Source organism: Dendrobates tinctorius, unplaced genomic scaffold, assembly GCF_039654945.1.
Source record: "Dendrobates tinctorius isolate UK_male_01 unplaced genomic scaffold, ASM3965494v1 ptg000021l, whole genome shotgun sequence".
Taxonomy (NCBI): Eukaryota; Metazoa; Chordata; class Amphibia; order Anura; family Dendrobatidae; genus Dendrobates; species Dendrobates tinctorius.
The window spans coordinates 43,913,625-44,057,803 of NW_027361689.1; the positions used below are offsets into that span (position 1 = coordinate 43,913,625).

Here is a 144,179-nt window from a genome sequence, read left to right on the forward strand (position 1 = left end):
AGGGTGGGAGGCAGACTTTCCTTTTTCATGTACGCCTGCTGTTCGTTGTCGACGACGCTTGGGTCAGGGAAATCATCACATCCGGATACAAGATCGAGTTTTTTTTTCCTGTCCCGACCTCCAAGACAGCGGTCTCACATTCCAGGATTTTTTCATGCCGTCTCCTCTCTTCTTGCCGCTGGAGTGATCGTTCCGGTTCCCGCACACGAACAATTTTCAGGCTTCTATTCAAATCTCTTCGTTGTCCCAAAAAAAAAAAAAGACGGTTCTTTTCGGCCAATCCCGGACCTCAAATTGCTCAATCGCCACGTAAAGATTTTCCACTTCAGAATGGAGTCTCTTCGGTCGGTGATAGCCTCAATGGAACACAAGGAATTTCTCTGTTCTGTGGACATACGGGATGCCTACCTTCACATCCCTGTGTGTTTGCAACATCAGAAATACCTTTGTTTTGCAACTCAGGAAGACCACTACCAGTTCACGGCTCTTCCCTTCGGTCTGGCCTCCGCTTCCCGGGTTTTCCCGAAGGTGATGGCGACAGTCATGGCCATCCTCCACTCCAGGGGGATCCTCATCATCCCTTATCTGGACGACCTTTTGATCAAGGGATCGTCCCGGCAAGACTGTCTTCAGAGTCTTCAGATAGTCCTAGACACTCTTTGCCGTCTCGGGTGGATAATCAACAAAGGAAAGTCCATTTTGATCCCCACACAGCTCCTGACCTTCCTAGGCATGGAATTCGACACATATCTAGCCCGTGTGTTTCTTCCAAAGGAGAGATTTGCGGCTCTTTCCAAAGGGATCCGACTTCTCAAGCAGCCAACCCCCATTCCCCTTCGGTCCTGCATGAAGGTTCTGAGGAAGATGGTAGCTTCCATGGAAGCGGTGCCCTTTGCACAATTTCATCTTTGTCCCCTCCAGTTGGCTCTTCTTTCGGCCTGGGACAAGACCTTGCTGTCCTTGGACCGTCCCATTCTCCTTCCCCTCAGAGTGAGACAATCCCTGACTTGGTGGGCAAGGCCAGAGTCAGTCCTTCAAGGGAGGTCCTTTCTTCCGCTTCAATGGCAAGTCATCACCACCGATGCCAGCCTTCTAGGGTGGGGAGCAGTGTGCCATCTAAAAACGTCTCAAGGCCGGTGGAACCCACAGGAGGCTCTTCTCCCCATCAATCTTCTGGAGATCAGAGCAATCTTCCTGGCTCTTCTTCACTGGCAGCCTCTCTTCCTTGGCAAGCCGGTCCGCATTCAGTCGGACAATGCCACGGCTGTGGCATAGATAAACCACCAGGGGGGCACGCGCAGCAAGCAAGTAATGGCGGAAGTAGCCAAGATACTGCGCTGGGCAGAACGTCACGTTCCTGCCATCTCCGCCGTTCACATTCCAGGGGTGGAAAATTGGGCGGCCTACTTTAAGTCGTCAAGGTCTAGCATCAGGCGAATGGGCCCTTCACCCCTCAGTCTTCCATCAGATATGCCAGCGCTGGGACACCCCAGATGTCGATCTCATGGCATCTCGGATGAACCACAAAGTTCCGCACTTCGTAGCCAGGTCCAGGGACCCTCTAGCCATCTCTTGTGATGCCCTGGTAATTCCGTGGTCCCAGTTCCGACTTCCTTATCTATTTCCGCCTCTTGCCTTGATCCCTCGAGTGATCAAAAAGATAAAATCGGAAGGCGTACCAGTGATTCTGGTGGCCCCAGACTGGCCAAGACGCCCTTGGTACGCGGAGCTGGTGTACATGCTCGTGGACGTTCCCTGGAGGCTTCCAGACCGTCCGGATCTTCTCTCGCAAGGCCCCCTTTACCACGAGAATTCTCAGTCTCTGAATTTAACGGCATGGCCATTGAGGCCGCGATCCGGAGAGAATCAGGTTTTTCTGACCAGGTGATTCAGACTATGATCAAAGCCAGAAAACCGGCCTCTTCCCGCATTTACCATAGGTGCTGGAAGGCCTTTTTCCGTTGGTGCGACGGTAAAAAAGTCTTTCCTATGTCCTTTTCCATTCCATCTATTCTGGGGTTCCTCCAGTCTGGTTTAGATGCGGGTCTGTCCCTCAGTACCCTCAAGGGCCAGGTCTCCGCCCTATCTATCCTCTTCCAAAGAGAGCTGGCGGCCTTACCGCAGGTTAAGACTTTTCTCCAAGGGGTCGCCCATGTGGCTCCTCCGCATCATTCGCCGATAGATCCGTGGGAGCTCAATCTCGTCCTTAGCGCTCTCCAAAAGGCGCCGTTCGAGCCTATCCAGGACATTCCTTTATCCCTTCTCTCGTGGAAGGTAACTTTCTTGATTGCCATTACATCCATCAGAAGAGTTTCTGAATTGGCGGCCTTGTCATGCCGTTCCCCGTTCCTGATTCTCCATCAGGATAAGGTCATTCTCAGGCTCGTTCCTTCCTTTCTCCCAAAGGTCGTATCCACTTTCCACATCAATGAGGATATCGTTCTTACATCTTTTTGCCCGGCTCCGTCTCACCCTATTGAGAAGTCCCTCCACAAACTAGATGTAGTCAGAGCCTTGCGTGTTTATCTCGCCAGGACTGCTTCTTTTCGTCAATCCGATTCCTTGCAAGTCTTCTATGAAGGTCGCCGGAAAGGGTTTCCGGCGTCCAAATCCACGATAGCTCGCTGGATTCGTTCTACCATTCTGGAAGCGTACCGACTGCAGGAAAGGCGGCACCCTCCGGGAGTGAGAGCCCACTCTACCCGGGCTGTGGCAGCTTCGTGGGCTGTGTGTCACCAGGCTTCGGCCTTACAGATTTGCAGGGCCGCGACCTGGTCGTCCTTTCACACTTTTGCGAGGTTCTACAGGGTTCATACCCAGGCCTCGTCTGATGCAGTTGTTGGTAGGAAGGTTCTGCAGGCGGCGGTGGCTCACCGGCCGACCTAAGCCTTTCCGGTTCTTTCGTTCCTTATTGCTGTTCCCGCCCTTGAGACTGCTTTGGAACGTCCCATGGTAATCTGTGTCCCCCCAATAAGGCGATAAAGAAAGATGGATTTTTGGTTCTTACCGTAAAATCTCTTTCTTGGAGCCTTCATTGGGGGACAGAGCACCCTCCCTGTTTAAGTTGTACCGTGTTAGGCTTTGAGCTCCTTGTTGGGTTGGTACATATGTTTAAAGTTCCGTGGCTTCTCCTACTGCTTTCTTACCAACTGAGGTACTTGGTATCTGTCGGTGGGTGTATACTGCCGGGGAGGAGCCAATTTTCTTGTTTTTGCATAGTGTCAGCCTCCTAGCAGCAGCAGCATACACCCATGGTAATCTGTGTCCCCCAATGAAGGCTCCAAGAAAGAGATTTTACGGTAAGAACCAAAAATCCATCTTTTTTTATTTTTTTTTTAAATTATTTTTACCATTCTATCTTTTACTATTGATGCAGCATAGGCAGCATCAATAGTAAAAAGTTGGTCACACTTGTCAAGCACTATGCTTGACAAGTGTGACCAACCTGTCAATCACTTTTCTAAGTGATGCTTGGAAAGCGCAAGCATTCTGCAAGCTAAAAACGCTTGTGTTTTGTGGGAAAACGCATGCGAATTCCGCATGCGTTTTACCCGCGGCAGGGAGTTGTGGAAATGCTGCGGACATTTCCGCATCATTACTGCAATGTGGGCACTTAGCCTAAAGGGAATCTCTCATTAAGATCAAGCCACAAAACCACATATATGGACATGCAGATCTTTGAAATATACATCTTTTCTCACCTCTATCTCTTCTGTCTGTTGATGCATCCATGACAAAGCACTTCCCAAGCCTCTACCTCCGTGAGGTTTTTTGCTGGAAGGTGAAACAACCTCCTGGACACAGAGTGTACACTGTGTTCCAAATTATTATACAAATTTGATTTATTTTATGCGTCATAAAAAATTAAATTTTTTGTTTCCTAAATAGACTCAGATGTTATTGAGTCTCAGGATCTTTGGATCATTTAAATCAATCTCAAATATCTGTGAATTAGTTTGCCAGGTGAGCCCAATTAAACGAAAACTACTTAAGAAGAATGTTCCACATTATTAGGCAGCCACAGGTTTCAAGCAATATGGAAAAGAAAAAGGATCTCTGCTGCTGAAAAGCCTCAGATAGCGCAATGTCTACTCACAAGCAGAAACGGTTGCAGTGAGCCCAAACATACATGAAGACTAAGTTTAAAACATCCTTTTTCACTGATGAGTGCTATGCAACCCTGGATGGTCCAGGTGGATGGAGTAGTAGATGATTTGTGGATGGCCACCATGTCCCAACAAGACTGGAACATCAGCAAGGAGGTGGCGGAGTTATGTTTTGTTGCGGAGTCATGGGGACAGAGCACAGTTTTGGAGACATTTTTTTTTGTTAGGACGTTATAATAGTTAAAATTTGACCAGCGATTTCTCATTTTTTCCAACAAAATTTACAAAACAATTTTTTTAGCGATCACCTCACATTTGAAGTGGCTTTGAGGGGTCAATATGACAGAAAATACCCAAAAGTGACACAATACTAGAAACTGGTCCTCTCAAAGTGTGCAAAAAAAATTTAAGAAGTTTATTAACCTTTCAGGTGCTTCACGTGAATTAAAGTAATGTGAAAGGAAAAAATTAACATTTTACTTTTTTCACAAAAAATTTGCTTTAGACTAAAACTTTTTTGTTTTTACAAGGGTATCAGGAAAAAATGGACCACAAAATTTGTTGTGCAATTTTTCCGCCGATACCCCATATGTGGAGAACAGCTACTGTTTTGGGTTCATGGCAGGGCACAGAAGGGAGGGAGCACTGTTTGACTTTTTGAACGCAAAATTGGCTGGAATCGATGGCAGGTGTCATGTCGCGTTTGGAGACCCCCTGATGTACCTAAACAGTGGAAACCCCGCAATTCTAACTCCAACCCTAACACAGCCCTAACCTTAATCCCAACCCTAACAATAACCACAACTCTAACCCCGACACCACAACCCTAACCCGAACACCACAACCCTAACCCGAACACCACAACCGTAACCACAACACAACCGTAAGCCGTAACACCAACCGTAACCTCAGCACTAACACAACCCTAACCCCAACACAACCCTAACACCAACACAACCGTAACCCCAACTGTATCCCCAACAAAACCCTATCCCCAACACAACCCTATCCCCTGCCCTAATCCTAGCCCCAATCCTAACCCTAGCCCCAACCCTTGCCTCAAGGCCCCTTAACTGCTGCGGTTAAAAGGCGTGTTGGCGCTCACTAAGAGGTTAAAGCTGAGGGTATTCACATCTAAATTGGAGGAAATGTTTAGGAATTACAGCTCTTTAATATGAGCTACCTCTTTTTAAAGTGTCCAAAAGTGGTTGGACAGTTATCTCAGAAGCTCTTTAATAGATTATTCCCTCTTTAATTAATAATCAATTAAGCAGGTAAAATATTTAGAGCTGATACTAGATGTGGCATTTGCATTTGGAAGCTGGTCCTGTGAACCCACAACATGCGGTCGAGAGCTCTCAATGGAAGAGAAACAGACCATCATTAGGCTGAAAAAAAAAGAAGAAATCCAGCAGAGAGATAGCAGAAATGTTAGGAGCAGCCAAATCAAGAGTTTGGTACATTGGCCTGGATGTTCACGAAAAACAACAATGGTGGATGATAGCAGAATCCTTTCCATGGTGAAGAAAGACCCCTTGAAAACATTCACCCAGGTGAAGAACACCCTCCAATATCTAAGTCTACCATAAAGAGAAGACTTCATGAGAGCAAATACAGAGGTATATCAGCATGGTACAAACCATTAATCAGCCTTAAAAATAGGCCAGATTAGACTTTGCCAAAAATATCTAAAGATGCCCCCCAGTTCTGGAAAAGTAAAACTAAGATCAACCTATACCAGTAATATTGGAAGAATAAATTATGGAGAAGACTTGAAATGGATCATGTTCCAAAGCATAGCACATCCTCTGTAAAACATGGAGACAGTGTAAGGCATGGGCATGCATGGCTTCCAATGGCACCGTGTCGCTAGTGTTTATTGATGATGTGACTGAAGACAGAAGCAGCCGGATGATTTCTTAAGTGTACAGGGCAATACTTTCTGCTCAGATTCAACTTCATGCAACAAGGTTGATTGGACGATGCTTCACAGTACAAATGGGCAATGACCTAAAACATACTAAGAAAGCAACCCAGGAGTTTTTTACAGCAAAGAAGTGGAATAGTCTGCAATGGCCGAGTCTGTCACCAGATCCCAACCTCATCGAGCTTCATTTAACATGCTTAAGAAAAAACTTAAAAATAAAAAAACTGACCGTCACATCCAAACATGAATTAGGTGTGAACAGGTGCCTGCCTAGAGTCGCCAACTCATATACAATCAAACAAGGCAGCACTCTGCAGCGCTATAGCATGCAAACATGAAAATTGAATTGCATTACTGCACTAGAAATATGAAAAATTGAGAATGCTTAGTGCATAAATTGGCCAATTCATGTGTACCTGGTAGCCACGGTAAGGCGATTCTCGTATACCAGGACCTAACAATGCCAATCATCTCTTAGACAGTCTACAACTCTATGGGAACCTAATGTGAATTCCCTCCTAGACTAAAGTCTAATATCTTCGTGGAGTTGTTGAGACATCAGGAGCTCAGGAACCTTTGTAAAGACAAGTACATTAGTAAAATGTAGTATTTATATCTGACACATCCGAAGATTTTTTTGAAGCTGAAATAGTGGAATAATATGAACAGTATGCTGCAAGCTTTTAAACTGCAAGTAGACAACATATTATTGTTTACATCTACGTACAAAAGAAAAAACCCTCCAGCCCAGAGACACACATGGACAAAATTGTTGGTACACTTCTGGTAAAGTAAGAAAACCCCACCGTGGTCACTGGAATAACTTGAAACTGACAAAATTAATTTTTGTATTTAAATTTATTGAATATCATTAATGAGAATCAGACTTTGCTTTTTTGCTTTTTAATTTTGGTTCAACAGAAAAATTAAAAAGTAATAATGTAATGAAACAAGAAAACTGGAAATGAAAATGGAGAACACAACCTGTGACTTAGACTGAGCTTTCTGGCACTGGGCAGCACATTTTGCTCCAGAATTATTTGATAACCTTGAAACTCCTCCATGTTTCACAGTAGGTACAATGTTTAGGGATTAGCAAACGCAAGCTGTAAAGTTTGGGGTTCGTACCGGATAACTAGTGTCTGATACTTAACTCCGAACACAAACTTTTTACCTGAATTCTGGTTTACTGTTCGGGTTTGGTGCCGAATAAAGTTTTTAGGCCACAGTTTTTTTTTTTACTCTGCACCAATATTTGTTGGGAGTACTGTGCATTAAAAATAATTTTTCTACTCTGCACCCGTGCCTATGGGAGTGATATGCATAAAAACATTTTTTTCTTATCTGCACCCATGTCTGTGTATAAAAACATGTTGAGGCGGTATAAGATTGAATGGCTGAGAGTGCTCCCAGTTCCTTTACATAATCTTCCACCTGGGCCCATGTAAAAAGCGCAGAGTTGGCACCTGAGGTCCCTGGTAATCCAGCTTCCACCTCACCCCCTTTCAAACAGCAGTGTGAGCCCCAAGTCATGCAGCAGTCTCTTCTGCTTTTTGATGACTCTGCTGGCTGGGATTCTGTGGCCCATCCACCTGGCCCTTCTCCAGAAGTGGAAGAGACTGAGTGCACTGATGCCAAACCACTAGATATGTTGGAGTATGACTACATGGGAGGGCTATTGCACATGGCCAGTGGACCACTGTAGCACTTCTCAGAGGATGAGGAAACTCAGTTGCCAACTGCAGCGCCTTTCTGCAGTGTGCGGATCGGCCGTGAGGGCAGGGATGAGGATTGGGTGGAAAATAATGTGGGGAATAATGAGGTTCTAGGCCCCACTTGGAGCGCAGGCCATCCTAGTGACATGCAGTTCGGAGGAAGAGGAGGTGGTCATAATTCCCCAGCAGCACAACAAAAGAGGGAGCAGGGTGCAAAAGCACAGTGGGCAGCCTCTAGCCAGTACGTTGGTTACTTTGGCCCACCAAGCTGAGGACATGAGAAAACCAAAGCCAGCTCAAAGGAGCTCCCGGGCATGGCATTTCCTTAGTATTTGTGCTGATGACAAGACATAGATGGTTTACTTACTGTGCCGTCAGACCGTGAAGCAAGGCATAAATGTTCGAAACCTGAGCACCACCTGTATGACGAGGCATCTGAATTCCAAAAAAAGGAAGAGCAATCCAGCTTCTAAAACACATTCATTTATTCTTCACAAAGTTAAAACATGATGCATAGGCATTCTCCTCGTGTACAGGTGGATGCGAAAGCGCATCCACCTGTACACAAGAATGCCTATGCATCATGTTTTAACTTTGTGAAGAATAAATGAATGTGTTTTAGAAGCTGGAATGCTCTTCTTTTTCCTGTTGTATTACGTCTAAGTCTGGACAAAGTTCCATGCTTCAGTGGCGATTGGTGAGCTGGCTATGGCTAAATGAACGCTTTCTTTTTCTCTTTATTGTTGTATCTGAAATCCAAGCACGAGGTGCCGTGGAGTACATGTCTTAAAAAGCGTGACAGATCTGAACCTCCTGCTCCATCTTCTGCTGTGGTCTCAGCCTCTTCCTCCTGTTCATGATCAACAGGGCCACTTGCATCCTGGCAAAGAGAGGATGGGATATCTCCACTACCAGTGCCACAGAGCATCTCCCCACCGTCCTATGGAAGTGTTCAGTTTTCCATCCCCCAAACCCTCAAGAGAAAGAGGAAATACCCCCCCTACCCACCCATGAGCCATAGTCCCTTATGGCAACATTTCCAAATGCCTGACCTGTGAAATGCTGCCATTCCGGTGGAGACCAGGGCTGTGGAGTCGGAGTCGTGGAGTCGGAGTCGGAGTTAGTTTTGGCTGGAGTCGGAGTCGGTAGAAATGTACCGACTCCGACTCCAGCTTTAAAAAAAAATGTATTAATATTTCATAATTGAACTTTCATATGAATTTTATAAATGTTACTCAAATATATATGTTCTATCAAACTATGAACAACAGTGATAAGCAGTTCTGCTGGAGATAGAGACATTTCTTACTTCTTGTGTGTCACTGTTCTCTACTGCCCTTATCTAATCTTATACTTGGTTAACCTCATGCTGCCCCAACCCCCCTACTTACAATGTATGAAACTGAAAGTGAAAATGTGTTGCAAATTCTTAGTAGTAAAGCTCCTCCTCTAGACTAGATCATACTAGGTGTGCATCTTCCAAGCATCTCACAGCTGCCTGCTACTCAGAAGAGGAAGACTGTAAGAAGTATTATCCTTTCAACAAACTTTGCATCAGTTAACTGTGAGTACATGAGGAATAATAACAGTATTACTGACCACTATATCAGTTGTACGACCTGGCAATAATTTTGTACAATTGTTTTTAGGAAAAACAATTGTCATTTGGATTGTGAATGCAGAATTAAAAACCTGAGAATGTCAAAGAAACATCACATTAAATCAGCTGTATTTGAACATTTCACCATCACTCAAGATAGAAAACATTATGTCTGTCAGTGTATGACAAATGATCCAGACGAAAACAAATGCTGTGAAGCCAAGATGAGTGCATATTCAGGCAAAGATAAAAATGCTCCTACCAGAGCTTCTAATCTAAAGAGACATTTACAGCGCTTTCATCCAGAAGTACTGAAAGCAGTGGATGAGAAAGACTGCATCCAAACCAATGAACCAGTGCCCAGCTCTTCCAGCCAAACAAAGGAGCAGAGAACTTTGCAGCCATCAGTTGCAAGATATTTTGTCAGTGACAAAGTTACTGTGACAATGACAGTAGATACATTTAAAAAACAGATCATAGAGCTTGTTGTAAACGATAGTGTGCCTATTTCATTATTTTCACGACCAGCTTTTATGTGTCTGAATGGGGAAATGGCCCGCAAGCTTGGTGTTTCTCTGGAGAGAGAGAGTATTAGAAAATTAGTAATCGAAGAAGCTTTTAAACAAAAGGAAGAACTTAAAAAAACTCTCAAGGGACGCTTTCTGTTTCTTAAAATGGATGCCTGCACACGTCACAGAGTGAACTATTTTGCCATCAATGTCCGATTTGTTTGTGACAAAAATGAAATAGTTACCAAGACATTGGCAGTAAAAGACACCAAAGCTCATCACACCAGTGAGTTTCTCCAGGTCTTGGTGGAAAAGGTTCTGCAAGACTATGAACTTAAAAAAGAGCAAGTTCTTTCTGTCGTAACTGACAATGCTTCAAATATGATAAGTACTATTAAGCTAATGAATGAGAGTAATGATGGTGACCAGCAGCTAGAAGAACATTCTGGGTCCACAGACACAGAAATGTTTGAAATAGAGGAACACAGTATTGTAACTGAGGAGCAAACTGAAGTTGCTTCAGATGAACAGCAACATGATAGTTTAGATGATCTTGTTGAAACTGTGTCAATATGTTCTTTCATTCATCACATGTGCTGTGTTGTGCATACACTACAGCTGGCTATAAGAGACAGTCTGCAAGAAGGACATGCTGCTGCACTGATTGGCAAGGTGAGAAAATTGGCTACTGTTGCCAGAACCCCTAAAGTTGACTCAATTTTGAAGAGACGTGCTGGAAAAGGGGCAATTATTGATCAAGCCACACGATGGGGCAGTACTTACTTAATGATTCAGCGCTTGGTTGAACTGAAAACCTTTCTTGTAGACATGGCTAACCCTCAACTGACGCTAAATGAAAGTCAGTGGAATCAGGTGACTGAGCTGGAAAAATTGCTAGAGCACCCATTTACAGTGACTAAAAAATTACAAGCAGAGGACTTAACTCCAGGTATTTTCTTAAAGGAGTGGAAGAACCTGATGTTTCGCCTGTCCCAAAGAGGAGGGTTAATTGCAAGTGGCATTGCTACATCAATGAAACGGAGAGAGGAGCTACTATTACAAAATAACATTCTTTTGGCAGCTGTTTATGTAGACCCAATGCATCGGATTCTTCTAGATGATCAACAGCTAAGTAAAGGAAAAGAAGCTCTGTTTGAAATAGCAGTAAGGATGAAAGGGTTGCAGAACAGTCAGGAGGAACAAGAAGAATTTGGTCGTCCTGCCACATCTTCACCCTCATCATCAACTGATGAAGAATTTAATTTCGAAAAATATTTGGATCACAAGGACCGTGCAAAGCGTTCCCGCATAGAAGAAGAGTCATCCCCATCAAGGAACACAGCCAGTACATTTCAGCAGAATTTTTCATGTGCACTAAAAGAAATTGAGAAATTTGACCGTTCATCAAAAATAACAGTGCAACAAGCGATTCCTCTGTATCCTGACATTGTCAGAGATGTTGCCCGAGTGGTTACTGCTTTGCCACCAACACAAGTTAGTGTAGAGAGGTTGTTCTCTGCTCTCAAAATAATTAGATCAGATTTGAGGGCATCCATGAAGGAGGATCTGACAGAGGCAATACTTTTTCTGAGGACAAATTTATAGATTTCTTCTTATTAACTGCATAAAAGTGTTTATTGCATATTTACTTACAGTTTATAAAAGTTATTTGCTATATTCTAATTGTATTCTAATAAATGTAGTTTTTGCTCTAAGTGGTCTGATTACTTATATGATGGTGAGAAACTGAATAAGCACGATGTTTAATATTTTACAACAGTAAATTTGTTGTTATGAATTGGCCATTTATGAAGGAGTCGGAGCCGGAGTCGGAGTCGGAGCCGGAGTCGGAGCCTGATAAAATCCAGGAGTCGGAGTCGCAACTGTGGCTTACCGACTCCACAGCCCTGGTGGAGACGGACAGTTTTAAAAAACTGATGGCGTTGGCTGTCCGGCAGTATGTTGTTCCCAGCTGCCACTACTTTTCCAGGCGGGCAATCACTGCAGACCAAATCAGGTGCACACTATGCAATGCCATCAATGACAGGGTCCACATAACAACCACCACCACCATCTCATTCTAAATACAGTACTTCTGAAGGCTCTTTTTCTGCTGGCACCAATAGGACTAAAAGAAATTTTTTGGGATTTTCAAAAACGCAGGAGGCGCTCCGGGAAGAAGCACCGGAAAAATACAAAGTGCAATGACCAGGCAAAGGAAAAGAAAACAAAGGAACTGAATGTGTTAAATTTATCTTTGCGGACATTGACACAGGATCATATGGACATTCTAGCTTTGGGACTGAATGTTTCACCTGATAAAAATTTTGACCTTTTTTGGACAATTTTAGATTTCAATAAATTTGTTAGAAATCTTACATAAGGCTGTAGATATCCCCCCCTTGAGACCAATAGTGTCAGGCATAGGCTCTGTAAACGAGCATCTTTGCGAATGGGCTGACTCTCAGCTTCAACCGTTAGTACGAAATTTACCTGGTTATCTTAAGGATTCCAGGGATGTTTTGGCTACTTTTTCTAATAAAATTTGGCAGGATAAATTCATATGGCTGAGTTACGATGTCATATCACTTTACACATGCATACCACACAATTTAGCCATGGAAGCGCTAAAACATTTTCTAATCAATCAGAGTAGTTATTCAGAAGATTTAATTAATTATTTGTTCCAAGTGTTTTTTTTCTTCTGAAACACAATTTCTTTTCTTTTGATAGTACAATCTATCTACAAATATCTGGAGTTCCTATGGGAGCGAAATACTCCCCATCCCTGGCTAATTTAACTGTGGCATACTGGGAAAAAGAGTTTTTGTACTCTGGGAATAATCCTTTTGTGCAAGATATTAACTGGTATGGTAGCTACATCGATGATACCCTGATGATTTGGGAGGGGGATGTATCTACCATACCAGTTTTTATGGATTATATCAATTCTAACACCTATAACATTAGATTCACCCACAAAATTGAAAAAACCAAGATAGCATTCCTGGATTTGGAGTTACAGGGAAATGCAGGACAAATTATTAAATCTAATGCCTATTGTAAACCCATTAAAGTGAATACAATATTGCATGCCCACAGTGGACATCCGAGTCATGTCATCAGATCTATCCGTGTGGGAGAACATATTAGACTAAAAAGAAATTGTACGGAAGAACAGGATAAAAATAGGGAATTTGAGGAGTTACATAAAAAACTAAAAAAACCACGGCTGGTCGGGTGAGGATAATCTCCAAGAGTGGACCCTCTAGACTGCAGGGCTGGAGCTTAGATAGCAGGACTGGAGTAGGACTGCAGGGCTGGAGCATAGATGGCAAGACGGAGCAGGAACACGGGAGGTAGGACTGCAGGGCTGGAGCATAGATAGCAGGACGAAGCAGGAACACGGAGTACAGGACTGAGAGACTGCAGCAGGAACACGAGGAAGCAGGACCTAGTGTGCTAGCAAACACAATGATCAGGCACCTCCCTCAAAGGAGGACGGCCTGATATGCCCCTGTCTGAACTGCCATTGGTCCGGTGGTGCTTCCGGGTCAGGGCATTGCCGGAGCATAAGTGACAGGAGGGAGGCGCGGCCTATGGCGCATGCGCACTGCATGCAGAGACGCCGTCGGCCGCGGACCTGTCAGAAAGGATCGCCGTGGATGTCGGACGGCGGAGGGCTGCGGCATGGGAGCAGAGGCCGGGTGAGTATACAGTGGCGGCGTGACAGTACCCCCTCCCCTAAGCCGCCCTCCCCTGAGGTTAGCAAAAAATCTCTTGAGGATACGGGGAGCATTGATATTCTCCCGCGGTTCCAAGGATCTTTCCTCAGGACCAAAGCCCTTCCAATCAATAAGAAAAAGGGTCCTACCTCTAACCTTTTTCATGGCGATGATGTCTTCCACCTCAAAGATATTATTGGCACCAACCGGCTGAGAAACAGGATCAGACACGGAGTGGAAGCGGTTCAGTACTACAGGTTTCAGGAGAGAGATGTGGAAAGTGTTCGGGACCCGGAGCGAAGCAGGCAACCTCAATTTGTAGGCGACTTCATTAACACGTCCAAGAATTTCAAATGGACCGATGTAGCGTGGACCCAATTTGTAAGAGGGCAGTTTCAAGCGGATAAATTTGCACGAGAGCCAGACTTTGTCCCCGATGTGATACGGCGGGGGATCCAATCTCTTTTTGTCGGCATAATTTTTCATCCGGTCAGTGGCCCTCTTGAGTGACGTGTTGGTCTCAACCCAGATTTTGGAAAATTCAGCGGACAAGATGTTGGCCGCGGGTTCCTCGGAGGCAGGGGTTACCGGAAGGGGAACACCAGGATGTCTACCAAACACAATGAAAAACGGAGACTTGGCCGAGGACTCGCCAGTGTGGTTGTTATAGGCGAATTCTGTCCAGGGAAGTAGGTCAACCCAGTCGTTCTGGTGGCCGTTGGAGAAATGGCCTAGGTACCCAGTCAATGTCTGGTTGGTATGCTCCACCTGTCCTTTGGACTGTGGATGGTAGGCAGAGGAGAAGTCGAGAGAAACGTTCATGAGCTTACAACGTGCCCGCCAGAACTTGGAGGTGAACTGAACCCCCCGGTCAGACACAATACGTTGCGGTAGTCGATGGAGTCTGAAGATCTGGTGGATAAAAACTTTGGCCAACTCAGGAGCCGAGGGGAGACCGGACAGAGGGATGAAACGGTCCATCACCACCAGGATGACTGTACAGCCAGAAGAATGGGGTAGGTCGGTGATGAAATCCATGGCTATGTGTTCCCATGAAACCGCAGGGACAGGCAACGGGAGCAATAAACCGGATGGAAATCGTCGCGGCACATTGTTCTTAGCACAGGAGGGACAAGAGGCCATGAAATCAAGCACATCTTGGCGAAGCGTAGGCCACCAGTAGTGACGCGTGCTAAGGGCAACCTTCTTCGTTCCGGCATGACCGGCCAATCTGGAAGAATGTCCCCATAGTAGGACCTTTCGCTTGAGATTTTCAGGCACAAGGGTCTTCCTGGGGGGTGGAGAAAGCCAGTTCACTGGAGCCACCGTGATGATTTTAGTGGGCTCAATAATGTGCGAAGGTTCCTCCACTGTTTCGATTGGCTGGAAGACCCTGGATAGGGCGTCAGCTTTGGTGTTCTTGTTGCCGGGGCGAAAGCGGAGCTCAAAGTCAAATCGGGCAAAAAATAAGGACCATCTGGCCTGACGAGGATTGAGACTCTGGGCAGACTGGAGATAGGCCAAGTTCTTGTGGTCAGAGAAGATTGCAAAAGGATGAACAGCCCCCTCCAGGAGATGACTCCATTCTTCCAGGGCCAATGGTACGGCCAACAGCTCACGGTCGCCGATTGAGTAGTTGCACTCGGATGGAGAGAAGGCCTTCGAAAAGAAGCCACAGGGATGCAGACGACCGGAGGCAGATCTCTGGGACTGTACTGCCCCGGCACCTGTTGAACAAGCGTCCACCTCGAGTACAAAGGGTTGGTTGCTTTCAGGACGGTGCAACACCGGAGCCGTGAAGAAAGCCCGTTTTAGGGTCTGAAAGGCCTCCTCCGCCTCAGTAGTCCAAGAATTGGGGGCTGTCCCCTTACGAGTGTGGGCGGAAATTGGTTTGGTTAAAGCGGAAAAATGAGAATTGAATTGCCTGTAATAATTGGCAAATCTGAGAAACCGTTGTATCGCTCTTACTCCAAAGGGGCGAGGCCATTTGAGAATGGCAGTCAGTTTCTCGGGATCCATCCTTAATCCAGTGTCTGAGATTATGTATCCCAGAAACGGCAGAGAGGTTTGCTCAAACACATTTCTCAATCTTGGGGTACAGGCGATTCTCCCGAAGACGCTGAAACACCAGGCGAACACTCTTTCTGTGGGATGCGAGATCCGGAGAGAAGACGAGAATGTCATCTAAGTACATGACCACCCAGGAGTACAAGAGTTCGCGGAAGATCTCGTTGACGAACTCTTGAAACACCGCAAGAGCATTGCAGAGAACAAAGGGCATGACCAGGTACTCGTAATGGCCGTCTCGAGTGTTGAAAGACGTCTTCCACTCGTCACTTGCATGGATACGGACCGGATTATAAGCTCCCCTAAGGTCTAGCTTGGAGAAGACCCGAGCCCCTCTGAGGCAGTCAAACAGCTCCGGAATGAGTGGAAGAGGATGCCTGTTCTTGATGGTGATCTCATTCAAGCCCCTATAGTCAATGCACGACCGTAGAGATCCATCCTTTTTCTTGACGAAGAAAAACCTGGCTCCCGCAGGCGAAGAGGACTTCCGTATAAAACCTTTGGCGAGGTTCTCCCTGACGTACTCGGACATGGCTAAGGTCTCTGCGGGAGACAGAGGGTAGATTCTGCCCCTAGGAGGGGTCGAACCAGGGATTAGTTCAATTGGGCAGTCAAAAGACCGGTATGGAGGAAGGACCTCTGCTTTCTTCTTATCAAAGACACCGGCGTAGTAACTGTAGGCTGAAGGAAGGCCCGCAAGGTCAGGAGGTGGCCGAGGAGCGGCCGCAAGACGGACTGGAGTCAGGCAGCGAGCTTGGCACGGTTGGCCCCAGCGGAGTATTTCCCCTGGAGACAAGTCTAGGACAGGCTGATGAGTCCTTAACCAAGGGAGACCGAGTAGAATCGCATGGGAGAGCTTGGGCAAAACGTAAAAGGCTATCTTCTCTCGATTTAAGGCTCCGACTTGTAACTCCATTTCCTCAGTGACCAAGGTGACAGTCTCCTGTAGCGGTTTGCCATCCACTGCGGCAATCAGGCGAGGAATACATTGGGTAACCACGGGAATTTGGTACTTGTCCACCTCTTCTCGCCGGATGAAGTTACTTGCCGAGCCCGAATCCACGTAGGCTACCTCGGACCCACGTCTCTGCCCTGAAACCACAAGAACAGAAATGGTAAGAGGTTGAGAGGACTCATTAGCACCTAGGGAGGCCTCTCTTACCTGACCAAGGTGAAGGAGTATCCCGGTTTCTCAGGACAGGTGCGGACAAAATGAGACGAACCCCCGCAATAGATGCATAAGCCTTGAGCCCGTCTCTCCGTCTGATGCAACTCTGCCAACTTGAGGCGATCCACCTGCATGGGTTCGACCGAGGAGGGAGAAAGGGACCTGGCAGGACGGGGACTAGTGGACCGGTTGGAAAGGGAAAGCAGTCTAGTAGACCTCCTATCTCTCGCTGATTCCCGGGCGCGCTCCTGGAAGCACAGGTCGATGCGGGTGGCCAGTGAGATAAGGTCCTCTAGGGTGGTCGGGGTATCCCGACCTGCGAGTTCATCCTTTATTCTACTCGAAAGACCGCGCCAGAATGCCCCCACCAATGCCGCGTTATTCCAACCCAGTTCAGAGGAGAGAGTGCGAAAGCGGATCGCATACTGCCTGACCGTGAGGGAACCCTGATGAAGGTTAAAGAGATTCTGTAAGGGAGGCTAACTGACCCGGCTCATCGAAAACCTTGCGAAAAGTATCCAAAAAGACCGGAAGACTCGAGACAATGGGGTCGTCCCGTTCCCAGAGGGGGTTCAGCCAGGACAGGGCATCTTCCTCTAGGTGGGACATAATGAAGGCCACTTTGGCCCGGTCAGAGGGATATTGCTGAGGCAACCATTCAAAATGGAGGCTACACTGATTTAAGAACCCCCTGCAGAGCTTAGGATCACCACTAAACTGAGGCGGCTTGGCGAGGCGTCAGGAGAGCTGTAGGCACGGAAGGCGGAGTCGGGGTCATGGCAGCAGACTGAAGGACCGACAAACGGCTATCAACGGAGGCGATATAATTCAAAATATGGGCTTGACTCTCCCGTTGCTGGCCCAGCTCCTGTTGAAGATTGGCTAGTTGAGTGGCATTTCCAGGATCAGCCACCTGCAGGGCTGACAAAAACAGGTGTCCATAGACTTCATGACAGACATGATGCGTCCCTGATTCTCCGGTAAAAAGAGCAACTCCTTTTGGGTAGCAGCAGAAGTACCGGCGGGGTCCATGGCCTGATCGTACTGTTACCATGGCTGGTCGGGTGAGGATAATCTCCAGGAGTGGACCCTCTGGATCGTGGCACCGAGGGGCCCCGGGCGAGCTGCCAGGTGGAGCCGACCCCTATACAGGGATTGTTAGGAGGGTGTGACCGCCCTGTCTGAGTTGGAAAATCCATCCTGTCTGGCCTATAGTATTACTGGTGGTTCAGTCCCTCTGTCTTTGTTCACATTTACGTCACTTGACAAGTGGAAAGGTTTTAAATACAAGAGTTAGGACTGTCCCACAAGGGTTGCCGTGACATGGCGGGATGGCTTCTACATTATTTTGATCAAAATTATGTTAACTAAATACCCTTATTATTACTATTAGTACTACTTTCATGCAATTTTTGCAATATATTTTTTTACTTTTTTATTCCAGGATATTTGTTTTGTGTTTAGTTTTTGGTTTTCTCTGTGTAAAGGTCATGTGTTCATATGCAATTACATTTTGCATGCACATTAATTTACTTTTTCTGCTCAGACCCAGTTTCTCATTTGTTTCATTGTGCATTCTGTGCATATAAGGGTGTGACCGCCCTGTCTGAGTTGGAAAATCCATCCTGTCTGGCCTATAGTATTACTGGTGGTTCAGTCCCTCTGTCCTTGTTCACATTTACGTCACTTGACAAGTGGAAAGGTTTTAAATACAAGAGTTAGGACTGTACCACAAGGGTTGCCGTGACGTGGTGGGATGGCTTCTACATTATTTTGATCAAAATTATGCTAACTAAATACCCTTATTATTACTATTATTACTACTTTCATGCAATTTTTGCAATATATTTTTTTACTTTTTTATTCCAGGATATTTGTTTTGTGTTTAGTTTTTGGTTTTCTCAGGGATTGTTAGGAGCAGGCCCAGGGGTTTGGGTACCACGATAGCCGGTACCGAGAGGGGCGGCTCAGAATGGACTGGAGTAGGCGCACGAGACTGTAGGAGATAGGACCAGAGTGGGGTTGCGGGACTGGAGTATAGACAGCAGGACGGAGCAGGATAACTGGAGACAGGACCGGAGTAGGACTGCAGGGCTGGAACTTAGATAGCAGGACGGCGCAGGAACATGGGAGGCAGGACTGGAGTAGGACTGCAGGGCTGGAGCATAGATAGCAGGACAAAGCAGGAACACAGGAGTACAGGACTGTGAGACTGCAGCAGGAACCACAGAGTACAGGACTGAGAGCCTACGGCAGGAACACGGGGAAGCAGGACCTAGTTTGCTAGCAAACACAACGATCAGGCACCTCCCTCAAAGGAGGATGGCCTGATATGCTCCTGTCTGAACTGTCATTGGTCCGGTGGTGCTTCCGGGTCAGGGCATTGCCGGAGCATAAGTGACAGGAGGGAGGCGCAGCCGCGGCCTAAGGTGCATGCGCATTGCATGCAGAGACGCCGTCGGCCGCGGACCTGTCAGTAGGGACCACCATGGATGTCGGACGGCAGAGGGCTGCGGCGTGGGAGCGGAGGCCAGGTGAGTATACAGTGGCTGTTTGACAGTGGCTATCCGAACTGGATGCTAAAAAGAGCAAAAAGTAAAGCAGAAAAAAGGGATAGAACTACTTTGCTGGAACCTGTAAATAAAAATAAATCAAAGAGGGATGCAAATAAAAAAATGTTTGTCAGCTTTGAATATAGTCTCCAATTTAACAGGATAAGGGAGATTTTTTTTAAATGTTTACCAATCCTATATGAGGACGAAATGTTGGCTAGAATATTACAAACTGGCCCAAATGTTATAGCTAGACGTGCTCCTACAATTGGTGACATCATTTCCCCTGGTTTATTTTCATCAGCGCAATCCTCTGGAAATAGGTTAACAACCACGGGTTTTTTCAGATGTGGTCAAAATAAATGCAAAATGTGTAGACAAAGGTTAAAAAGCTTAATGATGCAAGCAATACTGAGACATATAGTATTAATCAATTTATTAACTGCAATCAGAAAATGTAGTTTATAAAATACACTGTGAAATATGCAATTTATTTTATATAGGTTGTACTACAAGAAAACTTAAAACTCGTATTTTGGAGCCTATCAGAGATGTGGAAAACAATAGTACAAATACACGCAGTATATCTATGGCCTCAAAACATTTTTTAACGCACCATAATGGTAGTATGGAAGCTATGTCTGTGGTAGGAATAGAAAGTGTTGGAAAATCAAAACGTGGGGGAGATACAAAAAGACGCCTTCTCACAAGGGAGACGTTCTGGATTTTTTGCTTAGGGTCCAGACATCCGAGCGGCCTGAATAAAAGAACTGAAATCATGTACCACTATTAACAGGTTATTTCTATATTTTCTTTTAATTTATGTACTGTTGTATAAATTGTGGTTTTATTTATAGGTAAAACGCAAATCTTTATTGTTTGCAAGAAATGCACACAGGATCTTAATGTTTGATCATGTACACAGGACCTTAATCTCTATCTGTATTGGTTCCTGATTTGTATAAGATTTGCGTCATATAATTCTGCAGCTGTGAAAAAGATCCTGTTTGGATCTAAACGCGTAGCTGTTTCAGTGCCCCCCAACGCATCCATTGCTGGCTGAGGAGAAAGCCAACATGCGACAATTTGAATTTTATCTTCAATAAAGCAAGAAATTTTAGAAGCTGGAACGATCTCTTTTTTCTTATCTTCAATCAATGATTCGTTGGTGTCCAGACAAGGTTCCGTGATCCGGCTGTGGTTGGTGAGCTGGCTAGGGCTTTTTATAGCCCATTCTCTGTATATTTGTGCTATCCACATAACCACCACATGGACCAGTAAGCACGGCCAGGGACATTACATTTCCCTAACTTCCCACTGGGTGAATGTAGTGGTAGCTGGGATAGAGGCGGTAGGCTTTGTAGCACATGTTCTACCACCACCAGGGATTGCTGGACAATTCTTTGTCCAGATTGTCTCCTCCTCCTACTCCCCTTCCCCCACGGCTTCTCATTCGGTCACAGGAAGATCTGCACCAACAACAGCCAGGGATAAACGACAGCAGGCGGTTCGGAAACGCATCTGCTTGGGTGACAAATCCCACACTGCGTAGGAGCTGTGAACGGGGATCAAACAGCAGACAAATGAGTGGTTGGTGCCGATGAGCCTCAAGCCAGGCCTGTTGGTTTGCAATAATGGGCAACATCTCTGTTGCTTAAAGTGCAGGCATTCTCACCTTGCTGCTGCCTTCCTGTCTGCACTGCAGTGTCACCTCTGCCTTCCCGGTAACCGCCTCAAATGGGGCGTACCCACAATGTGGAACTTTACTTTACATATGCTGGAGAGACTGCGCAAGCAGCAGTAGTCAATAATGGAATTTCGGCTGCCGGTCGCATGGTTGAATCGCTCTGTGGAACATCACTTCACCACCAATAAGTGGGCCTCCATGAAGGACATATGTGCCTTGTTGCTTCGAATACTCCACCAATATGGCAAGCGCTGATGAGACATCATGAACGATACTATAACACTTCTATGCCTGCTGGTAAAAACACTTGATGATGGAAGAGGTGGTGGCACAGGAGGAGGAACAGGGACCATTCACACTGTTATCAGGCCTGTCTTCCACCCATGGCTCTTGAGGGTGGGTTTCTGTACCAACAGTGGCTTGGTACACAACTGTCCAGCCAGGGGACACTTTTGGAGGAGGAACCGTGCTCACAGCAGGGTGGAACTCAAAGTAGCTCATGGGCATCATGAGACCATGGCTGTGGGAAGAGGACCCAGACCATACACCTCCCGCTGAGGACAGCTTGTCATTGCCTCTGGGCAGCCTGGAACACATGAGCCAAGTTGCTTGTATTGTTATCACTGCTAATTACTGGTGGCTGCCTTGCTGGATCCCAGCTACAAGAAAAAGGTACCATCATTACTTCTGTCACTGGAGTGGGATCGCAAAATGGGTGGATACAAGCGCACACTGGAAGAGGTACTACTGACAGCGGGGGCTCAGTGGAATCATAGAATCATATAATTGTAGAGTTGGAAGGGACCTCCTGGGCCATCTGGTCCTACCCCCTGCTCAAAGCAGGATTCCCTAAATCATCCCAGTCAGATGTCTGTCCAGCCTCTGTTTGAAGACTTCCATTGAAGGAGAACTCACCACTTCTCGTGGCAGCCTGTTCCACTCATTGATCACTCTAACTGTCAAAAAGTTTTTTCTAATATCTAATCTGTGTCTCCTCCCATTCAATTTCATCCCATTGCTTCTAGTCTTTCCTTGTGCAAATGAGAATAAAGTTGATCCTTCTACAATGTGACAGCCCTTTAGATATTTGTAGACAGCTATTAAGTCTCCTCTCAGTCTTCTCTTTTGCAAACTAAACATTCCCAAATCCTGCAACCTTTCCTCATAAGACAGGGTTTGCAGACCGGTCACCATTCTGGTTGCTCTTTTCTGAACTTGCTCTAGTTTGTTGATGTCTTTTTTAAAATGTGGTGCCCAAAACTGGACACAATATTCCAGATGAGGTCTGACCAAAGAGGAGTAGAGGGAAATAATGACTTCACGTGATCTAGACTGTATGCTTCTGTTAATACATCCTAGAATTGCATTTGCCTTTTTTGCTGCTGCATCACACTGTTGACTCATATTCAGTCTGTGATCTATTAGTATACCCAAGTCTTTTTCACATGTGCTGTCACTTAGCCCTATTCCTCCCATTCTGTATATGCTTTTTTCATTTTTATTGCCCAGATGTAGTACTTTGCATTTCTCCCTGTTAAAAACCATTCTGTTAGTTGCTGCCCACTTCTCCAGTTTATTTAAATCTTTTTGAATCCTCTCTCTCTCTTCTCTAGTATTAGCTATCCCTCCTAGCTTTGTGTCATCAGCAAATTTAATTAGTTTACCCTCAATTCCTTCATCTAAATCGTTGATAAAGATGTTGAACAATACAGGGCCCAGGACAGAGCCCTGTGGTACCCCACTTGAAACATTCTTCCAACTGGATGTGCAGCCATTTACGACCACTCTTTGGGTCCGATCACTAAGCCAGTTATGAATCCACCTAACAGTTGCCTTGTCCATTCCATACTTAGTCATTTTTTCAATAAGGATTGTATGAGAGACTTTGTTAAAAGCTTTGCTGAAGTCAAGATATACTATATCTAAAGCATTTCCTTGATCCACCCAATCAGTGATACCGTCATAGAAGGAAATTAAGTTAGTCTGACATGACTTATTAGTTACAAACCCATGCTGACTCTGTTTAATCACTTCATTCTTATCCAGGTATTGACATACATGTTGTTTAATAATTTGTTCAAAGGTCTTTCCTGGTATAGAAGTCAGACTCACCGGCCTATAGTTGCCTGGGTCCACCTTCTTCCCCTTTTTGAAGATAGGAACAACATTTGCTCTTCTCCAGTCTTCTGGCACTCCTCCTGTTCTCCAAGAATTTTCAAAGATTATGGAAAGGGGTTCAAAAATTTCTTCTGCTATCTCCTTCAGTACTCTGGGGTGTAATTCATCTGGACCTGGAGACTTGAATTCATTTAGGTTAGCTAAGTGTTTCCTCACTATCTTTCTGTTTATAGATATCCTGGATTCTTCTATTCCCTTAATAGGACAGTGAAGAACAGTTGATGTTACATTTCCTTTCTGAGAGAAAACAGATGCAAAATAGGAATTTAAAAGTTCAGCCTTCTCAACATCCTGTCTTACCATTTCATCATTTTCATCCTGTAAAAATCCTATAGCATCTTTGACTTTTCTTTTACATTTGACATATCCCCAAAATCCTTTATTAATGCTTTTGACATCTCTTGCAAGCCTCAATTCATTTTCAGCTTTAGATAATCTGATTTGTGCCCTGCAGGTTCTGCAGACAGCATTATATTCTTCTTTAGATATGCCTCCCTCTTTCCATTTTATAAACATTTTTTTCTTCCTTTTTAGCATGTGCTTAAGTTCTGTGTTCATCCATCCTGGTTTCCTTAAATGCTTCCTATTCTTCCCTCTTTTCGGAATTGTTAACAACTATGCTTTGAGAATTTCATTTTTCAAGATTTCCCATCCTTCCTGGACATTTTTGTCTTTAAGGATATCCAGCCATTGGATCCCTCCAATTCTCTTTCTGAATCCCTGAAAATCTGCCTTTCTGAAATCTAACCTTGACGTCTGAGTCTTCACAGGTCTTCCGCCTCTAGTTATCCAAAATTCTAAAATAGCATGGTCTCTACCTCCTAGGGTCCCAGTCACTTTTACCTCCTCAACCATTTCCTCCCTGTTTATAAGGATTAGATCCAAGGTAGCAGTTCCCCTTGTTTTCTCCCCTACCTTTTGGAAGATGAAGTTGTCAGCAAGAGAGGATAAGAATTTCCTTGACCTGTTAGTTTTGCCTGAGAGAGATTCCCAACAAATGTCTGGATAGTTGAAATCTCCCATGACAACTATGTCATATTTTTTGGAGAACTTGGCCATTTGATGCATAAAGAGTTCATCCATATCTTCAGCTTGCACAGGCGGCCTGTAGTAAATGCCTACAATGGTGTCCTTTCCATTGTTCTGTCCTTGTATTCTTACCCAAACAGTTTCCACAGAACTCCCAGTCTCTGAAGCTTCAATCTCTGTGCAGATATACGCGTTTCTAACATACAATGCGACACCCCCTCCTCGTTTATCAAGTCTGTTTCTTGCAAATAAGTTGTATCCTTCTAGTCTTGTATTCCAATCATGTGTATTGTCCCACCAAGTTTCAGTGATTCCAATGACATATTTCTTTTCCTGTGTTAGTAGTTCCAATTCTCCTTGTTTGTTGCCCATGCTTTGTGCATTAGTATAGAAACATTTTAGTTTGTGATTGGTTTCTCTTTCTCCAATATTTTTATTAATTAGATACTTTTGTCTTTGTTCTTCCTTTCCACTTCTAATAGCAGAGTTCTCAATAGCATTTGTCAGGTGTATGGCTTTTTCTGGTCTTTTGCTTCCCTTCCCATGTTGTTCTAGTTTAAAGCTCTCCTTACAAGTGTAGCAAGGCGACTTCCAAATACATGCTTTCCAGTCTTTGTAAGGTGCACCCCATCTCTAGCAAGTAGTCCATCGTATAAGTAATTCACTCCGTGATCCAGAAATCCAAATCGTTGCTGACGGCACCATCGACGTAGCCAGTTGTTCACCTTCAGAATCTTATTCCACCTCCTTGTTCCATGGCCATCCACTGGGAGGATGGAAGAGAAGACCACCTGCGCTCCCAGTTCTTTCACTTTCTTGCCTAAGTCTTCAAAGTCTCTGCAGATGGTTTCCAGGTCATTTCTTGCGGTGTCATTTGTCCCCACATGTAGTAGCAGGAATGGGTAGTCATCTGTAGGTCTGAAGAGTCCTGATATCCTGTCAGACACATCTTTAATTTTTGCACCTGGAAGACAGCACATTTCTCTTGAAGTTATATCCGGTCTGCAGATAGCGGCCTCTGTTCCTCTCAGCAGGGAATCCCCCATGACCACCACTCTCCGCTTCTTCTTCACAACATTTTTCTTTCTCCATCCAGGAGGACTCTGAAGGCGTACAAGGTTGCTGTTTGTTGGCAAAGTCTTATCCTGATGTATTTCTTCATCGTTTTCCTGCGTGAGAGCCTGGTACTGGTTTCTGAGCAGTATGGGTGCTGACTGCCTCCTGATCCTCCTGCTTCTCTGGGTCACATGTCTCTATTCCTCTGTTTCTTCAGGTGCACTTTGAATTTCTTCTCTTTCTGTAACATGAAGAGATAATTCTGCTCTGTCCAAGAACTCTTCACCTTCCTTAATGATCTTCAACGTAGCTAACCTCTCTTCGAGATTTTGCAACTTTTCCTCCAACAGGGACACAAGCTTGCATTTGTGGCATGTGAAGTTTGGCTTTTCCACTGGTAAGTCTGTGAACATGTAGCAAGAAATGCAGCTCACCAAATGGCTCCTGGCCTCTTCCATATTGAGATTTCTTAAAAACGATGAAAGATGAGCCAATATTCCAATTTCCTCTTTTCAGCTGCAACGGCCAAAACCCAGTGATCGTTGAGCTTGCGGAGACTCTTCACTTACCCCAGAAGGCACTGGGAATATGCAAATGATCTCCTCAAGACTCTTCCCCTGGTTTTCCGATTTCCTCTTTTCAGCTGCAACGGCCAAAACCCAGTGATCGTTGAGCTTGCGGAGACTCTTCACTTATCCCAGAAGGCACTGGGAATATGCAAATGATCTCCTCAAAACTCTTCCCCTGGTTTTCCAATTTCCTCTTTTCAGCTGCAACGGCCAAAACCCAGTGATCGTTGAGCTTGCGGAGACTCTTCACTTATCCCAGAAGGCACTGGGAATATGCAAATGATCTCCTCAAGACTCTTCCCCTGGTTTTGGAAGAACAAGGCAGAGGAGGAGGAAGTCGCCAACGAAGCTGGAGCACCAACACCACCTCAGAAGGCAGAGTTAGCATGGCCAAAATATGGCAAAACTTTCTAATCACCCCACAACATCCGTCACCACCATCTGATATGGTCTATATTAGCAGGAGGCAGCGTTACAAAAACAAGGTGGAAGAGTTCTGGGCTATTTGGTCACCTTTCCTATTATCTGTCTCTTCAGTTTGTCTTCAATTTTCCTCCTGCGGCCACGTCCAGGGAGGTCGGCTACAAGTACCATAGACCTTAAAAATCTGAATAATATGTGCAACTGTAGTAACAGGAACATCAAGCTGCTTGGAGATGATCTTATAGCCTTTGCTTTTAACATGTTTGACCATATTTGGTTTCTGATTTCCTGTGACAACTCTCTCTTTTGCTTTTATTCCATTTTGAGTGTGGTATACACCATGATAACAAACAGCACAGTGACTACCGTAATTACAATACACAGCTTAGTTTAATATGTGCCTATGGTCAAATTATTTTCAATCTTTTGTATAGGTATCATAATTTTTGTCCAAGCCATTTTCAAAAATTTTTTTTAACCACATTTCAGAAGCAATTTCTGATTCTCATTAGTTCATATTCAGTAAATTTCAATAGAAAATTGATTTTGTCAGTTTTAAGTTATTTTAGTGACCATTGTGGGTTTTTCTTACTTTAACGGAAGGGTACCAATAATTTTTTCCATGTGTGTATACACTCCTCAAGAATGACATTGCAGCAAAAAGTAGAAAATGTTTCACATGAGCAATGGACATGTTACCGATCTGCAAATGATGAAAAAATGGAAACTAAATTATCAAAATATCTCTATTCATTCAGCATGGAGTATGAGTTCCACGTGTAGAAATCCCAGCACTTCCAGCTTTGGCTGTTATCATTGAGGTTATTAATGAGGTTGTTTGTGGAGTGTTCTGTCATGCTGAATGCACTTGGAAAAATCATCAAGATCCGCTGCTTTTGCATTTGACAACCAATTACGTCCCAGATGTGCACAATGGGAGACAAGTCTGGTTTCGCTACGGCCTTGGTAGCATGTTTAGGCCACACAGGTTGCTCACAGTACCATGAACAACATGCAGCCTGGCATTGTCATGTTGAAAAACAGTTCCTGGAAAATTTGGAGAAATGCCCGTACCACTGGTTCCATGACCAAATCAATATAACACCCAGCTGTTTGTGCATCATGAAATGAAGAATAAAGGTGTCCGAACGCCATAATTCTGGGAGTAGGAACTGCGTGATGTTCCCTCGTGAAGGCTTCTTCATCGCGTAGACCACATGGTCGCATCAGATTCAAAGAATGGCGCATAGTGATCCATTCTATACGGCAAGTAAAATTACATGTCACATACTGAGCCTAAATATCAAAAGACTGACTTCCAAACTGAAAGACAAATGTCAACAGGTGCAAGCTAAGAGGGCCACTCTATATGGAACTAACAAATTAAAGTTGCACTCTGAAACTCTATAGTATACTAGTATAGTATGTAAACATTGACTCTGACTATTGACTAGGCCCTCCACCCATCAGCCTATGGTGGTTTTAAGTAGAGCTTGATCCTACCTGACCATATGATTGCCGGCTTTTATCCTGGGAGAGAAATCATGTTGGGTCCTAACAGAGTAGGTCGCCTTGTCGCTGGCTGTTGGACACACATGACTTGGCCAATTTATGCACTAAGTACCTTCATTTTTAGCTTATTTTCTACAGCAGTAATGCAATTCCAATTTCATATATTCAATGTTTACATCCTATAGCGTTTCACAGTGCAACTTTGATTTGTTACATACTGAGCCTAATGCATCAGACAGAGTCTACACAAACTTTCATGACTTTTCCATCTTGGTGTTGCAATTTCAGTGTTGAGGAGTGAATAAGCACAGCATTTGGGTCCTGCTAGTAACATGGTGATAAAAGGTGGGTCTTCACTTTAGGCTGCCCATAAAACATAGTGTGACCCAAGTCAAATTCATATAAGAAAAAGGTGTATCCATGTGACACAGTCATAAACTGCAAGCATTCTCATTTTGAAGGTAGAGGTTGGCCACCAATTATCATTCTACATTTTAACTAATTTTCTCCAGTTCAGCTGAAATGTGGGCTTACATCTTCCAGCAGGAGGTACTTGGTAAAAGTCACACCGGGGTTCCTTTTGCCAGGCTGTCCACAAGCTAAAGGGTTTGTCCCATCCTTGTAGGACATTATGCGATAATAGAGGAAGAAGCTATCAAAAGAGACCACCCATCCACTAGTGCGGATCAGAGTGCCATTACAAATAGTGTCTGCTCCAAAAGACCAGGAACACCGGCGAATTATGGACAAAGGACAAAAAAAAAAGAAATTTGCAATAATTTCAACAAACGTTAAAGAAAACCACAAACCACAACTACAAAGCAAAGATGATTTTTCTTAAAATTTATTCTTCTTTGTAATATATATATATATAGATCTGTATATATGTAGTTAAAGGAGAGGCTCTCTTTAGATCAGCAGCAAGCAAGACTTACAGGACTGAGTCGGTGTGATACAGCAGATAACCGTTAGCTAATGCCCATTTGTGTGCAGAATGTGCCGAGAACGTCCCCCCGAGGGCCTCTATTCTTAAGTGTACTGTAAGGCAGTGGGCTTTATCCCATTATTTTTTTTTTTTTTTTTGTAGTGTGAATTACGCCACATGCAAATTAAAGGTTCTTGCTTCCAGTCGGAGCTTTAAAGTAAAAAAAAAAAAAAATTCTGTCCCCGCACTTTTTAGGGAGTCATTTTGTTTGTTGAGCCAATGTTCATGGTTGAGCAGCAGTTTTTAATCCCTGAACCCTGAGAAGTGAAGTTGTTGTAGTAGTTCTTACACATGGAAAGGTTGGGGGTCCCCTTGTGTCCTATTCATTCCTTTCATCACACCCAGAAGTGACAGATCAAAAATAGTCGAGAGAATGTGACCTCATCCACGGACACACTTACTTGGCCAAAAATGTGCCCTCATCCCTATAATTGGGCTCTCTATAACAACAGTTTCCATCCGTTGGAACGGTTGTCACAAAAACTCACAAACATTTTTGGATCTTAAAAAAACAAAACAAAAAAATAATAAAAAAAAAACTCTCCCAAAAACATCAGGCTGGAGGAAGATTCTATGAACCGAAAACATTGCCATTTGGGCTCAATAAAGTCCATTTTTTCAATTTATTTTTGTTTTGCTTGGAGTGTTGCCTTCTATTATTTTTTTTTTCCCAAAAATCTCATTAAGCTGGAATACCAAACACAACCCAAAAAGAAGAGTGTTGCAGTTTTTCTTTTTGTATTTTTTTTTGAGGGGGATACACTTTATGTTTTTTTTTGGTAACAGGACAGAGTGAGTTGACATTTTGGCGTTTTAGGCACAGATTTATATACCAAAATAACAGGAGCCCTGGCTAGCTTGGTATTTTTTATGATTGACTCAACACACATAATGACAACTCCTAATATAAACCTAACTGCAAAATGAAAAAAAACAATTACCCCACTGGAAGGAAATGCTTAACAAAATATACAACTTAGAGAGTGTTATAGCCAAAACAGCAGACTTGTTTGTGGTTTTAGTAGATTTTTTTTCTTTTCACTCTTTCCTTGTCTTCTTCGAAATCCATAAAGTTTTAAACTTCAAGACAAAAAAACACAGACACCACTTAAGAAAATAAAATGACAATAACAGCAATGGTCGCCCCTTCCTCGTCTCGAGGAGCGGATTCATTATTTTTTAGTTTTTTTTTTCATTTCCTCACATTTGTTTATTTTTTTATTTTTTTTTTTACTTCTGGGCTGAGGCCAAGATCTGGGAAGATACTGTGATGAATGTACATATCTATATAAAAAAATAATAATAATAATAATAACAGGTAGTTTTCCTTAAGTCCCTTCAAAGAGGCAGTCCCTTTTGGCAAATTTTTGGAGGTATGGTACATTTTTTGTCTTCAATACATATTAAAATTTCTTAATAAAAAGTTAAAAAAAATTACATGCGAAAAAAAAAAAAATTTGTAATATAACTGGACAGGGACATTTTTAAGCAAATGGCCATACTGTAAAAATTTTTTTAAAAATATATAAATAAAAAATACTATACTTAGCAGAGTTTATGCTAATCGATTGGCATGACCAGGTCCATTGGCCATGACAGGAATCTTTGACTGTAGGACTTGAGCCGTGAGACCCTTACCGGACAGCAATTACATCTCTTCTCTTGGTTAGATGGTCTGGAGTCATGTCACATGTGCGTCATTCCGGCAAGATGACGTCACGCCAGGCGGGTTAGTAAAAATAAAGAGCTACAAATGCAGTCAGGTTTGAGGCGGTTCTTACAGCTCCCATCTGGCGGTCAGATTACGGTCGTGGCCGATGGACCAGGTCGTCAGACACGTTTCGTACCAATTCTAATATTTGGTATCATAATTCTAATACGATAAATTCAATAAACAAAATTATATATTTTTGAAGACTTTTTTTTTCTCTACCCAACTACATTTCTTGATTCCGTTTGATCTTCAATTTATTCGGGACTGCCTCTTTCAGCTGCCAAAGACTAGGACGACTTTAAGGATCAGCAGCAGATGGTTTTCAGTTCTGGCTTCAAACCGGCCACACGAGATACATTCATATTTTACGCAATTCGGGATGAAAGTTCATTACGGTCTTTTAAAGGGCCACTGAATGTCGCCACCAAAAGATCACAACCCTACGGACGTTTTATCAACAGTAAACAGGTTGTGTGCTGTAACTTTGAGGAATGTATGTTATTTGGAAGGTCTTCGTTTATCTCGAGAATGAGCCGATTATCTGAGCATCATTGATCTAGATGAAAGAGATGTGATGGGAGATCAATGAGTCCTTCATATTTCAATGACCTTGGTAAGAGCTTGCTAAGGTTGACTTAGGTTAGAAGACCATAGATTTCGTAGTCCTGTCCTAATGCCAGAGAAGACTGCACAGAAAGCCAATGCAGTCTGCTTTGGCCATGGTTTAATATGTGAAGACTTGTGTGGCCCCTTTCTACTGAAGTTGCCCTATTTAAGCTTGTTGACTTCTCCAGCAGTGAAGATGGTCATGGAGGTGGTCAGTTAAAGGAAGAGGTGGATAATGGTTTTGGAGATCTTGTTTTCAGCCTGCCCGCGAATACGTTCACTCAATTTTCAACAGCTCCACATCAAAAAGCAAGGTAGCGTTGGGCGGGATAACTCCGGGGTGTCCAGTGGCTCCGTACGCAACATCCGGTGTGCAAGTTAATTTTGCTCGTTGACCCAAACTCATCTGAAAAATGAGAAAGACAAGGAAAAATTCAGTCTGCATAGAGAATTGAAGCAGATTTACAGTCGGCCTGAAAGATGGTGAACCCTTTAGAATTTTTCAGATTTCAGCATAAATTTGCCTTAAAACTACATCAGATTTTCATACGAGTCCTAACAGTATATAATGAGAACTAAATCAAAGAAATTAAGAAAAAATATTAGACTTTGAAATTTTTTATATTTTTAGATTATCCTCGTTTTTAAATGAGGATAATGATCCAATGTCACATGTCTACGAGTGGCAAAAGTATGTGAACCTTTGATTTCAGTATTTTGGGTTCCTGCCTTGTGCAATAATTACTGCATTCAAACATTTCTGATAGTTGTTCACTAGTCCTTAACATTGGCTTTGACCAATTTTAGCCCATTCCACCTTACTAAATAGCTTTAACTCTGATAGGTTTGTGGGTTTTCTCCAGAACTGCTTGCTTCAGGTGCTTCCGCAACATTTCTATAGGATTAAGGGCAGGACTGTGACTTGGCCATTCCAAAACTTTACCTTTATTCTTCTTTATTCATTCTATTATAGAACGCCATCTGTGCTTTGGGTAATTTTTTGCTGCATGATCCACATTCTCCTGAGATTCAGCTCATGGACAGATGTCATGCCATTTTACTTTAAAATTTGCTGATAAAATTCAGCATTCATTGTTCCATCAATGATGGCAGCAGTCCTGGACCATGTGCAGCAAAACAGTTCCAAACCGTGATACTATCACCACAGAGTTTTACAAATGTATGAGGTTTTCATGCTGTCATGCAGGGTTTTCCTTCTTCCAAACAATAGTCTTTTCATTTAAACTAAAAGCTCTATTTTGGTCTCATTTGTCTACAACACATTGTTCCAATATCTTTCTGGCCTCTCCAGGTGATTTTTAGCAAACTGCAGACAGGCAGCAATTACCTTTTTATACAGCAATGACTTTCTCCTTGTACTCCTGCCGTGTACACCATTGTACATTGTTTTCCTGATGGTGGATCATGAACAGTAATATTGGCTAATGTGTGAGGCCTTTAGTTGCTTAGAGGTTACCTTGGTTTCCTTTTGGACATTGCAGACTATTATAATCCTATCTCTTGGAATGAAGGTTCTAGGCCGAACAATCCTGGGAAGGGTAATAATGGTGTTGAATTTCTTCTATCTGTACACTGTCTGACTGTGGATTGGTGAAGTTAAAACGCTTTAGACATGTTTTTGTAACCTTTTCCAGTCTGTTGAGAATCAACAACTCTTCCTCTGAGGTCCTCAGAAATCTCCTTAATTTGTTCCATGTTTTAATTTCACAAATGTGTTGTGAAGATCAGACTTTATTAGACTCCTGTACTTTAAGTAAAGTGAATTCAGATGTCCATTTATATTAGTCCGAGATTAGACCGCAATACATAGACTGGCTACGTGTCTTATTACCTGAGTGCGACAAATACATGAAGCTCTCTTGCTTGGGGCGCCCTAGAACAGGATGTCCCACTTACACTTGATTGTCATCCCATTTATTGAAAACCCCAAACTCTAATTTCATCTTTAAATTATCTGCTAATCCTAAAGTTTTGCATACTTTTTCCACTCAGACTACTGTAGTGAACCAAGAGCATATATCCCCTGCCTTGTAATGATAATGAGATGACCCTGCTGACTCTGTCTCTGTCTACACAGCAAAGCTTAACAATGAGCAATTAAATCAGGAATCATCAGCCTATCGTGTCTGCTCCAGTTAGTAAAAACCTGAATATTTCAAGATTTTTTTATGTAGTCACATGAAAAAAATATGCTTACAATAAAAAGAACGCTAGTTAAACCATACGAACAATTAGCCACCAGCTATATTTGATCTTGTAGTTCTGACTGAAGAAATGCGTTTGGCGCTCTATAAAAAGCATCTCAGCCGCCAGTCACTCATGAATCATAGGCTTCTTATATTATCGGGAGATGTCCATGTTATAACGAGGTCGAGATGAGAATACACATCGGCAGGACGAAACATATTTTATGCGATGATGTAAAAAATAGCAGCATCATTTATATCGGTGTCACATTGGGGGCAGGAGGCGCGCAGCCATCGCTATATATACAGGACAAATTACCGTCTTTTCAAAGCTCAGCAAACTACGAGAATAATTGTGACACATGAAAGCCCAAGGCGAGCGACGCAGTCTCGTCCATCTCTAGATAACAGGATGTCAATGAATGGAGTTCAGCATTCCCTATGTAAGGGATCATGCATGGTGTCTGGGAGCCTGTGAGGCAGAATGGCTCCCTCAATAATTAGGAATTCAATTTCCTTTTTGTGCATTGTGCTACAGGCCAATATACACTGCTCATAAAAATAAAGGGAACACTTAAACATCACAATGTAGCTCCAAGTCAATCATACTACAGTGAAATCAGTCTGTCCAGTTATGAAGCAATATTGATTGTGAACCAATTTCTCCTGCTGTTGTGCAAATGGAACAGACAACAGGTAAAAGAGTTGGCTCTTTAGGGGGTGGCCACAGACCATTTCTCTGTTCTCATCCTTTTTGGCTGTTGTTTTGGTCAATTTTGCATTGTGTCATTGCTCTCACCCCTAAAGGTACAGTAGTACATGGTGGTGTCTACAACCCACAGAAGGTGCTCAGGTAGTGCAGCTCATCCAGGATGGCACATCAATGCGAGCTGTGACAAGAAGAGTAGCTGTGTCTGTCAGCACATTGTCCAGAGCATGGAGCAGATACTAGGAGACAGTCCAGTACACCAGGAGACATGGAGGGGGCTGTATGAAGGCAACAACCAAGCAGCAGCACCGCTACGTACTCCTTTGTGCAAGGAGGAGCAATGCCAGAGCCCTGCAAAATGACTTCCAGCAGGCCACTAACATCCATGTGTCTGCTCAAACTCAGAAACAAACTCTATGAGGGTGGTATGAGGGCACGACATTCACAATTGCGTGTTGTGCTTACAGCCCAACACCGTGCAGGGCGACAGAGAACACCAAGATAGGCAGATTCGACACTGGCGCCCTGTACTCTTCACAGATGGGAGCAGGTTCACACTGAGCACATGACAGACGTGACGCCATGGAGAACGTTATGTTGCCTGCAACAACCTCCACCATGACCAGCTTGGCAGAGGGTCAGTAATGGCGTGGAAAGACATTTATTTGGAGGGCCGCACAGCCCTCCAAGTGCTAGCCAGAGGTACCCTTAGCCAGAGGTACACTGACAACTATTAGGTACCAGAATGAGATCCTCAGACCCACTGTGAGACAATATGCAGGAGCAGTGGGCCCTGGGTTCCCTCTGATGCATGGCAATGCTAGGCCTCATGTGGCTGAAGTGTGTCAGCAGTTCCTGAATGATGAAGGCATAGAATCCAATCGAGCACATCTCCTGCATTATTTCTCTTTCTATCGACTACCGCCACGTTGCACCACAGACTGTCCTGGGGTTCACTGATGCATTAATCCAGGTCTGGGAGGAGATCCCTCAGGAGAACATCCGCCGCCTCATCAGGAGCATGCCCAGGCATTGTAGGGAGGTCATACAGGCACGTGAGACTACCCAGACTACTAAGCATCATTTCCTTGTCTTCAGCCATTTCCACTGCAGTTGGATCAGCCTGTAATTTGTTTTTCCACTCTGATTTTGATTATCACTCCAAATCCAGACCCCCATTGGATATTAATTTTGATTTACAGTGATCATTTTTATATTTTATTGTTCTAAACACATTCCACTATGTAATGAATAAAGATTTGCAACCAAAATATTTCACTCAGTGACATCTAGGATGTGATATTTTAGGGTTGCCTTTATTTTTTTGAGCTGTATAGCTACTGACCGAGTGCTTTACAAAGGAAAAATCATCGTTTTCTGTTCTCAAAGACTTTATATGAAATTGGAAAAAAAAAGTGTCCTAAAACAGTGCCATTTTTGTCCACGTTTTTCACTAGATTTTACACCGTCTGCCAAGTTACAGGTGGAATTAAAGATCTGCAGGATGTAGCGTACCTGCGCAATACCGTCGTCCCATCCTTTAATCACTTCCTGCCGTCCTAACCGAAATTTGAAAGGCTTGTTTCGGTCTCTGGATGAGTCAAACTTCTTCCCATTTTGCAGCATACCTGAAAACATAAATAAAAAGAACAATTTGGGAAATTTGTTTCCAAATACCCTCCTAAACGTTGAAAGTGTGACACCAGGAAGGAAAAGTCGTGAAATGATGGAAATTACAAGATGGATAGACACAGTGTCAGACTAGGATGCCAAGGGCCCACCATTAACTTCAACTCCAGGGCCCCACTTTTCAGCTACTTGCAAATATGACTTTATCCTCATTCACAAATTTCTATAGCAATAAAAAAATGGGTTGATTGTTAATAAAATGCTGTGTTTGTCTGTACACAGTAAATCAAGTGTATTGTGCCAAATACTGCTCATATAAGAGGGTGGTGGTTACTCCTGTAAATGGGGCCCACCGGAGGATTCTCCTGTTATCCTGTGGGCCAGTCCGAGCCGGGATAGACATGTTACCCATCTGCAAATTATTACATGTTGTTCACAACATCTTGTTTTATTCTACATGGAGGATGAGCCACGTGCAGAAATACCAACACATACAGCCTCGGCCGTTACTAATGGTTGTCTGAGGAATGTTCAGCTGCTGAATGCAAACTGGGTAAAAGATCCGCTGCTGGCAGCTCCCTTTGCTACAGCAACCAATGATGTCCTAGATGTTCTCAATGGGAGACAAGTCTTAAGACGCTGCAGACCATGGAAGCACATTTAGACCACACAGGCTGCTCATATTAGCACAATCAACATGTGGCCTGGAGCGGTCACACTGAAAAATGGTTCATAGGGCACTTTGGAGAAATGGCCATACCACTGGTTCCACCACCAGATCAATGTAACACAATGTACAAGAATATAACTGCTCTAATACTGCTCCTATGTACAAGAATATAACTACTATAATACTGCTCCTATGTACAAGAATATAACTACTATAATACTGCTCCTATGTACAAGAATATAACTATTATAATACTGCCCCTATGTACAAGAATATAACTACTATAATACTGCCCCTATGTAGAAGAATATAACTACTATAATACTGCCCCTATGTAGAAGAATATAACTACTATAATACTGCCCCTATTTAGAAGAAAATAACTGCTATAATACTGCCCCCATGTACAAGAATATAACTGCTATAATACTTCCCCTATGTACAAGAATATAACTACTATAATACTGCACCTATGTACAAGAATATAACTACTATAATACTGCACCTATGTACAAGAATATAACTACTATAATACTGCCCCTATGTACAAGAATATAACTACTATAATACTGCCCCTATGTACAAGAATATAACTACTATAATACTGCACCTATGTACAAGAATATAACTACTATAATACTGCCCCTATGTAAAAGAATATAACTACTATAATACTGCTCCTATGTACAAGACTATAACTACTATAATACTGCCCCTATGTACAAGAATATAACTATTATAATACTGCCCCTATGTAGAAGAATATAACTACTATAATACTGCCCCATGTACAAGAATATAACTACTATAATACTGCCCCTATGTAGAAGAATATAACTACTATAATACTGCTCCTATGTACAAGAATATAACTACTATAATACTGCTCCTATGTACAATATAACTACTATAATACTGCCCCCTATGTACAACAATATAACTACTATAATACTGCCCCATGTACAAGAATATAACTACTATAATACTGCCCCTATGTACAAGAATATAACTACTATAATACTGCCCCTATGTACAAGAATATAACTACTATAATACTGCCCCCTATGTACAAGAATATAACTACTATAATACTGCTCCAATGTACAAGAATATAACTACTATAATACTGCTCCTATGTACAATATAACTACTATAATACTGCCCCCTATGTACAACAATAAAACTACTATAATACTGCCCCATGTACAAGAATATAACTACTATAATACTGCTCCTATGTACAAGAATATAACTACTATAATACTGCCCCTATATACAAGAATATAACTACTATAATATTGCTCCCTGTGTACAAGAATATACTGTAGCTACAACAGTACTGCCACCTATGAAGAAGAATATGACTACTATAATATGTCCCTACGTACAAAAATATAACTACTATAATACTTTTCCAAGGCTTTCATTAGTTAAATCTCAGGACTGACATACATTGTGAGATATTTTAAAGACAGCAGAACACGCTTTGCATAAATTGTAATGTTACCTTCCCCAATAGGGGGCATTGTTTGACAGCTTGTGGTTGTCAGCCATCACTGCAGTTCCTCATCATGCACAGTACACATTACCCTGCACTGTTTTTACTGGAGAGGGATGAATCACGTTTCGCTCGCTATAAGGTTTACGTTGGAAGTAGTTACAATATCCATCACTGTACGTGTCACATTTTCCGTCGCCTCTGGCTCCTATCATCAGGAGGACACCGCTCCTCCTTTTACTAGTTTTATAGGTCTGGCAGTCAGACCAAAGAGGTAAACCAGACAACATCTTCCTGAATAACAGACTATGAACTTTCCATCCGGAAAGTTCACCGACACAACCCAGTTACAGTAAGAGGCGGATAGTCAGGGACGGTTTTAGGCAAAGTTTAAAATGGGGCCACAAATGCTGACATATTGCACATCACGCAGAAGCATTTCGGTTGTATTTACATGCGCTGAGTTCAGGCCGCTTAATCAGTGTGATCGACAATATTGAAGTCATTCAACACTTGTTTCCCGGCCTCTTTCCACCGTCTGAGAAAGAATGATGGGGACAGAACAATCACTATTAGATCAATCTATCCCCATACAGTATCATGTTATCAGCAGCAGGGCTGTGGAGTCGGAGTCGTGGAGTCGGTGCTCATTTTGGTGGAGTCGGAGTCGGAGTCGGAGTTGGAGTCGGTATAAAATGGACCGACTCCGACTCCTAAAATATATAATAAATTGGGTACAGTAATTCAATGCAGAATGTGCTGAATATTTTTTCATAGGAGTTTGGGAAAGTTATGAAATGTCCTATAAATGGCTGTTCTATTCCTGATCTAAGGCTACATTCACACACAGCGTTTTTCCTGTGTTTTTTGAGGATACGTTTTTCAGCTGCAAAAGCTGATCATCTTTTTAAAAAACTGCATCACCTGAAAGGTTTTTGAGCTCATAGATAATGTTTTCAATAGAAAAAGCAGATTAGAAATCTGCTCTATCTATCCATTTATCCATATCTGTCTATCCATATCGTGTCTGTACCAAAAAGAATGAAAACCGGGTAGTACACCAATATATATTCTGTTCTATATAAATATCTTGATTATTGGATCATAAAAATGATTAAATGTCTGAGGTTCACATTGTACTACAATAAATTTTTCACTTAAATATAAGCAATATAGTGGGAGTCGGAGTCGGAGTCGTGGAGTCAAAGTTGGAGTCGGTGTAAGGGAAATTGAGGAGTCGGAGTCGCAGGTTTGGCTTACCGACTCCACAGCCCTGATCAGCAGCACATCTACAGTTTACACCCCATAGTCCTCCATATAATATAATGTCCCCCATAGTCCTCCATATTGTATAATACACTCCCTATAGTCCTCCATATTGTATAATACACTCTCTAGAGTCCTCCCTATATTATATAATACACTCCTCAGTCCTCCATATAGTATAATACACTCCCCATAGTCCTCCATATAGTATAATACACTCCTCATAGTCCTCCATATATTAAAATACACTGCTCATAGTGCTCCATATAGTATAATGCATCGCCATAGTCATCCATGTAGTACAATTCACTTCCCATAGTATAATGCACCCCATAGTTCTTCATATAATGTATTCCTCATAGTCCTCAATACAGTATAATGCAGCCCACAAATAGTATAATGCAGCTACCCCACAGAGTATAATGCAGCCCCACCATACAATATAATGTAACCCCCATAGAATATAATGCAGCCCCCCTCTTATAGTATAATGCAGCTACCCCACAGAGTATAATGCAGCCACTCCACAAAATATAATGTAACCCCCATAGAATATAATGCAGCCCCTCCATAGAATATATGGCAACCCCCTGAGTATAATGCAACCCCTTATATAGTATAACATAGCCCCTCCATAGAATACAATGTAGCCCTCCTCATAGTATAATGCAGCCCCCATAGAATATAATGCAGCCCCCTCAAAGTATAACTAAGCCCCCATACAATATAATATAGTCCCCATAGAATATAATGTAGCCCCCCATAGAATATAATGTAGCCCCCATATTGTATAACACAGCCTCACCCATAGAATATAATGTAAAATGTACCCCCCTTGGTATATAACACAGCTGCATAGTATATAGCAGGGCTGTGGAGTCGGTAAGCCAAACCTGCGACTCCGACTCCTGACTCCTCAATTTCCCTTACACCAACGCCACGACTCCATCTCCCACACATATTGCTTATATTTAAGTGAAAAATTTATTGTAGTACAATGTGAACATCCGACATTTAATCATTTCTATGATCCAATAATCAAGATATTTAGATAGAACATAATATATATTTATTGGAATACAACTTTAGAACACAAAACTGTAATAAATTGTAAATATGTAATACACTATATAATATCGATTACATATATACAGTACAGACCAAAAGTTTGGACACACCTTCTCATTCAAAGAGTTTTCTTTTATTTCATGACCATGAAAATTGTAGATTCATTCTGAAGGCATCAAAACTATGAATTACATGTGGAAATATATAATTAACAAAAAAGTGTGAAACAACTGAAAACATGTCTTATATTCTAGGTTCTTCAAAGTAGCCACCTTTTGCTTTGATTACTGCTTTGCACACTCTTGGTATTCTCTTGATGAGCTTCAAGAGGTAGTCACCGGAAATGGTCTTCCAACAGTCTTGAAGGAGTTCCCAGAGATGCTTAGCACTTGTTGGCCCTTTTGCCTTCACTCTGCGGTCCAGCTCACCCCAAACCATCTCGATTGGGTTCAGGTCTGGTGACTGTGGAGGCCAGGTCATCTGGCGTAGCACCCCATCACTCTCCTACTTGGTCAAATAGCCCTTACACAGCCTGGAGGTGTGTTTGGGGTCATTGTCCTGTTGAAAAATAAATGATGGTCCAACTAAACGCAAACCAGATGGAATAGCATGCCGCTGCAAGATGCTGTGGTAGCCATGCTGGTTCAGTATGCCTTCAATTTTGAATAAATCCCCAACAGTGTCACCAGCAAAGCACCCCCACACCCAGGGGTGGATTAAGGGTAGCCAGGGCCCGGGCTGTTCAGACTCTGTGGGCCCCCCGATCATGTGACGGGGTCATGTGATGGGGTCATGCGACGGGGTCATGGAGGTCATTGCCCAGAGATGGCTTACATAATGAGGACAAGCCGTGGGCAAACAAAGCCACAGAAGAAATGGACATCTAATCCGAAAAATGCCGTGCTTCTGCCAGGCGGCTGCTGCATCACCAGGTCATTAATATCGCAGGGAGAAGACAATGGGAGAGGGAATCCCCACACCAAAGAGGCATTTCACTCCCCCAGCAGACAAATCAATGACTGAAGCCTGGAACTCTGTGAGCAGTGTCACAATCAGTGGCCACAGACGAGATCTGCTAGCCACATGGAGAATACAGCTGGCCCATCAACCCATCACCCCCAGAAGCCATCACAGACATAGGGAGCAGGGGCATCACAGGGGCAGGGGGTGCCACAGGACAGGGAGCAGGGGCATCACAGGGGAAGGGGGTGCCACAGGACAGGGATCAGGGGCATCACAGGGGAAGGGGGTGCCACAAGACAGGGATCAGGGGCATCAAAGGGGAAGGGGATGCCACAGGACAGGGAGCAGGGGCATCACAGGGGAAGGGGGTGCCACAGGACAGGGAGCAGGGGCATCACAGGGGAAAGAGGTGCCACAGGACAGGGAGCAGGAGCATCACAGGGGCAGAGGGTGCCACAGGACAGGGAGCAGGGGCATCACAAGGGCAGGTGGCCCCATAGGGAAGGAGACAGGGGGACCCATGGGGCCAGAGGGTTCCACAGGACAGGGGGCAGGCAGCACCACATCACAATGCTCCTCTGTGCCCCCCACTCTGCACTGGCACTGCCCGGGGCATCACCTGCCCCTGGCACTACTACAAGGCTGGCAGCAGGTTCAGCACAGTTTGTGGCACCAGAGCGAAGCTTGTCCTCCGGGGCCCTCGTCACACTGACATGTGGGGGCCATACTTTTACCTGTGGACAGGTGTCCCTCTGACCTTCCAGCACCATTCCTGAGCTCGTTACCTTGGCAGTTCTGGCAGTCCAGTTCTTGTTCCATTGCCATTGCCGTTCTGGCTCGGTGTCAGGCAGCCACACTCTTCCTCCCTCCCCCGGGCTATGGGGAGTGACATCACCGCTGCACAAGAGCAACCTCTCTCAAGCCGTCTGTCGGCTCAATCTGCGGGGCGCAGGAAACAGGTGACGTCACTGGGAGGGGGAGGAGCGGGGGCGAGGGGGTGAGCAGAGGGCAGATGTGCTGGTCACGTGATGTGTGTGTACGTCTCTCTGCTTGTGAATGTGTCAGGTGCTCCTGGGAAGGAAGCAGACGGGTCGGCGCGTCCTCTCACTAACCGCTGGTGCCAGTGGCGGATTATAATGGGGCAATTTACCCTGGGCTGGTGGGTCCCCCCACACCACTGGGCCCTGGGCTACCGCCCAGATTGACCTCATTATAATCCGCCACTGCCCACACCATCACACCTCCTCCTCCATGCTTCACGGTGGGAACCAGGCATGTAGAGTCCATCCGTTCACCTTTTCTGCGTCGCACAAAGACACGGTGGTTGGAACCAAAGATCTCAAATTTGGACTCATCAGACCAAAGCACAGATTTCCACTGGTCTAATGTCCATTCCTTGTGTTCTTTAGCCCAAACAAGTCTCTTCTGCTTGTTGCCTGTCCTTAGCAGTGGTTTCCTAGCAGCTATTATACCATGAAGGCCTGCTGCACAAAGTCTCCTCTTAACAGTTGTTGTAGAGATGTGTCTGCTGCTAGAACTCTGTGCATTGACCTGGTCTCTAATCTGAGCTGCTGTTAACTTGTGATTTCTGAGGCTGTTGACTCGGATGAACTTATCCTCCGCAGCAGAAGTGACTCTTGGTCCTTTCCTGGGGCGGTCCTCATGCGAGCCAGTTTCTTTGTAGCGCTTGATGGTTTTTGCTACTGCACTTCGGGACACTTTCAAAGTTTTCCCAATTTTTCGGACTGACTGACCTTCATTTCTTAAAGTAATGATGGCCACTCGTTTTTCTTTACTTAGCTGCTTTTTTCTTGCCATAATAAAAATTCTAACAGTCTATTCAGTATGACTATCAGCTGTGTATCCACCAGACTTCTGCACAACACAACTGATGGTCCCAACCCCATTTATAAGGCAAGAAATCCCACTTATTAAACCTGACAGGGCACACCTGTGAAGTGAAAACCATTTCCGGTGACTACCTCTTGAAGCTCATCAAGAGAATGCCAAGAGTGTGCAAAGCAGTAATCAAGCAAAAGGTGGCTACTTTGAAGAACCTAGAATATAAGACATATTTTCAGTTGTTTCACACTTTTTTGTTAATTATATTAATTCCACATGTGTTAATTCATAGTTTTGATGACTTCAGAGTGAATCTACAATTTTCATAGTAATGAAAATAAAGAAAACTCTTTGAATGAGGTGTGTCCAAACTATAATATTACACTAAGACTTATCTCAGCTAAGACAAAGCCTAGATCCTCAGGCTACATTCACACCATGGGCGTAGCCAGGATCAAACCTGGGGGGGGGCAGAACCTCATACTGTTCCGCAGAACCTCATACTGCACACCTCAGCTGCTGCAGAACCTCATACTGCACACTCCTACACTTGAAAATAAAGCCTGCACCTTAACCCCTTCACGACCCATGACGCCTACGTAGGCGTCATGAAAAGTCGTGTCCAAACGACCTATGACGCCTACGTAGGCGTCATGCTATAAATAGCCCCCCTGCGGGTCGGGTGACCGGGGTCACTGAAAGGTCACCCGACCCGCACACAAAGGACACTCTACAGTTAATCCCTGGGGGCGTGGCTTAGCCCCCACGTGCCTACGATCGCTCTGATTGGCTGTTAAAAGTGAAACAGCCAATCAGAGCGATTTGTAATATTTCACCAATGAAATTTGGTGAAATATTACAATCCAGCCATGGCCGATGCTGCAATAGCATCGGACATGGCTGGACACCAACCCCCGACCCCCCCACACACCGACTGGCGGGGCCGATCGGCCCCCGCCACCGATGGACGGCGGCGATCGTTCGCCGCCGTCATCATCTGCTCCCCCTCCCCTGTCTATCGCTCCCTCCCACCTTCCGATCCCCCCAGGACCTCCGATCGTGCTCCCGGTGTCCCGCCGTGGCTCCCGGCGTCCGGATCATGGGCGCCGCCATCTTGCAAAATGGTGGGCGCATGCGCAGTGCGCCTGCCATTGTCCAAGATGGCGGCGCCCATGAATTTGCCGGTTGCCCGTTCATTTTTCATTTTGATCACTGTGGTACACTCTCACAGTGATCAAAATGAAAAAAAAGTAAACACACCCCCCTTTTATCACCCCCATAGCCAGGCGCAAATAATAAAATAAAAAAAATATTTTTTTTTCCATTTAGGGTTCGAACTAGGGTTAGGGTTGGAATTAGGGTTAGGGTTGGAATAAGGGTTACAGATAGGGTTAGGGTTAGAAATAGGGTTAGGGCTAGAATTAGGATTAGGGTTGGAATTAGGGTTAAAATTAGGGTTAGGGTTAAAATTAGGGTTAGGGTTGGAATTAGGGTTAGGGCTAGAATTAGGGTTAGGGCTGGAATTAGGGTTAGGGTTGGAATTAGGGTTAGGGCTGGAATTAGGGTTAGGGCTGGAATTAGGGTTAGGGCTGGAATTAGGGTTAGGGCTGGAATTAGGGTTAGGGCTGGAATTAGGGTTAGGGCTGGAATTAGGGTTAGGGCTGGAATTAGGGTTAGGGGTGGGTTGGGATTAGGGTTAGGCTTGTAGTTAGGGTTAGAGTTGGGATTAGGGTTAGGGGTGTGTTGGCGTTAGGGCTGTGGTTAGGGTTATTATTAGGGTGGGATTAGGGTTAGGGGTGTGTTGGGGTTAGGGTTTGAGTTAGAATTGAGGGGTTTCCACTGTTTAGGCACATCACGGGGTCTCCGAGCGCGACATGGCGCCACGATTTATTCCAGCCAATTTTGCGTTCAAAATGTCAAACAGCACTCTCTCCATTCCGAGCCCCGACGTGTGCCCAAACAGTGGTTTACCCCCACATATGGGGTATCAGCGTACTCAGGAAAAATTGCACAACAACTTTGGGAGTCTAATTTATCCTGTTACCCTTGGGAAAATAAAAAATTGGGGGCTAAAAAATGATTTTTGTGAAAAAAAATGATTTTTTTTGTTTTCACGGCTCTGAGTTATAAACTTCGGTGAAGCACTTGGGGGTTCAAAGTGCTCATCAAACATCTAGATAAGTTCCTTGGGGGGTCTAGTTTCCAAAATGGGGTCACTTGTGGGGGGTTTCCACTGTTTAGGCACATCAGGGGCTCTGCAAACGTAACATGACGCCCGCAGACCATTCCATCAAGTCGGTATTTCAAAACGTCACTACTTCCCTTCCGAGCCCCAATGTGTGCCCAAACAGTGGTCCCCCCCACATATGGGGTACCAGCGTACTCAGGACAAACTGGACAACAACTTTTGGGGTCGAATTTATCCTGTTAACCTTGTGAAAATAAAAAATTGCGGGCTACAAAATCATTTTTTGAGGAAAAAAAAAGATTTTTTATTTTCACGGTTCTGCGTTATAAACTTCTGTGAAGCACTTGGGGGTTCAAAATGCTCACCACATATCTAGATAAGTTCCTTGGGTGGTCTAGTTTCCAAAATGGGGTCATTTGTGGGGGGTTTCCACTGTTTAGGCACATCAGGGGCTCTGCAAACGTAACATGACGCCCGCAGACCATTCCATCAAGTCGGTATTTCAAAACGTCACTACTTCCCTTCCGAGCCCCGATGTGTGCCCAAACAGTGGTCCCCCCCCACATATGGGGTACCAGCGTACTCAGGACAAACTGTACAACAACTTTTGGGGTCTAATTTATCCTGTTAACCTTGTGAAAATAAAAAATTGCGGGCTAAAAAATCATTTTTTGAGGAAAAAAATAGATTTCTTATTTTCACGGTTCTGCGTTATAAACTTCTGTGAAGCACTTGGGGGTTCAAAGTGCTCACCACACATCTAGATAAGTTCCTTTGGGGGTCTAGTTTCCAAAATGGGGTCATTTGTGGAGGGTTTCCACTGTTTAGCCACATCAGGGGCTCTGCAAACGTAACATGACGCCCGCAGACCATTCCATCAAGTCGGTATTTCAAAACATCACTACTTCCCTTCTGAGCCCCGACGTGTGCCCAAACAGTGGTCCCTCCCCACATATTGGGTACCAGCGTACTCAGGACAAATTGGACAACAACTTTTGGGGTCCAATTTCTCCTGTTACTATTGTGAAAATAAAAAATAGCAGGCTAAAAAAAATCATTTTTTGAGGGAAAAAAAAATATTTTTATTTTCACAGCTCTGCGTTATACACTTCTGTAAAGCACCTGGGGGTTCAAAGTGCTCACTATGCATCTAGGTAACTTCCTTAGGGGGTCTAGTTTCCAAAATGGGGTGATATGTGGGGGAGCTCCAAAGTGTAGGCAGACAGGGCCTCTCCAAACACGACATGGTGTCCGCTAACGATTGGAGCTAATTTTCCATTCAAAAAGTCAAATGGCGCTCCTTCCCTTCTGAGCCCTGCCGTGCGCCCAAACAGTGGTTCCCTCCCACATATGGGGTGCCACCGTACTCAGGACAAACTGGACAGCAACTTTAGGGGTCCAATTTATCCTGTTACCCTTGTGAAAATAAAAAATAGTGGGCTAAAAAATCATTTTTGAGGAAAAAAAATGATTTTTTATTTTCATGGCTCTGTGTTTATAAACTTCTGTGAAGCACTTGGGGGTTAAAAGTGCTCACTACACATCTAGATAAGCTCCTTGGGGGGTCTAGTTTCCAAAATGGGGTCACTTGTGGGGGGTTTCTACTGTTTAGGCACATCAGGGGCTCTGCAAACGCAACATGATGCCCGCAGAACATCCCATCAGTCTGCATTCCAAAATTGCGCTCCTTCCCTTCTGAGCTCTCTCCCATGCGCCCAAACAGTGGTTTCCCCTGACATATGGGGTATCGGTGTACTCAGGACAAATTACACAACAACTTTTGTGGTCCAATTTCTCCTGTTAGCCTTGTGAAAATAAAAAATAGCGGGCTAAAAAATCATTTTTGAGGAAAAAAAATTATTTTTTTATTTTCACTTTTCTGCGTCATAAACTTCTGTGAAGCACTTGTGGGTTCAAAGTCCTCACCACACATCTAGAAAAGTTCCTTGGGTGGTCTAGTTTCCAAAATGAGGTCACTTGTGGGGGAGCTCTAATGTTTAGGCACACAGGGGCTCTCCAAACACGACATGGTGTCCACTAACGATTGGAGCTAATTTTCCATTCAAAAAGTCAAATGGTGCTCCTTCCCTTCGGGACCCTGCCGTGTGCCCAAACAGTGGTTTATGACCACATATGAGGTATCTGTGCACTCAGGAGAAATTGCCCAACAAATTTTAGGATCCATTTTATCCCATTGCCCATGTGAAAATGAAAAAACTGAGGCTAAAAGAAAATTTTTGTGAAAAAAAAAGTCCTTTTTTTTTTCATGGATCAATTTGTGAAGCACCTGGCGGTTCAAAGTGCTCACTATGCATCTAAATAAGTTCCTTGGAGAGTCTGGTTTCCAAAATGGGGTCACTTGTGGGGTAGCTCCAATGTTTAGGCGCACAGGGACTCTCCAAACGCGACATGGCAACCGCTAAATATTCCAGCATATTTTCCATTCAAAAAGTCAAATGACGCTCCTTCCCTTCTGAGCCCTGCCGTGCGCCCAAACAGTGGTTTATGACCACATATGAGGTATCGGTGTACTCAGGAGAAATTGCCCAACAAATTTTAGGATCCATTTTATCCTGTTGCCCATGTGAAAATGAAAAAATTGATGCTAAAAGAAATTTTTTATTGGAAAAATTAAAATGTTCATTTTTTCCTTCCACATTGCTTTAGTTGCTGTGAAGCACCTGAAGGGTTAATAATCTTCTTGAATATAGTTTTGAGTAGCTTGAGGGGTGCAGTTTTTAGAATGGTGTCACTTTGGGGTATTTTCTGCCATATAGACCCCTCAAAGTGACTTCAAATGTGAGGTGGTCCCTAAAAAAAAAGGTTTTGTAAATTTTGTTGTAAAAATGAGAAATCGCTGGTCAACTTTTAACCCTTATAACTTCTCAACAAAAAAAAATTTTGTTTCCAAAATTGTGCTGATGTAAAGTAGACATGTGGGAAATGTTATTTATTAACTATTTTGTGTCACATAACTCTCTGGTTTAACGGAATAAAAATTAAAAATGTGAAAATTGCGAAATTTTCAAAATTTTCGCCAAATTTCCATTTTTTTCACAAATAAATGAAAACATTATTGACCTAAGTTTACCACTAACATGAAGCCAAATATGTCATGAAAAAACAATCTCAGAATCGCTAGGATCCGTTGAAGCGTTCCTGAGTTATTACCTCATAAAGGGACACTGGTCAATATTGCCAAAAATGGCCAGGTCATTAAGGTCAAAATAGGCTGGGTCATGAAGGGGTTAAGAAGATGTGGTGGTGATGAATGCAGTCTATTTATTCTAACTATCAATTGATGCTGATGTGTTACTGAAGACGAGCAATGCCTGTCCTGGGCGTCCTTTTGGGCAGCTATGAGGTGTACCTGACTGGTGCTAAAAAAAAAGGGGTGTTAGTCTGTGTACTACTCGGTTTTCATTCTTTTTGGTATCGATACGATATGGATAGACAGATATGGATAAATGGATAGAGCAGATTTCTAATCTGCTTTTGCTATTGAAAACATTATCTATGAGCTCAAAAACCTTTCAGGTGATGCAGTTTTTTAAAAAGCTGATCGGCTTTTGCAGCTGAAAAACGTATCCTCAAAAAACGCAGGAAAAACGCTGTGTGTGAATGTAGCCTTAGATCAGGAATATAACAGCTATTTATAGGACATTTCATAACTTTCCCAAATTCCTATGAAAAAATATTCAGCACATCCTGCATTGAATTACTGTACCCTATTTATTATATATTTTAGGAGTCGGAGTCGGTCCATTTTATACCGACTTCAACTACGACTCCAGCAAAATGAGCACCGACTCCGACCCCACAACTCCGACTCCACAGCCCTGGTATATAGCCCAGCACCACATGGTATATAGAACAGCACCACATGGTATATAGCCCAGCACCACATGGTATATAGAACAGCACCACATGGTATATAGCCCAGCCCCACATGGTATATAGCCCAGCCATATGGTATATAGCCCAGCACCACATGGTATATAGCCCAGTATGGTATATAGTCCAGCACCACATGGTATATAGCCCAGCACATGGTAGATAGCCCAGCATGGTATATAGCCCAGCACCACATGGTATATAGCACAGCATGGTATATAGCCCAGCATAGTATATAGCCCAGTATGGTATATATCCCAGCATGGTATATAGCCCAGCATGGTATATAGCCCAGCACCACATGGTATATAGCACAGCACCACATGGTATATAGCACAGCCCCAGATGGTATATAGCCCAGCCCCACATGGTATGTAGCCCAGCACCACATGGTATATACCCCAGCATGGTATATAGCCCAGCACCACATGGTATATAGCCCAGCATGGTATATAGTCCAGCACCACATGGTATATAGCCCAGCATGGTATATAGTCCAGCACCACATGGTATATAGCCCAGCACCACATGGTATATAGACCAGCACACCACATGATATATAGCCTGGCATGGTATATAGCCCAGCACCACATGGTATATACCCCAGCACACCACATGGTATATAGCCCAGCACCACATGGTATATAGCCCAGCATGGTATATAGCACAGCACAACATGATATATAACCCACAACCACATGGTGTATAGCCCAGCATGGTATATAGTCCAGCACCACATGGTATATAGCCCAGCACCACATGGTATATAGACCAGCATGGTATATAGCCCAGCACACCACATGGTATATAGCCCAGCACCACATGGTATATAGCCCAGCATGGTATACAGCCCAGCACACCACATGGTATATAACCCAGCACCACATGGTATATAGCCCAGCACCACATGGTATGTAGCCCAGCATGCTATATTGCCCAGCATGGTATATAGCCCAGCAACAAATGGTATAAAGCCCAGCATAGTATATAGCCCAGCATTGTATATATCCCAGCATGGTATATAGCCCAGCACCACATGGTATATAGCCCAGCATGGTAGATAGCCCAGCATGGTATATAGCCCAGCAACACATGGTATATAGCCCAGCATAGTATATAGCGCAGCATTGTATATAGCCCAGCATGGTATATAGCCCAGCACCACATGGTATATAGCACAACCCCACATGGTATATAGCACAGCCCCACATGTTACATAGCCTAGCCCCACATGGCATATAGCCCAGCATGGTATATAGCCCAGCATGGTATATAGTCCAGCACCACATGGTGTATAGCCCAGCACCACATGGTATATAGATCAGCACACCACATGGTATATAGCCCATCATGGTACATAGCCCATCATGGTACATAGCCCAGCACACCACATGGTATATAGCCCAGCACCACATGGTATATAGCCCAGCATGGTATATAGCCTAGCACCACATGGTATATAGCCCAGCACCACATGGTATATAGCCCAGCACCACATGGTATATAGCCCAGCATAGTATATAGCTCAACATGGTATATAGCCCAGCACCACATGGTATATAGCCCAGCACCACATGGTATATAGCCCAGCATGGTATATACCTAAGCACACCACATGATATATAGCCCAGCACACCACATGGTGTATAGCCCAGCATGGTATATAGCCCAGCACCACATGGCATATAGCCCAGAACCACATGGTATATAGCCCAGCACACCACATGGTATATAGCCCAGCATGGTTTATAGCCCAGCATCACATAGTATATAGCCCAGCAACACATGGTATATAGCCCAGAACCACATGGTATATAGCCCAGCACAGTATATAGCCCCCCAGAATGGCCCCACAGTCCAGTACTCACACTGATATATTAAAAAAAAACAAAAAAACCCCCACACTCCTCACCTTCTCCTTGTGCCCGCGCTGATCCAGTCTCCTGTCTCCTGCTCTGCCTGGTACACAGTGAGTGCGAGATGAGTAATTTACAAGTTTATGACCACTTATAAAATGATTCAAAGTGCTGCCCATGGTGTTGGATTGTCAATGCAACCCTCTTCTCCCACTCTTGACACACTGATAGCAACACCGCAGGAGAAATGCTAGTCTAAGGGGGTCAGATTCCTTGTAGGAATGCTCGGACCTGACACCATTGAGGTTTCCATTGATGAAGAATGGCCCCACTATCTTTGCTCACTATATACCACACCATACCATCAATTAAGGGTGTCAGGTCCGAGCATTCCTACATGAATAGTTTCCTGGAAAGTGGATTGGTCATTGATTGGCCACTAGTGTTGAGCATTCCGATACCGCAAGTATCGGGTATCGGCCGATACTTGCTGTATCGGAATTCCGATACCGACTTCCGATATTTTTTCAATATTGGAAGTCGGCATCGGAATCGGAAGTTCAAAGTTGATTGACAGCCGAAATGACGTCATCATGATGCGCGGTGTGTGCGCATCATGATGCGCCGTCATTTCGGGCCTTCCGGGGGTCTCTGCCGGCCTGCCGGGGGGCTGTGTGGACTGCCCGGGGTCTGTACCGGCCTGCCGGGGGGCTGTGCCGGCCTGCCGGTGGTCTGTGCACCCTGTGGGGGTCTGTACCGGCCTGCCGGGGGGCTGTGCCGGCCTGCCGGTGGTCTGTGCACCCTGTGGGGGTCTGTACCGGCCTGCCGGGGGGCTGTGCCTGCCTGCCGGGGGGCTGTGCTGATGTCTGGGGGTCTGTGCAAGCATCCCATCTGGCGATGCCTGCTACCATGACAGTGATTGACACATTAGCCAATGATGGGACAGTAGTAGTCCCATCATCCGGCTAATGTGTTAAATGTTAAAAAAAAAAAAAAAAAATACTACATACATACTACATACATACTACATGCATGCTACATACATACTACATGCTACATACATACTACATATATACTACATGCATGCTACATACATACTGCATGCTACATACATACTACATACATACCACATATATACTACATACTACATGCATGCTACATACATAATACATACATACTACATGCATGCTACATACATACTACATGCTACATACATACTACATATATACTACATACATGCTACATACATACTACATGCTACATACATACTACATACATACTACATACATACTACATGCATGCTACATACATACTACATATATACTACATGCATGCTACATACATACTACATGCTACATACATACTACATATATACTACATACATACTACATACATACTACATGCATGCTACATACATACTACATGCTACATACATACTACATATATACTACATGCATGCTACATACATACTACATGCTACATACATACTACATATATACTACATGCATGCTACATACATACTACATGCATGCTACATACATACTACATGCTACATACATACTACATATATACTACATGCATGCTACATACATACTGCATGCTACATACATACTACATACATACTACATACATACCACATATATACTACATACATACTACATGCATGCTACATACATACCACATATATACTACATACATACTACATGCATGCTACATACATACTACATACATACTACATACATACTACATGCTACATACATACTAAATGCTACATACATACTACATATATACTACATACATGCTACATACATACTACATGCTACATACATACTACATACATACTACATACATACTACATGCATGCTACATACATAACACATATATACTACATGCATGCTACATACATACTACATGCTACATACATACTACATATATACTACATACTACATGCATGCTACATACATACTACATACATACTACATACATACTACATACATGCTACATACATACTACATGCATGCTACATACATACTACATGCTACATACATACTACATATATACTACATACATACTACATACATACTACATGCATGCTACATACATACTACATATATACTACATGCATGCTACATACATACTACATGCTACATACAAACCACATACATACTACATACATACTACATGCTACATACATACCACATATATACTACATACATACTACATACAATACATTCATACAATACATACATAGACATACAGTACATATAACATAGAGTAACATACTTACCAATACTTGTCACATTGTTCCCCGAAGCCATTGTCTTTTACGGAATAAATATTAACATAACAAACCACAAAAATACTCACCCACGATCCGAAGCAGTCCACGAGTGTGTCCCACGACGATCTTGGACAATTCCCACACAGCAATGGCATAAAGTGAGACTAGGGACTTTTTTTTTTTAAGTGGCGGAGGAATACAGTGCGGAAGGATACCTACCTTCCGTCATTGGATTCCTGCAGCCCGTAGAGAACGGCAGCATCAGCTGATGCTGCAGTTCTCTACCCAAGATCGTCGTGGGACACACTCGTGGACTGCTTCGGATCGTGGGTGAGTATTTTTGTGGTTTGTTATGTTAATAATTATTCCGTAAAAGACAATGGCTTCGGGGAACAATGTGACAAGTATTGGTAAGTATGTTACTCTATGTTATATGTACTGTATGTCTATGTATGTATTGTATGAATGTATTGTATGTAGTATGTATGTAGTATATATGTGGTATGTATGTAGCATGTAGTATGTATGTAGTATGTATGTAGCATGCATGTAGCATGCAGTATGTATGTAGCATGCATGTAGTATATATGTAGTATGTATGTGGTATGTATGTAGCATGTAGTATGTATGTAGCATGCACGTAGTATGTATGTAGTATGTATGTGGTATGTATGTAGCATGTAGTATGTATGTAGCATGCATGTAGTATATATGTAGTATGTATGTAGCATGTAGTATGTATGTAGCATGCATGTAGTATGTATGTAGTATGTATGTGGTATGTATGTAGCATGTAGCATGCATGTAGTATGTATGTAGTATATATGTGGTATGTATGTAGCATGTAGTATGTATGTAGCATGCAGTATGTATGTAGCATGCATGTAGTATATATGTAGTATGTATGTAGCATATATGTAGTATGTATGTAGCATGTAGTATGTATGTAGCATGCAGTATGTATGTAGCATGCATGTAGTATATATGTAGTATGTATGTAGCATATATGTAGTATGTATGTAGCATGTAGTATATATGTAGTATGCATGTTGCATGCATGTAGTATATATGTAGTATGTATGTTGCATGTAGTATATATGTAGTATGAATGTAGCATGTATGTAGTATGAATGTAGCATGTATGTAGTATGCATGTTGTATGTATGTAGCATGTAATTTTTTTTTTTTTTACATTCAACACATTAGCCGGATGATGGGACTACTACTGTCCCATCATTGGCTAATGTGTCAATCACTGTCATGGTAGCAGGCATCGCCCGATGGGACTTGTAGTCCCATCGGACGATGCCTGCACAGACCCCCGAAGCCTACACAGACCGACGGCAGGCCGGCACAGCCCCCCGGCAGGCCGGCACAGCCCACCGGAGCCTGCACAGACCACCGGCAGGCCGGCACAGCCCCCCGGCAGGCCGGCACAGACCACCGGAGCCTGCACAGACCACCGGCAGGCCGGCACAGCCCCCCGGCAGGCCGGCACAGACCACCGGAGCCTGCACAGACCCCCTGGCAGGCCGGCACAGCCCCCCGAAAGGCCCGTACAGACCCCAGAGAGGCTGTACAAGGCAAAAACAGGGTTTTTCTTATTCCGATACCGGAAGTCCCATAGACTTGAATGGGACTTCCGGTATCGGAATAGGCGATACCGATACTTTTTTTTAAGATCGGCCGATCCATTCCGATCCGATACTTTGAAGTATCGGACGGTATCGCTCAACTCTATTGGCCACCAATGTCTCCCAATCTGACCCACTTAGACTTTTATCTTTGGGGTTCATCTGAAGGCAATTGTCTATGCTGTGAAGATACGAGATGTGCAGCATCTGAAACAATGGATACTGGAAGCCTGTGCTAGCATTTCTTCTGCAGCATTGCTATTAGTGTGTCAAGAGTGGGAGAAGAGGGTTGCATTGACAATCCAACACTATGGGCAGCACTTTGAACACATTTTATAAGTGGTCATAAACTTGTAAATAACTCATGAAAGAATAAAGTTACGTTAAAAACAAGCATACCAATGTTTTTTTCTTGTGAAATTCTCAATAAGTTTGATGTGTCACATGAACCTCTTCCCATTGAAAAAATAAAGTTGGATCCAAAATGGGCGACTTCAAAATGGCCGCCATGGTCACCACCCATCTTGAAAAGTTCCCCCCTCCCATATAATAATGTGCCACAAACAGGATTGATATCACCAACCATTCCCATTTTATTTAGATGTAGCCATATAAATGGCCCACCCTGTACTGGTGAATGAGATGCTGAGAGCGCAGCCTCAGTGACGTCACTGAGGCTGCACTCCCAGCCGGCCTGAACTGCGGTGACCTCAAGACCATGGGAAAAAGTCAGTGAGGAGGTCACCATAGTTCAAGGTCAGAGTCCTCACAGCAGATCACAGTGAGAATTTTTCTCTGTAATCTGCTGTGAAGACACTGACCTTGAACTGCGGTGACCTCATCACTGGCATTATCCCATGGTCCTGAGGTCACCGCAGTTCAGGTCGGCTGGGGACCTCGATGATGCCACCGCTAGGCACTGAGAGATTTAAAAAATCTTATGCATAAAATTGCTTTTTTTTTCTGACTAAATTGGAAAACTGCTTTTTTTTGCAGCATTTTTTCACAATAGAAAGCAATGAGAAAGAGCAAAAATGCTGCAAAAACAGCAACCATGCATTTTATCCTGCAATTTCTTAGCTGTGTTTTTGCTCCTTTTTTGGTGAATGAAATTAATTTTATTAAACAAGAACTGTAGACAAATGGCACATATAATCTGCACAAAAAACGCAGACAAAAAGCAAAGTGTGAACAAAGCCTTGTGCTGGCAGAGCTGAATGATGCCCCAACTTTATTAACAGGCGCAGTCTTCTTTGGTGCACCTTACTGCAGTGGATCCTTCATCAAGACTGATGTACAAATTGCCAGTCGGGTGTCTAAGCATCTTGACTTGTCAAATTTGCCTAGACTATAATGGCCACTCCCAAGCTCAGTGGTTCATCTCTGTCCAGGTTTGCCTAGAAATATTTTTTTCAGTAGACAGGTCTTGACGGATGAGCAATTCGGAACGTTCTTCACGCGGAGTAACTGAGTAATCGCATGAAAACCAGGGCCGGCCCGAGAGATTACGGCGCCCTAGGTGAAACTATTTTGTTGCGCCCCTACTATTCTTGGCAGTAGATGAAAACTTGGGATATAAATTTAGGAGCAAAATAAACCACAACAACAACGATTAATTAACTCTCTCCTAACGCTTTAATCTTCTGAGAAGTTGTATAGGACAAATATATACAAAGTAATCAATAACACAAAACAAAAACGACCATAGGTAATTAAAATTTTTGTTTCCTTGCCTTTTTTTTTTTTTAAAAGGATGACACTAAGTCACCGAGATTAATTTGTTTAGCAACTTCAGATTCTATCGAAATTGTTGCCAACCCAACCAACCTCTCTTGCGTCATAGTTGCCATTAAATATGTACACTTTTCTTTCCATCCCTAAAACTTTTTGCCTTTTGAAAAGATTTTATAATTTTTTCTATTTTTTCTCTGGCGCCCCCTTTGGGTCGGCGCCCTAGACGGCCGCCTAGTTCGCCTAAACGTTCGGGCCGGCCCTGATGAAAACCTTGACAGATAGACGAGTCTCCAACTTATGGCAGCCACATACACAACAACACAATATCCTTCTCTGGCTTCCATTCTTCTGCCTCCTTATAGAAAGTGACAATCAATATCAGATCTGGATTTTCTCCTTATTATTAACCTCTTGAGGATGCAGCTAACTTTTGTTTCTTTTGCAATTTTTTCCTCTTTCATTTCCATGAGCCATATCTTTTAATTTTTTGTCAGTACATGAAGGCTTGTATTTTATGAGATGAGTTTATATTTGAGAATGACACCATTTACTTTACCATACGATATACTCAAAAATAGTCAGAAAGTGAAACGGTGAAAGAAACTCCATTCTGTCATTTTTTTGGGTCGGTTTTGTTTTTACGATAATTTTTAAAATGTATTTTTAAATTGGGAAAAGAAAGGTGATTGATTGTTTTATTATTTTAATTGGTTTGCTTTTTTAAACTATTTTTTTTCCTTTACATTTTATTTTTTAGCTCCACTAGTGGACCTCAACCAGGGCTCATATTGAAGTATCTAGTGAAGATTATAGTCTCCTATGAATTGAAGGTTATGGTCTCCTATGAAGTGAAGGTTATGGTCTCCTATGAAGTGAAGGTTATGGTCTCCTATGAAGTGAAGGTTATGGTCTCCTATGAAGTGAAGGTTATTGTCTCCTATGAAGTGAAGGTTATGGTCTCCTATGAAGTGAAGGTTATGGTCTCCTATGAAGTGAAGGTTATGGTCTCCTATGAAGTGAAGGTTATGGTCTCCTATGAAGTGAAGGTTATGGTCTCCTATGAAGTGAAGATTATGGTCTCCTATGAAGTAAACGTTATGGTCTCCTATGAAGTAAAGGTTATGGTCGCCTATGAAGTAAAGGTTATGGTCGCCTATGAAGTGAAGGTTATGGTCTCCAATGAAGTGACGGTTATGGTCTCCTATGAAGTGAAGGTTATGGTCTCCCCTATGAAGTGAAGGTTATGGTCTCCTATGAAGTGAAGGTTATGGTCTCCTATGAAGTGAACGTTATGGTCGCCTATGAAGTAAAGGTTATGGTCGCCTATGAAGTGAAGGTTATGGTCTCCTATGAAGTGAAGGTTATGGTCTCCAATGAAGTGAAGGTTATGGTCTCCTATGAAGTGAAGGTTATGGTCTCCTATGAAGTGAACGTTATGGTCTCCTATGAAGTAAAGGTTATGGTCGCCTATGAAGTAAAGGTTATGGTCGCCTATGAAGTGAAGGCTATGGTCTCCTATGAAGTGAAGGTTATGGTCTCCAATGAAGTGAAGGTTATGGTCTCCTATGAAGTGAAGGTTATGGTCTCCCCTATGAAGTGAAGGTTATGGTCTCCTATGAAGTGAAGGTTATGGTCTCCAATGAAGTGAAGGTTATGGTCTCCTATGAAGTGAAGGTTATGGTCTCCTATGAAGTGAAGGTTATGGTCTCATATGAAGTGAAGGTTATGGTCTCCTATGAAGTGAAGGTTGTGGTCTCCTATGAAGTGAAGGTTATGGTCTCCTATGAAGTGAAGATTATGGTTTCCTATGAAGTAAAGGTTATGGTCTCCTATGAAATGAAGATTATGGTCACCTATGAAGCCTGTCCTGTGGCTGAGCTTCACTGAAGCACCAAGACGTTGTTGACGGGGGCCTTCAGCAACCTATCGGCATCTCGCTATTGCTTAGCCTCACTGGGATTGTTCCAGTTCAAAGTCACTATCAGAGATCGATAACAGCATTTATGTGGCAGTAGCGATTGGAGTAGCTCCATACACCCAAACCTACTCCATGATGTAATATTACACAATGGAATGGGAAGTGAGTACATTTCAAAAGTGCATCTTTAATGGCTACCATCAGGTAAAAATGAGCTTCCGTACTCAGATTTGGCACCACCACTTTGCTTAGCAGAGTAATACAGAACACCATGATTTTCACTCTTTTACTCTGCCCACGCCACCGGGAAGACCAGACTGTTGAACACTAGCCTACATTGTCGGAGCGCATTAATGAGAATGTGACAGTATGATTGTCTTTAGTTATTCTTGGATCCCTTAATAGGTTTACAAGAAGCTGATAAGAATGAATGAAATGAAAAAGTGGCATAAGACAGGACGGGTAAAAATAGCCAAGGAATGCGCAGTCTGGGAATGTTTATGGACAGCGTCAGGACTAACAACCACTCCGCCAACTGCACTGTGTTTTCATCTGTGACCACAGTTGTCCAGGCCAGTGTGATGAGTGAGACCACCAAGACAAGTGCTTTTGTCCCAAGAGAAAGCTCCAGCACAAAGGGAGGTGGGAAAATAGTAATACCGGAGGGCTAATGGATGATATTCTTCATATAATTAGGTAATAACCAAAATTAAAGGACCATGTGACTTACAACATTTTTGTTTTCTTTGAATCCAAAATGTTTTACATGCTTACGTAAAGGTAAAAATGTGTCTAGTGTAAAATTGGCCTTCATTGGCAAAATGTTTCTCATTGTAATAGAGTTTATTGGTCCCACCAGTCTGATAATGTTTCCAGTTGAAATATGGTGGTAACGTGAATGGCCCGATCAGTGGCTCTTAATATGGCTCTACCATAAGGCTGGCTGGCACGGTGTTCCCAACTACAGACAATCTGACGTACGTTGCTTGCCTCTCTTGCTGCCTCTACGCCCATGAGCCTGCTGATCCAGCCAAATCAGATTAGTTCCTTTTGCACAATTCAATAACGCTGCTCTTAATGTAGCTAGAAAATATGTATTATAGACACTAACGTAATTGAACAGCACTTAGGGTAGTCCAAGGAAAGAGCATGACATCATTCATACACCATTAACAGGATGGTCAATGGTGAAGGGAAACAATTATAATATATGTAGGACTCCGTTGGGGAATAAAGTTTTACAAACTTTTTTATTGCATGTATTAGGCCTCTTTCACACTTCAGTTTTTTGCATCAGTTCAAATCCGCCAAAAAGTCAGACAAGCGGATCTGTTCTCAACTGATGTGAACGGATGCCACAGGATCCGTTTTCAGACGGATCCTGAAAATGAGGAAATTTAAAGGAAACGCTGGAGAGAGAGAGAGAGAGAGAGAGAATTTTTTTTGTCCAGCACCCAGAAAGAATTTCGGGTTAAATGAGTGTCTGGAGGATCCGCCAGAGAAAAAAACGTTGCAAGCTCCGTTTTGAAATCTTTGAGGATGGTGACGGACAGAAACTTTTGGCGGATCCTCAAAAAAAACGGATACAACGGACAGCAATCCGTCACAATCCGCCATTAATGAAAGTCAATGGGGAAAAAAACGGATCCTCAAAAGAAAATTGAGGATCCGCTTTTTTTCAAAACCTGGCGGATTGTGACTGATTGTAAAAAACTGAAATGTGAAAGAGGCCTTATACAGGTCATGACTTGACAAGTCCTAGATGTAAAGTATCCAACATGTGGAGAACTCTGCTACCCATAATAAGTATAAAACTCTAATTATTATGCACGCAACACTGAAATTGCAACACGAAGAAGGAAGAGTCATGGAATTATGGAAATCATAGGATGGAGAGACATGCTACTGATCTGCAAATAATGAAAAAAGTGAAACAGGCAGCCTGGAGTTGTGTTGACAACCAGCTCTTGAAACACTCTGACATTCCCCCATGAAGGCTTCTACAATCTCCAGCTATTATTGCATCCAAGACAAAAGTGGGACTCGCTGAAGAGGATAGACCTCAATTCCAGCCTCTGTTGCCATCTTGCTCAGCAACATGATACCCTTTGGGAGTGGTGAGGTCAATGGACACCTGTGGCTGGACATTTGGCACATAGCCCAATGTTGTACAAACACTGTCTGCTGGTTTGTGACGTTTCCTCTCTGGTATAATAATTTCAATGTTCAGAAGAGTAATAATTAATTACTCTGTTACAAGAATATAACTACTATAATACTGCCCCCCTATGTACAAGATTATAACTACTGTAATACTGCCCCCATATGTACAAGAATATAACTACTATAATACTGCCCCCCATGTACAAGAATATAACTATTATAATACTGCCCCTATATACAAGAATATAACTACGAAAATACTGACCCCCTATGTACAAGAATATAACTACTATAATACTGCTCCTATGTACAAGAATATAACTACTAAAATACTGACCCCCTATGTACAAGAATTTAACTACTATAATACTGCTCTTATGTACAAGAATATAACTACTATAATACTGCCCCTATGTACAAGAATATAACTACTATAATACTGCTCCTATGTACAAGAATATACCTACTATAATACTGCCCCTTATGTACAAGAATATAACTACTATAATACTGCCCCTATGTACAAGTATATAACTACTATAATACTGCTCCTATGTACAAGAATATAACTACTATAATACTGCTCCTATGTACAAGATTATAACTACTATAATACTGCTCCTATGTACAAGAATATAACTACTATAATACTGCTCCTATGTACAAGAATATAACTACTATAATACTGCTCCTATGTACAAGAATATAACTACTATAATACTGCTCCTATGTACAAGAATATAACTACTATAATACTGCTCCTATGTACAAGAATATAACTACTATAATACTGCTCCTATGTACAAGAATATAACTACTATAATACTGCTCCTATGTACAAGAATATAGCTACTATAATACTGCTCCTATGTACAAGAATATAACTACTATAATACTGCCCCTATGTACAAGTATATAACTACTATAATACTGCTCCTATGTACAAGAATATAACTACTATAATACTGCTCCTATGTACAAGAATATAACTACTATAATACTGCCCCTATGTACAAGAATATAACTACTATAATACTGCCCCATATGTACAAGAATATAACTATTATAATACTGCCCCTATGTACAAGAATATAACTACTATAATACTGCCCCTATGTACAAGAATATAACTACTATAATACTGCCCCTATATACAAGAATATAACTACTATAATACTGCCCCATATGTACAAGAATATAACTACTATAATACTGCCCCTATGTACAAGAATATAACTACTATAATACTGCCCCTATGTACAAGAATATAACTACTATAATACTGTCCCTATGTACAAGAATATAACTACTATAATACTGCCCCTATGTACAAGAATATAACTACTATAATACTGTCCCTATGTACAAGAATATAACTACTATAATACTGTCCCTATGTACAAGAATATAACTACTATAATACTGCCCCTATGTACAAGAATATAACTACTATAATACTGCCCCTATGTACAAGAATATAACTACTATAATACTGCCCCTATGTACAAGAATATAACTACTATAATACTGTCCCTATGTACAAGAATATAACTACTATAATACTGTCCCTATGTACAAGAATATAACTACTATAATACTGCCCCATATGTACAAGAATATAACTACTATAATACTGCCCCTATGTACAAGAATATAACTACTATAATACTGCCCCTATGTACAAGAATATAACTACTATAATACTGCCCCTATGTACAAGAATATAACTACTATAATACTGCCCCATATGTACAAGAATATAACTACTATAATACTGTCCCTATGTACAAGAATATAACTACTATAATACTGCCCCTATGTACAAGAATATAACTACTATAATACTGCCCCTATGTACAAGAATATAACTACTATAATACTGCCCCTATATACAAGAATATAACTACTATAATACTGCTCCTATGTACAAGAATATAACTACTATAATACTGCTCCTATGTACAAGAGTATAACTGCTATAGTACTTCTCCTATATACAAGAATATAACTACTATAATACTGCTCCCTATGTACAAGAATATAACTACTATAATACTGCCCCCTATGTACAAGAATATAACTACTATAATACTGCTTCTATGTACAAAAATATAGCTACTATAATACTGCTCCCTATGTACAGGAATATAACTACCATAATTCTGCCCACCATGGAGAAGAATAATAGTACATTTAGTGGGTATAAAAAATAAAAAAAGTCACATAGATAATCCTTCTAATCCCATCCTTTGTTCAGCAGTATGGATTTAATGTTTAGCACTATGACAGAAAATCTGGCAATTTTGGGGGTTCAACCGTGGCATAGCTTTGAATGGTGGTTTTATACAGTTTCAGAATAAAAAGCCTTAACCCAAAGCAATTGGACTGTGCACGGCGGGAGCACGCTCATGCCGCCTTATTCAGTATGCCGCAGCAGAGGGGGAGCATTAACAGTGGAGAATTTCAGCATGGATCGCATGTATCAAGCTCAGTATAATTAGCCGGTGTTCTGCGCTCTTGTTCTCTACACGGGAGGCTTCTCTGAAATACTCGGCTTGTGAATAATTAGGTACACAGCATAGACCGGGAGCAGCGGGACCCAACAATGAAATTAAAGGCTTTTGTACATTTCTCTTACTGTACAGAACTTCACACCAGAATCTATTTTTTCCCTTTATTTTTTTTTCTTTTTTGTCTTCTAGTACAAGAACAGTAAATTGTTATGTTAATTGTGAAGTAAAAGGAATCATAGAAGAAAAAAAAGGCAATAATTAAAGGGGTTGTCCACTTCCAATGACAATTATTTATTTTTACTTAAATGCGTGTACTTTTGGCTAAAAACCAGTTTTGCAATTACTTTTCATTAAAAATTCTGCCTTTTATAGTTATTTTTTTCTGCACATTCTACTATGATATACAGCTGTGGCCAAAAGTATTGACACCCCTGCAATTCTGTCAGATAATACTCAGTTTCTTCCTGAAAATGATTGCAAACACAAATTCTTTGGTATTATTATCTTCATTTAATTTGTCTTAAATGAAAAAACACAAAAAGAATTGTCCTAAAGCCAAATTGGATATAATTCCACACCAAACATAAAAAAGAGGGTGGACAAAAGTATTGGCACTGTTCGAAAAATCATGTGATGCTTCTCTAATTTGTGTAATTAACAGCACCTGTAATTTACCTGTGGCACCTAACAGGTGTTGGCAATAACTAAATCACACTTGCAGCCAGTTGACATGGATTAAAGTTGACTCAACCTCTGTCCTGTGTCCTTGTGTGTACCACATTGAGCATGGAGAAAAGAAAGAAGACCAAAGAACTGTCTGAGGACTTGAGAAACCAAATTGTGAGGAAGCATGAGCAATCTCAAGGCTACAAGACCATCTCCAAAGACCTGAATATTCCTGTGTCTACCGTGTGCAGTGTCATCAAGAAGTTTAAAGCCCATGGCACTGTGGCTAACCTCCCTAGATGTGGATGGAAAAGAAAAATTGACAAGAGATTTCAACGCAAGATTGTGCGGATGTTGGATAAAGAACCTCAACTAACATCCAAACAAGTTCAAGCTGCCCTGCAGTCCGAGGGTACAACAGTGTCAACCCGTACTATCCGTCGGCATCTGAATGAAAAGGGACTGTATGGTAGGAGACCCAGGAAGACCCCACTTCTTACCCCGAGACATAAAAAAGCCAGGCTGGAGTTTGCCAAAACTTACCTGAAAAAGCCTAAAACGTTTTGGAAGAATGTTCTCTGGTCAGATGAGACAAAAGTAGAGCTTTTTGGGCAAAGGCATCAACATAGAGTTTACAGGAGAAAAAAAGAGGCATTCAAAGAAAAGGACACGGTCCCTACAGTCAAACATGGCGGAGGTTCCCTGATGTATTGGGGTTGCTTTGCTGCCTCTGGCACTGGACTGCTTGACCGTGTGCATGGCATTATGAAGTCAGAAGACTACCAACAAATTTTGCAGCATAATGTAGGGCCCAGTGTGAGAAAGCTGGGTCTCCCTCAGAGGTCATGGGTCTTCCAGCAGGACAATGACCCAAAACACACTTCAAAAAGCACTAGAAAATGGTTTGAGAGAAAGCACTGGAGACTTCTAAGGTGGCCAGCAATGAGTCCAGACCTGAATCCCATAGAACACCTGTGGAGAGATCTAAAAATGGCAGTTTGGAGAAGGCACCCTTCAAATATCAGGGACCTGGAGCAGTTTGCCAAAGAAGAATGGTCTAAAATTCCAGCAGAGCATTGTAAGAAACACCCTGAAGCAGGAATCAGTGAATTCCGTAACGCGTAGGATCTACCATTGTATTCTGGCCCTTTCAACACCTCAAAGCGTTTTTTCTGCCTGTCACGTGACTTCCCACGTGACTGTGACGTCACGCAAGGTCCTTCAGTGTTCTCGGACCTTGCAGGCATGTTTTTGTAAGCGGCGGCTGGTATCTTTAGAGCCTGCCGATACATACCTCCAGCTGCACGCCAGTCACCGGCCGGGACGGCGGTATGCTAGGAGGTAGCATCCTTTAGCTCCAGTAACTCTATACATCGCTGTGCCGGGGAGTATCTCTGGGAAGGACCTGGACTTCTGTTTCTCCTGGCTCGCCATATTAAGCTTCAGTAAAGGTAACAGACATCCCCACAAGATATCTCCTTTCCATTTCTGGTTTTCTAATCAGGACACATCCTATTAGCGCAAGTTTGCAAAAGGTTTAAGAAACTCATTGATGGTTACCGGAAGCGGTTGGTCGCAGATATTTTGGCTAAAGGTTGTGCAACCAAGTATAAAGGTACTGTCACACTTAGCGGTGCACCAGCGATCCCGACCAGCGATATGACGCGATCAGGATCGCTGGTGCATCGCTATGTGGTCGCTAGTGAGCTGCCACACAGACAGATCTCACCAGCGACATCGCAGGGGTCGGGGGTCACTACTTACCTGTCAGACGAGGCGATCCTGACGTCCTCCCGCCCGCGTCCACGCGACGCTCGTCTGCGCCACAGGAAGCCCAGCAGGAAGCTGACGACGAGAAACATTCCAGGACGTTCTCGCGCGATCAGCGATAATCAGCGGGGGAGCCGGTCGGAGGTAAGTATCAGACATAGCGATATCGCTAGCAATATCGCTGCTACGTCACAAAAACCAGTGACGTTACAGCGATATTGCTAGCGATATCGATTAGTGTGACAGGCCCTTTAGCTGAGGGTGCTAATACATTTGTCTGGCCCATTTTTGGAGTTTTGTGTGAAATGATCAATGTTTTGCTTTTTGCTTCATTCTCTTTTGTGTTTTTTCATTTAAGACAAATTAAATGAAGATAATAATACCAAAGAATTTGTGTTTGCAATCATTTTCAGGAAGAAACGGAGTATTATCTGACAGAATTGCAGGGGTGTCAATACTTTTGGCCACAACTGTAGTCTGTAGTCCAAAATCAGCTGCAAGGAGCTCAGAGAAAATTGTCCCTTTGGACGAGCTCACTGACCAATCCTCAGTCAACTTATTCTGTAGCCAGCAATCAGTGCTATATAGGCTATAGATGGAAAACAGTGTAAAAATTTTCATAGATCATAATTAAAGAAAAAAATATTTACATGCATTTAAGTAATAAAAAAATACCCAAAATGTAAACAGCCCATTTAAGGTTGGCAGGTTTGCATGCATATTGATTTGTCCTTACAAAAGAAAGTACAAATATACAAGTATGTGGGTACATTCATACAGCCATATTCACTTGTGGTTTTTAGGGCAGAAAAATTTGCAACTCGGGACACCCATCGTTCCCAGAAATAGATAAAACTAAGAAACAACAGAAAGAAAAATGTCAAAATATTTTTTGAAGAGGATGATGGAACTAACAAAGTGTTCGGAATAATTGCACTTTTACCCGTTGGTTCTCACTATCCATCTCAATGTACAGGGATTTTTTTGAACTTTATAACAAACATTAACAACACTGTAACCATGTAGGCTCAGCTGTTTGATCACAAGATTATGGGGTGGTGCAGTTGTCGGGCCGATTGCAGATAATTACCACTGGCCCCTTTGTGATCTTGTTTTATAGGGACAGCCATGGGCCCAACAATGACCCCTAAACGTGTTCAACAGTTATGCCTTTCCAGACAACATAGGTAATGTTTAACAATATTTTCCATTAGTTATTAAGAGTCAACATAATGCACAACTCTGAAAAGAGACCGTACCTGTCACATCAGTCCCAATCCCCATGGGGACTCACACATAAATACACTAGGACCATTTTCATAGCAAGCCAATTAACCTATTTATTGATTTATTTCAAATGTGGGATAAAATCTTAGAACCCTCAGGATTTAATGCATCAGAAGGAAAACATACAAATTCCATGTAGATCTCACCATAGGTGGGATTTAGACCCAGGGCTCCGGTGCTACAAGGCAACAGTGCTAAAAACAAATAATCAAATACATTTTTTTAAATTTAGCAGTCTGCTTTTATAGGGTTTAAACTGACTGTTGTACTTACCTTTTTAAAAGTCAGAATGCCACTTTCATTTGTAAGTTTTCACTGAGACTTATGCTCAGAATGTGAGTGAAAGGCAGAGGTAATTTAAGGGATAGTTTTTCTCGATTTTGGGTCAGTTTTAGAGAAAAGGAGCAGGGGGTTGAAGCTGTGCATCCTGAACAGCCTCCGACTTGTAGGTGGGGGACAATTGTCAGATACAGTAAGGTGACGCCAGGCTGTGCTACAGAGGAGAGGTTACCTCTGTAAGTGACCCTGAAGCCATCTAAAGTAAAGAGAAACTATATAAGGCTAGTTTCACTCTAGCGTTTGGAGGCGCAGCGTACACTCGCCGTGAAGCACCGCCCCCTGCCGCGCCTCCTCCGGTCAGCTCCGCCTATGGGCGCATGACCTGCGCCAAACGCATCGTGTTGCATTTTGGTGCGGCCGGCGCACTGTCAAAAGGACGCATGCGCCGGCAAAAGCATACCTGCGCACCCAATGCTAAAGATAGGGTACACAGGCCGCATGCAGCGTCATGCGCCCATAGGCGGAGCTGACAGGAGGAGGCGTGGCAGGGGGCGGAGCTTCATGGCAAGCGTACGCTGCACCTCCAAATGCTAGTGTGAAACTAGCCTAAGCTGCGGGCTGATAGATATTGACTGACTCAGTGGAAGTCAATGTGTGCAGAAAGGCTGCAGATCCGCAAAAAGAATGGACATGTGCACACCAATTCTGGATTTCCCATTGACTAACATTGGTTGTGCACTACACTGAGGATTCAATGCAATTCCATGGGTCCAAAAACGCTGCGGAACAGCATCAAAATCCGCAACGTGTGCACATGGCCTAAGGGTTGTTGTGTCGTATCACTGGAGGTCTGTCATGCGTTTGAGAACGTGAAATGTGGATGGTGATAATCTAATACAACATGTCACTGAAAAAAAGAGACATTGTGCTGTTCAAAATGGATTTAGAAAACAAAAGAAATTACTCAGTAATGCGGGTCACCAGCCTTGCCTTGAGTACAGATTACATCCAGGCATGGTGCTGCTAAGCATCACTTATCTATTATCCAAGGTCACGGAGTACACAAGCCTGCTCCATGGACATCTATGCATATTCATGCCCCAGAGAGCGGCTTTCCTGAGATATAAGGCTCTTATTAGATTTATCACCAGCACAAGATAATGTGTAATGGAATTACATTCTATATCACAGCACACCCTGCCCTGCGGTGCGGCACAGTACAGCTTTCTTTTTTATTTTTCTCCTTTCTTTTCACATTCTCCTTTCCATTTTTTTTATTTTGACCATTTTTATCTTTTCCATAACTTTATTATAGCTTCTGCATCATTTTTAGCATAGGGTTTTTTTTTCTTTTTTTGCAGGCTATTGTTTTTTTTGTTGTCATTATTAGGTTTGCTTGACATTGCTGCTATGATTTCTATTTGCATTATCCTGATGCTTTTGGGGTTTTTTTTTTGCTTATTTATTCCAGATCCATCATTTGCAACTTTTCAAAATATCAGAACATTTTGGCGCAGTGATACGTCAGTCGTAGGACTAAGGCCTGTTTCACACTTCAGTTTTTTTACGTCAGTCAAAATCCGTCGACTTGCATTGCGGCGGATTTTGACGGATGGTCATCCGTTGCATCCGTTTTTTGACGGATCCGTCAAAATTTTGGCGTCCGCTGTCTTGAGTGGACGGACAATGAACCGTTTTTTGTGTGCGTCAAAAAAGCGGATAGCAACGGATCCGTCGCTGTCCGCCATGCGTTATAATGTACGTCTATGGGCGGCGGACCGTTGGCAACCGTTAACTGACGGAATCCGCCAACGGATCCGCCTTTTTATACTGAGCATGCCCAAAACAATTTCCTTTCATGAATTTTAACCCCAAATTACGTTCTGGCAGGGGAAAAAATCTCTCTCTCTCTCTCTGAAGAAAAATCTGCTAAAAACGGATCCTGTGTCATCTGTTTGTGTCAAAACGGAAACGGATCCGTTTTTTCACACTCTGGTGGATTTGGACTGACGTCAAAAAACTGAAATGTGAAAGAGGCCTAACTCTGACATATAAACTCCTATAAACTGGGGTCTTTCCTGGTGCACACAGCAAATATATGTGGCTGTGATTTGATGCAAACAGACTAAGAGGGGTCAGAGCGACTCTCCCCCCACAAACCTAAATGTGACTATACATTTTCCATGTACCGTCCGGATCCCGGGCGACCTTCGTTTTGCAGCCGCTACCTCTTTGTTACTATTCTCCATCGGAGATGAATTGGGTGTCCCTTGGAAAGTGTAAACCACAGCTTCCCTTCATTTTTTCTGCCAATGGAATGGACACAGTACAGCCGTCACTGGGAGTGGTCCATCCCACACCAATGGAGAGACAGTGGAGGCGCGGCTCAGACTTTCCTTCGCGCTCCCTCTGCCTTTGAGGCCGCCACTTTAGAAGAGAGGTCAACAGGTCGCCAAACTAGCAGAGGTCATTAGATGTCGTGACTATACATGAGATAGGAATCAGTATGATACATACTAATGAATCCGATGTCCACCAGTGACCTAGATTTGGGTTTGTCGTTGCTGTGAGTGTGAGAGAGGTCCCAGTACTGAGATCATTGATCCCCTACCTTAAAAAATGTCATTACTATCAGATTGGTGGGGGTCCGATACACAACACAGCCACCAATCAGCTGATTGAAGGGCTGAGGCGTAGCACTGTACATGGTTTAGTGGCCATGAGTGGTACTGCATCTGTTTCCCAGTCATGGTAGAGGCTTACAGCACAATTCACAAGGTGCACCATCTATTAAAGACCTAGAATTCAATTATCCCCTATCCATATGAAGGCTACTATGAGACTCTTGGGGGGACTCTTTGCTAAATGGCCTCCACACCAGCAATGTTCTCCTCCTGACATCTATCGTCTGCATATCGCCCAAGTTGGAAGGATTTGGATGGAGTGGACGCCTTCTGGTAATTACTGCTATGGGAGCAACCTCTGATCACAGTATAACCGCTTAGATGCCACAGTGAACAGCAACCATGGCATCTAAGCGGTTAGAAAGGGTAGAAGGCTTTCTGTCTCCCCTTTTTGGGCAATAACAGGAACCTGATGAGATAACAGCATATCCTAAGAATTATCACACGGCTGAAACCCTACCCAACAGCCGTACGATTGTGAAACAAGATGGTGTATATCTTAGTGGGCAGAGTTTAGGCAGCACGCGGCGGGTGGTCTCAACCTCAGTGTTAGCCTATGCCGGATCTAAAGGATTCAATTTAGGGCTACAATTTATTGGATGATCCAATTAAGTTTATATTAGTCAATTATATGCTGTAAGACCAGAAACAGCCTGTGGGCAAGAGTGGCGCTGTTTAAAAAAAACAAAAAACATTTCTATTGATTCCCTGAAAGCTTTTTATTTTTTTTTTCTTTCTTGTATCTAGAAGACAACAGTGTGAACAGCGACGCATACAAGTGTTTTGTTGTGCATTAACATACCAGGCAGCTGCCCCCTCCATGTATTGGTAGGCTGTGAGCGGTTGTTTCATCGGTATTCTTGCACCTGTGTTGCCATCTTAATTATATGGGTCCACTGCATCCTGATAGTGCATTTGTCTGGAGGCCTGGATGGGTAAACCTTTCTGCTTTTTTGCTGTTGTCTTCTATTATTGGAGGATTTTTAAGTCCTCTTTTTGTGCTATTTCACTTTCTTGTATCTAACAACATATTCCTTCCAACAGGGTTTACCCGTAACGTCAGCCTCACAAAGCAATGAAAGCACCCCCCCCTCCTATCATGGAGTGCTTAATAATGAACACTGTCCTACAGCGGAAGACAAGATGTGCCGTATATAGCAGCAAATTCTCTCTATACATCCACGCGGTAAAATTATCTGCACTCATTATGCCTATTAATTTTCTCAAAGATCATTTGGGACCCGGTTCTAAGGCACAAACCCAAAGCCCCTAATTAGCAGTAATGCGTTTTCTCTGCCAGCGGGATTAGAAAGCTTAATGTTCATATAATAACATATGCCAAGACATGCTGAGCAGTGTGTGGGTTACAGCTTCAGAGTGAGGGGGGAAACTGATAGAACAATGGCACAGTCTGCTCGCGGCTGTCACTCCGCAGCGCTCCGACGTCACGCAGACACCTACTTGCTCTGTGACTAACAATTATGTGGGTCTGTCGTGAGGATGGCAGCAAATGTTACAGCCACCCGCTAATCCAGCACAGATTTCTGTATAAACCCCCCCCTTTACTGCTTCCTCGATGCGCAGATTTCTGTATAACCCCCCTTCACTGCTTCCTCGATGCGTAGATTTCTCTATAAACCCCCCCCTTTACTGCTTCCTCGATGCGCAGATTTCTGTATAACCCCCCCTTTACTGCTTGCTCGATGCGCAAATTTCTGTATAAACCCCCCCTTTACTGCTTCCTCGATGCGCAGATTTCTGTATAACCCTCCCTTTACTGCTTCCTCGATGCGCAGATTTCTGTATAACCCCCCTTTACTGCTTCCTCGATGCGCAGATTTCTGTATAACCCCCCCTTTACTGCTTCCTCGATGCGCAGATTTCTGTATAACCCTCCCTTTACTGCTTCCTCGATGCGCAGATTTCTGTATAACCCCCCCTTTACTGCTTCCTCGAGGCGCAGATTTCTGTATAACCCCCCCTTTACTGCTTCCTCGATGCGCAAATTTCTGTATAACCCCCCCTTTACTGCTTCCTCGATGCGCAAATTTCTGTATAACCCCCCTTTACTGCTTCCTCGATGCGCAGATTTCTGTATAACCCCCCCTTTACTGCTTCCTCGATGCGCAGATTTCTGTATAACCCTCCCTTTACTGCTTCCTCGATGCGCAGATTTCTGTATAACCCCCCTTTACTGCTTCCTCGATGCGCAGATTTCTGTATAAACCCCCCTTTACTGCTTCCTCGATGCGCAGATTTCTCTATAAACCCCCCCTTTACTGCTTCCTCGATGCGCAGATTTCTGTATAAACCCCCCCTTTACTGCTTCCTCGATGCGCAGATTTCTCTATAAACCCCCCTTTACTGCTTCCTCGATGCGCAGATTTCTGTATAAACCCCCCCTTTACTGCTTCCTCGATGCGCAGATTTCTGTATAACCCCCCCTTTACTGCTTCCTCGATGCGCAGATTTCTGTATAACCCTCCCTTTACTGCTTCCTCGATGCGCAGATTTCTGTATAACCCCCCTTTACTGCTTCCTCGATGCGCAGATTTCTGTATAACCCCCCCTTTACTGCTTCCTCGATGCGCAGATTTCTGTATAACCCCCCCTTTACTGCTTCCTCGATGCGCAAATTTCTGTATAAACCCCCCCTTTACAGCTTCCTCGATGCGCAGATTTCTGTATAACCCCCCTTCACTGCTTCCTCGATGCGTAGATTTCTCTATAAACCCCCCCTTTACTGCTTCCTCGATGCGCAGATTTCTGTATAACCCCCCCTTTACTGCTTGCTCGATGCGCAAATTTCTGTATAAACCCCCCCTTTACTGCTTCCTCGATGCGCAGATTTCTCTATAAACCCCCCTTTACTGCTTCCTCGATGCGCAGATTTCTGTATAAACCCCCCCTTTACTGCTTCCTCGATGCGCAAATTTCTGTATAAACCCCCCTTTACTGCTTCCTCGATGCGCAGATTTCTCTATAAACCCCCCCTTTACTGCTTCCTCGATGCGCAGATTTCTGTATAAACCCCCCCTTTACTGCTTCCTCGATGCGCAGATTTCTCTATAAACCCCCCTTTACTGCTTCCTCGATGCGCAGATTTCTGTATAAACCCCCCCTTTACTGCTTCCTCAATGCGCAGATTTCTCTATAAACCCCCCCTTTACTGCTTCCTCGATGCGCAGATTTCTGTATAAACCCCCCCTTTACTGCTTCCTCGATGCGCAGATTTCTCTATAAACCCCCCCCTTTACTGCTTCCTCGATGCGCAGATTTCTGTATAAACCCCCCCTTTACTGCTTCCTCGATGTGCAGATTTCTGTATAACACCCCCTTTACTGCTTCCTCGATGCGCAGATTTCTCTATAAACCCCCCCTTTACTGCTTCCTCGATGCGCAGATTTCTCTATAAACCCCCCCTTAACTGCTTCCTCGATGCGCAGATTTCTGTATAAACCCCCCCTTTACTGCTTCCTCGATGCGAGTAACATTTCCCTACCTGTGTTTCCCCACTTTCCGCAAAACTACCACTCCCATCCTATTTTCCAGGCACGTTAGGACTATGTTATCCATGCAGTATAATAGTAATTTGCGATACTCTGTTGGGAGACGATTATGCTATATGTGTCTGTACAGTGGTTGTGATGAGAACTGCAGCCTGTCGAGGCTCTTGTAGGCACGTCACGATAATGTATTAAAGGTGTTATTTTTTTTTACGCTGACGTCGTGTCAACATAGCAGCTCGTCCTCTTCTGCTCTGTTGACGGGGTGTAATGACTGATGTCATGCTGATTGACCACCGGCTCTCTGCTGCCTAACTGTGGGAAGACAGCTGTCAATTAGCATGGCGTCAGCAGTCAATAGAGCAGCCCGGAAGAGGAAGATGAAGAGCTGCTCTGTCGACGGGCAGCAGCTGAATCGCCGGTAGGAGGGGCTGGTCACCACTCTGAGCTGACGCAGGGTAAAGCAAGCAGGTAGTTGCTAGTGATGAGTGCGCGTGCTGTTAGCCTGTTTTTTTTTACTATGGGCCCAAAAACTAAGTCTTGAATATAGTGTGACAAATCCATAGGTTAACCTCTGCAAATTCTCCAAAAATGCATTGTATTGCGAATACTGACTGTGCATTCAAATTAATTGGGAAAACTATCAAAAAGTCATCTGAATAAATTGACATATTGGGAATCTAAAGAGAACCTCTCCGCACGTTTTTACATATGGAAGCAGTGGTAAGGCTGTATAGGTGCTTGTCCCCCAATCAAAATGATACCTTTTTTATAGAGATCCGATACACCAGTCATAAAAAATGTAGTGTAGAAACCATATGCAAATCAGGCTGGAAGTGCACTGGGGGAGTGTCAGCGCACTTGGAAAATGTATTGACACGCCCCCAGTGCACTGATTTGCTTATGGCTTCTATTCTTGATCTCTCATGAGTGGTGCATCGGATCTCTACAAAAAAAGGTGTAATATTTATAGGGGAACAAGCACCAACACAGCCAGACTACTACACCCATACGTGACCTTTTTTTTTTCTAAGTGGAAATTCAGAGCATGCGAGAACTTGTAGTTTCAGATGCGCTACAGACCATGAAGATCTCGTGCCCACTACTACTCGCATGACTTCAACTCTTCCACCAAAACATCCTATATAGGGTTAAACTAGTGAAGCAGATCCAAATATATATCTCTATCTTGCGAGCTGTTTAATATTTGGAAGTCTTAAAGGGGTTGTCCAACTTTGGGGACAATTTTTTTAGTTTTTATCTAAATGCATGCATTTGGGGCTAAAAATCATTTTTGCTATTGGGTTTCATTAAAAATTGTACACCCTTTGGCTTTTATAGGCTCTTTTTATTCCAGCACATACAACTTTGATGTGGTCTGTGGTCATAAATCAGCTGAGGAGAGCAGAAAAAGACAGATAAAAGAGTTAGAAACTCTCCCATTGGACCTTCAGAAAGAGCTCACTGATTGATTCTCAGTTAACCCATTCTGCAGTTAGCAGCAGACAGAGAAGAGGTCAGAAAAAGACAAACCCTTCTTCAGACCACATCGCGGGCTGACTGATGGATTCTCAGTTAACTCATTTTGCAGCCAGCATTAGACAAAGAGGCTATAGAATGTAAATGGTGTAACATTTTGACTGGAACCCAAGTTTAAAAAAAACATAAAATTCTTGCTGCCAGCAGCTACCACTAGAGGGAGCTCACTACATTGAATTTTTTAAGTTGAAATCAAAAGTAGTAAGCTGAGCTCCCTCTAGTGGCGATTGCTGGCAGGCAGAATTTATGCAGTGATTTATCCTTCAGTATGATATTGATATAGGCCGAGATTTAGAAAAACATAATAATGAAGTTGATTATAATGTCATTAAATGATTGGGGATTTTGGATTACAGGTGATTTTTTTTTTTATAATTTCCTGCTTGAATGTTAGCTCGTTGACATACACGAGATCTCTGCAGTCAATCACTGGTGGCACAGGTGACTTTGTAGAGAGGGAGCAGGATGTAGAGACTAGCTGGGGATATGGGTAAGCGGGAGAAGAGTGACAACCCTATTAAGGAATTGCACTATTCCAAGAGAGGGCATAATTATTAGTATTGGTGGAAGGGAATATACTCCACATTTTAAAAACGAAAAAGAAAAAAGAGATTATCTAATCTCAACCTCATTTTATGTAACCAAACAGAGCATAGAAACACTTCTAAAGGGTTTCTCGGTGTCAGATCGCCAATATGAGCCTCTTGTATTGGCTTATGTTGCCTCCCCATGGAATAAATGGATGGCTATTGGCTATTCATTTGAATGGCTGCACGCAATACTGCATTTCACCTTTAGTGGCCACTGTGGGAAAAAAAAAGTAGCTAGCGGCAACTTCCCCGGCAAAATTCTGTTTCTTTTTTCCCAGGCAATCTTACCTATTATTATTACTACTACTATAAGCCATTATGATAATATCATATTAGGAACTGCCCTTTAAAGAGAATCTGTCATCAGGTCAGAAGTGTCTAGCTTTTGCTCTTATTTTATTCCCTCTTCTCCCCTGAGTATTCCCTTTGTTTCTTTTTTAAAATCCGTCATAAGGTTCCAGAGAGATGGACCTTTTTATTTAGTGTTAATTTTTATGGCCTAAGGAGGCCGGGCTCAGAGGATTCTTTGGGGGCGTGTCTTTACAATTACCGTGTGAGCCACGCCTCCTCAGTTAAAGACCATAAAAATTAGCAGTAGATAAAAAGGTCCATATCTCTGGAACCGTACGACAGATTTTAAAAACGAAAAAAGGGAATACTCAGGGGAGAAGAGGGAATAAAATAAGAGCAAAAACTGTACACGTTTGAACTGGTGATGGCTCCCCTTTAAGCAATTTCGTAGTAAAGTCTGATATACTGGAGGCATCATTGAGGTTTTAGCTCCTACTATGTTTATGGAACCACACAGCTGCCTGGTTTAAAAAGCAAAAGGTCCTGCTGCCAGGTCCAAGGTGGGTGATAATTCTGGAAAATAAACACGGGATTTGGGCCCATGTAAGATCATCACCTGCCATAACTTCTTATAAGACACCATCCTTCATTTACATTTCTGCCCATGAAGCACAGCAGAGCTTTGCAGGCTGCGCGTAACATAATACACCAGTAATCTGTCTGGACATTGCAAATCTAAACTATGTCTGCTGTCTACGAATCCCAGCAGATCATGCCCATTAAGCAATATTACCAGCCCGATGTAACTAGAGGTGGTGGGATTCCTCAGCCCAGCTATACTTAGCAATGGAAAAAAGCAACTGCATCAGAAACACTAGACCCCCGTCCATCTGCCCCTATCCTGGGACCACGTGTCTGTCTGGAAGTAAAAATACGTCTGTAAATTGTCTGCACATCAGGCCTCGTTCTGTCAGACGATGACATGTGTCTTTGGGGGGGATATACTGTTATGATTAATTTTGTTATTTAAATAGCACAAGTGTAATACACAGCGATGTGAATAGAAAGCATCGGTATCGCTCCAGGAGGGGAACACACTCCAATTATATACATAGGGGCACTATGGTAGGTATGAGCTACTTACGGGTGACCTCGTTATGGCCTTTATGGACAGTATGAAGTTATGACCAACCACCATGTTCAGATCCTTTTCATACAATGGCCTTTCAAACATTGATAAGGACAAGAGTGAATTTAGATGGGTTGTTCCGAGTGCGTAAAGACATTTGTGGGACCTGAACCCCACTGACATATATATGGCCTCTACGCTAAACACTATGGTAGATACAGAGACAACCAAGTTGGAGACTATCTTCAGCGAGCCACACACACGACATGGTCATTTGGCAAACAGCTATCTTTCCTGACTTCCCATTACACATGAGCGATCGTCTTGACCGTTCATGCATATTCAAAGAGGTTGGAGCAGAAATCCATTGATAGACACCTCTGGCAGAAGCCTTTCTCCCCGGAAAACAAAAGAATGGGGCATTGAAATACTAACTGGTCGGTTCTTCTCTCCCGCAACAGATGATGTTGGAGGTTCCCCCTCATCGTCCAGTTTGCTCAACTTTAATGTAATGTTTATGAGAGCCTTTAACCAAAAGTCAGAGTAACTGCCCTAAATTCTCAATTGTATCCTCTAAATAGTTTTGTAAATTGCTAACCATTATGTCCCAACTTGCAGGAACTACCGAAGCTTGGAGAGAAGGTGCACTATGAGCCAACCGCTGATTCACCGGCAACCTCTTCCATATGTTGTAGCCCACACTAGAAATGTCCACAACACAAGGCTGTCAGAAAAAGGACAGATTGTCCGTCCACCTCACCTGTTTTGTAAATGCTCTAAAGACAACATTTTGTTCTCCAGGAGAAGAAATGCTATTATTAAGTATATAATAGCCTGTAAGTGTGAACGTTCTACGTAATTACAACTTGTGCTGCTTATTAGACTCCGTCTTGTTACACTGCCGTTTCTTTTTCTGCCTGTATAATGAAGTGCACATTAGGTGGATATTCGGCGTATGGTCCATTGTTTAGTATTTATTCTGCATCAATTCTGCTGCCTCCCTTCTCCCACAGTGTCTCTTGTGAAGAGTAGAATTTGCTGCCCACACATCGCCATTACCAAATCTCAATCATACTGTTCTACATCCTACAGCACTGCCGGTGCATTATATCTTACAGTATTAATGGAATAGCAAAAATAATTAAAAAAAAAAAAAAATCAGAATTGCACATTTTTTAAAAATGTGCAAAAATCGGTGCTGTTTACAGAGAGACCATATGACTGTTTACTATGAATAGATCCTGTTCAGTTTCAATATATGACTCTTTTGTTCTCAGGGAAGATAAGAGCCCGGGACAGGAGTTTGGCTGCAACTTATTTTCCTCTATACGTTGACTTTTTTCAAGAGGCAGTGCTTTGTCACATTTGCTTAAAGTGGTTTCTGGTTTAGAAACTCATTTTTTTTTAAATACCCTACATTTATTGCCTCATTCCAGACTGTGTGACCATCAAGCTCATGTGAGGCTGTGACTACCAAGCTCATCGTCCCATGTATGACTGTGTGACCGTCAAGCTCATTGTCCCATGCGAGACTGTGTTACCATCAAGCTCATTGCCCCATGTGATACTATGTGACCATCAAGCTTATTGTATATGTAAGAGTGTTACAATGAAGCTCATTATCTCATGTGAGACGGTGTAACCATTAAGCTTGTGGCCTCCTGTGAGACTGTGTAATTATCAAGCTTGTTGCCTCATGTGAGACTGTGTAACCATCAAGCTTGTTGCCTCATGTGAGACTGTGTAACCATCAAACTTGTTGCCTCATGTGAGACTGTGTAACCATCAAACTTGTTGCCTCATGTGAGACTGTGTAACCATCAAGCTTGTTGCCTCATGTGAGACTGTGTAACTATCAAGCTTGTTGCCTCATGTGAGACTGTGTAACCATCAAACTTGTTGCCTCATGTGAGACTGTGTAACTATAAAGCTTTGTTGCCTCATGTGAGACTGTGTAACTATCAAGCTTGCTGCCTCATGTGAGACTGTGTAACCATCAATCTTGTGGCCTCATGTGAGACTGTGTAACCATCAAACTTGTTGCCTCATGTGAGACTGTGTAACTATAAAGCTTATTGCCTCATGTGAGACTGTGTAACTATCAAGCTTGCTGCCTCATGTGAGACTGTGTAACCATCAATCTTGTGGCCTCATGTGAGACTGTGTAACCATCAAACTTGTGGCCTCATGTGAGACTGTGTAACCATCAAACTTGTTGCCTCATGTGAGACTGTGTAACCATCAAACTTGTTGCCTCATGTGAGACTGTGTAACCATCAAACTTGCCTCATGTGAGACTGTGTAACTATCAAGCTTGTTGCCTCATGTGAGACTGTGTAACTATCAAGCTTGTTGCCTCATGTGAGACTGTGTAACTATCAAGCTTGCTGCCTCATGTGAGACTGTGTAACCATCAAGCTTGCTGCCTCATGTGAGACTGTGTAACCATCAAGCTTGTTGCCTCATGTGAGACTGTGTGTTAGGAGTCGGATTCCTGCGTTTACTCAGCAGGGATCCAGATCCTCACATTCTGCACTCTCCTCCTATTTTCCACTGCAGAGGAGATTGCCTTGCAGCAAATCTCTCCTGAGGCTAAGTCCTTCTGTCCTCTTACTGGGCATGCTCATGGATCGGGAGTCATGTGCTCAGGTCCCACTCCAGTTCTCATTGGTCCATTTCAGAGACCTGGAAGCGTGCAGAAGGTCCCGGCTGCTATGAAAGGCGCGCATGGCTGTTCCGCCATGCGCTAGTATAGTCATACTTGCTGCTGTGTGTATGAGGACGGATGTATGATTCTGGTGACTGACTCATTTGAAGCCCCTTACCTCTGATATTACGCATGTGAATAGGGACTGAGTTAGTTTCAGCGCCAGCGCTCCTCTACTTCAACTTGCACAGCTGCTAGTGTCCGACATTGTGCTTGCGCCTTGCCTTGCCTTTGTCGTTTGGCAGCAGTGTCCACGCCGCGCTGCAGTAGCAGCCTCCTTTGCGTTCGCAGTTGCAATGCCGCGCACACTGTAGGTCTAGATGGACGTAGTGCCGCCGTCTTGGGCTGCTCCTGTGACCGGATACCGTGTGTGCGTTTTTTACTGAGTACTGTGACTACAACAGGCTCAGTTATTTGTGTTTGTACTTTTGGCATCTCCGTGAGTTTAGCTGAGATTGCTCTGCGCACCGGGGTGAAGTTTAACCCTGTGTGCAATTCCGCCATATTGCTCCTGCCACCACTTAGCAGCGGTTATATCACCCACTGCACGGTGGACCCCGAGCGGCGAAAGCACTTTATTTACAGTTTTATTAAGTGCGTTCCGCCATTCCTAACATTGTGTAACTATCAAGCTTGTTGCCTCATGTGAGACTGTGTAACTATCAAGCTCATTGCCTCAAGTAAGACTTTGTGACCACTAAGCTCATTGTCTCATGTGATACTTTGTGACCATCAAGCTCATTGTATATGTAAGAGTGTTACCATGAAGCTCATTATGTTATGTGAGATTGTGTAACGATCAAGCTTCATATCTGTCCCGCTTACACATAGACATATCACTTGTGACTGTGTAACTATCAAGCACATTGTCTCATCTGATATTAACCATGAAGCTCATTGTCTAACATGTGACTGTGTAACCACTGAGCTAATTTTTTCATATAATATTAACCATCCAGCTTATTGTGTATATGAGGCTGTGCTATCATAAAGCTGTAAATATCAAGCTTGTTGTCTCCATGTCAGTAAAGCTGTTGCAATGACATCTTTCTGTCTTTACCTGTATCCTTCTGGGATTCCTGAGCAGGGAACTGCTCTGTACACAAGGGTAACTACATCTTGTATTATATTTAAAGGGGCATATCACTATCAACATTTTCCATTTAATACTTACGGTAATTTGCCCTGTAGAGGCACTTATTTTTGTGTACAAAGAACAAGGCTCTGGGCAGACGTGGTGTAATACATGCTGTCTGCAATGAATATTTGGTTGAAGTGGATGACCCCAAGAGGATTAAACGTGAGTGTTTGCAGAGCTGTGAGCAGCGGCTGGATGTCATCCAATGATGCCATCCAAATGGATGTGAATTAGGTATTGATAGGTAGAATACAATAAATGTGCAAAGAACATTTCATGGAGATTGATCAATACATACATTATCTAGTCCTGTCTCTAAACCGCACTATTCTGCCTTTTTTTTTTTTACTGAGGGTCCTAAAAGAATTCATTTTTCTATTAAAGGTTGTGAAAACACAGCGTTTCTTCTTAATTATGCCAGACGTAAATTCAGTAGGCCCAGAATCATAAACTGTTGTCTGAAGTATTGACTCTTCTTGTAGGACAAATATTTACCTGTAATATTAGCTCCTACAGTTTATTTTTTGCTATCTTTGCAAAACAGTAATGCATGACCACTGAACAATGATGTCTGCTGATATATTGATTAGATACATTGTCCAGGCCAGACAGTTTGTTGGCATTCCCAAACAGGAGGAGGAAAACTATGCAAATAGATTACATACTCAAACAATGCAGGTTGGCCTCATTCACATCACTCTCTGACCTATGGATGCTGGTTGAAGGCCAGTTGTGAACCACATAAAGAGAATCTTTCATCTGGTCCAAGTGACTCGACAGGATGTAAGCTTAGGTGACCACGGCCTCAGCAGGAAGATCACAGGACTGCTTCATTGACATAGCCAAGCGTGCACGGCAGCAGTGGTGGTGAGCCACAAACCAACAACAAGAAAATAGGGGGGGAAGCCAGCACTGCTTAAGGTTAGAACGCATTGCCTTGGCGCGGCGGGGTGGCTCAATTGAATTGATCAATTTTTTTGCCAAATATCTCATTTTTGAATACAGCTGGATATTATGTGCATATGCACTTCAATTTATGCTTTCTAACCTTAAGCAGTGCTGGCTTCCCCCCCTATTTTCTTGTTGTTGGTTTGTGGCTCACCACCACTGCTGCCGTGCACGCTTGGCTATGTCCGCTATAAATTTTTCTGTGTTCATTATGATGGATCTAGGCTGCTGTGCACACACACGGCAGCCCCGCCCTGCCCCAAGCTTTATTTAATTGTGCACCTGTGTCCGGGCCAATATCGCCCTTCATCTATGTTTGCTGGTTGGGCAATGTGTGGAGGTCAATCCTGATATGTCTGTGTTCAGACCTGGTTGGCCTTCATCTGCACTTGTTTCATCTGGCTTCATGGGAGCGATCCAGCAATGTTCAGGTACAGATTGCACTTGATGTGGTCATGCTCTTAGGAGGCCGTAATGGCACAGTATTTATTATAAATGTAGAGTAGGACCCCCCACATGAGATTGCCTTGGCGCGGCGGGGTGGCTCAATTGAATTGATCAATTTTTTTGCCAAATATCTCATTTTTGAATACAGCTGGATATTATGTGCATATGCACTTCAATTTATGCGTTCTAACCTTAAGCAGTGCTGGCTTCCCCCCCTATTTTCTAGCATGCAATTCTACATTCCACCTATGGGGGCCACTGCAGAGGAAAGCTGGACAAAATCAGCGAAACGGGTGACGATCGGCTGATCACCGAAGGTGATCTCTTATTAAAGAGTTTGTTTTCATCACAGACAAAATAAGAAAAATTATATTAAAATCTAAAAACAAAAACAGCAACCTCATTAATACAGCGTTATCTTTTGTATATTTTGTGGCAATACGGCGCTACTGTGTAAAGACCTATAGGGGACTGGTTACAATAAGTGATTCATTATCGATCCCACTATAAACAGTAAGATTTATACGTCTTTCTACTGCGTAGAAAAAAATCCAGAATTTACAGAATTCTAAATTCTCTGGGGATTTCTTGCTATAAACACGTTTCAATTTGCGCCTCTTGTTGACTCATTAAAACTTTGCCTCCAGTACATTTATGCTGAAGGAGAAATTCCTTGAAGACATAGATCTATAGTCTTAGATGCGAGAAGATGCCAATTACATTCGATGAGCGGCGGTGGCACAACATTCCCTCTTTGCACAGTAAGGATTTATATAGATAGATGACGCTTCTTAGCCAAATCAATTATTTTACTCATTAATGCATAAATCTACAGAATTGGAATAAATACAAAAAAAAATGATCAATTTTATGGTGATACAGAAGTTTGTACCATTCATATCTAGTTACAATCATTCATTTGCTGTCCGGGCAAAGAAACCAGTACAGAGAACGGCGGGAGGCAGTGATTGACTGCAGTGGTCAAATGACTGGAGCCCATCTTATCTCACTCTCTCCTCTTGTTAGACATACAAGTGACCACTGCAACCAATCACTAGCTATAGCAATGATGTGCTGGTTACCACTACAACCAGCGATTGGCTATTCGACCAAACAAACCAGAAAGTACCAAGACTGGCAAGGGACCACGGAAGTATTGGAAGGGGAGCAGAAGGGACTTGGTAAGGCGAACCTGACTTTTTATTATTATTTTGCAGCTTTCTGAGTGTTTTTCAACATATTTTAAGTGGGCGAAAAACTTTTTAAGGGAGTTGTCCAGGATTAGACAAAAAACACTTTTGTGTTGTTTCTCGATTTTCTGCTCCACTGAATGTTTTTTTTTTTTTTAGTAAAATGAGGCCAAGTTTTTCCAATCCCGTATATATTAAGCCAGGATTTAAGAAAAAAAAAAATCCCTTTAAAACAAGTACAACAGGAACTCTAGTCTAGTTCTACTCCCGTGTTTCCGTCAGCTTTACGCCCACAAGGGAGATAGTACGATACAGGGTCTCTTATCTAGTCTCTTTCGTAGGAAAAATATCAAAAAACTCACACGGAGGGTAAAGAACCAGCGTCACGTCCTTATATGTGAATCACAGCCATGGTTTATTCATCTCTCCTGTGTCAATGCTGACAAAGAAGTGCGCACATCTCACATCAAAGCTACCACAGGGAGAGATGGTGGACGGTAGGCAAAGAGCCCCAGGTACAAAGCACCAATGACGAGGGATGGCCTCTGATTGATCAGTCCTAGAAGAATCACATGTAGCTCCGAAATGTTATAAACACTTTCCAAATAGGATTTATTCCTCTATAACGAAATCTGCGCCATCTGGAAGTCACCAGATTGCACGGATATTACCGAGCTCTTCTGTCTTGACAGATAGGGAGGGTTTGGACGTGCCGGTTCTGCCGATAGTAATGGGTACAGGCTGTTTTAGGACTGATATAATAAGTTCCAAGAGTATTCACTAATATTTTTTTGCAAAAATTGATCTGCCATGTCTGATTTTTTTCCGGTCGTTGTGAAGGGGCTGTAGTCCATAGAGTGTAATCCCAGGAACCCTCAATCAGTGTTCAGATCACAACTGCGACTGAATAGCAATTTGTCTTATTCACAACATTTAAAGGTATAATTTATCCATGGGATAAATTACCTATTGGAGAAGAGTGTTGTCAAACACTGGGACTGCTGGAGATAGATGAGCAATGGGCTATACTTTTTCTGGCACATGCGTGACCACTCCTCCATTCCGATAATGCATTTCAGAGTCCCGTTTTCTGGATCGGTATGATTGGACGCCCATTAAGCCGTAAGGTTTTAGCTTTCCTATGTGTAGCTGATCAATAAAAATGTTGGGAATAACCCTTTATGGAGTTGTCATCCAAAACAACAACCTTCACACATCAACAAGGAACAAGTACTGAAAACAGACGTCTGAAATCTCTGGTCAATCTCATGGTCATGTATAGAAACGGGCCACACGAGGTGCTGAATGGAGTGGGATGAGATAGGAATAAGGTGAAGACCACCTTCCAGGTTTATGTTAGTTTTTAAGTCTCCAAAATTTTTTAGAAAAAAGCCACCCAATCCAGTTTTCAGTAGAACCAGCTGACCAACTAATTTACATGGGGGGCTTCTTGAAAATTCCCATGCAACAAACCCAACCTATCCTTCCTCCAACATCATTTGTCAGGGAGAACAAGGTCTAAGGTTTTTTTAGAAATTTTAGAGCCCAATCTTTTACTTCTGCCACTTCTATTAAACATGTGAGGGCTCCTTTAGACTACATTTCCTGAGATATTTACCCAGATTGTAAAAGATCCCCGCAAAGCCCAGTGGGGCCATTGTATCTGCCTTGGTTTGCTACATTCTGACATGCTGATTTTTGCAGGACCGGTTAACCTTCTCATCCCAATTCTGCCCTGACAGATGACGTTGGGGAGAGCAGGTCGGAATATTGGAATTTCAACGCCTGATCCTTTTCCTTTCAAGGAAGAAAGTATACTACCAGAGATGTCTCCTCTCTCCCATATGTGTATAGGGGTTTCAGGAGAGATTTCCCATGAGCATGGCCAGTTTAAGGATGATGGTGGCAGACACTTGTTTTGTTCAACTACTGTCTACTACTACTGTTGCCTACCTGGTTGCCTGCTCTAATTGAACATTTTACAATCCATTTTGTGTTTTTTTTTGTCTACTAGTATTTTACCATAAAGCAATCAAAATGATATAAAAGGTTTTGGTCTCTGGTTCAGACAGTCCTTCGTAGGTTCCTTAACAATAAACTAATCTCCCAGCTGGGAAGCCCAGAGATGAGCAGTAATCTATGAAAAAGCATTGCAGTAAGTGTCAGATTTTCCTGCAGCGCGCTCGCTGGAGAAATGATGCATTACACAATGTCCATTCGAATCAGAAGGTGGCTGGACAGGACGGGTCCTCCAGAGACAGAGAGACGCTCTTTGTAACCACTCTCCACTCTGGTGAAGAGATGAGGATCTGGAATTCCCTAATTGGTTACGTGTTGAAACCAGATTCCCCTTTTTTAAGAAAATATAAAAAATATATAAAAAAAATGCCATATGACTGTTTATAAGTTAGAAAAATCTCTAATTGTAGACCTCCAGATGTCAGTCTCACCAAGCTAGGGAGTTTTCCTTTCGAGGGCCGAGAACCCCCTCATCAGAATTGATTAACACAGGATTTCTAGTGAACAGATCCATTAACGCCTTCTCCATTACGCCCCACCGCATCCTGTGATTGAAGTGCCAATTCCCATGTAAGCCACCATCTGTATTAAGAGCAATTTATGCTCGGTGTCAATGTGCACATAAAACGTATTTATCAATATTTTATGACTTATTATAGGCATTGGAAAGATAATGGATTTATAAGGAACCTTAGAAGATCATTTCGTAAACCCAACCCTTCGAAAAAGTCAGACATGGGCGTTTGTATCACAGTAAATCATGCTGTACTAGAGGGGTTATCCAGGATCACATTCATCCACATGGTCATTTCATAGCAAAAAAAGAAAAAGAAGACAGCACCCACACAGGTTATGCAAAAACGATTAGTGCATGTCCATGGGCTCACCAGGATGGGTGGAAACGCTGTACATTAGAACGTATGCAAAATTCACAATGCTGCCTACAAAACTCAAGTGCTCTCATAAATGAAGAGTAGAGGTTGACCAGGGGAGCAGAATATGGCTGGAAAGCTGGAGGTGGCTTTTATTACAGGGACATAATGCTGAGCCAGCACTTACAGTATCGCTCAGGAACACCCTATGAATATGATCTGGTGCTTGTAAGCTGAGCAGGTCCTGCACATACTGTAACATGACAGTGACCTCTCTCAAGTGTCCCAGATGCAAACACCAAATGTATGAGGTATGTATATTGCTCCCTCATATATGTCTATTTATTATACAACCTCCTAGAGGTTAACTGTCCCACCGCTCTGCAGTCCTTGGCCATAGAAAAAAGGAAGGAAAGAGACACAACTCAAAATAAGATTAGTTCCATCTACACTATTTTATATAGCCAATTACTAACCTTGCCTCTGTGCAACTGCATCCTTTAAGAACTTCGAAATGGCCCGAAATACAAATTAACTTTCATCCTAAATACCTATCTATTTAATTCCATAATCAAATATATTTTCTAATATACTTTATCTATCCTTCCATAACTACACTATCCTATGACTTTTTTTACTATTTCCTCTTTGATGATACCTTGCTTGAGAAACCCATTGTATACTGGGTTGCTCAAACGAAGCGTCATCCTGCCGTAGCCCCTGCTCCCTCCTTGAAACAACCCATCATTGGTGACCTTTGTTTTAGAGGCTGGACTAGTTCCTGCCCTGTCACTGTGTGATGTGTACAATGACAGTGCGCTCTATCGCTGGCTCAGATCAGTAGTAAGGAGCTGCAACAGAGCGCATTGTAAGAATACCCGGCATGCAAAGACCAGCGCCGCTCCCAAAAGTGACGTTACTTGCAGGGCCGACATTGGTCTCTGCAACCTGGGTATTCATCTTGCAATGTGCACTGACAGTGCACTCTGTTGGCGGTTCATTACTACTGAACTGAGCCGGTGAGAGAGCGCACTGTCATTGTACATATCGCACAGTGACAGAGCAGGACTAGCCCAGCCCCTGAAATGAAAGTCACCGATGACTCTTTCATGGAGGGAGAAAATAGATTATGGCAATAGATAGGCATTTAGGATGAATATCAATGTGTATTTTGGACCAGCCTTTTAAAAGGATATCCTCCAACATCATAAATACATATTGCTGAATAGTGCATGTGAAAGCAAACACTTTTGTGACTTACTACTTACTAACATTTGCAACCATTCTTGAGATATTAGCACTTTTCTTCTGTTTACAGCTCATTGTCTGGGAGACCGACCACCGCTGCTGTGTAGCTTGTAAACATTGTCCAATGGCCTGCTGACTGTGGTCAGAATTAGGAGGCAACAGTGCACTCTAGCGATCGTGGCCAGCTTCAACACACTGCTTACAAGCCAAGCGGAAAAGAGTTGTAAGCACTGCACATGTTCTCCTGTCTAACAGCGCTGGTCGGTCTCCAAGGCAACAAGGTGTAAACAAAAAAAGTGATAATTTCTCAAGAACGGTTGACTGTTTTAATAAGCAGCAACTTGCAAAATTTCTTGCATTTACAAGCACTATACGACAATGCTCATTTATGAATAAAGGGGTCGTCTAAGGGTGTGTGCACACGTTGCGGATTCTGCGGATCAGCAGCAGATTCTGCTGCGTTGTACAGTACCTTTAAAGGCAATGGAAAATGGAAAACGCTGTGCACATGCTGCGGATTTTTCCGCGCGGATTACCTGCGGATTGATATCCGCAGCATGTCAATTCTTTGTGCGGAATCCGCAGCGTTTTGACACCTGCTCCATTATAGAAATCCGCAGGTGTCAAAATGCAGGGGAAATCCGCAGGCCAATCCGCAGGTAAAACGCAGGTCTTTTAGGACAATCTGCACCGTGTTCACAAACCCTAATGATTCAAAGTGTTATGTTCCCTTTGTCTACTCACAGGAAACGGTAGTAAATGCCCACATATTGGCAGGGGTAAGTCACTACTGTGGCCGGTGGGTGGCTAAGCAGGCATTTACTGAGGTGTGAAAAACAGGACAAAGAGGTTGGGACCAGAGGACACAGAACGGGAGTGGTGGAGTAAAAGGGTGAGTTTTGCTTTTTTTGTAAACCTGTCTGAAGCCCTTCAAAATATTTTATATTTGAATTTTCCCTCACATGGACATCCCAATCACTAGAACATCTCTTTTCTCTTAAGACTGTCTTCTTAAATTATGGTTGCATTGAGTTTTTGCCACAAACATTCCAAAGACTGCATCAATCTTGCCTAATGGCCCGGGAAACTATTAAGTGTACACAGTGTGCACATTACAAGTGCCTCCTCCCATTCAGCCCTTATGGCCAATAATTCCAAACGCCTATACCCACCTAATGAATCCTTAAAATATCCCCATAACTAACAAAAACTTTTCCTGTCTTTCAGGGAACCTCTTATTTAAGTTCCAAGGAACATCAGGGTCCCAGAGAACTTTGGTTTCGAAGGTTGTACTTCTTTTTGTGGGTGCAGGAGACACAGAGATGACAACAGTTGAGCCTTCTTGGTGCTTCTTATTGATGAAGTTGGCTCATCGAGAGGAGGTGGACTTCCTTAGTAATAATTGGACATTCTTCCATCCAACAGACATAAATCCATACACAAAGATATCAGTCAGAGGACGTCTTGTACATAAAACATTAACAGTAAAGCGTAGTGCATCTTACCTGTGTAGTGGACGACGCATGTCTGACCCTTCTTGGGGAAAGTCCTTCCTAAAAATAAAAAAAATTAGAACATATACATTTAAATGTGTTTAAGTAATTGCATTGTAGGTAATTTCTAAGAAGAATAATCAGAATAATTCCATATAATGTATGACATGGCTTTCTACTACGGATTCCTGGTAAGTGCACTAGTATATCACAATGTCAACCCTGAAGAAGTGAAAAAAACAATGGTTTTATAAAAAGATATATTTTTATTTATCAAAAACATTAAAATATGTATATGGCAAGAGAGATGTACATATCAAAAAAGGGATATAAATCACCCATGAGGTTTCTCACAACCATCAACAACAAGGATATTGACATTTCAACAAAGTTGTAAATAAATACCGCTTCAAAAACCGTGTCTTATAAAAACACCTACATGAATGGAATACAAAACCGCTGTATATGGCGTATTTTATAAAAGGAGGGAGGGACGCCCGGGGGACTCTACATCAACCACATGGTACGATTGCGTCATTCCACATGAATATTTGTTATTGCTCTGTGATTGTTGCTATACCGCTAGTCCTTGTGTGCATATGCTGTCATTTGGGGCACATATTTCTAGCTATGCGGTAATTATATCGCTATTATTGGATGTGATTGCCATTCAGACAGCATCCACATAGTTTTTGCCACAGTTTAGGCGCTCACATATAGCGGGTATTTTTGTACGTTATAACAATGACATTTTTTGGAGTGATTAGTTTACATCCCCACATGGGAATTTTTTATAAAATACGCCATATACAGCGGTTTTGTATTCCATTCATGTAGGTGTTTTCATAAGACACAGTTTTTGAAGCGGTATTTATTTACAACTTTGTTGAAATGTCAATATCCTTGTTGTTGATGGTTGTGAGAAACCTCATGGGTGATTTATATCCCTTTTTTGATATGTACATCTCTCTTGCCATATACATATTTTAATGTTTTTGATAAATAAAAATATATGTTTTTATAATACCATTGGTCTTTAGCCCGGTTTTTTCACTTCTTCAGGGTTGACATTGTGATTTATGAATTGTTGATGGTATTTCCATTTCATTGTTATAGAGGCATTTTCATAGTGATTTAAGTGCACTAGTATGTAGAGAGTTACCATTCTCCTCCTGTTAATACGGTATACGGTATTCATAGAAATCTTTTCCATTACCACAAACAAAAATTTGACCCCAAGAGCCCATGCAATATAATGGCTAGGGTGGATCTCTTGACCTTGTATTATATTTCCACGGATTCCTTTCTTTCTAACTTCACATAGCTGTTGGCCAAAAACTAGTCCTCCCGACCACCCATGCATGTGTCTTTATGATTAGGGCCTCGGCCAGGGATTCCAAACCTGTTTATCTGCCCTATGGAGTCCTTAAAATTACCCAATCACTAATGCAACAGCTCTTTCAGGGAAATCTTTGCTAGGTCTAAGGGACTTTGGGCTCCTAGTGACTGCTTGTATATGATATCCATATTTTCTCAGTCTTCTCTCAATGCGTAGGATAGGAGCGGTCATTTGACCACCATGAACCAAAGCCAATGTTACACTCCTTCCATAGTTTTTCCACATGGTCCAAAAAAATCCTTTAATAGGGATATGGTAGTTATCCTGTGCCAGACAGCTGCAGCAATGGGTTATCTCTCATGAGAACAAAAATATTGGGCATGGAAATCTAACATGTCCGATCCTTCTTCTTCCTTCAACATCTAATATCATAGGAGACAGTTGGATGGTAGGCCAGCCCCACTGTTGTGGGCAAGGATAGCTGACTTCATACTAAGCTTTCTATATAATGTACATCATTGTACATTATTGCATGAACTCACAATTAGGAACTATTATATGCTGCCATGACTATTAAGCTTCTCCTAATCTGAACTGGTCCTCCACGGAGGCCAGAACTCATGTTTATTGTTAGTGTTGTTCTGGCATGGTCCTCCACCGAGGCCAGAACTCAAGTTTATTGTTGGTGTTGTAAAGGGGGATTGGAACACGTAGGGAACAGCGCATAGAGCTCAGAACTATGGTTGTCCTTTTATTATTTCTCCTTCTTCACCATTATTTCCCATCCGTGACATTCTTTATTGTTTCCTTCATACTTCCAGTAGGAAGCATGGGGATTTGTAAAGACTTCTGCAGAATCCTAATGATACAAATACCAAGTTCATATATCTTTCAGGTAATGCATTTTCCAGTCAACGCTCCTACGTGTTAACTGTTACTAGGCAACAATGAGTTCTCAGAGATCATCAGGATCTGAATGAGGAGCCCTCCACCCCAACCCGAGCAAACTCTGACCCTCACAGCCTCAGGCTGCATCATTAACGCATAGGGTGAGACATTTTGTACTAATTGCTGCTCTGAAATGAAGCAGCAGGAGAGAAGAACATTAAGAGTAATGGTCTTGATAGCACAAACAGCACAAATTGCACAGGCATGCATCAGAACAAACCCAGTATTTAAAGTTTAATGCCACCTCAATACCCAATTACCAAAATGGTCATCACAACAACCACACCAAACAATTAATCTCTAGGTCCTCTGAAGTGTTTATCTGACATTAAGCAGTAGACCAAATGACCACCAAAATACTCATATGAAAATCATCCTTAACCTGGAGCAAAAGATTCAGTAGACTTCCCGATTACTGTATTAAAGATCCCTAGCTCCTGTAGAGTGGTTTTATGCCCTCGATGGTGCCCATTCTATCAAACAAAGATACTCTTAAAGGAAGAGTGGTTGGATGATTCCCTCTACAGCACCCATGCCATAAACACAAGCAACACTCCAAAGTAGAGTGGTTGGTTGATGGCCTCTATGGCACCCATGACATCAACCCAAGCTACTATCCAAGGTAGAGTGGTTGGTTAATGCCCTTGATGGTACCCATGTTATCAACCCAAGCTACTTTGAAAGGAAAAATGGTTGGATGAGGCAGTCTATGGTACCCATATCATCATACCAAGCTAATGTCCAAGGTAGAGTGGTTGGTTGATGGCCTCTATAGCAACCTTGCCATCCACCCAAGCAACTTTCCAAGGTAGAGTGGTTGTTTGATGCTCTCAATAATACCCATGCTATCAACCCAAGCTACTCTTAAAAGAAAAATGGTTGGATGATGCCATCTATGGCTCCCATGCCATCAACCCAAGATAATCTCTAAAGTAGAGTGATGCCAGCAACAGCAATTACGTCACCCACCCAAAATACTCTCCAAGGTAGAGTGGTTGGTTGATGCTCTAGTTGGTACCCATGCTATCAACTTAAGCTACTCTTAAAAGAAAAATGGTTGGATGATGCCAACTATGGCTCCTATGCCATCAACCCAAGATAATCTCCAAAGTACAGGGTGGGCCATTTATATGGATGCACCTAAATAAAATGGGAATGATTGGTGATATCAACTTCCTGTTTGTGGAACATTAGTATATGGGAGGGGGAAAACTTTTCAAGATAGGTGGTGACTATGGCGGCCATTTTGAAGTCGGTCATTTTTGAACAAACTTTATTTTTTTTTAATGGGAAGAGGGTCATGTGGCACATCAAACTTATTGGAATTCCACAAGAAAAACAATGGTGTGATTGGTTTTAACGTAACTTTATTCTTTCATGAGTTATTTACAAGTTTATGACAACTTATAAAATGTGTTCAAAGTGCTGCCCATTGTGTTGGATTGTCAATGCAAGCCACTTCTCCCACTCCCACGTCCGTGATGTGTGGCTTGCGACTGTTTGACAGCTTGGAATGCTATCACCAGGTGTAGCAAACAGCTGTTAAGAGCAGATCTCCAGATGGTGACTTATGTGTGCAGCCCTGCACAGAAGAGCAGATCTGAATGGGGGTAAGACAGCAAGCCCTGAAGCTTGGCATACTGCATTGGTGTGATTTCAGTGGAAAAGCTTTGACTGTAATTATACCGGTAATGGGGGCTCTGGTTGTCACTACTGTGAGTGGACAACACCGCAGGTCCAGGCTGCTCCCATGCCATCAGCCCCTGTTTGGGACTTCTGAAAATGCTCTAATTAATCTTTTTCTTGACACTACTTGAGTATGGTTTGAGAAAGGCCTCCTAGTAGGTCGAAACGTAACCATAGTATACTCATATCCTGGATTACGATATTATACCCACATTTTGGATACTTCTTTTGTCTGCGGTGTTACACTATTTGATGCATTTGAAATAAAATAAAAATCCAAAAATTTCACAAAATCTTCAGGATTTTTTGCAAGATTAATCCACACTTGAGTGCGACTGTTTATCTACTGACTACTGTTAGTGGACCCTCCACGTACAGTCAGCACCTATCTCCTCCACAGCAAGAGTGCGCGTCTTTCTTCTTTTGCACTACTGTGAGTGGGGCAGAAGCTGGATGTGGCTCGAGACCCTCTCTCAGAGCTGAATGTGGCTTGCGACCCTCTTTCATAGATGAATGTGACTCTCAAGGTCAGAAAGGTTGGGGACCTCTGATGTACAGTATCATTCATGTATACAGTGGTCGATGTGCCATCTGGTTTTGGAGTAAAAGGTTAACCAATCTGGTGCTAAAGTGAAAGGTTTAAACATAGAAACATCCTACGCCTGACCTTTTCTGAAGAACCTCCCTAGTCTCCAGCTCAGTTACACTAGGAGTACAGTGTGAATGTCATATATACACAGGAGGCTCGCAGCAAGAGCCACATTATCTCGCATACGTACAGTCTACAGCAAGTAGAAAATATTACCAGAAAAAAAATCACCTAATTAAAAAAAAAATGATCAAAATCTTCAACTTTTTCTTTGAATAAATGTTCTAGTTTCATTTATTGTCCATTATAACTCAAAATGTTTATTGGTTCTTTAAGGGGTTCTTCAGTTAGAAAACCAAGTTTCCTAGTTTATGGAGTGGTCTTCTGTCCAGAATTCTCTTCACAAAAGTGAAGAGTAGATCCTGAGTGTCTCTTGCTCGGGATGATCTGCATCACATGACAACTCACTGATTTAAATAAACACTGAGTAATGCTTCTTTTCCTCTGTGGTGGATCTAAAGGAAAATTGAACCCTTACTGTCAGATTTCCAAACAGATTTTGAATGGTGATGAATTGATCCCAGCAGAAAGACAGTCTGTGAGGATCCTTCTAATGCTGATTTTACACATCATTCAGGGTCCAGAACAGTTTCTTAACTCGATCTCATAGGGAAATACCATATGTGGCTGTTGATTTTGAATCAGGAGACCCATAGCTAGTCCAGATATTGAGGTTTGTTCATTGACCATAACTGTTGAACTTGTGGAACTTGTCTAACAAGTAGGGATTGTTCAAACTGGCAAACCCTTCTTAATCAGGTCCTATCAGCTCAAAGTTTTTTGAAGGGTAATTCCAACCCAAATCGTCTTCTGAGATGTAATATAGATATTATAATTGAGGCTCTGTGTAGGGGCCATTATAGTAAATTAACAAAATTCCAGTGACAGAAATTTCTGAGGGTCCACTACATGGGTGAGAACTAGCTAGAGTTCCAAGATTTTTCAAGTAAGTGGGTCTTATCTCACACATCTCATCTTCTGTGTTCACCCTATGGCAGTTAAGATAATTATTTTAGGTGGATCATTCCTCTTAAGGCTATGTTGCAGTAAAAAAAAAATTAAATTTTTTTTAATGATTTGTCAACACCAGCCCTAGTCTGGAAAAAGCAATTTTTGGACATCTTCAGGACCAAGTTCAAATTACCAAATCCTTAGGTCAGTCCTGTTACATTGCACATCTAGAACAGAAGCAAAACCAAAAGCAGCAAGAAGATGCTGAACGACCATCGAGAATGTATCTGATCTTCATGGACGATGAATTAAGATATCACCAAATATCTTTTAAAGGCGCTAATATATGTTTGGTGTCATAACCAGACTTGAAAGCCTAGTGATTACTCCACTGGTTTGCCCAAGATGAAACCAACTACAACTGGTTGTCCAAAATGCAGCCCACTGGCTGTCCAAGATGCAGCCAACTACTACTGGCTGCACAAGATGCAACTACCAACTATCATTAATTGCACAAGATGCACCGAAGTGCCACTGGTTGTCCAAGATGCAACCAAATGACTGTCTAAGATGCATCCAACTACCACTGGCTGCATATGATGAAACCAACCACCACTGGTTGTCCAAGATGCCGCAAACTACTATCACTGGTTGCACAAGATGCAACCAAACAACTATGACTAGTTTCAGAAGATACACTGAACTGCCACAGGTTGTCCAAGATGCAACCAACAACCACTGGTTGTCTAAGATGCAACCAACAGCCACTAGTTGTCCAAGATGCAATCAAATACCACTGGTTGCCAAAGATGTAACCAACTAGCACTGGCTGTCCACGATGCAATCAAGTACCACTGGTTGCCAAAGATGTAACCAACTACCACTGGTTGCACATGATTCAACCAACCAACTACCACTAGCTGCACAACATGCAACTAACTACCACTGATTGTCCAAAATGCAATCAGCTAGCACTGGTTGTCCAAGATGCAAATAACCAACTAACAATGGTTGTCTAAGATGCAAACAACTGAACTGTAATGTTTATGGCCGCCTTCAAATGTTTAGTGCAGACTTCTTAAACATTACATTGTTAACATCCCTCTGTTTGTCACTGCAGCCCTCCACCAGTTGGGCCTTTATGGCAGCAGAGTGGCCCGACGGAAGCCTCTCCTCAGTGCCATTGAAAGCCCGCATAGAGTTTTCTAAAAAAAAAAAACCACATAAAGGACTCCCAGATTATGAGAAATAAGATTCTCTGGTCTGATGAGACAAAGATAGAACTTTTAGGTGATAATTCTAAGTGGTATGTGTGGAGAAAACCAGGCACTGCTCATCACCTGCCCAATGCAATCCCAACAGTGAAACATGGTGGTGGCAGCAGCATGCTATGGGGGTATTTTTCAGCTGCAGGGACAGGACGACTGGTTGCAATTGAAGGAAACATGAATGCGGCCAAGTGCAGAGATATCCTGGATAAAAACCTCTTCCAGAGTGCTCTGGACCTCAGACTTGGCCAAAGGTTCACCTTCCAACAAGACAATGACCCTAAGCACACAGATAAAATAACAAAGGAGTGACTTCAGAACAACTCTGTGAGCATTCTTGACTGGCCCAGCCAGAGCCCTGACCTAAACCCAATTGAGCATCTCTGAAGAGACCTGAAAATGGCTGTCCACCAGCGTTGACCATCCAACCTGACGGAACTACAGAGGATCTGCAAGGAAGAATGGCAGAGGATCCCCAAATCCAGGTGTGAAAAACTTGTTGCATCATTCCCAAGACGACTCCTGGCTGTACTAGCTCAAAAGGTGCTTCTACTCAATACTGAGGAAAGGGTCTGAATACTTATGACCATGTGATAATTCAGTTTTTCATTTTTAATAAATTTGCAAAAATTTCTACATTTCTGTTTTTTCCAGTCAAGATGTGGTGCAGAGTGTACATTAATGAGAAAAAAAATGAATTTTTGAATTTACCAAATGACTGCAATGAAACAAGAGTGAAAAATTTAAAGGGGTCTGAATACTTTCCGTACCCACTGTATATTGGAGGAACAATAGAGGAGCTCTCCTTTAGCTAAAGGCAACTCAAGACCAAGGTTCTACCAAAAGGTGTTGGGGGATGCCAAGTGATCTTCATGGTCCTGACAGGAGAGCACCAGTGACATCTACAAAGTTCTATGATAGCTCAGAATATAAATGTAGGTGAAATTAACCATTTATTTCCACGTTTTTATGATCTGAGGGTGGGCATGGCTGGTGCTAATGGTCAACTGAATGTTTACACACGTTCGTAAATCCAGTAACTCCTGATGTGAAAGTGCTCCCGAGGCGATGATTATACGCTGTGCTGCACAGTGTGAGTGTCAGAACTCCTTGGGGAACACATTTCTAGGTCAATTAACATCGGCCTATAGCCAACGTTGGCACGTCCAGCTGTAGGACCATGCGGGTCTAGTAGGGTAGGCCCGCACAGGACATTTCCAGTTGCCGATTTTGCTGCTCGAGTGATGAATATATGCTTTGCATTGAAACTCATGGTGAAATGACGCAGACTAAATTGACAGGATACAGATTTTCTTTGCAGTGTGTTGACGCAAAATCTCGTCCACAGAGCTGGAATTATGAGCTGCGGCAGATTTTAAAGGGGTTGTCCAGGTTTGGCATGAAAGTCTGCCGTCACTCTACACGACTACGGACCGGTGAATCCTGACATCGTGCATAGCAGGTTTCTCCGGTGAAACAGGGCGGTCTGTGATTAGCGAGGTTGTGCATGTCTAGTCTGAAGGTGACCGGGAGTATGCATATCACATACTTGCGGTCACATGTCCTCCCGGTCTCGCCGCTGACACCGGAGAATCCTGACAGCGTGTGTTCTACGCAAAGTGAGGATTCACAAGTCTGCAGTGACAAAGAGTGACACAGAGAATGACTGCAGACTTTTGTGCCAAACCTGGACAACCCCTTCAAGGGTGGAGAATCCGGACAGAATATCCGACCAATGTGAGCGCAGCCTTACGTTAAAGCCGAAAATCCTTTGTGCACTTTAGGGCCGATTTTGTCTTCGATCCACAATAAAATCCACACCAGATTTATTTTTTTTTTCGTGCAGAGTTTGTTGTGGGTTTTTAGAAGATTTCAACCTACGCCTTGCAAAAGTGAAAATCTGAAGAAAGAAGGGACATGCGAGGAAATGATCTGCGGCGTGTGGGTCAGGATTTTGATATCTAATTCACTTTACAGCCGCCATATTCCATCGTCAAATTGTGAAACACGAATCCGGATGGAAAATCCACAGCAAATCCGCAATGTGTCAACGGTCCCCTGGGTTCTCACAGAGAAAATCTGCAGAAATGAGGACGTCAATGTCCGCTGCAGGCGCGGAAGATATTTGGCCAATCCCATCCACAATGCCGGTGATGTAGAACACGGCGGATTGTCCGAAATTTGCACCGGTCGCCTGCCATTCAGTAACCCACACAAGCGTCCCCCCACGTGCACTACCCATCCGTCTGGAGACAATGTGCCCTGAGATAAGACAATAGGTTTTCTTAAGAAATACCTGAGCGGAAATAACCCGCAGGAGTTCTTAGGAGCATTCAGCGAGCACATGCACGCACGGAGAACGCAACGCGGGGGGAACACAAAGAATCGCAGAAATAATGCCGAGCGCACACCGGAGCGGATGGATGGAATAAGTGCAGGATATAGAATGGGGAAGGCGGGATATGGGGCAGCAGGAAACAGGTCACAACACTAATCAATGAATGAATCAAGATGTAGCAGAGCTGCGTGCAGGCTGTCAGTGAGTCCCAGGGTATATTACTTGTGCGCTTTTACATAGGACTGCAGGTATAGCTACCAACAGCTTACAGAAATGAAATCTATTAAATCTCAAATTACCTTCACTATATCTCAGATGTGGCAGAGCCAAGTTTGTCAATTAGCACTAGGGTTGTAAACCGTTAGTTATGGTAATGAAGTGGCAGATAAGACGCATGATAAACTCAGCTCTGCTACATCTACATGCCGGAAGGATCGTATTCTACAAGAAAGATTAAGTATCCGGAAATAATAATAATAATAATATCAGTAATGGATGAATTAATTTGGAATTTAAATTGTGAGATCCATTGGAGACAGAGAGTGATGCCGTCTTTGTACAACGCTACAGAATACATTGGCGCTATATAAATAATACAGAGGGAATGATCTATTATCTGTTTATCTAGGGCTTATGGTATGTTACATTCTTATGGTTTGATACTGTGTGTTTCTTCCATCTTATTTACTGTAACACAGATATATTAGTAATTAGGTGATGAATTGAAAGTTAGATAGAAAAATAGATGACAGATAATACATAGATGATAAATAGATAATAGATAGATAGATAATAGACAGATAGATATATGATAGATAGATCATAGATAGATAACAGATGATAGATAATAGACAGATAGATAGATAATAGGTAGAGATAATAGATAGATAGATAATAGAGATATATATAAAGATAAATAGATGGATAGATAATAGATAGATAGAGAGAGATAGATAATAGAAAGATAATAGATAGGTAGATAGACAGATGATAGATAATAGATATATCGAAAGCTAGATAGAAAGCTAGATAGATAGATAATAGATAGATAATAGATAGCTATATAGAAAGATAAATAGATGGATAGATATTAGATAGATAGAGAGAGATAGATAATAGAAAGATAATAGATAGATGATAGATAGATAATAGAAAGATAATAGATAGGTAGATAGATAGATAATAGATAGATAATAGATAGATAGATAGATAGATGATAGATAGATAATAGATAGATAGATAGATAATAGATAGATAATAGATAGATAGATAGATAGATGATAGATAGATAATAGATAGATAGATAGATAATAGATAGATAGATAGATAGATATATAGATAATAGATAGATAGATGACAGACAGCGCAGTAGTGATGTGGTGGACCTCTCTGGTTCTTCGGCGCTAGGCATTGATAAATCTTAATATTACCCGCCTGTTCGGGGGCTCTGACTTTTCCGGTCTGTACAGGTGTAGACAGATGTAGCAGAGGCGATGATGTAGTTTATGAGCCGCTCAGCCGCACCAAGACTCCGCTCCACGACAAGCTCAGCTCTGCTACACCGGGGCTACGACAAATAACTCCTAGCCAGCAGTGATGGGGCGAGAGGCCGCGCCGGCCATAAGAGCTTCCAGTCTGATGGCCGGGGCTAGCTGGGGGCACACAATGTCATTACCGTCTCCTGGAGTGATGGTCTCTATCTCCACTCCCATGGCTGCTGTGGACGGGTCCGGGCTTCCTGTGTGTGTGGCTCCTCTCGCCTGTGTGCTGGGCGACCACCTCTCGCGCTGTGGCGGGGGCTGTCTGCTCTGCAGCCAATAGTGCAGCTGTGCTGTGGCGGGGGCTGGCTCTGCAGGCTGCTGCTGCTGCTGCTCGGGGTAACCCTTTGCGCGCTGGTGCATGCAGCCATATTGGTCGGGCACGTTTTACCTGTTCTGTGCTGGCCGGCTGCAAGTTTTTCATGAAAAACACGGATGAAGTCTAAATACGCGACCTGCACGCGTTTCACGTCATCCATCATCTATTTTTTATAATAGTTTTTTTGCAGCCCGCTTTCTGTGCCGTCACTCCTTTATCTTTCCCTCTTTCCGTTTTTACGATTTTGTTTTGTTTTTTTTCTCTTCATCTTTTTTTTCTCTCTTTTATCCATGAACACAGATGTAGCAGGACTTCTCATTTTACCGGACGAGTTGTGATTTTGGATGACGGCGATCATTTTACCTCATAAATGGAAAGAAAAATTACAGGTGGGGCGCAATGATGACTGAAATGCCATTACATCGTTGTCTTCTGGGTTTCGCTTTAGGACTGCAGTGAGGATTATGTTGCCACACGATCCTCCGGGTCGGTCCGATTACGGCGATACCAAACTTATATCATTTATTATTTTTAATTATAGCGTAAAAAAAAATCTGATGCTTGTTACAAAACACCAAAAACTGTCGCCATTTTCCGGTGGAGCGGCGAGAGCTCGTTATTCGTGAGCCGAGCTGTAGCCTAGGACTAACACTGGGGTACACACAATGTGGTGACCGATTGGTAATGCATTGTTTGGGGGGCAACCAAAAAAAAACACAATAATTATATTTAAATCAAATATAGCAGTACATACGTATGAATCCCTTCATCAGACAACAAAATAAATAGAGACCCCAGACCAAACCCCCTAAATAAAGGCTGACCCAAGACCATACCCCATTAATAAATACTGATCAAAGACCAGACCCCCCAAATAAAGGCTGACCCAAGACCATACCACATTAATAAATACTGATCAAAGGCCAGACCCCCCCAAATAAAGGCTGACCCAAGACCAGACCCCCTAAATAAAGAATGACCCAAGACCATACCCCATTAATAAATACTGATCAAAGGCCAGACCCCCCAAATAAAGGCTGACCCAAGACCATACCCCATTAATAAATACTGATCAAAGACCAGACCCCCCAAATAAAGGCTGACCCAAGACCATACCCCATTAATAAATACTGATCAAAGGCCAGACCCCCTAAATAAAGGCTGACCCAAGACCATACCCCATTAATAAATACTGATCAAAGACCAGACCCCCTAAATAAAGGCTGACCGAAGACCATACCCCATTAATAAATACTGATCAAAGACCAGACCCCCTAAATAAAGGCTGACCCAAGACCATACCCCATTAATAAATACTGATCAAAGGCCAGACCCCCCAAATAAAGGCTGACCCAAGACCATACCCCATTAATAAATACTGATCAAAGACCAGACCCCCTAAATAAAGGCTGACCCAAGACCAGACCGCCTAAATAAAGACTGACCCAAGACCATACCCCATTAATAAATACTGATCAAAGGCCAGACCCCCTAAATAAAGGCTGACCCAAGACCATACCCCATTAATAAATACTGATCAAAGGCTAGACCCCCCCCAAATAAAGGCTGACCCAAGACCATACCCCATTAATAAATACTGATCAAAGGCTAGACCCCCTAAATAAAGGCTGACCCAAGACCATACCCCATTAATAAATACTGATCAAAGGCCAGACCCCCTAAATAAAGGCTGACCCAAGACCATACCCCATTAATAAATACTGATCAAAGGCTAGACCCCCTAAATAAAGACTGACCCAAGACCATACCCCATTAATAAATACTGATCAAAGGCCAGACCCCCTAAATAAAGACTGACCCAAGACCATACCCCATTAATAAATACTGATCAAAGGCCAGACCCCCTAAATAAAGGCTGACCCAAGACCAGACCCCCTAAATAAAGGCTGACCCAAGACCATACCCCATTAATAAATACTGATCAAAGGCCAGACCCCCCAAATAAAGGCTGACCCAAGACCATACCCCATTAATAAATACTGATCAAAGACCAGACCCCCTAAATAAAGGCTGACCCAAGACCATACCCCATTAATAAATACTGATCAAAGGCCAGACCCCCCAAATAAAGGCTGACCCAAGACCATACCCCATTAATAAATACTGATCAAAGACCAGACCCCCTAAATAAAGGCTGACCCAAGACCATACCCCCTAAATAAAGACTGACCCAAGACCATACCCCATTAATAAATACTGATCAAAGGCTAGACCCCCTAAATAAAGGCTGACCCAAGACCATACCCCATTAATAAATACTGATCAAAGGCTAGACCCCCCCTAAATAAAGGCTGACCCAAGACCATACCCCATTAATAAATACTGATCAAAGGCTAGACCCCCTAAATAAAGGCTGACCCAAGACCATACCCCATTAATAAATACTGATCAAAGGCCAGACCCCCTAAATAAAGGCTGACCCAAGACCATACCCCATTAATAAATACTGATCAAAGGCTAGACCCCCTAAATAAAGACTGACCCAAGACCATACCCCATTAATAAATACTGATCAAAGGCCAGACCCCCTAAATAAAGACTGACCCAAGACCATACCCCATTAATAAATACTGATCAAAGGCCAGACCCCCTAAATAAAGGCTGACCCAAGACCATACCCCATTAATAAATACTGATCAAAGGCCAGACCCCCTAAATAAAGACTGACCCAAGACAATACTCCATTAATAAATACTGATCAAAGGCCAGACCCCCTAAATAAAGACTGACCCAAGACAATACTCCATTAATAAATACTGACCAAAGGCCAGACCCCCTAAATAAAGACTGACCCAAGACAATACTCCATTAATAAATACTGACCAAAGGCCAGACCCCCTAAATAAAGGCTGACCCAAGACCATACCCCATTAATAAATACTGATCAAAGGCTAGACCCCCTAAATAAAGGCTGACCCAAGACCATACCCCATTAATAAATACTGATCAAAGGCCAGACCCCCTAAATAAAGGCTGACCCAAGACCATACCCCATTAATAAATACTGATCAAAGGCTAGACCCCCTAAATAAAGACTGACCCAAGACCATACCCCATTAATAAATACTGATCAAAGGCCAGACCCCCTAAATAAAGACTGACCCAAGACCATACCCCATTAATAAATACTGATCAAAGGCCAGACCCCCTAAATAAAGGCTGACCCAAGACCATACCCCATTAATAAATACTGATCAAAGGCCAGACCCCCTAAATAAAGACTGACCCAAGACAATACTCCATTAATAAATACTGATCAAAGGCCAGACCCCCTAAATAAAGACTGACCCAAGACAATACTCCATTAATAAATACTGATCAAAGGCCAGACCCCCTAAATAAAGACTGACCCAAGACAATACTCCATTAATAAATACTGACCAAAGACGCCATAAGTAACCACTGATTCCAGACCAGAAACCTTAAGTAAATACAAACTCTCTAAATTAATGCAGATTCCTTAACAAACTCCCCTGTAATACCAACCATGAACTTGACTCCCCCAGATCAGACCAACTAAATAAATAGGAAAGGGATAAAGTCAGCACATCGAACTGATATCATAAAATCAAAAAACTTTATTCGGCATGTCAAGCCATGTTAAAAAAGATAAAAGAACCCGACGCGTTTCAGGCGCGTTACTAGCCTACATTAGGTCTACATTAAGGAGGAATCTGGTCTGGGGACTCTATCTGGGACTCTGGAGGGACTGTATTTCTAAGGAGTCTGTCTTGGGGTCAATGTTTAGTTAGGGGGTCAGGTGTGAGGTCTGCAATGATTACGCGGGTCTTGGATTTGTATTTGGTATGTGGTTTCCACTCCGATAGTCTGGCCCTGCGGTCTACCAGCGAGATTCACAAGACGCGAAGCTGAAGACTCAGCGAGAAGAAATACAGAAAGCAGTTATTTAGGTCCGGGCTTTGTGGCGATCATCTCACTTTCCGTATGGGGTAGACTGCTGTGTGATATTGTCATTACTCTTAATCTATGGGGAACGCTCAGAATCACCGGTGTGCAATCCCACAACGTGCGACCGTGGGCGGATAAAGCAGCTGGATCCGATCACCGTGTGATAATACTGATCTATTGCACACAAAAGGAAAGCACAGTTAAAAAAAAAACAGCACCTGAGAACAGGGTTTTGTGAAACCGTAAAAACCACTTTAAGGCTATGTTCACATATTGTGTTCTTGTTTTTTCTTCACAGGCAAAAGCTGCTCTCTTGGCAGTAAGAAACTTGCCTAAAAAAAACAGGTTTTGCTGCGTTTTTGTCAGTGTACATTTGTCTCTTGTGCATACTGATTCTACTTCAGGTTTTTGTGTGGCGCCCCTGAGGGTTCAGGCGCCACAGAGGTACTGCACCTCCTCCTGAGGTGTGGTGCCCCACCATCCAGGTAAGGTGGAGGCACCTGACCACGCTCCAACACCTGCATCCCACACAACATAGTAGTGTAGCAAAGCACCCTTTGGTGGCTCCCTGCTTGGAACACGAAGCGTGCTGGGAGGCGGGTGGAGTTTAGGTTGCATCAAAAGAGCGGGAAGAGTTTAGGATTTAGTCAGTCTGACAGAGTCAGAGGAGGAGTGAAGATCCCCTGAGTGGGATGGAGGAAGGAGGTGCTGCAGCCGACCTCGGTGACCTGGGTCCGCTGGCACAGGAAAGGAACTTTGATCGAAAGCCTGACTCTCCATAAGAAGGAAAGGATTAGTACGGGATGTGAGGAGAAGAAGAGAAGTAAGGATTAGGGTTTGATGAGAACCTTTCCCAAGTTCTAAGCGCAAGGCTGGGGTCCGGTCCCCGAGGTTGTTTGGATACTAATGGTCCTGCGACAGACACCGGAGGAATAGAAGTTGTCACCACTTTCTTCCCACACAAGACTTGGGGGCACAACAGCATCGATAGTGAGCTGGGACTAGGTAGTAAGGAGTCCCCAAAGCAGGCTACAGCTGTCTGCCATACAAGGAGAGTTCATAGGAACATCTGACAGGAGGAACTCCAGTGTAACTCAGTACTGTGAGTACTTCACTAAAGGCGCGACATTCTAAAGGGAGACATTCAGAAAAGGCACATAAGTTGGCGGAGTGTTGGAAAGGAGTACTTCATCTTGCCTGGAAGTTGGCTGAGCCCCTGACCCGGAGGACACGGCACCAAGGCGGGCACCTGTACCTGCAACACACTGTGAGTAAAGCTTTGGTACTACATGCCCTGGTGTCCTCCGCTTATTCCTGCGTCAACACACCCAGCACTGCTACATCCTTGTGCCTAGCCCTGCGCCCGACACTACACCATCTACGTGTCACTTCATCTCACTGCCCTGGGACTACAACCCTGCCTGTGGAGGGCTATAACATCATTACTGCACCACACCATCTGTCCCAGAGGATCTGTCTGCAGCGTCGGCTTAACATCTTCATTGCCGAACACCACAGGTGGCGTCACAACTCATTCATTCATAAACTTTAATCATCATAAGCACACTGAACATTCCCCCTTTGTTACAATGGGCGCCCAGGGCTACGGGCCGGGTCCCAGCTGCCGTGACATCTCCCATTGAAGCTCATTGGTCCCGGTACCGAGTACCCCACAGCCCTGGGAGGGCGACCAATTTGCACCACCCATTGCTTTCAATCGGTGACAAATGCTGAAAAAAATGCAAAGAGAATGCTGAAAAAAGTGACATGTTTCATTCTGCAAAACCCAAGAAAAAAACAAGCTGTGTGCATGAGATTTCTGCTACTGTAAAACGCAGCTGAAAATTTGCATAAAACTGAAAAAAAGCAACGTGTTAACATAGGCTAAGAATTATACATTTTTTTTTCTTGATTGTATTGTAAGGGACTACTCACTCTGGCAGAGTTTGAGGTAGGTAGAGGCACAATGTAGCTTGGTACAAAACTGGTAGATTTATTTAAAGTCCATAAATCTTCACAGAAAATAAGACAGCCTTTCCTTAGCATAAATATAAAAATAAACACACGGTATTTTCTGGTCAGTCTCTCAGAACAAACAATGCAGTATCAAACAGGTATTTTACCCCTTCCACACACAGACACTGAGAGAGGAAGCAAAACTGCGTTAAATAGACCATTCCAAAGCTTGGCATTGGAGGTAGGGGAATGGCCAGACCCACCCAGCTCTTCTGGCCGATCCCAAGACCTGGACCCAAAATCTGGGCCTATTAAGAAAAAAACACTCTCAGCACTTTTCATGCTGGAACATGGATCTCTGGGTACTACATCACCGAGACTAGCCACATACTTTATATCCAGCACTTTTCCACCTGCACCGTTCACACCTCTTCCAATACATTTGTATTCCTGTGTTGTTCCTATGCGCCACCTTAAACCAGAAATATTAAATGGCTAGAAACCATCATGCCACCCAGGCATTGTTCCCCTTCTTCTCCCGCATTCACCTCATTGGGGTGTAAGGAAGAAGACCGGGCTGTGGATACCAATGAGGCATCGGGTCTGGAACTGCCGAGACTGCAGGGGGGAAGGAAATGGGAGACGGAAAGAACCCATGACCTGGAGAGAAGGGGCGTGGTAAGCGAGAGGAGGAGAGAATGTTTAGCGTGCGAAGAGTCAGAGAGTTCCCACTGGAGGGAAGAGAGAGCAGGAACCTTCTGCGCGCCGTGGAGAGAGTTAGACTGCGTGCTAGTGAGAGAAATTAGTGACAGAGCAGAGACCCAGGATGGGCGCCGTGCTTGAAACATAGTGGTGCGGGAGCACAGAGAGACGGGCGCCACATGCAGCATTGTGGTGCGGGCATCCAGGTACCGGCGGGTGTGCAGGGAAGCACACGCCGCGAAGAAACTTGCGGAGAGAGCTTCACTCTTCTGCTCCGCAGTTCAATTGACTAGCGGCTCAGTGGGCAAAACCGATGACCGGCCGCTGTCGCGGGAAGCGGGACCATGAGTTGGGTGTGGAAGCCTGAAGATGCAGCACTGGCCTCCTCTGGCATCCCATCACTCATCGGACTGCAAGCGAGTAAAGGACAGTGGGGTCACGATAAGCTGAGCCTGTTAAAGAAAATGACTGTTACGTTCAATAACCATTACACTGTTTAGCCTGTTTTCACCTCCCCGTTATCTGCCTGCGAGGAGTTCATCATTGTTGATTAAGTAAGTAATAGTTAACCCCTGCTCTGCGCCTCTGTGTCACTGCATCCAAATTCCTGTGTTCCTGTTGGTTTTTTTTTTAATAGGCCCAGATTTTGGGTCCAGGTCTTGGGATCGGCCAGAAGACCTGGATGGGTCTGGCCATTCCCATCAGGCTATTGTGCCTGCGTGTTGCTGAGGCACCAGATCCCGCCACGCAGTGTGTTATGATGTATTCACATTGCAGGGCTGGGGCCTCAGCAACACACAGGCGCAATAGCCTGATACAGTTGTGGCCAAGAGTATTGACACCCCTGCAATTCTGTCAGATAATACTCAGTTTCTTCCTGAAAATGATTGCAAACACAAATTCTTTGGTATTATTATCTTCATTTAATTTGTCTTAAATGAAAAAACACAAGAGAATGAAGCAAAAAGCAAAACATTGATCATTTCACACAAAACTCCAAAAATGGGCCCGACAAAAGTATTGGCACCCTCAGCCTAATACTTGGTTGCACAAACTTTAGCCAAAATAACTGCGACCAACCGCTTCCGGTAACCATCAATGAGTTTCTTTCAATGCTCTGCTCGAATTTTAGACCATTCTTCTTTGGCAAACTGCTCCAGGTCCCTGATATTTGAAGGGTGCCTTCTCCAAACTGCCATTTTTAGATCTCTCCACAGGTGTTCTATGGGATTCAGGTCTGGACTCATTGCTGGCCACCTTAGAAGTCTCCAGGGCTTTCTCTCAAACCATTTTCTAGTGCTTTTTGAAGTGTGTTTTGGGTCATTGTCCTGCTGGAAGACCCATGACCTCTGAGGGAGACCCAGCTTTCTCACACTGGGCCCTACATTATGCTGCAAAATTTGTTGGTAGTCTTCAGACTTCATAATGCCATGCACACGGTCAAGCAGTCCAGTGCCAGAGGCAGCAAAGCAACCCCAAAACATCAGGGAACCTCCGCCATGTTTGACTGTAGGGACCGTGTTTTTTTCTTTGAATGCCTCTTTTTTTCTCCTGTATACTCTATGTTGATGCCTTTGCCCAAAAAGCTCTACTTTTGTCTCATCTGACCACAGAACAATCTTCCAAAACGTTTTAGGCTTTTTCAGGTAAGTTTTGGCAAACTCCAGCCTGGCTTTTTTATGTCTCGGGGTAAGAAGTGGGGTCTTCCTGGGTCTCCTACCATACAGTCCCTTTTCATTCAGACGCCGACGGATAGTACGGGTTGACACTGTTGTACCCTCGGACTGCAGGGCAGCTTGAACTTGTTTGGATGTTAGTCGAGGTTCTTTATCCAACATCCGCACAATCTTGCGTTGAAATCTCTTGTCAATTTTTCTTTTCCGTCCACATCTAGGGAGGTTAGCCACAGTGCCATGGGCTTTAAACTTCTTGGTGACACTGCGCACGGTAGACACAGGAACAGTCAGGTCTTTGGAGATGGACTTGTAACCTTGAGATTGCTCATGCTTCCTCACAATTTGGTTTCTCAAGTCCTCAGACAGTTCTTTGGTCTTCTTTCTTTTCTCCATGCTCAATGTGGTACACACAAGGACACATGACAGAGGTTGAGTCAACTTTAATCCATGTCAACTGGCTGCAAGTGTGATTTAGTTATTGCCAACACCTGTTAGTTGTCACAGGTAAGTTACAGGTGCTGTTAATTACACAAATTAGAGAAGCATCACATGATTTTTCGAACAGTGCCAATACTTTTATCCACCCTCTTTTTTATGTTTGGTGTGGAATTATATCCAATTTGGCTTTAGGACAATTCTTTTTGTGTTTTTTCATTTAAAACAAATTAAATGAAGATAATAACAAAGAATTTGTGTTTGCAATCATTTTCAGGAAGAAACTGAGTATTATCTGACAGAATTTCAGGGGTGTCAATACTTTTTGCCACAACTGTATGTGTAAAAAGTAAAAGAGACCAGCTCACCTTAATAGCCTGTGGAGCGGGGAAGCACGGAAACCATGAAGTCGTCATGTGTGTTCAATAGAGATAAAAAAAGGAGTATTTTTCCAGCTTCCAAAAAATTCCAAGTTTATTATAGATAAAAACAATTGAAGTAATAACAGCAGTTCACATGATGTGCTGTTATTACTTCAATTGTTTTTATCTATAATAAACTTGGAATTGTTTGGAAGCTGGAAAAATACTCCCTTTTTTATCGCAATAGCCTGATGTCGGTTCTCGGGCAACGCGCACTGCGAATGCCCGAGAACTCTTATCACAGTGCAGGCGCTGGCATTCAAAACAGGAGGAGGTGGCGGCGCACAGGGGCATGGTGGGCGGTGCCCAGGCACAAGACACAGGCATGATGGACGGATGGGAGGCGGCTGTTACAGGGGGACACTCCATACCTATGGGACACATTACAGGTATGAGGAGCTATTTATAAAAGTCGATATTTCAGCGTTACTAGGGGTCAGAAACGGAAGAACTACCTTCACAGAGTGCAGCCTTGGTGCTGCTGAAGGTGGCTCTTTTACTTAAAAACGCCCTGGGGGGTGACAGGTTCCCTTTAAGAGAGGCCTGGGGTCAAAACCAAAACGCTGGATGGATTTGCCCTGATTTCCATACCATTGATCCCTTTAATAGAGGCCTGGGGTCAGTACCAGAGCATTTGAAGGCAATTGCCCTGACTTCCATACCGGGGATCCCTTTAAGAGAGTCTAGGGTCAGAACCAGAACGCTGAGTGGAATTGCCTTGACTTCCATACTAATGATCCCTTTAAGAGATGCCTGGGGTCAGAATCAGAGCACTGAGGGATTTGCCCTAACTTCCATACCGGAGATCCCTTTAAGAGAGGCCTGGGGTCAGTATCAAAGCGCAGAGTGGATTTGCCCTGACTTCCGTATCGGGGATCCCTTTAAGAGGGGCCTGGCTTCAGAACCAGAGTGCTTAGTGGAATTGCCCTAACTTCCATACCAATGATCCCTTTAAGAGACCCTGGGGGGTCAGAACCACAGAGCTGAGTGGAATGGTCCTAATTCCATACCAGGGAAAATTTTAAGAGAGGCCTGGGGTCAAAACCAAAGCACTGGATGGATTTGCCCTGACTTCTATACCGGAGATCTCTTTAAGAGGGAAGATGTGCCTATAGGATGGAGGATGTGTGATGGGTATATGGGCAGGGAGGGGGGATTCTTTTCTGTTATGTGATCTCTGCTCCTTTCTGGGGGGCAGACAATGGCTGGGAGCTTATGTTCCCAGGGATGCTAGATTTCTCCCACAATGTCAGTGTCTGCTGAAGTGTTGTTGAGTTGGGAAAACTGTTGCTCACAGCAACCAATCACAGCTCAGCTTTTAAACATCTCTGGTGAAATGAAAGATGCATAGTGATTGGTTGCAAAGAAAACTGTTGCTCATAGCAACCAATCACAGCTCAGCTTCTTTTAAACAGCGCTGGGGAAATGAAAGATGCTTCGTGATTGGTTGGTGACACACACACACACACACACACACACACACACACACACACACACACACACACACACACACACACACACACACACATTCAATTTTATTTATAGAGCTATATCCAAGAAGAAGGAGAGACCGCACTCTACGAGCTGGTGAAAATGTGGCTTGGTTTATTGGCACATGCGGTACAGCTTCTATTCCACTCCTGATATCACTCCCCCGGCCGACATGTACCGCATGTGCCAATAAACCAAGCCACATTTTCACCAGCTCGTTGAGTGCAGTCTCTCTTTCTTCTTGGATATATTCTACATTGTGAATTTCCAGACCAGCACCCGAAGCTGCCAGCAGTCAGCGGTCCGAATACCGCACACCACCAGAGGTCACACGGTAAAAGCGGTGCCGTTCGTGTTTTTCTTACTCATTATTTGTTATATATAGAGATGTTGATAGTTCACAGTATAAGGATAGGACATAAGATAAGAATAGGCTCAGTACATGCTGTCATAGGATAGTAACCGTAGTTAGCTCAAGGAACAATGGCTTGCGAAAGTATTCACCCATTTTTCCTGTTTTGCTACCTTACAACCTGGAATTTCACTGTTTTTTATGAGGGTTTGCATCAGTTTATGTAAAGAACATGCCTACAACTGTGAACATTTGGTTTTCTCTTTATTGTGAAGCAGACAACAAATAGGACAAAATAACTGAAAACTTCATAACTATTCACCCCCCCCAAGTCAGTACATTTGTGAGCCTCCTTTTGCAGCAATTATAGCTGCAAGTTGCTTTGGGTAAAGGGTACTTCACACATAGCGAGATCGTTAGTGAGATCGTATGAAACGTCACAAGTTTTGTGACGCAACAGTGACCTCGCCAACGATCTCGCTACGTATAACACAGTGGTGACGGGGCCCCCGCTGCGATATCCCTGATAGTGCTTGAATGGCCTAGGCCATTTTTTGATCATTGGCATCCCGCTGGCCAGCATGCATCGCTGTGTTAGACGCCATAACAATGATGAACGACCTCGTTGAAGCACGCCTATCGAGGTCTGAGTCGTCAGTGTGACGGCATGATAGGCTATGTGGATATCATTTTGTATGTATTTCTATTTCACTTAAGGTACTGTCACACTTAGCGATGTACCAGCGATCCCGACCAGGGATATGACGCGGTCAGGATCGCTGGTGCATCGCTAAGTGGTCGCTAGTGAGCTGCCACACAGGCAGATCTCACCAGCGACATCGCAGGGGTCGGGGGTCGCTACTTACCTGTCACACTAGGCGATCCTGCGTCCTCCCGCTGGCGTCGATGCTCATCGCTCGTCTCTCCACAGGAAGCGCCGCAGGAAGCTGACGACGAGAAAGTCCAGGACGTTCTTGCGCGATCAGCGATAACCACGGGGGAGCGGGTCGTAGGTAAGTATCAGACACAGCGATGTCGCTAGCAATATCGCTATAACGTCACAAGTTATAGCGATATTGCTAGCGATATCGCTTAGTGTCAGGCCCTTTACTGTCTGCAGCCTGACTGTACATAGTGTGTTTATCTTTGTCTATTGATCTGTACTGATATGCTTATTGTGCATTGTATTATGAAACTAGTTTGTTGACTTCTAAAGAGGGATCAGAATGTGAGGGTGTACTGAAGGACACTGGGTAATTCTAAAAATAGCTTACCTTTCTGGGGTATAAAAGACCCTGAGGCAGAGAGACCACAGCTCATCTCATCTCATCTCATCACACAGCACGTCAGAGAGAAAGGGAAGCGTATGGACCCATTTTATCCTCTGGCTGCTGGTTACTGGACTCTCATCTCCCTGGACATTTTATCCTGTTACTGAACTTCATTCGTGTTCTGGACTATTGTATCCTCAGTGTGGTGGATTGCTTATGGACCTTCTAATTTTGCCTATAATAAAGGTCTTGGGATTGTTCACACTTTCCTCGCTCTGTTGATTGTGTAGTATCGGAGAAGGACCCGTGACAACCATGTAGCGACGTACCAGCGATCCTTACCAGGTCGTATCGTTGTCGGGATCGCTGGAGCGTCGCTATGTGTAACAGTACCCTAAGTCTCTATGAGCTTTCAACATCTTGCCACTGGGATTATTGCCCATTCCTCAAGGAAAAACTGCTCCAGCGCCTTCAAGTGGTGAACAGCAATCTTCAAGTCTGACCACAGATTCTCAATTGGATTAAGGTTGTAGAAGAGAGAACTAGGCTGCAAGTGCTGCTGAAGCGCCAGGTCCAGAAATGTTGGGGCCGAACCTCCTGTTGCAGGGCGAAAGGAATTTGAGGACGAAGGAGACCCATGACCTGCAGAAAGAGGGTGTGGTGAGTCAGGGGAGAATAAGGAGGTTTGCACGGTAAAAGGAGAGGGGCTTCCAGCTGGAGGGCTGAGTAAGAGACGACCTGCGCCAAGCAATAGGCCACGTGGCAGTGATAATTGTCGGGTGCAGTGAGGACCTGGGGAGCATCGCCGAGCTTGCAGGTTAGAGCACGCCGAGCGGGAGTTTGTTGGGAAAGACTCCTGGCCGCAGAGCACAGATCCAGGATGGGCGTAGTAAAGACTCACAAGTACCAGCAGGCATGCAGGGAAATGCGCACCGGGCAGAGCGCTGCAGTGCGGCTATCCAGGTACTAGCATGAGTGCTGAGGGTCGGGCACCAAGTGAAGCATTGCGGTGCGGGCATCCAAGTATTGGGGGGATGTAGGGAAGTGGACTGACCTATGGACCTGTCTGAAAAGTAACAGTGAATGTAAAATGTGCAGTAAACATGCTTGAAGTGAATTTGTATGTACACGTGGGCAGACAGCTAGAAATAGTGAAAGATGGTGAAGTACTGGGTTTTGACCACTAGAGGGAGACAAAGAACAGCAGGAGAAGGAGACAGTGCAGTACTAAGGTTTGGCCACTAGAGGGTGGCAGAAGAAAGCAGGGAAAGGACTTAACAGCAGCTAATATTAAAGAAACCGCAAAGTCATGGTAGGCGGAGTTACAGGGACTCAAGAGGGGAATTCCCAGGGAGGGGAATAAAAGAGAGAGAGAGTCCAGGGGAGCCAGTCCAGGAGGAGGAGTTCAGCGGAGGAAGAGACTGAAAGAGGAAGTGCTCCAGAAGGGACTGGAAGGAGAGACAGTTAGGGGGTGGCCCTGACAGGAGAGCTGCAGGCCAGAGGAAGCCCGTGGGTACCAGACGGACGGACTCGGACAGGCGAAGTGCTGTGGTGGTAGTGGATCACCCCAGGGCAGGTGTGGGGATCACTCGGTACCGGGCCTGTTATGAATGAGTCACCGGAGGAGGAAAAAAACAAAAATACAAGCTAAGTCCAGAAAACCAGAGAGGTTGGTAGCTAGCGGATTGCAGACCCCTGATCCTATTCACAACAACTAACAGTAGCCGTGGAGTGTTCCTACGGTGGTCCTAGACACCTCGTCACAGCCGGAGAACTATATAAGCCTAAAGAAAGAAAGGGGAAATCTAAACTGCCCCAGAGCAGACCCCAAAGCAACAGACAGCCCCCAACATGTATTGACGGTGAAAACAGATGAAAGCACAAACACAGACAGAAAGACAGGCAGAGCAAACGATGGGGCCCAACTAACTAGATGTGACGGACTCAGCTCCTGCTGAGCCCATCTTTTGAGTGGACCCTCTGGGTCGTGGCACCCACCCACCGAGGGCGAGCTTACCTTGTGAGAAACCACCCCCTTTACAGGGAGCGTCAGGGGCAAGACCAAGGGGGTGAGCCACCGCGACTGCTGGGACCAGACGGCCGTCTCAGGGGAACACTATGTGCAAGTGTCTGAAGACAAGAATGAGCAGGAAGCAAGACAAGACATAGGTGCAAGGTATCTTCATTAGGATAACTCAGGATCACATACAGTGTAAAAACGTGAGAAAGCAAACACGGAAAGGTGCGTGCGTGGGCACGCCAAGGTCCATAGCATGGTACGTGCCAGGTGGCACGCCTAGGTACAGGTAACGGCACGATGGCATCGTACTCCGGACTGCTGGCAACGATCGACATCATCAAGGCATCAGGCTGCGGACATCAGCTCCGGACGTCAGGCCGCAGTCATCCAGCTCATGATCTCTGGCAGCGATCGGCAGGTTCCGGACATCCGGCAGGCAAACCAGGTTTCAGGCAAGGAGGCACGACAGATCTCCAGGCATGGTGCGTGTTAGGGAACACGCCGAGGTCCAAGGCTAGGTGCGTGTGTAGGGGACACGCCAGGGTTCAAGGCTAGTTGTAAGGCAAGGTGCGTGTGTAGGGGACACGCCAGCGTTCAAGACTAGGTGCGTGTGTAGGGGACACGCAAGGGTTCACGAAACAAGACAGGGTGCGTGTGTGGAGACACGCCAAGGCACAAGGTATGACACAGAGTGCGTGTGTAGAGACACGCCAAGGCACAAGGTATGAGACAGAGTGCGTGTGTAGAGACACGCCAAGGCACGAGGTACAAGACAGAGTCCTGAGCATGCAAAGGGGCACGCCAGGGTCCGGGCGAGGCAGAGGCCTGCGCGTGCAGAGAGGCACGCCAGGGACAGGGTTCAAGGACCAGGTTAGGACCTGTGCGTGCAAGAGGGCACGACAGGGAACATGGCAGAGCCTGCGCGTACTTTTACAGAAGCACGGGGAGGTATGCCATGGGCAGGCGAGGACCTGCGCGTGCTTTAGAGAGCACACAGAGCACAGTGCGGAAACAGCGTGAAGTGCAAGGGAGCACAGAGGGCACGGCTGGGGCACTGGCTAGCTGATCGGACTGCGGCACTGACAGACGGGCAAGACTCCAGCGAACCCGGCTGAGTCATGGCAGGCGACACAGCTGTCACTGACCGACGAGCACGGCTGAGGCACAAGCAGGCGGGCACGGCTAGGGCGGGCACGGCTGAGGCACAAACAGGAGGCTAGGAAGGCCAGGAGCATGCAAAGAGCATACGAAGAAACAGAGCAAGGGAAGACAAGACGAGAAACAAGGCAGGGCTTAAGCAGAGTACAGAACCAGGAATGGAAGCATAGGCAGAAACACGGAATCAGGTCAGAGCGAGAACAGAGCTAGCAGCGGAGCATAGGCCGAAGCCCAGAGCCGGGCCAAGGGAGAACCTTGGGACTAGCCTAGAAATGTGCAAGAGAGCATAATAGGAAAAGAGTCTAGCAGCAGAGCGTAGGCCGAAGCCCAGAGCCGGGCCAAGGCAGAGCCTTGGGACTAGACATGGAAAAGAGCACGAAAGGAAAGAAAGGAGGGATGGTGCGTGTGCCAGGGAGCACTACAGAGCACCATAGGGGAGAGCGAGGCAGAGCAAGCAAAGACTGAGACCATAGGGAGGAACAAGGCAGAGCAAGGCAAGGTATGGAACAAGGCATAGCGAAAACAGGCAAGGCAGAGAATATCAGAAGGACTATAAGTCCAAGCAGGACAAGGACGAACATGGCACAACGGACAAACATAAGACAAGGCACGGGACAAGAGATGGAGTACGAGCACGGAGCGTGTGCAGAGATGCACGACAGAGTAGAGTGCAAGGGCACAGAATAGAGGGAGCGCTCCACAGACCAAGCAGCCATGCAGAGACCCAACACAATACTCAGGCCCTGAGCATAGGAAGGGGCGGCCTGATATAGGGCATAGCACCTCCTCTTCCAGGTCAGGACCAGGGGAGCACTTCTGGGTTCAGATCCACAGGATAACAGAGCACAGTCACATGATCAGAGTTCCAGACATGACGAGACGACTGCAGATCCAGTGCTGAAACCTAGACAGGTCACATGATCAGAGTTCTAGACATGGCGAGATGATTGCCGAACCAGACAGTGCAGGATCCAGGCAGGAACACATGATCAGGAATCCTAGACATGACAAGAAGATCACAGAAGGCAGAGCAGAAACGCAGGCATCCGGCAGCTCAGACATGAGGTGAGTGTGCACACTGCTCTAGTGAACATGCAGGACAGCAAACAAGATATGCACATGCACATCGCTCCAGGAGTTCTTGAGACAAAACAGACATGGCAGACATGGCGGACATGACACTAGATAGGAAAGGACAGAAAAGATGCTGGCTGCAATCCGCAAAAACCCTACCAAAAATGTCCCAACACGTCTGATAGGAAAAACGGCCCTGAAGTCACTAGGCTTCAAAATCCCTATATCAGCACTCCAATATATTCTGAAGACAGAGCAAAAGAGAATTAACCGATCAGGGGCAAAAATGGAAATTCAGCAAAGCCCCAGCCGGGGCTGGTTGAACACAAAACTAAGCAAATCAGACAAAATCTCATGGAACAATAACAGAGCAAACACTTAGTTTTAGAAGACAGGAACTGAACTGGAGGCCAGAGCTCAGAGCAGAGAAATCACCAGCAACCCTACAGGGCGTCGGCTGCCTTATATCCACTCAGAGATTCCGGATGTCCAATCGCAATCCACCTGTTCAGGTGACAGATTTCTCCCATCCAAATCAGTTTCACCACCTCCTTTCACCAGCAGAGGGAGTTCATCGGACATCAAAGGTGAACGAGAAAATGAGCTCATAACACGGGCCGGTGTCTTAAAGGGACAGGTCGCGGTGGCGGTGACCCGGTCCGTGGCCCTGGGTGTCCATGTAAAATGGATGGAATGGAATAGAGGTAGATGATTCGTGACACCACCTGTGGTACTCGGCAATGAAGGTGTTAAGCTGACCCTGCGGTGCAGATCCTCTGGGACAGATGGTGGGGCGCAGCAAAGATGTAATAGCTCTCCACAGGTAGACCTGTAGTCCCAGGGCAGTAGTAGAATAGGTTTTGAGGTAGATGGTGTAGTGTTAGGCACAGAGTTGTAGCAATGCTGAAGGGGTTGCACAGGAAGAAGGCAATGACACAGTTGAGTGCAGTTCCAATTCTTTTACTCATGTTTCTGGCACAGACAGGTGCCCGCTTCAATGCTGCAGTCTCCGGGTCAGGGGCTCAGCCAACTCCCAGGCAGATGGATTAACCCTTCCAGCACTCCCTTCCAAATGTGTCTTTCCTGAACGTCTCCGTTCTAGCGTTAATTTGAAGTACTTGTAGTTCTGAATTACAATCAAGTGCCTCCTTCTTGATGTTACTTAAACTCCACTCGTATGACAGGTGGCTGTAGCCTGCTTCGGGGACTCCATCAATCATGTCCCGGCTCACACACAAGTTGCCACTGTGTTTTCGAGTCTTTGGTGGGAATAGAGCGGTCTCAACTCCTACTCCTCCAGTTTCTGCTGCAGGATCATCACTATCACAAACAGCCTCGGATACCGGCGCTCGGCCTTGGCGCAATGAAATTATGGACGGGCTCTGCACTAGCCCTCATCCCCAGTCTCTCTCCTCCTCGCGTTCCATGCTTATCTATCTTCCTTCTGAACAACTGATCCTTCTCTCTTCCTCTTTCCTTGCAAGCAGCTCCAGCTTACAGGAGGCTGCTGCATCTACGTCCTTTCCCTCCTTTCCCCGTAGGGGAGTCTGACCTAACTTCCTGTCAGCTTTCCCCCTCTAGTGTTTCTAAGCTCCACCCAGCACCCTTCATGAACCAAAGCAGCTGCCATAAAGGGTGCTCTGCTGTTTTAAGGTGTCTGTGCTGGATGTAGGTGCTGGAGTCTGGTCAGGTGTTACCGTCTTACCTGGGAAGTGGGATACTACACCTCAGGAGGAGGTGCAGTACCTCTGTGGCGACTGAACCTTCAGGGGCGCCACAGTAGGCCTAGGACAGCCACAGCGATAGAACGGTGAGGGGCATCAATTTAGGAGAGAAGAAGGTCCAAGGTACCCGGGCCTGTGTGTACGGAAGCTGTTGTGTTGCTGTTGTCGTCGGGAGGATGGCCAATAAAGAGGACCTGTTGAACGTACACTCGTTCCTGTCTCCAGTCTGTTCACGGTGAAAAAGGGACCACCCCCAGTCGACACACATACCTACAGGTGCACAGGAAAGCACACGCAGAGTCGAGACTTGTGCAGAGCGTCACTCTCCATCTCTGCAGTTCAATGGACTAGGGGCTCAGCGGGCAAAACCGGTGACCACCCGCTGCCGCCACAAGCGGGACTGTGTGATGGGTGGGGAAGCCTGAAGACCCAGCACCGGCCTCCGCCGGCATCCCATCACCCATCGGACTGAAGTGTGTAAAGGACAGCAGAGTCACGATAAGTTGAACCTGATAAAAAACTATTAAGTTAAAATAGCCCTTATTCCGACGTCAGACTTGCGAGTGTGATGCAAGAAACTCACGCATCAATACCAGTCACTGCCGTCGGCACTTGGGACCGGAGTGTGCGGCTGCATGTATTTCTATGCAGCCGCACACTCCGGTCTGAGCGATGGCGGCAGTGCCGGGTATTGATGCGAGTTTCTCACATTACACTCGCAAGTGTGACCCCAGCCTTACACTGTTAAAGTTGTTTAACCCAGGGCTGCCACTAGGAATTTCGGGGCCCCATACTGGTAAAATTTTCGGGGCCCCCTTGAGACTCTGCCCAGGCTCCACCCCAGCCCCGCCTCCACCCCTCGAACTGTCCAAAGTCCCACCGCTCTCTCTTGGAAAAACTCCACTTCTCACCAATCACACATTAACAGTTCCCATCACCAGATCACACATATAGCCGGCAGCTTTTGTTTTGGCCAAAAGATTTTTTAAGCCGCCACCATAACAGGGTAGACTCTTTTGGCCGAGCTCTATTCTACTGTAACCTATTAAATATTTGTTAAAATATGTGATACAATTTAGGTTTTTTTCTATTTTTCAATTTTTAAAATGATCAATAATATCACATACAAGGGAAAAATACCACCGCACCATGTCCAGACCACATAGTGACCTATAATACCACACACAAGGAACAAATACCGCCAGACCATGACCAGACCACATATTACCACCACAGTGACCGAATAATATCACATACAAGGAACAGCACCGCACCATGACCAGACCACATATTACCACTACAGTGACTGAATACTACAATACTGATCAGTAATAAAAAAACCACGATACTATCACTATAAGTGCCATTATACACAGGAGATCTGTACTTAGTATGCAGTGTCTGAGTACAGGTAATACAGTGATCAATGACATTATACACAGTGTATAGTGTCGGTGTATAGGTGACACACTAACTCACCAGTGACGTCTCTAGGTGAAGTCCTTCATCTTTGCTTTTCATCTTTCATCCAGCACAGACCGCCATCACGTCTTCCAGCCAGGGCTCGTCTCTGCAGGAAATAACACAGTTACCTAGACCTCCGCTTGCAAAACATATTACTTAATTTTCCCAACTTCTACATTACATCACATGAAGAAAAGAAGGCAACATAGTGTCACTCTACACAGTAACAGGACCGCCCTCCCCCATTTAAAACAGTATACTCAAAAAATAAAATAAATACATCACTGCAGTAATAATATCATCCCTTAATTAGACCCTGTGGTAATAATATCCCCCATCCTAGCCCCCGTGTGTCTCATTCCTGGCTTCAGCCATCCGTTCTTCCATCCCGCCCTCATAAGTATCCATTCTGCCCCATCTGTCTCCACCGTATCCATCCTGCCCCATGATCCTGCACGATCTGTCTCCAATCCTGCCCCATCTGTCTCCAATCCTGCCCCCAGTGTCTCTAGTCATGCCCCCATGTCTTTGATCCTGCCCCCTGTGTCTCCAATCATGCCCCATATCTCCAATCATGCCCCGTATCTCATTCTGCCCCTTCCTGTGTCTCACTGTCACATTCTGCCCCCGTGACTCACATTCTGCCTCTTCCTGTGTCTCACTGTCACATTCTGCCCCCGTGCCTCACATTCTGCCCCTTCCTGTGTCTCACTGTCACATTCTGCCCCCGTGTCCATTCAGCCCCCTCCTGTGTCTCACTGTCACATTCTGCCCCTATCATGTCCAGCATTCTGCCCCCATCGTCTCCAGCAATCTGCCCCATCGTCCCCAGCAATCTGCCCCATCATGTCCAGCAATCTGCCCCATCGTGCCCAGCAATCTGCCCCATCGTGCCCAGCAATCTGCCCCATCGTGTCCAGCATTCTGCCCCCATCGTGTCCAGCATTCTGCCCCCATCGTGTCCATCATTCTGCCCCATCGTGTCCAGCAATCTGCCCCATCGTGTCCAGCAATCTGCCCCATCGTGTCCAGCAATCTGCCCCATCGTGTCCAGCAATCTGCCCCCATCGTGTCCAGCATTCTGGCCCCATCGTGTCCAGCAATCTGCCCCATCGTGTCCAGCAATCTGCCCCATCGTGTCCCGCAATCTGCCCCATCGTGTCCCGCAATCTGCCCCATCATGCCCAGCATTCTGCCCCATCGTGCCCAGCATTCTGCCCCATCATGACCAGCAATCTGCCCCCATCGTGTCCAGCAATCTGCCCCATCGTGTCCAGCAATCTGCCCCATCGTGTCCAGCAATCTGCCCCATCGTGCCCAGCATTCTGCCCCTATCATGACCAGCAATCTGCCCCATCGTGTCCAGAAATCTGCCCCATCGTGTCCAGCATTCTGCCCCCATCGTGTCCAGCAATCTGCCCCATCGTGTCCAGCAATCTGCCCCCATCGTGTCCAGCATTCTGGCCCCATCGTGTCCAGCAATCTGCCCCATCGTGTCCAGCAATCTGCCCCATCGTGTCCCGCAATCTGCCCCATCGTGTCCCGCAATCTGCCCCATCATGCCCAGCATTCTGCCCCATCGTGCCCAGCATTCTGCCCCCATCATGACCAGCAATCTGCCCCCATCGTGTCCAGCAGTCTGCCCCATCGTGCCCAGCATTCTGCCCCTATCATGACCAGCAATCTGCCCCATCGTGCCCAGCATTCTGCCCCCATCATGACCAGCAATCTGCCCCCATCGTGTCCAGCAATCTGCCCCATCGTGTCCAGCAATCTGCCCCATCGTGTCCAGCAATCTGCCCCATCGTGTCCAGCATTCTGCCCCCATCGTGTCCAGCATTCTGCCCCCATCGTGTCCAGCAATCTGCCCCATCGTGTCCAGCAATCTGCCCCATCATGTCCAGCAATCTGCCCCATCGTGTCCAGCAATCTGCCGCATCGTGCCCAGCAATCTGCCCCATCGTGTCCAGCAATCTGCCCCATCGAGCCCAGCATTCTGCCCCATCGTGCCCAGCATTCTGCCCCCATCATGACCAGCAATCTGCCCCATCGTGTTCAGCAATCTGCCCCATCGTGCCCAGCATTCTGCCCCTATCAAGACAAGCAATCTGCCCCATCGTGTCAAGCAATCTGCTCCATCGTGCCCAGCATTCTGCCCCATCGTGAACAGCATTCTACCTCCATCGTGTCCAGCAATCTGCCCCATTGTGCCCAGCATTCTGCCCCCATCGTGTCCAGCATTCTGCCCCCATCGTGTCCAGCATTCTGCCCCAATCGTGTCCATCATTCTGCCCCATCGTGTCCAGCAATCTGCCCCATCGTGTCCAGCAATCTGCCCCATCGTGTCCAGCAATCTGCCCCATCGTGTCCAGCAATCTGCCCCTATCGTGTCCAGCAATCTGCCCCATCGTGTCCAGCAATCTGCCCCATCGTGTCCAGCAATCTGCCCCATCGTGTCCTGCAATCTGCCCCATCATGCCCAGCATTCTGCCCCATCGTGCCCAGCATTCTGCCCCCATCATGACCAGCAATCTGCCCCCATCGTGTCCAGCAGTCTGCCCCATCGTGCCCAGCATTCTGCCCCTATCATGACCAGCAATCTGCCCCATCGTGCCCAGCATTCTGCCCCCATCATGACCAGCAATCTGCCCCCATCGTGTCCAGCAATCTGCCCCATCGTGTCCAGCAATCTGCCCCATCGTGTCCAGCAATCTGCCCCATCGTGCCCAGCATTCTGCCCCTATCATGACCAGCAATCTGCCCCATCGTGTCCAGCAATCTGCCCCATCGTGTCCAGCATTCTGCCCCCATCGTGTCCAGCATTCTGCCCCCATCGTGTCCAGCAATCTGCCCCCATCGTGTCCAGCAATCTGCCCCATTGTGTCCAGCAATCTGCCCCATCATGTCCAGCAATCTGCCCCATCGTGTCAAGCAATCTGCCGCATCGTGCCCAGCAATCTGCCCCATCGTGTCCAGCAATCTGCCCCATCGAGCCCAGCATTCTGCCCCATCGTGCCCAGCATTCTGCCCCCATCATGCCCAGCATTCTGCCCCCATCATGACCAGCAATCTGCCCCATCGTGTTCAGCAATCTGCCCCATCGTGCCCAGCATTCTGCCCCTATCAAGACAAGCAATCTGCCCCATCGTGTCAAGCAATCTGCTCCATCGTGCCCAGCATTCTGCCCCATCGTGAACAGCATTCTACCTCCATCGTGTCCAGCAATCTGCCCCATCGTGCCCAGCAATCTGCCCCATCATGCCCGTCCAGCATTCTGCCCCATCGTGCCCAGAATTCTGCCCCCATCATGACCAGCAATCTGCCCCATCGTGTCCAGCAATCTGCCCCATCGTGCCGAGCATTCTGTCCCATGTCCAGCAATCTGCCCCAGTGTTCATCATTCTACCCCATGTCCAGCAATCTGCCCCAGCATTCAGCATTCTGCCCATGTCCATCATTCTGCCCCCCTGTCTCAGTCTCCCCCGGGCCCCCCGGATTGCCGCTCTTAAAAATTAAAAAAAATTAAAAAACGTTCTTACCTGGCCGTGGTCCAGCGGCGGGCGACGCTCGCGCTCCCTCCACACTGCAGCTCGTCCCAGCCGGCAACTGACAGTGACGTCAGACGCCGGCGAGGTGCGCGCTGCGGCTGACGTCAGCTGCCAGCCTCCTATTGGCTGGCGGCTGTTAACTATTGTCGTGCGGGCCAGCGGGCCCGCATTGTCAATAGCGTTTAGCTGCGGCAGCGCTGAGGGCCCGGTTTACCTACCGGTAGGGGCCCGGTGACCAGAGGAGACTGGGCCCGATGCGGGCCCCCTCTGCCCACTGGGCCCCATACGCCAGTCAGGGCAGTAATGCCCTGATGGCAGCCCTGGTTTAACCCCTTGTTGGCTCCCTGCGAGGAGAACCCCTTTTTGTGTTAAGTAAACCACACCCTTTTTAACCCTTGCTCTGCACCTCTGTGTTACTGCATCCGCTTACCTGCTTTACATTTAGTAAAGTTATTCCACGTGGACTATGGGTCCATGGTCAGTATGTTGTTCATGTGCACAACAAGGTGCACAACCCGCTCTTATCTATTGTGTAAGGCCATGTTACATGTACAAACCATGCAGTGCCAGTCAGCTGCTGCTAAAGCCAGCACAATAATGTTGTGCAGCAAAAAAAAAAAAAAAAAAAGGAAAAATAGAGGCAGGACTGAATTACAATGCATTTGTAAGGGGGTGAAGCACCGTAGGAGTCGAGGGGGAGTTGCCTTCCTGGCTCTGTGCCCGGAACCATCGAACAGGGCGTTAGGTTCCCCGGGGGATGCTTTAGGGGACTGGACGGTAACCAGGAACAGGATGAGGTCAGGACTGGGAGCGAGAGATCTGCGCGCGCTTTCAGCAGAGCAGCGCAGAGAGGAGGAGGAGGACACTGACACAGGAGCAGAGAGCAGACGGGTGCAGCGGTTGGAGACTGAGAGACCGCGGACACAGGCAATGCGCAGCGAGTACGTGAGGCCTGTCACTGCACCGCCAGGAAGGCTGTGGACTCCCCTCCATGAGGAGACCCTGCCCCATAGACAGACCACATACCTCGACAAGACGCTCCCTAGCAGAGAGACCAGAACATATGCTGAGACGCTCCTCTGTGACCAAGGGGCGTACAGTAACGAGACACTGACCTGCAGAGAGAGACTGAGTGAGGTAGAGTCCCTGACCCTGGTGGGGGAAGAACACCGCTGTCGTAGCAGAGGCAAGGACCTTGAGCACAGGGGGATAGCGCCATCCTTATACCCCTTGGGCTCCCGCATAAACCCTCCATACTACAGCTGGCCTATTTCAAGGACCCCAGACACAGAGGACATCAAGCACCGCTGGTGCCTCGGTGCCAACGTTGGACCAGAGGATCCCTCCAATCGAGACCCCCGGAACTGATAAGTTTGCCTCATAAGAGAATAACTTTTTCTACTGTTTTAACTCCGTATATTTCTCCTTCTGTCGAAATAGCCCTATCACATTATTTTCTCTGTTATACTGTATGTTTTACCAGTATTATCCCCTGTAAATAAACCTTCTCTTTTACTGTTGGTCTGCCTGTTCCGTGGTGACATATATCTCTCCTGCACGTTATTACACATTTATAAATTTAAGAGCAAAGACAGGCAACACGATACATAAGAAGCCTGGAGAACTCTGTGCAAGATTTAAAGGCTTGACTGATTTGCCAAAAGGATCAGGAGGCAGATGACCTCTGTTCTGCAGACGTAGAACCTGGAATTATCAGACACATCTGAAATGTCCTCTGTATATGCCATACACATGTGGTCAAAATTGTTGGTAACCCTCGTTTAATGACAGAAAAACCCACAATGGTCAAATAACTTGAATCTGGCAAAAGTAATAATAAATCAAAATTCTATGAAAAAAATGAAAGTCAGACATTGCTTTTCAACTATGTTTCCACAGAATTTAAAAAAAAACAAAAACTCACGAAATAGGCCTGGTCAGAAATGATGGCACCCCTGATAATAATGTGACAAAAGGGACATTTTAAATCAAGGTGTGCCCATTAATTATCATCACAGGTGTCTGCAATCTTGGAATCAGTGAGTGGGCCTGTATAGAGGGCTACAGATACTCACTGTGCTGTTGTAGGAAAGCACAGGAATGTGGGATGCAATGATGAGCAGGAGGCAGATCAAGAGTTAAAGGGGATTTTTTACAGATGATACTCCATGCAGGGAGGTTTTTGGTAATGAAGGGGGTGAAGGAAGAAAGCATAAAACACAGGGGAAACAATAAAATTAGCTAAGCAACTGCAGTGCGGCACAGCTCCTGTGCACTCAGTTTTGGTGCATAGGGTAGAATGAACAGACACATATACCGGTACTGCTGCCATACAAACGATTTTACTTTTCTCTTCAACGGTCCCGGACACATCGGTAACATTACAGTCCACACAGCATTCCTCCTGCTTTTTCCCTTTCCTGCTTTCTTTGTCCTCACGCACATCACGGGGTAGTAGCGCCCTAGGCAGTACCACAGCATCACTCCTGTAGGACTTCAAGACATAGGGGATCCCATTCATCCGTTTTGCCCCAGACTTACAAGCTTCTGCCCTATTTAAGATCTGCCACATTGTGAATCTTCGCCCTGCACGACTCTTGGACCACGTAATTCTTTCCTTATCTTGCTGCTGTGAGACTCCGTAAGTTCTGGGGTGCTTTGGTCTCATTCGGCACCCGTCTGACTGTGCCCGTGCACTTTTCTTGTAAAGAACGTTGCGCCGCTGCTATGGCATCCTGGGCCTACAGCTCTTGTGGACACTTCGGGCGCACTCGCCTTTCTAACCCTATTCCTATTTCCTACACTCACTTAACCCATAGCAACTCCTCCTACAATTAACCCTCTATGAACTTCCTTCAAGACATACCTACCAGGTCCACTAGCATGCCCCCATCTAGTGGCCCATAATAGAACTAGACTTACCCATATCTATGACAATATATACTAAAAGTGCCCTCCTATAATGTCCCCAAAGGAAGCACTAGCTTACCCTAATCTATATATAAATATGCAAAACATTACATAACATAATATATTACAATATATTACAATATATCACAGTCTCGACAACTTGGTAACACATGTATAATGTGGCAGTACCAATAAGACCAGTAATATACATACTCGTGTTGCAGTACCGCTAGCATTGTTCACATCAAATAATAACATATACAGTATACATAGGACTTCTTAAAGAGGTGATCTTAAGGGCATTTTCCTTCAATCCCCTTCAAGAGTTAATTGTCTACTGCTGCGTACTCTGTCTTCCCGCCAAGTCTCCCCGGTTCCCGTGCACAGCCCCTTTTATTTCCGTCACGCCCCCTTCAGTCCAGTTTGGTCCAGGTCTGAAAGTCTTCCCCCCTGCAAAAATGGTGACAGTCCCTTTGGTTTCGGGACCGGCAAAGGAGAGGCACCACTGGCCCGGTCCATCTTCCTTCATTATTTGGTGACATGGTGTGTATCACACTCAACATGGGCCAGAGCAAGCGATGGAAAGAGTTGTCTCAGGAGATTAGAAAGAAAATTATAGATAAACATGTCAAAGGTAAAAGTTATAAAACCATCTCCCAGCAGCTTGATGTTCCTGTGACAAGTTATATGGACAAGGTTTAAAGCGGGCTAGGTACATGCAGGCATGCAGTGAAAAAAGCATGACTACGGGTCCAGATGTCTTGTCCATATAACTTATGGTTTAAATAAAGGACTGTGGTTTTTTAACGGATACGGTGAGTGCTGCATTGTTCTTTTTTTGGAATTTGAATTTTTCTACATGTGAATTTCTTGCAAGCACCGAACCAACCGTCTTCAGACCTTCCAGGTGTCGTGGACTCAGAGGAAATGATCTCCTTCAGTGAGTAGGCTTCCCTTGGTGCCGTTCTTTATCTTTTCTTTATTTGGTTCCTGTGACTACAGTTGCACATATTATTCAGAAATTTAAGCTCCATGGGACTGTAGCCAACCTTCCTGGACGTGGCCGCATGAGGAAAATTGATGACAAATCAAAGAGACGGATAAAATGAATGGTAACAAAAGAGCCCAGAAAAACTTCTAAACAGATTAAAGGTGAACTTCAAGCTCAAGGAACATCAGTGTCAGATCGCACCATCCATCATTGTATGAGCCAAAGTGGACTTCATGGGTGATGGCCATGGAGGACACCATTGCTAAAAAAAATCATGAAAAAGCCAGACTGGAATTTGCCAAACTGCATGTTGACATGCCACAAAGCTTCTGGGAGAATGTCCTATGGACAAATGAGACAAAAATGGAACTTATTGGCAAGGTACATCAGCTCTATGTTCACAGATGGAAAAATGAAGCACATCAAGAAAAGAACACTGTCCCTACTGTGAAACATGGAGGAAGCTCTGTTATGTTCTGGGGCTGCTTTGCTGCATCTGGCACAGGGTGTCTAGCAGGGGCGTGACTACCGCGGTCGCAGCAGTCGCAGCTGCGACGGGGCCCGGAGAGCTGTTGGAGCGCCAAGGGCGCGCACGCGGCGGCGTGAGGGCGCGCGCGGTGCAGGGCCGTGGGGTACTCGGTACCGGGCCGTCGACTTCAACGGGGGAACGGTGTCATGGCGGCGGCGACCCGGTCCGTGGCCCTGGGGCGTCCATTAAAGAAAATAAATAAAATAGGGGAAGGGGAAAAGTTGTTGGTGATGTGATGAAAATGAAGTTAAAGTTCATAGATGATTAAATACGTGACGCCACCTGTGGTATTCTGGTCAGAGGTGATCAGCGCTGCGGTGTTGTTCCCCTGAGACTGTTGATGTGGCACAGCTGAGGTGAAAATAGATCTCCACAGGTAGAGCAATATAGTCCCGGGGCAAAGATGTTAGATTAATAGTCAAAATGGCTGTGAACGTTGGGGTGCAGAGAAATGAGAGGAGGACACAGAGTGGTGCAGTTTCTTTACCTTTTACTGGTAATTGCTTGCAATCCAGAGTGCCACATACAGGTGACAGAATGAGTCCGGCTCGCCTGGAGGCATTCGGGGATCCACCTTGCCAGGTGGGGATTTTGGACCTTCCTTCTGCGCTTTGTGTGTGGGTCTCCGCTGTTTATAACTATGCTGCGACCCTCAATTGCGTGATCATTTCACTAACCTGTACGGCTGTCAGCGTGAGCCTATTCCACGGGTACCATCCTTTTCACCGTCAGCCCCGGGCTCTTTATCTGCTGCCATGCCCTCAGGTGCTCAATGTCGCACAGGAATTTACAATCCCCTGCATTTTCAGATTCAGAGGTCAGGACATAGAGCTCCTGACCACCAAGGACTTTGGTGTCCCTTTCTCTCTATTAGCGCTTCACTCTGAGGGCTGCTATACACAGTTTGTAGCTTCCCCAGAGCCTCTCCATCTCTGCTCGTGTCCTTTCCCTCTTCCCAGATCAGCTGCCCCTCACCAGCTCCTTGCAGATCAGCTCCCTGTCTTGACCTGACTGGATCTTCCAGAAAGATCTTTTTACCTCACGTTTAACTGTCTTGTCATTTCCTCACAGCTCACAGCTGCTTTCGTTTCCATGACAACCCCCTCAGCTCACTTCTAGCTGATTCACCAACCCCCTCTGCTGGCCAGAATTTATAAGGCAACTCCCTTTTCTGACCTGCAGCAGGAATTGTGATTTAATCTATGTTACCTGGCATGGGGGTCCCCTTTCTGCTCCAAGCATGACTTCACCTCATAGAGGGAGACAATGTCACTGTGACAACCGGACTCTGGGATGTCACACTTAGGTGCCCGATTGCAGAGCTGCAGCCGTTCATTGGCTGTGCAGCTCCGTGCTTTGATTGGCTGCCAGCCAGGCTGCAATTCGCCTGACGCAATGGCTGCTCTGTGTGCACAGGACCTGTGATCAGGTCACAGGAGGGGAGGAGTCAGGGGTCACTTGATCAGGAGCCTCCATGTATGCAGGACTCTGCTGTGCTGGTTGTCATGGTGCTGGATGAGGGTAAGTTTATGTGTGGGGTCAAGAGGAGTTTACAGGGTGGATGTAGCAGAGCCATGTGTGTACGAAGTGTATGGAGCACAGCCGTCTGTGTACGAGGTGAGAGGAGTCATGTGTGTACGAGGTGTACGGAGCGGAACCGTGTGTGTATGAGGTGTATGGAGCGGAACAACGTGTGTACGACGTGTACGGAGCGGAGCCACGCGTGTACGAGGTGTACGGAGTGGAGATGTGCGTGTACGAGGTGTACAGAGTGGAGCCGCGTGTGTACAAGGTGTGCGGAGTGGAGCTGCGCCTGTACGAGGTGTACGGAGCGGAGATGTGCGTGTATTGTGGCATGGGGGGGCCCCTTTTGAAAGTGCGCACCGGGGCCCATAACTTTGTAGTTACTCCACTGGTGTCTAGAATCTGTGCAGGGTACAATGAAATCTCAAGACTATTAGGGGATTCTAGAGAGAAATGTGCTGCCCAGTGTCAGAAAGCTTGATCTGAGTTGCAGGTCATGGGTCTTTGATGATAATGACCCAAAACACACAGCTAAAAACACCCAAGAATGGCTAAGAGGAAAACATTGGACTATTCTGAAGTGGCCTTCTCTGAGCCCTGACCTAAATCCTATTGAGCATCTTTGGAAAGAGCTGAAACATGCCGTCTGGAAAAGGCAACCTTCAAACACAAGACAACTGGAGCAGTTTGCTCTTGAGGAGTGGGCCAAAATACCTGTTGAGAGGTGCAGAAGTCTCATTGACAGTTACAGGAATTGTTTGATTGCAGTGATTGCCTCAAAATGTTGTGCAACAAAATCTTAAGATAAGTCTACCATCATTTCTGTCTAGGCCTATTTAATTTTAGTTTTTTTTAAAAATTCTGTAGAAGTATGGTTGAAAAGCAATGTCTGACTTTCATTTTTTCATTTTCATAGATTTTTGATTTATTATTACTTTTGTCAGATTCAAGTTATTTATGTCACCATTGTGGGTTTTTATGTCATTAAATGAGTGATACCAACAATTATGACCATGTGTGTAAATTTCTTTTGCAAGGTAAACCGTTTTATATTCAATGGGTATTCTCATCTCATCTCATAAAGTAATGACATATTATTATTATTATTACTATTATTATTGCGTCATTTATTCCATGGCGCTTTACATGTGAGAAGAGGTATACATAATACATACAAGTACAGTAATCTTAAACAATACAAGCCACGACTGGTACAGGAAGAGAGAGGATCCTGCCCGCGAGGGCTCACAATCTACAAGGGATGAGTGAGGATACAGTAGGCGAGGGTAGAGCTGGTCGTGCAGTGGTTTGGTGGCTCGGTGGTTCTGCAGGTTGTAGGCTTGTCGAAAGAGGTAGGTCTTCAGGTTCTTTTTGAAGGTTTCCATGGTAGGCGAGGGTCTGATATGTTGTGGTAGAGAGTTCCAGAGTATGGGGGATGCGCAGGAGAAATCTTGTATGCGAATGTGGGAAGAGGAGATGAGAGGGGAGTAGTGAAGGAGATCTTGTGAGGATCGGAGGTTGCGTGTAGGTAAGTACCGGGACCCTCGGTCACAGATGTATGCAGGACTCAGGTTGTGGATGGCTTTGTATGTCATGGTTAGGGTTTTAACTGGAGTCTTTGGGTAATAGGGAGCCAGTGCAGGGATTGACAGAGGGGAGAGGCCGGGGAAAAGAGGGGGGACAGGTGGATTAGTGGGGCAGCAGAGTTTAGAATAGATTGCTAGTATATGCCATCACTAAGATTAGTGATCGTGCATCCCCCCATCAATCCTGAAAATGAAGGGGCTGCAATTCTGGCCCAGGAGATCCCTGCACAGCTAGGGAGTGTTGCTACCCCGAGGGGAAAAAAAACATAGATGTTGTGGGTTGCCCTCCTAGGGCTGTGGGGTACTCGGTACCGAGCCCGATGAGCTTCACTGGGAGATGTCACGGCAGCTGGGACCCGGCCCGTGGCCCTGGGCGCCCATTGTAACAAAGGGGAATGTTCGGTGTGCTTATGATGCGTGACGCCACCTGTGGTGTTCGGCAATGAAGGTGTTAAGCCGACGCTGCAGACAGATCCTCTGGGACAGATGGTGTGGTGCAGCAATGATGTTATAGCCCTCCACAGGCAGGGCTTTAGTCCCAGGGCAGAGTAGATGAAGTGACACTTAGATGGTGTAGTGTTGGGAGCAGGGGATGTAGCAGTGCCGGGCAGGTTGACGCAGGAATAAGTGGAGGACACCAGGGCATGTAGTTCCAAAGCTTTACTCACAGTCTGTTGTGGCACAAGAGCCCGCATCTTTGCCATGTCCTCCGGGTCAGGAGCTCAGCCAACCTCCAGGCAAGATGAAGTACTCCTTTCCAACACTCCGCCAACTTATGTGCCTTTTCTGAACGTCTCCCTCTTAGCGTCTTTAGTGAAGTACTCACAGTACTGAGTTACACTGGAGTTCCTCCTGTCAGATGCTCCTATGAACTCTACTTGTACGGCAGACAGCTGTAGCCTGCCTTGGGGACTCCTTACTACCTAGTCCCGGCTCACTATCGTTGCTGTTGTGCCCCCAAGTCTGGTGTGGGAATAAAGCGGTAGCAACTTCTATTCCTCTGATGTCTGTCGCAGGACCATTAGTATCCAAACAACCTCAGGGACCGAACTCCAGCCTTGCGCTTAGAACTTGGGAAGGGTTCTCCTCTAACCCTAATCCTTAGTTCTCTTCTTCTCCTCACGTTCCGTACTAATCCTTTCCTTCTTATGGAGAGTCAGGCTTTCTATCAAAGTTCCTTTCCTGTGCCAGCGGACCCAGGTCACTGTGGTCGGCTGCAGCGCCTCCTTCCTCCATCCCACTCGGGATCTTCACTCACAGACTGACCTCGTCAGAGTCCTGTGACAAACTGACTGAATCCTAAACCCTTCCCGCTCTTTTGTGCAAACTAACTCCACCCGCCTCCCAGCACGCTTTGTGTTCCAAGCAGGGAGCCACCAAAGGGTGCTTTGCTACACTATGTTGTGTGGGATGCAGGTGTTGGAGCGTGGTCAGGTGTCTCCACCTTACCTGGATGGTGGGGTACCACACCTCAGGAGGAGGTGCAGTACGTCTGTGGTGACTGAACCCTCAGGGGCGCCACATACCCTCTGGTAAACACAGCATGTCCACGGGCTGCAAAAGAAGCACAGATGGACAAATACAGGAACATACAAAATTTTTATAATGCTAAATAAACAGTTCTCATCTAAACTTCCCAATGTGGGAGGCACTGAGTCTTGAACGTTACAAACAATTTTAACTAACTATCTATATCTTACTACAGTTCCTAATTCAAAGCGCTATTTCAAGTATTATAACACATTTCTATTATTAACTTTAAGTGACAACCGCTGATGCCTGGTTCGTCACCTGCATCTTTCAAATCTTTATCTTTATTCAAATCCTTTCTCTAACTATTAAGACTTTCATAAGGCACGTTATAATATACTTCACATCAAAACTTCAATAATTCTTGTAAGTGCTGGACACCGCTCCCAACCGGGATCTCTTGCAGTGTCCTTTTGGTGGGAGCCATGCTCCAAGTGAGGTAGTCCTTTTTCCAAAATGGGGCTATGTAAAACCAAGAAAGGGCACCTAAAGAGGTGCAACTATATACATTACAGTTCTGGATCATTCAGTGTTCATGATCTCCACAGTTCAATAAGAAAAACGCTGCAAATAAAACTGGGCAACAAAACTGGAATTAAAGAAACATAATAAACAATGGGGCACAACGGTGCAAATACCCTCCTGGGTAACAAAGTTAGTTAGTTTTTGGTATGCTCTTTAATGTTGGTGGTCCCCTCCTGGGGTACTGGAAGCTGATGACTTGTGCTGCTTCCATGGAAGAACTTGTGAACATCCTCTTCCTGCTTACTGTCCACAAATTGCAGGTGTTCTTCCTCCCATGGAGTGAGATTGGCATCTGTCTGTGTAAATGGAATGGCAGCGGGAGTAACTGCTGCCTGTGAGGGTAATACTTCAGCTGCTGCAGGTGGTATTTCTGCTGCCAGTGACTCAGCAGGAGTTGCAGCTGGTACCGAAGGATATTGTTCCCCAGTTTCAGGTGGTACCACAGTTAGCGGTGCTACTATCTTGGTTTTTGGCCTGACATCTGGTGGTACCGGAGTCTGTGGGTGCTTATAGGGTGAAATGCGGGGGTTCGGAATCTGTGGCAAAGGAAACCCCTGATGTACGGTGACACCCATCAGCTGCTCAGCCTCTTCTGCTGAGATCAGAAGATGTCGAATGGGACGCACTTGTTCCAGCCTGACCCTTTTCAGCAGGGACTTCTTCCACTTCCCCATTTCAGTAAGCTTAGTGCTTCGGAATTGAGAGCACAGCTCATCTAATTGCCCAATGTGGAGTTCAAGCATGCCAGCCTCAGTACCTGAAAACTCAAGGGGCAACCCGTTGGGAGGGGTGGTAGTCATACCTGGAGCCTCCCAGGGGTGCACAACGTTCACTGGCGCTGTTGACCCAAAGTCGGGGACGATGGTGGGGCCGATGGCGGCTCCGGATCCGCAGGGGTCTCTGGTGGGACCTGCGCAGCCGCGTCAGGTCCAGGTTGGGGTTCAGCTTCCTCTGCTCCAGCTCCCAGGTCCTCTGTGAGCTCCTCCCAACAGGCCGTGCTCTGCGGTGATGGCAGCGTGCAGGTGGAGACAGGCGCTGCCGGTGAGAAGTCTTGTGCAGCGGCGGCAGGTACCGCAGGTGAATGTACCGGCGTGACAGCAGCGATAGCGGGTACCAATGGTGAGGGTACCGGACATGTAGGTGCTGATGGTGTAGGCCCCTCCCGGGCTTGCTGCCAGTTCAACATCCAGACCGCATCCTGCCTCACCCGTAGATGGTGTGTCAGCTGGGCTATCTCGGCCTCCAGCTGCTGGCGGTCCATTGTGGAAGTCGGATCGGAGCCTTCAGCCATTGTGCCGGGGAGGTTCAGCTCAACCTCCTTGCGCTCTTCGGGCCTCCCTCCTTCTTCCATCATGGCGTTCTCTCTTCCTTCTTCCTGTCTAGACTCTTTTCCCGCCACCGGCCCTCGCTCCTCCTTCTGAGTGCAGCGTCTTCTTCCTACTCCTCCATACCAGGCCAGTATACGAACCCCTCGGGAGGTGGGCCATGTTGCAGATGCATAGAAGTTCAGGGAGCGGGAGGCCCAGGACAGTTTGCGGTCTTTTCTTAGGACCACCCATATTGTCACGCCCTTCTTCTCCGCGCCGGCGGCCATTTTTAGAGTCCATTTTACAGTCTATTAATTTGGTTATTCTGCACATTTTCAGCAATGTTTTTAGTCCAATAAATTCTAGGCACACAGAACCCGGTGGCACCGGGCTTCATCATCCTGTTCGTGACGCCAAGAATTGGGTCACCCTCCCAGGGCTGTGGGGTACTCTGTACCGGGCCCGATGAGCTTCACTGGGAGATGTCACGGCAGCTGGGACCCGGCCCGTGGCCCTGGGCGCCCATTGTAGCAAAGGGGAATGTTCGGTGTGCTTATGATGCGTGACGCCACCTGTGGTGTTTGGCAATGAGGGTGTTAAGCCGACGCTGCAGACAGATCCTCTGGGACATAGCAGCAATGATGTTATAGCCTTCCACAGGCAGGGCTTTAGTCCCAGGGCAGAGTTGGTGAAGTGACACTTAGATGGTGTAGTGTCGGGCGCAGGTGATGTAGCAGTGCCGGGCAGGTTGACGCAAGAATAAGTGGAGCACACCAGGGCATGTAGTTCCAAAGCTTTACTCACAGTCTGTTGTGGCACAAGAGCCCGCATCTGTGCCGTGTCCTCCGGGTCAGGAGCTCAGCCAACCTCCAGGCAAGATGAAGTACTCCTTTCCAACACTCCGCCAACTTACTGTAAGTGCCTTTTCTGAACGTCTCCCTCTTAGCGCCTTTAGTGAAGTACTCACAGTACTGAGTTACACTGGAGTTCCTCCTGTCAGATGTTCCTATGAACTCTACTTGTACGGCAGACAGCTGTAGCCTGCTTTGGGGACTCCTTACTACCTAATCCCGGCTCACTATCATTGCTGTTGTGCCCCCAAGTCTGGTGTGGGAATAAAGCGGTAACAACTTCTATTCCTTCGGTGTCTGTCGCAGGACCATTAGTAGCCAAACAACCTCGGGGACCGGACCCCAGCCTTGCGCTTAGAACTTGGGAAGGGTTCTCCTCTAACCCTAATCCTTAGTTCTCTTCTTCTCCTCACGTTCCGTACTAATCCTTTCCTTCTTATGGAGAGTCAGGCTTTCTATCAAAGTTCCTTTCCTGTGCCAGCGGACCCAGGTCACTGTGGTCAGCTGCAGCACCTCCTTCCTTCATCCCACTCAGGGGATCTTCACTCACAGACTGACCTCATCAGACTCCTGTGACAAACTGACTGAATCCTAAACCCTTCCCGCTCTTTTGTGCAAACTAAACTCCACCCGCCTCCCAGCACGCTTCGTGTTCCAAGCAGGGAGCCACCAAAGGGTGATTTGCTACACTACTATGTTGTGTGGGATGCAGGTGTTGGAGCGTGGTCAGGTGTCTCCACCTTACCTGGATGGTGGGGTACCACACCTCAGGAGGAGGTGCAGTACCTCTGTGGCGACTGAACCCTCAGGGGCGCCACAGTTGGGTGTCCCAGAGGTCAGATGGCCACTGATCATAAAGTTCACTTTATATTGAATATTCATTGTCTGGTTGGTGCGGGTAAAGCCCTACATAGCAAAACTGTTTTTTTGTTATATAAATTAATTATGCATGTCTGAATCGCTTTTTTCAGTTTAATCTGTTAATTTGTTAAGTGTGTCGCAGACTCGCAATTATTTTCTTGTAACATCGTCTGATTGATGTGTGATCAACTAAGCGTAAACCAATGTGTGAGAGTAGCTACTGGCACATCATAAAATTAGCACATAAAAAAAAACTTGTCACTATATTATCTACATTCACAAACTAAAGGGCAGAAAAAACCTTACTGGAATTCAGCAGGCCAGACAAGCAGATCAGCAGCTCTCCATTGGGGGAGCTGCCTCAGGAGAAGGGGTTGTCCTTGGTGGAAATCAGTTCTAGCTATTTTTTTTTTGTTGGCTATTAAAACTGTCACTCAGATAGCCTTCAAAAGTAAATAGTGGCAGAAAATCAATACTTTCTGCTAACATGTCTGGACAAAAAGCTGAATTTAAAGAGGGCCTTGTTGGTATCCTCTGTGCTCTGTGGGACAATTTGGCAGTCAGTGTTCATTTTGCAGGACACGTTCTCCAGAGTGAGAGATGCTCCTTGCATCTGCTCCATGCTCTTACTAAGAGATAAGGATCCTAATTTAACGATGGATTGTGCTCATTTTTTTTCATAAATTAAAATAAGAAAGTTTGTAATGTATCTTATTCTAGAAACCTAGTGCTTTCTCCTCCTGGACTGATTATTCACTCTCAAAAATTCTCAATTCACGGGTAAAATCTGCCTTTAGTAAACTCAGTTTTTCTCATTATTAAAATAGGAGATGACAGTTGGTGCTTATAAGTGCTATGGAGATCTGCTTCTAGCTCCTCCTCTCATTTCCATAGAATTTTAAAAGCACCAACTGTCTTCTCCTAGCTTAGAAATGTGGCATGTGTCTTCACTAAGTACACATTTTACTCTTGAATTGAGAATGAAATATCAATCCAAGAGGAGAAAGAGGCAGATTTCTCTGATAAAGATATATTACAAAGATGCTTATTTTCATGTGTACAATTAATTTATGATGTCAAAAATTAACACCATGATTTCTCCTGGAAGGATGAAAAACTAGTGTTAATCGACCAGTGAAAGGCTCGAGTAGCGAGCATAAAGGAAGTAAATGGCATACTCGAACATTCGAGCACCATGCTATGCCCAGCACTTCTCGCTTCTCACCCCTATGCTCTATCGAATATCGAACATTGCCGAGCAAGCTCACCCATCACTAATGAACACTAGGCCATTGATGGTTTGGTGACCAATGAGCAACCATAAAAGACACAAACCTCTAAAAACAATATCTTTATTAAGTAACTAGCTGAAGAGCCCGGCGTTGCCCGGGCATAGTAACTAACTGTGGTTAGTTATAACAAATTATAATGATTGTTGAAGCAATTTTTTTTTTAACACAATATTAACCCCTTAACGCACAGCTTTTCTCCTTTATAGTCGCCTCCGGAGGAGGGCAATACATCCATTTTATCAATACACAAATATACACATTTCACAGACATGCACATATTACACATCTATATATATATAAAGACACATACAGACACACACTATATACACACATACTGTACAGTATATGCACACAAAAATACATACATATTACACACAGATAGATATACTCTCACTGGCCACTTTATTAGGTACACCTGTCCAACTGTGTGTTAAGACTTAATTTCTAATCAGCCAATCACATGGCGGCAACTCAGTGCATTTAGGCATGTAGACATGGTCAAGACAATCTCCTGCAGTTCAAACCGAGCATCAGTATGGGGAAGAAAGGTGATTTGAGTGCCTTTGAACGTGGCATGATTGTTGGTGCCAGAAGGGCTGGTCTGAGTATTTCAGAAACTGCTGATCTACTGGGATTTTCACGCACAACCATCTCTAGGGTTTACAGAGAATGGTCCGAAAAAGAAAAAAAAACCAGTGAGCGGCAGTTCTGTGGCCGGAAATGCCTTGTTGATGCCAGAGGTCAGAGGAGAATGGGCATACTGGTTCGAGCTGATAGAAAGGCAACAGTGACTCAAATTGCCACCCGTTACAACCAAGGTAGGCAGAAGAGCATCTCTGAACGCACAGTGCGTCGAACTTTGAGGCAGATGGGCTACAGCAGCAGAAGACCACACTGGGTACCACTCCTCTCAGCTAAGAACAGGAAACTGAGGCTAAAATTTGCACAAGCTCATCGAAATTGGACAGTAGAAGATTGGAAAAACGTTGCCTGGTCTGATGAGTCTCGATTTCTGCTGCGACATTCGGATGGTAGGGTCAGAATTTGGCGTAAACAACATGAAAGCATGGATCCATCCTGCCTTGTATCAACGGTTCAGGCTGGTGGTGGTGGTGTCATGGTGTGGGGAATTTTTTCTTGGCACTCTTTGGGCCCCTTGGTACCAATTGAGCATCGTTGCAATGCCACAGCCTACCTGAGTATTGTTGCTGACCATGTCCATCCCTTTATGACCACAATGTACCCAACATCTGATGGCTACTTTCAGCAGGATTATGCGCCATGTCATAAAGCTCGAATCATCTCAGATTGGTTTCTTGAACATGACAATGAGTTCACTGTACTCAAATGGCCTCCTCAGTCACCAGATCTCAATCCAATAGAGCATCTTTGGGATGTGGTGCAACGGGAGATTCGCATCAGGGATGTGCAGCCGACAAATCTGCGCCAACTGTGTGATGCCATCATGTCAATATGGTCCAAAATCTCTGAGGAATGCTTCCAGCACCTTGTTGAATCTCTGCCACGAAGAATTGAGGCAGTTCTGAAGGCAAAAGGGGGTCCAACCCCTTACTAGCATGGTGTACCTAATAAAGTGGCCAGTGAGTGTATATGTGTGTGTGTGTGTATGTCACACCGACTGCTCGCCCACTTAACATAGCCATATCCATATCTATATATATACACAAACACATACAGACACACAGTATATGCACATATATACACTGCTCAAAAAATAAAGGGGGTACTAAAATGCCACATTCTAGATATCTCTGAATGAAATATTCCAGATGCAAATTTTTATTCATTGCATCGTGGAATGTGTTCAGAACAATAAAACATAACAATTATCAATGTAAATCAAAATTAATATTCCATGGAGGTCTAGATTTGGAATGATACTCAAAAAAGTGGAAAATCAAATTACAGGCTGATCCAACTTCAGTAGAAATGCCACATGACAAGGAAAAGATGCTCAGTATTGTGTGTGGCCTCAACGTGCCTGTATGACCTCCCTACTGTACAACGCCTGGGCATGCTCCTGATGAGGCAGCGGATGGTCTCCTGAGGGATCTCCTCCCAGACCTGGACTAAAGCATCAGCCAACTCCTGGACAGTCTGTGGTGCAGCGTGACGTTGGTGGATGGAGCGAGACATGATGTCCTTAATCGGATTCAGGTCTGGGGAATGGGCGGACCAGTCCATAGCTTTAATGCCTTCATCTTGCAGGAACTGCTGACACACTCCAGCCACAGGAGGTCTGGCATTGTCCTGCATTAGGAGGAACCCAGGGCCAACCGCACCAGCATATGGTCTCACAAGGGGTCTGAGGATCTCATCTCGGCACCTAATGGCAGTCAGGCTACCTCTGGCGAGCACATGGAGAGCTGTGCGGCCCTCCAAAGAAATTCCACCCCACACTATTACTGACCCACTGCCAAACTGGTCATGCTGAAGGATGTTGCAGGCAGCAGATCACTCTCCACGGCGTCTCCAGACTCTGTCACGTCTGTCACATGTGCTCAGTGTGAACCTGCTTTCATCTGTGAAGAGCACCGGGCGCCAGTGGCGAATTTGCCAATCCTGATGTCCTGTGGCAAATGCCAAGCATCCTGCACGGTGTTGGGCTGTGAGCATAATCCCCATCTGTGCATCCCTCCCTGAGTCTCCCCACAGGATCCCGGGCTGTATCCGGTCCTGGTTCCCCCATGTCCAGGCCACAGGGATTTGTCTGGTACAGTCCGGTGCCGGCGGTGCTCTCCCTGCCCGGTGCCAGCTCTCCTCCGCCAGCTCCCAGCTGCTCCCGGTCTCCTTATGTTTCACCGCCATCATTTCTGCTGCGAGTGTCTCTGCCCCTGATGGGAGCATCAGTGCTGGCAGCAAACCCCGCGCCGCCCTGGCTCCTCCCGTGTAATACTTAACGGCGGGAGGGGAGTCTCTGACACACCGTTATTACAGCGGAGGAGCTGAACCTGCGGTCTGTGCGGTCGGTGCAGTGGCAGCAAACCCCGTGCCGCCCTTGACTCCTCCCGTGTAATCCTCCACGGCAGGAGGGGAGGCTCTGACACACCGTGATTACAGCGGAGGGGCTGAGCCTGTGGTCAGTGCGGTCGGTGCGGCCGCCGGTGCCGGTTCTGGGCAGCCTCCTCACCATTGCCTGTAGCTATTCAGTCATGTAGCAGAGCTGATTGTGTCACTTGGGTCCTCTCTGTGCTCTCTGAGATAAATCTGCAGTCCCATGTATAACAGTGCTTATAATTTGTTACAATTGGAAACACTTGATCCCGAGAGAAATTGCAGTAATAACGTGGGCCGTGAGGACGGTGCTTTGCGTGTGGCTATGAGTAGTGGATGGGGCTATGTGGAGTGGGCATGGCTTGATACATACACACACACATACATATACTCAGCTTTATATATATAGATGTACTAAAAACACTTGCCCCTGATGAAGCCACCATGTGTGGCGACACACGTTGGGTTCCTATGCCCCTCGGTCGGACCTTTGGCACTTTGACTTACACTTTCGTATCCTCACTGGTCGTTCCTAATAGGCGCCGCAGTAACTCTTTCTCACCAGGATGGTATGTCTAATCAGGATGGTACTTAATTTGGCAGGTGCCTATTAAGACATTGCTTGCTATCCATCTACATTCTCTATATGTCTTTTTTGGGCATTTCTGACCTTGTGTGATAATTCTATTTTTATAGAATCCAGCTGCCATTGCGGGTGTGTGTTTTTTTTCCCTCCCTCTTATCTTTTGCACCCTGTATTGTTCAGGGTGACTGGCTATTTGGCAGATTTTCTGCCTGGTATTAGTTCTCATAACTAGGCACACATTGGTCCGCTTATTGGAGGTCATACTTACAGTGTTTTACCAACTAAACACTTCTTTGAATTCTTTAAACGTGTACATAGCTTGTTTATTGTACGAGTATTTATTGAGGGTGGTTTACAGTGGACCTCGGTCATATTTAGCCAGCAATGGTCATGTAATTATATGACATTTTTCCATCTTGTTCTTTTTGCTATTTATTCTCAGGTGCCAAAAAACTGCCATTTTTTGTATGCTATTATTTGCAATTAGGTCTTTTCTTCTCATAAGGCATTATGTTTTTAAATGTTGTTTAAATGTTATTTTTTGTACCATATACATACATTTTTTAGTGATCGCCGTTGCAGCATGCTCTTTTTTCTTGTATTATTATTATTAGTGGTTTCACATGCTTCTGGCAGATCCCGCATATGTTATAGACATTTGGTGATGTGCCCTCCACTCTGTTCTTTCCTCATGTATTAAAAACACGACACTCCAAAACCACTAAATCTTCCTTTTGGAAGTGCATTGAGCTGCAGGATGGTTTGCTGGTAAAAGGGAAAAAAAACTCTTTTAAATCTTCTGTCTGAGCGAGTGTGAACGAGCTGAGTGTGACCTGAGCGTAAGTGCGAACTGTGGTAAGTGTGTGACTTGTGATTCAGTGACTTTGGATTCAGGGAGTTTCCAAGGGAGTAATAACGGAATTGCTGTTATATTTTATTAATACTTTTTATTTATTTTTACTTATCTTTTCTGTCTGGTGCAATCCCCATTGGGATGTGCTCCACTATTGCCAATGCCATCCAGTGCACGTCTTGCCGCATGTATGAAATCCTTGACCAGCCGGTCGAGGGTGCATACTGCTGAGCGAGATGTGAGCACATTGTGCATTTGGAAGCCCAGATACTGGATCTAAATGTGCAGCTGGCAACACTGAGATCCATAGACAATATGGAAAGGAGTCTTCTGCTCACTGAGCAGACACTCAATGGGATAGAAGAGGGGGGGATGCTAGGTTGGAGCTGCAGGACAATGAAGCAGCTAGCTGGGTGACAGTTAGAAGGCGGGGTAGAGGGAAGAGCGCCAGGGAGGCTAGTCCTGATCTGGCACACCCCAATAAGTTTGCTAAGTTGGCAGATGAGGGGAGTGTTTGTACAGGAGTAGCACTGCTGCAGCAAGGCATGTCCTCTGAAAGCCGGAGGAGTGTCTGCTCCAGTAAGGGGGGAAATAGGAGAGCAGGGCAGGCCAGACAGGTGCTAGTGGGGGACTCAATTATTAGGGGAACAGATAGGGCAATCTGTCACAAAGACAGGGATCGTCGAACGGTGTGCTGCCTACCTGGCGCTCGAGTCCGACACATCGCTGATCGGGTTGACAGATTACTGGGAGGGGCTGGTGAGGATCCTGCGGTCATGGTGCACATTTGCACAAATGACAAAGTTAGAGGTAGGTCGAAGGTCCTTAAAGATGATTTCAGGGAATTAGGCTGCATGCTTAAAGCAAGGACCTCCAAGGTGGTATTTTCGGAAATACTTCCTGTACCACGTGCCACGCCAGAGAGGCAACGGGAGATTAGGGAGGTTAATAAGCGGCTCAGGAATTGGTGTAGGAAGGAGGGGTTTGGGTTCCTGGAGAACTGGGCCGACTTCTCAGTTGGCTACAGGTTCTACGCTAGGGACGGGCTGCACCTCAATGGGGAGGGTGCAGCTGTGCTGGGGGAGAAAAAGGCTAGAAGGTTGGAGGAGTGTTTCAACTAGGGGCGGGGGGGAGGGTATTCCTTTTATAGAAGGGGAAGACAGTGCAGATAGAGACCTGGGCACAAACAATGAAATTGGGGGTGGGGGTGGCATGGGGGGTGGGGTTAGAACAGTTAATAATTTAAGAAAGAATAGAGGTACAGAGAGATACATAAAGTGCATGTATACTAATGCCAGAAGCCTCGCCAACAAAATGGAGGAATTGGAGTTAATGTTGTTGGAGCATAATTATGACATGGTGGGGATATCTGAGACATGGCTGGACGAGAGCCATGACCGGGGGATAACTTACAGGGCTATAGTCTGTTCAGAAATGACCGTACAAATAAGCGAGGGGGAGGCGTGTGTTTATATGTAAAATCATCCTTAAAACCCATCCTTCGTGATAATATATATGAATCTAATGAAAATGTAGAGTCTCTGTGGGTAGAGATAAGGGGAGGGGGGAAAAATAATAAATTACTGATAGGGGTTTGTTATAAATCTCCAAAAATAATGGAAACAACAGAGAATATCCTCATAAAGCAAAAAGATGAAGCTGCGACTCAAGGAGAAGTCATTATTATGGGGGACTTCAACTACCCTGAAATACATTGGGGAACCGAAACCTGCAGTTCCAGCAAAGGTAATAGGTTTCTGACAACTATGAGAGACAATTACCTTTCACAACTGGTTCAGGACCCAACAAGAGGGGGGGCACTGCTAGACCTAATATTAACCAACAGGCCAGACCGCATATCAAATGTAAGGGTTGGGGGTCACTTGGTAATAGTGATCACAAATTGATAAGTTTTCATGTATCCTTTAATAAGATGTGTAGTAGAGGGGTTACACGGACACTAAACTTCAGGAAAGCAAATTTCCAACGGATGAGAGATGATCTTGGTGCAATTAACTGGGACGATATCCTGAGACATAAAAATACACAAAGAAAATGGGAGACGTTTATTAGCATCCTGAATAGGACCTGTGCACAATATATACCGTATGGGAATAAACATGCTAGAAATAGGAGGAAACCACTATGGCTAAATAGAGCTGTAAGGGGCGCAATAAGTGACAAAAAGAAAGCATTTAGAGAAGTAAAGCAAGTAGGTAGTGATGAGGCATTAAATAAATACAGAAAATTAAATAAATTCTGTAAAAAGCAAATCAAGACAGCAAAGATTGAGACAGAGAGACTCATTGCCAGAGAAAGTAAAAATAATCCCAAAATATTCTTTAACTACACAAATAGTAAGAAACTAAAAAATGATAGTGTTGGCCCCCTTAAAAATAGTCTGGGAGAAATGGTGGATGAGGATGAGGAAAAAGCCAATATGCTAAATGACTTTTTTTCAACAGTATTTACACAAGAAAATCCCATGACGGATAACATGATCAGTGATGACAAAAATTCTCCATTAAATGTCACCTGCTTAACCCAGCAGGAAGTACGGCGGCGTCTACATATCACTAAAATTGACAAATCCCCC

The 144,179-nt window shown here is 44.6% G+C and overlaps 1 protein-coding gene across 1 annotated transcript; it reads right to left on the minus strand.

Moving 5' to 3' along the window:
- Nucleotides 1-28,651: 28,651 nt before the first annotated feature.
- FKBP1B (FKBP prolyl isomerase 1B) lies at nt 28,652-99,963 on the minus strand. The gene is made up of 4 exons (XM_073568344.1): nt 99,819-99,963; nt 88,977-89,024; nt 35,560-35,672; nt 28,652-31,534 (listed from the first exon to the last, which is right to left on the minus strand). The coding sequence occupies exons 1-4, from the start codon at nt 99,853-99,855 to the stop codon at nt 31,406-31,408; spliced, it is 327 nt and encodes a 108-aa protein (XP_073424445.1). The 5' UTR covers nt 99,856-99,963; the 3' UTR covers nt 28,652-31,405.
- Nucleotides 99,964-144,179: the final 44,216 nt, after the last annotated feature.

What these genes read in the sequence shown, in the direction of transcription:
- FKBP1B (XM_073568344.1), bottom strand. Translation starts at nt 99,855, where the DNA reads ATGGGAGTGGAGATAGAGACCATCACTCCAGGAGACG. An exon ending in GACCATCACTCCAGGAGACG is followed by an intron (nt 89,025 to 99,818) that starts GTAATGACATTG and finishes TTTTATTTTTAG; the next exon opens with GAAGGACTTTCCCCAAGAAG. An exon ending in GGGACGACGGTATTGCGCAG is followed by an intron (nt 31,535 to 35,559) that starts GTACGCTACATC and finishes CTCATTTTTCAG; the next exon opens with ATGAGTTTGGGTCAACGAGC.